This window comes from Acartia tonsa, chromosome 9 (genome assembly GCF_053477335.1).
Source record: "Acartia tonsa isolate MP-2025a chromosome 9, ASM5347733v1, whole genome shotgun sequence".
Classification (NCBI taxonomy): domain Eukaryota; kingdom Metazoa; phylum Arthropoda; class Copepoda; order Calanoida; family Acartiidae; genus Acartia; species Acartia tonsa.
In genome coordinates, this window is record NC_137268.1 from 24,603,011 (window position 1) to 24,747,189 (window position 144,179).

A 144,179-nucleotide genomic window follows, 5' to 3' on the forward strand; every position below is an offset into this window, starting at 1 on the left:
CACTTTCCCCTTTCAGTGGTTATTAGAACATCATCTCTGTAATTATATCTTAAAAATTAACGGAATTCTAATCTTAATAAACTTGATTGGAATGCATAAACACTTGAGACTAAAATATTTGTTTTATGTTTGTTTACCTATCTAGTATAGAGAAGCAGTAACCCTTTCTCTCTATTCAGACTTTATCATAACCAGGAGTATTAAGGGATGAGACAATGAATGATGAATTAGTCCACATCCTTATATTCGAAACTAAAAGCCTAAACTATCTAAAACCATCTGACCATATTTGATTATTTACTATTTAAAATTGAATATAACTATTATATAGCTACAAGTTAAATACATAGAGAAAGATTGTATATAGGATAGAAAGATAGATTTATATATTTATTATCTTATGTTGTGTTGATGTATTACTGTTGAATGAATAATTTCTCTACAACTCACTTAGATTACTCATATTAGATACACTATTTCATTAGGCATTATTCAAAATAAATCATCGAAATATTTTTAAAATTACCTTAAAATAAGGCCGGTTGTAACTATTGGTTGCAAAGCTACCCAACAAATAAAACAATTTTGTTTGTTTGTCTTTCAGTATACAAAGAAAGTGTTAATATGTTTGTTTTAATGCTTTTCAAGTCTTTTCTATTACAATATAATTTCTTCAATTTCTTTTAAATAACCTTTATTTTTAATTACGAAATGAGTGCTTATGACGAACCCATCCCAAGATTTACTAATTAAAAAGAGTTACTTGTAAAGTAGCGTTGTTTCTTAAATTTTTCTTATGCCTAATGAACTTGGTTGGTATGAAAAGCTAATTGCAAAACATGATAACTCAAGCCTCTATACTGACCAGTAACCAACATATAAACATTTTTTTGTCCTATTTGAAAAGCTAGCTTTTTTTCAAACTTTTGATTAAAAGTAAAATTCTATCATTCTTTCAACCATCAAATATATACATATTAATTGTGTATTTTTTATTTTAAAAAGCCACCCTTAAATGTGTAAAGTGAAAAAATTCCTGTTTAACTAATAAAGGTAAGTAATTAAGCTAAATATTTTAAAGTTTGCTTTCAGGCAAATATTTTTAACCTGTTTGCTTACATATAATACACACATGTAACATAGAACATTAAACATAGAATTACAAAGACAATTATTTCTGTCTTACCAATGCTGTACAGAAGTTATATGCTAATAATATTTATCCTCAAATATCCTTATATCATAAGTAAGGTTTTCATGTCTGTAGCTTAGGATCTTGCTAACCGCTGGACCTTTATGGTTCTAAGTTACAATGAAGCTTCTTATTCTCCAAGTAAGGTTTGGAACTATTTTGGGGGATGGAACCTTACCTTGACCTTCCCAAGAGGAATCCCCCTACCCCCCCCCCCCCACGCAAAAAAATATTTTATCATAACTAAAATTAAAAGTGGAGGTTCAAATTGGGTTTGCATACAATTAATATGAATATATACCTGCCTGTCTATAGTTACTATTCTATGTAGGACATATATCAAAATTGGGGTGTATAGGTATGAGTATTATACCTAAAGGCCCAGCCCATTAAAAGATGACAGAGAAAATTAGAGGAATACTTGTTTAAAAATCAAAAGTTTGTTTATTGAAAATTTCGGCAAAAAAAACTTAGTATTTATTATGTCTTTGAGTTTGTAAGTATGGTATTCATTTTATACAAGTTTCTTTCACTATTCTGCGTTATATTAATGAATTACTACGTCTATGTATCATGTGCATATTATTTAGTTACTATGTCTATTATGTATCATGTGTATATTATTTATGGGGCAACATTTGCCTCATTAAAAATGCCGCTACACAAGATGTAAAGTCAAAACTTACATATTTGCTTTAAAAAATTCAGACTCTACATTGAAACTCATTGCTTTATAGGCTTTATTCTGCCTTAGTTTATTGCATTTTTAGTAGCTTTGTAAAACAAGTAGTATTTTTTATTTTTTTATTTTGTTCTAAACCTTTAAAAATTACCATTACATTGGTTTATGTCGACATTATTGAGCTGGGTTGTAGAATATAACAGTGTCCAAACTTTTCTACCAGTAATTCTCATCTATATAGTTTTGCTTATCAATAATGGAGAATACATTAATCTATTGTTGGTGTACCATCCATCAGATTTCCTAAATAAACGTGATACAGAGATTTAGAAATTAAATATGAAATAAAATTAATTAAATCCCGTAATACTTAAAATGCAACAATTGAAAATTGAACGAATTTTGTTAAGCCATTTTAGACTAAAATAATACACTAATGCAAAGATGTAAATTGAAAAGAAAGGATCTTAAAAACTTTAATAAATACCACTGTTTTGAATTGAACATTCATTTCCATTTTTCCCTGGTTTAAATTTTATTCTTAGAGTATGTAACGCATGCAAATTTAAACTTGGGTTTTTAAAAAACTTTGAACAAATATCACATAAATCAATAAGATGTGAATACAAAAATTAAGAGATATATACTTAGTTAAAACTATTTGCCTATACTTTGTCACCAGTAAAACACAGATTTTTCTAATTATATTGACTAATATATTATTATTATTTTATTTATATTATTAACTAAATAAGGTGAAAACATATTTTAATATGTAAGAAAACAAGGATGACAACATCCATAAAAGCGAAGCTCTGAAACGGTAGGACAAACGGACATTAACACTTGTATAATGTCAGAACTGAATAATTAGAATGCGAATGTATAAGAGTCAAAGCAAAATTGTAAGTAAATTTGTTGAAAAACTGCTTGATACAGGATAATGTTTATGGACATACTTACATTTTTAGGACTTGATTATAGAGTTGCTTCGCTTATAATATTGTACTTTGTTGTCCCAGGAATCAGTATACCAAAAATCAGACAAATCGGATAATTAGGTTACATATAAATTTGTTGTTAAAAATGTAAAAAAAATCAACATGTTTAAAATGGACGTACGGACATTCTGGTAATGATTATAGAGTTGCTACGCTTTTTAACTCGTACCTAACTATTATAGGAATCACCATGCAAAATTTGAAATCGATAGGACAATTCTAACATGCCTAAATTAACGAAAAAAGCAATTTAAAAAAGTAAAAAAATCAACATGTTTAAAATGGACGTACGGACATTTTGGTAATGATTATAGAGTTGCTACGCTTTCTAAATCGTACCTAACTACTAAAGGAATCACCATGCAAAATTTGAAATCGATAGGACAATTCTAACATGTCTAAATTAACGAAAAAAGCTATCCGTTACGGACGGACGGACGGACGGACGGACGGACCGACCCTAATTATAGAAAAGCTTCGCTTTTAAAAAGTGTTAAAGAATTATCCTGATGTAAGACGAATTTAAACCCAAATACTTATTTTAGTTTGGGTCACTTTCCCATTTCAATTTAATTGTCCCTAAATACAACCCAATTTCATAAATAAATAAAAATATGTCAGAACATTTATAGATGAATGGTTAAGTAGTGCTTTAACTACAAGAGTGATAAAATTGATAACTAAGAATAATAATAATAATGTAACACCCATCATTCAACCAGCCATTTTAAAGGGCTGACTGACCCATATACAGTAATTAAAAGATTGGTAATCTTAATTGAAGTAATTAATACTCATTGATTATTGTAGTGTTATTATGTAATTTGATATTGATATAAAGTCTTTGAAGATATGTTATTGCTATTGGATGTATTACTTGCATCTAACGCCATAAGTTTATGTGACACACGCAGCGTCATATAATAACGATGCCTTCCATCCACCCCCTTTAATCCATCCCCTCACCTCCTACTGGATAAACGAACTGACCAATAAATGATTTTTATGTTAGTGAGCTAAATTGACGACAATTTTTCCCCTTTCATAAAATCCTAATATCCACGTATAATCTACATCCAATGTTATATTTTGCCCAGATGACACTTATTATCATTCCTCAAGAGTTTATGACCAGATAGTTTCTAACATGGTAAGGGGGACAACGTTTTAGTAGTTAATACAAATAATGAAAATGAAATAGAAAACAGGAAAACAGCGTAAAGTGTCCAATAACAAATGACGTCATACAATAAAAAATGACCATTGATGGGCCAGTATACATTGTGATTGACCAAATTGTATACTGGCCTATCATTGGTCATTTGTATTATGTTACGTCATTTTGTATTTGACACTATACCATAGACGTCCAAGGGGGGTGGCGGTAATTGGGTGATTACCCCCACCAAACGAATTTTGGGGTGCCGTAGGCACCCCCAAAATATTTTCTATTTTACCCCTCCCATTTAAAATTTACTCCTACCTTGGGGGTGCCGTAGGCACCCCCAACCATTTAGGAGGGGGTTTTTACCCCCCCACACAATTTTAGGGGGAAAAATACCCCCCCCCAAAAATAAAGATTCCCTAACAAAAAAATTTTGCGCGCTTCGCTCGCATTTTTACTACTAAATATCAAAATTACCCCCCCCAAAAAATTTTACCCCGGGGGTAAATTTTGGGGGGGTAAACAAAATTTACCCCTGCCAACAGATTTCACGGGGGGTAATTATCCCCCCCCCCAAGCAAATTTTACCCCCGTGTTAAAATTTTGGGGGGGGTAAAAAAATTTGCGGCGCGCTTCGCGCGCCATTTTACCCCCCCCAAAAGCAAATTACCCCCCCCTCAAAAAAATTTTATCCCCCCCCCCAAATAAAAAAGCTTGGACGCCCCTGCACTATACGATGTTTCGAAAACAGGAACAAAATGGAAACATGGAAAACATTCTAACACAGATGTTTAATGATGGCCATGAAAATGTTGAAAAAAATGGTTGACATAAAGATTTTTCAGCCATGACCACCTATACTAATTGACATACAGTCATCAATCAACAAAAACCAAAGTTCAAGTGAATGAATAAACATTTCATTTTTTATTTTAGTTTTATTATAGAAGCTGCTTTTATACTAAAATATAGAAATGTAAAACAATTGTTTTAAATGGACAATTTCTTAAATTTTCTTCAGCATTTTAGCAGTAACTTTATACTTAGGGTATATTTTCATACCTTAATCTCTTATATTAGAGTATAAGCGTCCAGAAAGTATAGCGTTATAAAATATACTTTACAATGAAAAAGTTAGATACTATAACAAAAGGAAAATAAGACAAATTAGTGTAAAAGAAGAGAAATAGAAGAATTACACAATGAGGTTAATTAGACCAAACTAAAAAAAAGGCTAACCTTTTTGCCTATGTAGAGTAGTTTCGCTCTTCAAACTTGCAGAACTAAGATATCATTTACTATGCTTTGGCATTAATAGGACCCACCCAAAATAACTTGTACAGTAATGCAGTTGTAGTTTTAGTAGCGAAGCTACTCAAAAAGTTATCGTGTGTGTTCGACCTTTTAAAATACCCGATTGAGTAACAATATCTATGGTCTTAGTTTGTTGTATTTCCCAGTGTAGAGTCCTTAAATATTGGGGCGCAGTCACTAGTATTTCATGTCGCATCACTTCATTTTTCAAGTTTGTTGCGAAATCACTCTTTAACTGATCGTTTGTCCCATTTCATTTTCTCTTTCTCCAAAAAAATTTTGTTGAACGTGATTGTACTTGTTTAAAAGACAAATTTACAATGGTTTGGATACAATGTTGCCTAATTATTTGTAGTTTGGAAGCATATTTTTTTCGATATTAAATTTATGAAAATGTCCGTAATAAAAATTATGGCTTTGATCATACGTTTTTGTTGACCATTCTAATTTTCGCACATTTCGAAACAAGAATTGTTGATGACTTGCTAAAAGAAAGTTTCTTTATTTGATGCTCTACTAACCAATATTTGGCTTGACACTTTGAAAATTCATTCACAATATCCGTCTTGATTCAGTTATACGTTTATTTTATTAAGTAACACTAGTGTTTATAGATTTGGTATAAGTACACAAAAGTTTAAACCAGCCAGCGAATGAGAGAGGGTGATTATAAAACTTTGGGTACTCTAATAATAAACAAATACAACTGTGCTTTCTTCAAATAAGATATTAAATTGTATTTAGAATACAATGCAATATTTAAAAAAAAAATGAATTTTCTGCTTATTTCATCTTTATTCTTCTCCCTTAATGTATCCCTTTTGATACAATGAACTTCTTTTTTAGCAGGAGGGCTTTTTGTGTCAAATAAATGTATATTTATAGGAAATTGTAATTTTATTTTGCATATTCGTGAAAGGGGACATCTAAGATTTTTGAATTGATAAATTTCAACAAATTTTATTCATATTGATTTATTGGATTTTTTATCTTGAAAATATTTAAGTTATGTATATATGTTTAGGTGATGGTCAGCCAGACTGACTGTATTACATAAGGAATCTAGAGGCGAAGTCAATAATAGTATTCAATATAGGCGATCTAGATATACTTAAGAAATTGGATATTTCTTGGTGATAAGGTTCAACATCAGCGACAGAGGAATAGATAACTGACAAATGAATTAGTTTCCAATAACTCCAGCAACATAGAGAGTAGGCACCTTTACAAAGAAGTGTAACAATCCCGAATGGATACACCCCTCATTATATTACCTATTCTATATAAATTAGTTAGGAAATGGTAGGTTAGACGACGTTCCACAGGGTTATTGTCTTAGAATTAAAGCTCCATCGGGTTGGGCATGAGGGCTAAGGGAGGTGTAGAACCAATTTTTACTATTATTATTTACAATTTTTACTTTATATAAATTAGTTAGGAAATGGTAGGTTAGACGATGTTCCACAGGGTTATTGTCTTAGAATTAAAGCTCCATTGGGTTGGGCATGAGGGCTAAGGGAGGTGTAAAACCAATTTTTACTATTGAATTATTTGATGTTCTATCTACCTATCCCTAAATCCCATAAAAATACACTGATTCAGTCACCTTCGCTTAAATATATAGGGAGAGGATTAGGGATCAAACTTTTTGTTAAATATTCTTCAGTTTTGTTTATCACATGTGGTTTTTAAAGCAGCTTTGTATTAGTCCTAAGAATGCATAATAAAAAATTTGTAGTTCAAAAGCCAGAGATTAATACCAAATCCAACATATTCAAAACCAAAGCCATAAATATTCTTTTAAATTATTATTTTAATTCTAGATTTAAATTTCATTCAAATAGTATTGTCTTAGTTAATAGGAGACTTAAAACACCACAAGAATCTTATCTAAAAAACCAAACCTAATCAAAACTCTATTAAACTAGCCAATTTCCAATGTTATTTGCTTTTATTTTTATTTTAAATAAAAAAATGTGGAATGTTTCTTGGTTTTAAGTTCATGTTAACCGCAGGACCGATTGGATTCTACTTTTCTGCAAGTCTTTCCATGGTTTAAACATTTTTTATGAGGGGAGTTGAAATGAAACTGGAACGGTAATAAGACTTTTTGAAAAATGTATTTAATATCGGAATATGTATTCGCTTTTGAAGCCTCTTGGTCTAAGAATTTTGTAAGAAATAAATGAAAAAGTTTTCACCCTGGTTAGCCATGGTTAGTATGGCCCCCCGTAGCGCAGTAACAATAGGCCCAAGTCACAACAATGCTATCTTATACCTAGTAATACTACACAATATTGGGCAGTAAGGGGGGGGGGGGTAAGATTCTTATATATAGGTTATTTCATAGACGAATATTTTATGTAAAGCTATATCATAGATAAATAACAGTAATACTATACACAGTATTTAATTGGTGGAAAGGAGGTTGTATATTTTTTTTTTTTTTGGGGGGGGGAGCTTCATTTAGAACCTGGGCAGTTTTTATAGGCAGAAAATAATAAGCCAATCATTTTTCTGCCTTTTTTAAAATTTAAATCAGCAACCCATTTCCTTCACAAAGAGGCTATTGACACAGCCGCAACAATATATTTTAGACTACAGATATATTTAGAGCAGCAATAACAAGCTAAAATATCGCTAAGGAACAAAATAAAATTCTAATTGGCAATCTTTTCAATATTTGGCAAGTTTTGTAAATAAATCACTGAACATGACATATTTATTGGAGTGTTCATTAAGTTACAAGCAATTTTAATCAAATTAGAGTTTTTCCTAGAATAATTTTTTTGAGATTTTTCTAAACTTTTTTCCGAGTATATTTTGTATCAGATTTCTAGCCACAGTCCTATATATGCATAGAGGTATAGAGGTGACAAAGCCTAAAGGGATAATTATTTTAAAAATCTTGTACATGAGGGGATAAAATTATGTACATCCCAAATTAAAAAAAAATGCTGGTTTCCCGCAAAGTGCTTAGCAGAACACAGAAGCCCCCCCCTTATCCAACTTATTTTAAAATAAGGGGAGTGGTAGTTTTTTTTTGTTTATTCTTACATCTTTTGGTCTGGTTAGGTTGGGCTAGGTAATGATGGGTACAGAGTAGCCAAACAGAAAAAGTGCCTCAACAGGGTGTAGCCATACCCCACCCCCTTTCAATTATTCTTGTTTTCAATGTTATATTGTTTTGTAAATTAGCTGTAACTCTTTATTTCTAAATGTTCGTTTGTCTGATATATTTAGCTTCGCTTTTATTGCCGTTGTCAATGTCATCCTTGTTTATTCTACAGATTGCTTTTCTTAACATATATCCTTATTTGTGTGAATATGCAACTCTAAAACCATCTTTTAGTCCTCTTATCTTAAACTTGGAAACTCGAGATGCAAATTTTGGCCACAAAAAAAGAAAACAGCTTTATTTTAATGTGACGAATTTTTTGGAGAAAAAGATATGAGTTAAAATGTTCCTTTGTCTCAATAAGGATTTCGTTACAATCATTAAATCATTAAAAGAACAACAAACTGTTTCAAAATATAAAAGCAGTGTGAGTTTGGACAAGTCTGTGCGTGAATATCTGCGGATCCGAGCGGTTATATAGGGCTTTAAAATATGGATGTACATGAAAGGTGTGATTACAAAGACAGACATATGAACCTATCCTATCTACAGAACAGATTTTCCTGTATTCAAAAAGAAATAATTGAAAACATTAAAAGTATTTATATTTGAAATGCCTAGTATTTATTTAACCTCGCTAGTTGGTCTAAATTTATTTATCTGCTCTATATATAAAAACAGGAAAAGGACAGATAATCTGAATATTGGAACCGACCAGACAAATAATCTTTGTGTAAAGTATTAAAGATGTGCTATAAGTTCTTATGTAACGTGGAAAGCCAAGATTGATTTATTATTACAACTACATTTAATTGTACAGGGGAATACTAACACTTTCTATGTCTGTAATGCTTCAAAAGACCATTTTAAATATTTAAAAGGTTTCGTGAATTATTTGATCACACTTCTTTAATTCATTATTAAGGAATTTGTTTGTAGTAGGAGGTTTATTTCTCTGTCCTTCTAATTTTTAAATCACATTTTTTAAAGAATTGGTAGTACGAACGAACCTTTTTCCTCTCAGACGACAAAAGATTTCATGAAAATTGAGCACTGTTAAATTGAGAATATCTGTCCCTTTCTATGTATATATGCACTCAACTTCATGTCAGGCGTATGAAATAAGGTGGTAAAATCACAATCAGAGCTTAGAATCATGATGCAATATAGTAAGAAAATGACAATACCATATCTAAGTTGTAAGTGATCTACAGATCTGCCAGTAATCAAAGTATTTGATTACCCAATATTAACTTTACTACGTGCATAAAAATCTTCAGTTTTACTATAATCAAACCTTTTCAGTGAAATAATTTGTTTTATTTATATTTTCTTTCTTTAATTCATCATACATCTAGGGTTCCAAACTAAAGTTGCAGCGCTACGTATAAACATATTTGTCTGCGTACTACTTGAGTACACAACCTTGATTTCTGTACTCCATCTTATTTTCATTTCTGACCAAAAGTTTTATTCTGCTCTAGAGACCAAAATAAATTCCACTAGAAACTTGAGAGACGCCACTTTTTCAAGTTGTTTTACTTTCCAGTACTTTCCAATATCGTGCACAAGGTGTCTTTTGGTTCATGAAAAGGATAGAAGTAGGTCTGTTTTGATACTTGTGAGGGGTATGACATAGATTTTTAATAATATTCTTTATGAAGGATTGTAAAATGCCAGTATTTTCTCCTCAAGAATGAAACTATTTTTTTCTTCACTTAATTGAATTTAATAGAAGCATAATTTTTTTCTTTCTTTCTGGTACAAAAAACTTTTATAGGCCCTTGGCTATCAAACCGTCCCTTTTAAAAGAAAGTATTTTTATCTTTAACAATAATAAAAATTCCTCTTTATCATCTGATATGACTAATTAGAATTGTTCCCGAATTTAGTACCAAAATCTTAGCCTTGTCATTAATGCAGCTACTTTTTTTCTGATAGTACTATTTATTGTAGTCGGTACACTTCTACTAGACTTGTTGTGCTAAATTATAATGCATAGTACTGAATTCTAAACCTAACTTAAAAGGTAGCTACCACTTTTAGTCATAAGTTGATCTAATTTGATAGACTTAATCTGGGTTTTTCAGCTAAATTTACTTGTTTAGAACCAAATTCTAGGAATGCTAGAAAATACGGCTTTATTTCAATTCTTTAAAATGACACACCTATCAAAATTGGGACTAAAGTCTAATCCTTGTTGAAATTGTTTTACCCAGATAATAAAAGATTAGTACTCAAATATTGGCCAATTTTTTTTATCCTCATCTGGTTTTTGCTTGAAAATAACAGGGAAAACTCGGAAAAGCAGCTTTTTTTCTGGTATCTAACAAGAAATTGTTAATCTATGTATATCTAGCTTATAAAACTTAGAATCTATCTGAGTTTAAGCGGATACTTATAAGTGTTTGTACCAAATTGTTAACCTCTTTAAAAAAGCGCCGACGTTACTATTCTCTAACACTAACAAAATGTGAAAATTTGCAAAGACTTTTTGGATGGTGGCAATTTCTTGATGCATTTATTTCATTTTTGCATTCAGTGTCCAATAAAAAGATGAATATCACAGCTAAATAACATTATGGAACAAATAAGCTACAAATAAACAAAAACTTTTATTTTGCGCCAAATATTTTTGGTTGATATTTTGAAGGGTTGGGGAGAAAGGGGAGGAATATTATGAAATCAAAGAAATAGAATATTTAGAATACATTTTATGAAGAAAAAACTTTACAAAGTAAATCATTTTTGTTTGCCATGTTTTTCTATTTGTTAATCAATATACTTTTTATATTAGAAAAAAAAAACTATTTATTAGCATAAAATGCGTCATAATTAGTTTACACTTTGAATTTTGCTTGAGTTTTACAATGAAATAAATACTATATTTAAATTATAAAAATGTTGGTTTGTGGACTTTAATTAATACTTAGCCAAGGTTAAATTAATTTTAAAAAACAAAAACATTACATTTGAGATATTTTTTTGTAAAAAGAGTTGGGTTAAAAGAAAGAAATTATACAGTTTTGTCATTTGTAACGAGGTAATTTGTTTGTTATTTTATTTACTTTATTAGGACTTTTTGTTTTGTTTTTATAACAATAATTAGGTCTAACAATATAAAGACTAGAACAAAACTACAAAGAACCAGAAATTTTGAAGAAAATATTTTATAACAAATATTTTTTTATGAAAAGCCAAATAGTTTTTTTTTAATTATAAAATATCTTTCACTGGACTTTGAAATATTAAGATTTAAGGATTCTTCAAAATTTGGTACCTTTTTAACATAAAATTACACATAAAAAACAATTTTTGAATACTAGCTATCTATCTATCTAAAAATTCACTATTTTTAAAATCATCACAATAAATTTTTTTTAACTTTAAAGATCACTTTACATTTTATTGGTAAAAATGTTTTTATATCATTTCCAATTCTCCCCATTTCCAAAAATATTAAAATAATTTTTGGAGGAAAAAGAGATAAAATGTTTGAAAATAAGTTTATAAATATTTTAAATTAAAGCTTTTATCCACTGAGCTGAATTTCAGTTTTTTAGTTTTTACAACACTTCTTGATAGAGAAATGGATTACCTAAAATATATTTTCTTTGGTTTTATAACTTTTTATATGAAGTTTATGAAAGGTGTACTTGTGCAACTTTCTTAAAAGTTAAAATTTCACTAATTTATTTTAGATTAGTTCCAAATCTAAACGCTGTCTTCTTTGTCGCTAGTGTTCCTTTTCTGTCAAACAAGATGGCCGTTAGGCTCCTCCCCTCTTAGGCGGGATAGATGAGCAGGCAGAAGACTGCTGCCGCCAGGACCACTCATCATAGGATGACCATGACCGCCGAAGGTTGAAAACTCGCCAATGTTACGGTTGGGCGAGGCAAGGCCGGTCAGTATGGGGAATTGGGCGGCCAGATTCTGTGGCGTTGAGCAGGCCGGAGGGTTCAGCTCCTGTCCGCTGGAGATGTAGGTGTTGGTATTGGACTGGTGAGGGTTGTTGTTCTGACCAGGGATCACAACCTAAAAAATAAAATAAAAAAAAGATTTTTAGAAGCACGGATAATTGTTCGTGTCTGATTGTCCTTCCTTCCTAGCTTCTATTTAGTTTTCCCTCCCATAATAGTAGAAAATACTCTCACATAATTATTTCCAATATTGTATCTTTCCTTCTTCATTTTTTTGTTAAGCTTGGCATAATTAACAAATTTTTAATTTAGTAAAGTTCTGTTTTGATTACTAACAAAATAGAAGTTAAATATAAAGATACAAACCTGGAATGGGCTTTTTCTGGAGCCAAATCTGGCCGACGGCATCCTGCCCAAAGTAGCCGAATTGCTTAAGAAATGGCCGGCAGGACAGGTATTGACCATATCTCCGCCCATGATGCTGGCCGGGGTCACGTGACCGCTGAGCTCGCCCTGGTCATGACCGTTGTGCAGGCCCGTCTCCAGGTACTCGTTTACGGGAGAGTTGGGGTAGCTGATGCTGCTTCCTATGGCAGAAATGTTATATTGATCACCTGAAATAAAAAAAAATATATTTTGACTTTGTATTTAAGATTAAAAACATACAGATACCTATATTTTTTCTTCTTTTTTATACTTTTTATAGGTCATAAAACTAAAAAATAAATTAACTAATGTAAATAAGGTAAAAACATTGCTAATAATTTAATCAAATTATGTAATTTACTAAATAAACTAATGTAATCAAATTTTTGCTCATATTAGATAATATTTTGTAGGAGTAGGTATGATTTTATCAAAATAAAAAAAATAATGTCGCTGTAAAGCCCAAGATTTAAGTTCTACAACCGTTAGTCACAGCCAAACGGCCAAAGTGAATAGAGAAACTACTCTTTTAAAAAGCATATATGTGTCTATGAGAGAGAAAGGGAAAAGTACCATTTATTATATACTTTGCCAGCCATTTTCACTTAGAGTGGATTTGTGTTCATACGAGTGCGCAAAAAATGACAATCAAAGCAAAAAATGTTATATTTCTAAATACAACCAAAATGCTTTATCTTTAATATATGTAATTCAATAAAAATGCCCAATAGTGAAATATTATATAAATGTTGTTATAATAGCTTATGATTGCGCCGACTATCCATTAATCTATTTTATGCTGGAATAAATTAAATTAATAACATCAAAAACATCTTGTACTGCTCCTCTAGTGTGAGCAAACTTTTTTTCTATATTTTATAGAAACACTTCTATCTCTATTTCTTTTCCTTTTATATTCTCTTTTCTGACTTTTGTAAAAAGTGATAATTATTATTGAAATACAAATAGTTGAAAACAATGTAAACCTTTAAATTCCGATGTACTTTTTAAAGTCAAGAAATGAAATAAATCTATATTTTTTAGATGCGAAAAATTAACCAAAAAATGTGAAAAATTATGGTGAACTTTTTTCTTGAGAAGACATGTCTGAAATTTTCTACTAGCTTTTCCAACTGCACAAACATTAATCTTCAAATTCTACCATTTACAACACGAGCAAAGCTTATAAATAAAAGTATTGCAGATGACACCTAGCGAATAAAAAAGGTACTAGATTTTTTTGGTGTAAATTTTAACCTTTAAGGCCAAGCTACTTTGTTTTTAAAATGCTTTTAAAAGGCATAGATAAAAGATAAAATTGTGCAATAATGTGATAATATGTACTTGTTTATTCTCTATATTTTTGTTTCTTAGCAAAGTAGAAGAGCAAACAAATGATCTGAGAACCTAAGAATATTTACCTTAGTGTAAATACAAATGCGCAAATCGGCACGCTTCGTATGTATATAAAATTAAAAATTGCTTTTTATAGCAAAATTGAGAATAAGAAATGTAATGGACATTTTTGATTATTGATTAATTTTAAAAAAGAAGAAGGCCTTGCCATAATTTATCAAGGCAACATTGGAAAAACATATAAAAATAAGAAATTGTAAAATTCTAAGCTGAAACAAAAGACCTAAAGTAACCTTTTTTTTGTATAAAAGAAACTAGAAAATAGATAGCAATTTTATCTAACTACACCCTGAGCCAAGTAAAATATATTTACTATTTGATATATCATGTGATATCAAGATTAAAATTTGAATTTAAATTAAAAATTGAAAACGCACGAAGATTTCTAATATACATGTTTGTATTTTAAAATAGTATCTTGGTTTCTAATATCAACTTCTCCTTCTTTTCTTACATACCCCCTTCCCTCCCTCCCCCCCCCCCCCGTTTATTTTTCAAAGTAAACAATTAAGGATGCCAAAAGCCCAGGTAAAAAAATTTAAGCAAGCAAATTTAAGTGATATAAGAGTATACATATTTTATTTATAACTAGAAATTATCAAAAAGATTATTAGTTTAAAGTAAAGTTGTGTTAATTTGCATATTATTTGATTGCTTGATAAGAATACAATTCTTTTTTTGACCACCCTAATAAATTTTCTTGCCCTCTCTATTACATACATATAATCAGAAAGGCATACATATTACTTTATAGTAAGAGTGTCTCAAGAAAAAGTAGTTACAACATTAATTTCTTTCTTCAAATTCATTTTATTTTATAAAACTTTAAATCAATTAAAACAATCAAAGATCAATATTCTTTTTTTTTACAACAATTTAAATTTAAAATCAAGAAAATGCTACGGGCTTTATTAAATTAGAACAGAGCCAGGGCTGTTTATTTTTATCAATTTTTGATGCTGTATTAAAAATTATGTTGAAATAAATATTTTAAAGGATTTTTTGGTTCAGCCAGTATCTATTACACTGTGTACATATTACTGCTTTGATCTTTCAAATTGCTCACTCATGGTTTAAAATTCTATATTCAATTTTCAACGGACGGACACCTAGGTGTACATGTGTAGATAGCAAGATAGATAGTTAGCTAGCTAGCTGTATATTAACAGGAAAGATAACAACAACAGCAAGAAACAAAAAATATTTAAAAACTAAAATCTGAAGAATTAAAGAACATAAAAAGGAATGAAAATATAAATTTGCCTTAACTACAAAAAAGTAATAAAAGCTAGTCTTTAATAGTTATTAGTAAGTTGATGTAAATTCTTAACATTTAAGAAATACAGAAAAAGAAACTTTCAGAGAAGCTTTGTAGTGAGAGATAGCATAGAATTATATTAACACTAAGACTCTACTTACAAAAAACAAGAAAGTCATTGCAGAGTCAATTTAAACCCTGGCCGTTTCAGACATTTACCCAGTTGAACTTGGGGTCTCATGTTGTAATTGGAATATATAAACGACAGGATTACATAAAAGAATAGGTTAGACAACATATAGTTACTTAAACAGAATATAAATAATATAGCAGCAGGGAACACTTATGTAAAATGACATAAAATTGAAATAATGAAGTCTTTCGAATTGTTTGTCAACAGTACCACCCATGCATAAGAAGAATAAATAAACTATATTAAAGGTTAAATCTTTAAATAAAAAGGTTTTAAAAAATTTCAATTAGCACCAACTTTCAAAAAATTCAAGACACCTTTAATTAATTTAATTTGACTTTGTCATTACGGGAAAGGTATTGTCCATGATTCGCGCAGCAATAACAAGCTGACAATATTACATACAATGATATAAAAAGACTCCAGTAATACTGTATAAAGTCTTGAGACAATTTCATTTTTGTATTGTAAATCGAAAAGCATAGAAAGACTAAGCCGTTGGTATACGTGAGTTTGGTCTCTATAATTTTGAATGTAAAGAGAAACTGTGTAGATACAGCATTCTGAACGGTCTTTGTCTGACAGTAGGGTACTACTGTAGGGTTGATGGACTTACTGGACATTATAACTATACTAATTAAAGAGTAGCTAAAATTCTAAAAAGAAATTGTCATTTGATTTTCATGGCAATTTTCAAAATAAATTTTAAGCAAAGAATTACATGCAAAAAAAAAAAGAAATTTTAAAAAACTTAAAAAACACATTAAAAATCAATATTTTATGATGATTACCTTTTATTTGAACTAAATCCGGTTTTGAAGCTTTAATAGAAAATATAAAATTTTATTAAGTCATGATTAAAATTAATGATTTAAAGTCTGTATATAATATATAAACTCTAGTTTATAAGTTTCATCATGTAATGGGAGAGAGAAAATGTTAAGCTCCTTCTAAATGAACCCAAAAAATGGACTTAAAAGTGTGGGATTTTGGTAGCTAAATTTTCATATAAATTTTTTTTATATGGTTAAAAGTAATCAATTCATTAATTTATTACTATAGTCCAAGTCCCTTTCCCTTTCCTCTAATGCATTCATTAATCAACCTCTAATTTACCTTTTTACTTCTGTTTTCTCTTTTTTATTTTCGCTATTTAAAACACACACCAACACATACATACATAATACCCATGATTTTCAAAATTTCAAGAAGTTTCATTTTTAGATGGTTGATTTATACCATTGTTACAACTTTTCAATAACATTCAAATTTTGAAGCAAATACATTTCAATACCAGTTGTAATTGTAAAGGTCCTTTTTTGAAAGGAAGTTTATATTTAAAAAGGTGTTTTCAGTTTTGAATAAGACAATTAGGACTAAAAATAAGTCAGGTTTTCATCAGTCTGAAAAAAATAATAAACAGCGGCTTACCTAATGTTTGAATGTAGGCCTGTCTCCGCAAACCATCCGCGTACTGGGACTCAGTATCTTCTGCCATATGGCTGCCCGCAGAACTTCCCGCCAGCGGCAGCTGAGCGCTAGTGAAGCCAATTTCGCGGCCCTGTTCCACGCTGTACACTCCGCCGATTTGTTGGTCGGTTAGGTAGGTGCTCGCCGCGCTAGGCCTGTAGGGCTCACCCTAGAATCAAAAGTGATTAAATTATCATAGATATATATAAAGTTAAAGAAACATATTGTATAGCAGCTGCGCTTTTTAAAACAATAAGAAAGACAAAGAGATATAGAAGGTAGATTATGAAAGAAAGAGAAAAAAAGATTTATTTTCATGATTTATAGGAAAAGAAGAGGACTTTACTTTAGGACAGCCAGAAAAAAAGATTCCCCAATTTTGACAATATTTTAGAAAATATATAGATAAAAACATAACTTATTCTTTATCATTTTATTTATGGAATACAATTGTTTCACTAATTTAATCGTTCATGAGTTCCAATTAAGATGTCAAAAAATAATAATTAAATTTTGAATCTCTTAAAAAGACAAATATGTCCACTAGTAGCGTGGCTTTTCTGCTTTAGTCTAAGCCAGCGATGCTTAGAGAGTCAGACAGACAAACATAAAAAGTTGTAGAATAGCTTCTCATCTGGAATGAAGTTGGTAGTGTAAAAAATCTGTATTTTGTCTGATCATTGTATAATAATGCTCAAATTCTAACTATTAGTCAGAGATCATCGCCCGCTTACCAACATAGACTTTTTGCTAAGCATTACTGGATATTTTTCTATCATTTACTTCACAAAAGTAAGAAAGATGTAAGTAAAGCGGCAGCTTTCGGCGTTTTAGTTGCGGCTGAAAAACCTTGTAAGCCAAATCGCACATCCATTTATCATAGAAGGGGAGTTTATCAAAAATGAGGTATAACAGAGTTTCAATCGATAGATATAGAAAAAAGATATATTAAGAAATATAATAAGAGAGAGAAAGAGAGAGAGAGAAAATTGTAGAGAGAGTCAATAATAACCAATGACTTGAACTAATTTAATTATCTTTTTCCTAGTTCTTATATTAACTTTATAATCTAATATCTTTAGAAATATCATTTAATTGATTTTTAAACTTAAGATTCGTTTAGGGAAAGGAGGATCGAGGGGGTATTAAAGCTCAAAGCTTTAAGAATACAGGGTGCAAACGTAGCCCTTCTCCTGCCTAACTTACAGTTTCCCAGGAGAAAAGGGTTATAACTTTATAGAAAATCATGTATTGTGAAAGAGTTATGAAAATGCAAGAGTAAATAAAGAGATAAACAAGGATAATTATATCCAAAAATAGCACAGCAAAGATAAGTTTAAATAAAAAGGTTAACATAATGTTTTCATAAAAAAATTTATATTTTTTTAGTTGCACAAAAGAAATTTCCATATGAATAGACGTACAGACAGATCCCAAATGTAGCATGTTATGCCAGTGTTTTGTTGACTTAATATGTTTACCAACAAATAATACACAATATAGAGAAAGAGATGTTTAGGAACATTTAGTTATTTACTTATACACTTCATAGGGTGTTCACAAAAAAAAACAACAGAATAGTAGCTGCGATACAAAAAAATCAAATATGACAAAACAGCAACACTGTTTTGGATAAAAAAAATGACTTTTTACACTGAGTAAATTGAATTACTCCTCTTTAATATTACTCTATGAAAAAAAAATGTACGTTGTTTAAAAATGCCTATAGAATCAACATTTTTATTTAAAAAAATATTTTTTAGCTTACAATAAAGAGAAATCGTTGTTTTTAAGAAAATAGTAAAATCGAATTTTTAATGAATTTTTTCAAAAAAGTACATTCTTAAAAACCGGTTTTCTAAGTAAACAAACAAGGGTATAAAAAGCCAGTATACAACAGAATCTTTAGTAGTAACTCATTATTTGTCTTTTAATTAAGTAGTAGTATTTTAATTGTCTTTGAATAAGTAGTAAAAAATTATTGTCTTTTAGAAACTAAGTACACACCAGAGATTTATTTGTGTCAGTTATCTCAAATTATATCTAAGTTTAGTTTAAAGTTTGTGTATTTTAGTTTAATTAAGTTGTATTATAAGGCAATTTTAATTTATAAATTAGGAGTGGAATATAGTATTGAATTGTAATTTGTTGATTATTACTACTCTCAACATATTATTATTTAAATGATAAATGGTTGTTGAACTGCCCCGTTTGACACTTTATTTTCAAATTATTCCACTACTAATTTTATTGTATTTATAACTTATATTTGTAAAGGTCTTTAAAGAATTTAGATTTGAGAAGTAAATTGCTTTAAGTGAACCCAGCTGACAAAAGTGCAACTGGTAACCAATTTTCTACAGAAAGCCCTATGCCTGCAGCTAATTGGTAAGTAAATTTGTAAGATTGTTCTAAATGATAAAATTAAGTAGATATTTAACTAATTTAAAGCATATCTTAAAATAATTCATTTTTTAAAGCAAAATCTTGAGCCTGAAATCTAAAGAATCAGCCATTATTTTAAGTAAAATCATTTAAAAATTTTTTGAAGCAACTATATTTTGTCTTTGTTTTGAGATTTCTTGATAAATACTAGCTTACTGCCTCGTTTGTTATATTTATTATGAAATTGTAAGGTTTTAGTCAAAATATTAGTAAAAATGCTGAAGAAAGTATTATTTCTTACAAGAATGTGTTAATTTTAAGTTGTTTAATATATTATTTTTCATAGTTCAACAATGGTTAGAACTACTGCAGTTGGAAGATTTTCATCAAACCTACCTATTTTGTTGTTACTAATAATTGTTATTTGATCAATTTAATGTAAATACACAAAATGTAAAGACAAACGTTTTATTTATTTAAAATCTGGTATTCAAAATTAAAGGTGTTCTATAAAGCTTAAAAGGGGCTTAAAATTTCCCAAAACAAACACTTACCATGAGATGTGGCATGCCAGCCGCTAGTCTGCCGTCGTGCGGGTTTATAAAACTGTTCCCGGATTTTTCAGAAATACTGCTCATTGTTTCTTCGGATAGGGTGTCGTTGTAACAGGACGTGCCTTGGCTTCCATTGAATAGTCCATCCTAAAAATTAATTCATTTGGTTAAAAAAACCTTTATCATAAAGTCATGATTATTCCCTTTGTTTAATTTCTTTTGTTCTTTAAAAGAATTAAAATTACTAGAAATTAAATATTAATTCTAAAGGCTAATATTTAGGTATTTGCGCTGATATTATTTTTATGTAAAATAACGTGTTTTTTTTTTAAACAAAAGCATACTCTTTAAAATAGATTTTTTTCCTATAATAATTAGTTTAGATATTCTTGGTTTGAATGAAAAACTCTACATATTATAAACTTTTGTTTTTATACATATTATTACATAAAAAAATAAAGCTCTATTCATATTAGAACAAGTTTGTTTAGAGAAAAACTTTATAATGTTATAAAGAAAGAAAGGAAGAAAGAGTTATTTATTACGGAGCATTCTTCATCCTATATCTTATTTCCTAGCCATGGTAAAGTATTTTCAAAAACAGAAAAAAAAAGAAAATTAGTAGATAAAAGAAGCTATGTAATATTTTATGGTTTAATTCCTTGTGTAAAATCTTCAATGAATTTTCTAGATCAAGGCTGTTTTAGTGAAACGAATAGACATAACTTGAATAAAATTTAATGCATTTCTTATAGATGTATCCAAAATTGCCATGACAGTTAAATGAAATCAAAAGGTGTTTTTATAGGTTAATTACAGCTTGAAAAAAAGCTAAAACTTTTTGGCCTTGACAAAAAAAAAAGTTTTCTAGGGCTAGCATCAATTATTTCACCCGGACAAATAGTTAATAAACCTTTGGTGTGTTGCTGCATAATAACAGTATGATTCAGACTGGAATGTGCTCTAATATCTCTGTAACTTCGTTTCTTACAACCCTGCCTAGTTGCACTCAATAATTACATTTAAATAACTTTTTAAATACTTTTTTTGTTTTGTTTCATTAAGATGCAGAATTTATTAGCATTGTATTTTTAACCCCAAAAAATTTATTTATGACGTTTTGACTTTAAAATAACAGTTAACTGAACCTTTAAATATAAATCTATTAAGGAAAAAAATAACATGTTATGGCTTTTAGTAAATTTGAATTACCTGATTTGCGGATTTTGTGCTATCTGAGCTACAGGATCTTGAGGCCGTAGCATGCTTCTCCATCCGGCGCTTGTGAACCATACAGAAACCGAAAGTGACGGCAAACATGACCAGCAACGTACCACACACGCCAATGCTAACGGAAATGATAATTGGGAAACCACCCGTTGAGGAACCACCGTCCGTTAGACCATCAACTAGCGGCTGGTTGGATGTTAGACCACCGGGACCAGACAGAGTGTTGATTTGAAGGTCAGAAGTGTATTGTGATTCGCCAATGTTATTCAGGGCTTGGATACTGAACATATAACTACTAGCGGGTGTTAGTCCGGTAATTAAGACCTTTGTAGAATTCATCGGATAAACATCATAATATTTGGGCTGTTTGTACAGACTTCCCGGCGTTTTGCGATGATACTTCACGCGATACAACTGTTCTTTGCCGCCGTCAAAACCTGGAGTCCAAGCCAACTCAACCGCGTCCCCAGTTACGTTAATCATCCGCAGGTCAGACGGCATCTCTGGCTTCGACAAGGCCTGGAAGATGATTTTTGTTTTGGCCAGGCCGATGTCATTCCTTGCAGTACATTGATAGGTTCCATAATCTATGGATGGATCCACGCCTTTGATCAAAAATTCCGATTGCCATGTAAGCGGGTTAATTTGAGTTGTGATAAACTCGTATTTTGGTCCACTTGGATTGTCGGCACCAATTCGCTTCCAGGAGAAGGTTATGTTAGCTTGTCCTTGGGCCAGACAGACAAGTCGACCTGTTTCCGACGGGCCGGCGGCTGAACGATGTCCAGTGGTGATCAATTTCGGTGAACCTAAAATAAAATTGAAAATATTAGTAATATAAATAGATAGATAGACATAGTTGGATTGATTGACAAAAAGGAAAACATGGTTGAAATTATTTGAAGTGCCAATAAATGTAAACTTATGAAAACTGTCAAAACATATTTCTCTTCATTTTCACAATTTTTTAGCGTGCAATCACTTCCGCACATGTGTCAAAATAATAAAATATAATGATATAAAGATAAATTACCCAATAGCTTCTCTCTTATTTGTTTGCTAATTTGTAAATAATGAAGCACAATTTGCATTTTAAAATATTTGGGAGTGACTTCACACCCAATTTTACAACCAATGAGATAATTAGGTTTCGCAGATTTTTTGCCAACAAATATAACAGTAAAACATAAGTGAAAATAGAATTGTCTTTGTACTGTAATGGATGAACAGATGGATAATAGCTGTCAAAACGTATTTCAGTTATATGTTCACAATTTTACAGCTTTTATGGGGACAATATTTTTCAATTTTTTTCATTTTATTAAATATGTTTCACAGTACATTTGTAGAATAAATATGAATATTCATAAATGTGTTTTTGCTGTTCTAAGTTTTAAATGATAGATAAAAACAAATTAACAGTGTTCCTTTTATATATTACTGTAATACTTTTTAAGTTAGATGAACATTTATTATGAAAAATGAGTAAAACAGAAGTACGTAAGGACATTTCCTAGCTAAAGAACAGATTCAATCATGAAGGTAATGATTGACATATTTTTGTGATTACGTTACTTTTACTTTTTATTATTACTATAGACCTTGTTATGATGTTGAAGAATAATATAAATAACTAGACCAAACAAATAAACAACAAGGACAATTATGTTCATAAGTAACACAGCAAAAAGTTAACTGCCATCGAAGATTTCTTGTGGGCAATTAATGTTTCAAAATTATCTTTAAAAATTTTTTTTTAATGAAATGTTAATAAATCACACAACTATACGCTGTCCTGGTTTTATAGAAGTATAACCGACAAACATACAAACAGTTAGCACATAAAAGAGTAGATTTCCTACTAAAAAATAACTAAAGAAACATGTTTATATAAATAGAAGTGGGGAAAGTTTTGGTTTAGCTAATCAGACTTCTTTTATTATACAGTCTATCATGTAAATATTATCTTTATTTATTTCTATAGCAGCGAAGCTACTCTATAACAATATTTTGTCCGTCAATCTGTCATTAGCAGTTAATTTATTTTGGAGGAGGAGAAACTACTCCATAAAACTTATTTTTTTTTGTTTTTTTTTGTGGTGTAATTATCATCATTATTAGAATAATGTTAAATGTTTAATATAAAGTATTAATAGTTATAGAAATAATACATGAAATAAAAGTATTTACTTTTATTTGTAATGTAAAAAGGTTATAAGATCAATCTTATAAGTGTAACTTTTCATAATTCATCAACCTACCTACCTACATAAAACTTTCTTAAGGCAAGGCTTTTTCATCGAAAAAAGTTTTGTCTGTCCGTTCGTAATATATATTTAGAATAAGACACATGCTAGGAGGTAACTATATTATAAATAATGGTTTAATCTGCTTTTAAAAATTTTTGCTTTGCTACTTTTTGCTATTTAAAATTGATATTAAACCTTAATTTTGATAGCCTAAAAAGTATTAAAAGCAACAGATTGCCACCAACCACTTTTGTGTTAAAATAAGAGAATTAATGTAATATTAAAGGTAAATAAGAAGTGGAATAAAAAGAGTATATTACAGCTCTCCAATATTTTACAGAAAAAAGCATTATTTCTTCTGTAGGCGATGTTTCTTCGAAATTGTAAATAAACAAGGATGATAACATGATAATTAGATTAGTTGGCTCAAAAACTCTGGGTGCTTTGTTGTTTTTTGATTGGTTTGATCAAACTATCAGTGATTAAACTTTTCAACCAATAATTTACTACCTTAGGGAAGTTTTGATTACGTCGGCTGTGTTGATAAATTAATTACACGAAATTATTCAGGCAATTGAAAGCTTAACCTATTTGGATGTTGGGTTTCTTGCTGTTTCAAATGGGAACTTTGGCCTTCCTTGAACCCGTTGGGAGTATATGTACTGATACTATTAATGTGTTTTTCCCTTTAAGTTTATACCTTTTTCTGCAAGCTATATATTTTTTAGTTAATACCAAACTCTTTTAGTAGCAAAACAACACTATACTATCCACTTTGGTCTGTCTGTCTGTTTCAAGAGAAAAATTTGATTTACTTAGCCGCTATTCGAGATAGAAAAGGCTTATTGTTTGAGAAGATTATGTTTAATTCTTTCTATTATTTTTATAGATGTTACAATCCTTATTTGTCTTTAACTTCCTAAAAATACACATAAAAAAAGACCAAACAAGTTTCCCCTGATACTAACTATTTGATAATGTTATTATAATCTAATATAAATAAGGTAACTGCCTCATTAAGCATAATTTGCATTTATGAATATATCCTCAGTTATCCAGTTAAACCTGGGAGTATTAAATTTACATACAATTTCAATTGCATTTGTTAAAAATGTTAATAGATGACCAGAATGTTTACATCTATATTGACATAGCTCTAGTATTATGTTAATACAATGACAGCACTGAAAAGAATAGGGAAGAACCACCTACCCCCTACCCCTCAACATTAAAACAATTAATAACCTCCCTGCTACTTATGTCCAACCGCCCCCTCCACCACCCGCCCTACTAATTTATTCTGTATCTCTACTGGTCCACATCAGGAATAAAGGGAGGGACCGCAAAATCTCTTCCCCTGCCCTAGGTGTCATTGACATTTGGTAATTTGAAAGAGTATTACATTATGGTAATGGGAAAAAGGATAAAGATTGGTTTAACTTTCATAGTCCTATCCCTTTCTTCTTGGGTCCTAATATAAACAAATGGTTTCGGACACATCATTATCAAGACAAACATAGATATAACAAAATGACGTGGCCTAAAAATAGCAAGAAAATTTCAAAAACATATGACCCGTTAGATAGGTTTTAAACTACAAAATCATAAACTTATTAACATTATATAGATTTTTTATGGGTTTCTAGTAACAGTGCTTTTTGTTAAACAGAAAAATTAGCCCTCATATTTGCAAATTATAAACAAAAAATCCTTTAAATTGTTATGGCTGTTTTTGAGCCCCATATATTAAAGATATTTTAGCTCTATGATATCATTTGTCTTTGTGTGTCGTCGAAAGGATAAAGACAATAATACACAATGGATTAAAATTGAAACAATATTGTAGATAAGGTTTACTATCAAACCTAGACGCACTTGATTGACATATAATTTTAATATTTGACTGCATAAAAACTTATTATATCAATACCTAATATATTATACAGATGCTTAAAAAAAGCTTTTAAATGTTTTCACTTTTCATAATATATTCAAATTTTAGTCAACCCTTTTGGTTTGTCCCATTTTAATCCAGTGTTAATTTATATTAATTTGCGAATATCGAATCGCAAATAAGATAATAAGAAATTCATATCATGTATCTTTCCCTATTCAGTATATAACTAATGATCAACAAATTATTTATAATATAAATTATTGTACATTATTAGAAGTGCTGCTATTTTACAAGTGTAGCATGTTATGTGCGTTTGTAGTTGTATGCCACATTACTTGAAGATAAGGCATACAATATTTTTCTTACTGTTCTTAATGATATTGTTCCCCGTACAAATCTTTAAAGATTACCATTGACCACCTCCCTCACCCTTATCCTGTTTGATATGATTAAAAGAAAATATCAAATTGTGTAACATAGACTCTAATTAAATAATTGTTTCCATTTAGAAAAGGATTATATTACATTTGTGAGGATAATTTTACACAAATATGTCTCTTTGTCTAAAATTAGATCATATCAATGTTAATTTTAACTTTTCAGTGAAGATTTTCTATAATTTTGATACGGCTTAAAAACCTTTTTTTAAACTAAATAAGAAGGACTAAGAAGTCCAAAAGTAGCACTGCAATGAAAAGATTAAACTATAATATAACTTACTTTTAACAATTAGATATGTTTCTTTTCTCACTTCCTCACTGATACCATTGCTCAACGCACACACATAAACCCCCATATCTGCTTCTGTGATATTTCTAATCACCAGACGAGCGTTGACAGTATTTGCGCCCGCTTCGCGCCAATCCATGGATAAACGTACACTTTCTTCCAGCTCCTAGATAAACAAGATAGATAGCTAGATAGATAATTAGACTGATAGCTAAACTGATAGTTAGATAGACTGAAGAAAAGCAACAAATCAAATAAAAAAATATAATTAATAAGATAGACAAACAATCAGTCCATAAAAATAGATCTGAAAACAAAACTTTTAAAATACTAAATCCATACCTGCAGTCCGTTTTCTGTCTGCTTAAGCCATCTAATACCATCGTACTTGATAGGATTTGCTTTGAAGACACATTGGAAGCTTCCAGAATCACCCGGGGATGTTTCTAGTTTCTCGGTTAGGCCGCTTATCCTAAAGAAAAACATTTAAATGGAATTTTTCAAGATCTTTGCCAGTTAAATTAACCTATAACCCATACCTATGGCATAATTTGAGAAATACCATTTGATCACGTATTCCCTGATTTAAGGATTAATAATGAAAAACAGAACAACACAAATAGGAATAACATTGAGATGTTAATCATAATCTAAGATCAATTATTTTCTTAGGTGGTATGTTACCCCCCCCCCCCCTTCTTAATATTTAACGTGTGTTAATGACATTATAAGGAAGCGTACTCTTATTCTTATCTGTTTACATATATCTTCTGTAAATAAAAAAGACATGTTTTCTACAGATTAATTCAATTCTTAAGAATTTAAGTTTTTTGCTGCACCTAAAACTGTGCTGTTATCAAATATGAATTGATAACCCTTGCGAAGGATTATCATTTATTTTCCATAAAACATTTCCTATGTCTGAAAACAAATACCACTATTCGATAATAAGATCCGCACCTCTGATTACTCCATAGGAATGTTTAACGGTCGGTTAATAGACTAAGCCCTCCCCCCAAGTCCCTAGAAAATCCGCCAAAATTATTAAGTATGTTACCCCCTTATGGTAGATTTAGGTTAATATGTGTTCCAAACATACAATACTATGTTCATATAAAACTAATGATTTTTACATACATGCATAGCTACTTCTCGGAAAAAACATAAAACCATTCAATGACTTATATCAACAAAAAATAAGAAAAAAGTAATTTTAATTAAGATTTTATTTAGCTGTTTCTCAGAAAATTAGTTGTTTCAAACGGACTTTTATCTGTTGTTCTTATGTCTAAATATCTAAACAGCTCAATTAACATACGGAATTTCAAAGGGCTAATCCATACCTCCCACAGTTTTAAGAAAATCATAATCCAAAAAACGGTCGTTACAATTTTCTATTTGGTTGTTGACAGTTTTTTTAATATTTATTTTCCTATTTTAATAATATCTACTAGATTTGTGATTTCTGATGTATTTCTTATGCCGCAAATCTTGTCATCCTTGTTATTTTTATCCCTTTGGTGATTATTCATTTAAGCATCTTAACATACAATAATACAACTTGGAACGCCCAAAGAATAATATAACCACTACTATATACTTGTATATTCTATCCCTGTGCAAATGCCACTACAGAATTGATTGTAAAATTACAGTATAATATTTTTTCAAACCTCAGTATTTGTCAAAGGTCATAGGCGAATGTTTAACGTAATTAAAAAAAAAAATATTTTACAAAGTACTTGCTTGTTTTCGCATATAGGGGATTAATTTTTTCAATGAATTCTTAATACTATCTACCGGCTAATATTAGGAGAAAAAAATGGTTGCAGGGATGAAAATAAACTTATATAATTTCCCCTTTTATATTATTCTGTCCTAGTAGCCATACATACACAATACACATTCACACAGCTTTGAAGGGCTAATCCCAAGAAGAAAATTACCATAATGGTCATTTTCTTTTTACTCTACCATAACATATACATTTACTTTTTATTGTCAGCTTCAATTCTTACATAAATTTCATTCTTAATGGCTTATTATTACCGTTTTTATGCCAACAAGGAGATTTAAAATTTAAATTTAGTTTTATTTAACAGAGAGACAAAGATTTTTGCACTATATAAAAACCAGTGTTCTGGAGCCGGAGCCGGGAGCAGCAACATTTTTGGTGGAGCCGGAGCCGGATCCGGAGCCGTATTTTTCGTTAAAAACGTCTCCGGCTCCGGACTAGCTAAAAATGATTTTTTAAAGTAATATTATAATTCGGCAACGGTCTATTTCCATATAATAAACTGAAAAACTATTGTTACTTAACAAATAGACACACATCCTTCTACTTTTATATAGCTTTAATCAAATAAAAGCAAAATATTTTATATTATTTATTTAATTTTATCAAATTCAATAATGAAAAAAAATTGATATATTAATTTTAAGGTAGGAGCCGGAGCTGGAGCCGGAGCCGTATTTCCAAATACGGCTCCGCGGAGCCGGAGCCGGAGCCGCATCAAAATTATACGGCTCCGACACCCTGATAAAAACATTAATTTAAATAATAAAAGTAAACAAATAAAATAAGAGTGTTCTTCCTTATAATATTATCAACACGCATATATAACTGTGAAAGGGGGGGGGGAGGATAACCACCCATCTAAGACAATAATTGATCTAAATATATGATTACCATCTATATGTTATTCCTATTTGCGTGTTCTCTTAAGCAAGATTAACAAATTGAGTAAATACTTTTATAATCTTATTTTTCTTATTTTTCAGGGAAAAAAAACATTTTTAGTATAATAGATTTTTCAAAAATAGAATCTTTCAAAATTTTCCCGAGAAAAGGAAGGTGGCAAAAATACTTTACCTTGGGGCATACAGAACATCTAGATGGAAGTTAGTTTGGTCGGCTCCTTCAGAATTGTTTACATGAACTCGGTAGGTTCCAGCCATCTCAACAGAAGCCTGAAAAAAAAGATTAATTAATATAGATTACAGAAAACCAACTTATTTAGGTGGCTGAAATTTACACCCGTTTTGAAGCTATGGATTCGCAATTTTCTTTCTATTAAAGTCAGGCGCCTGACCAGGGGCGTCCAAGCTTTTTTTTTGGGGGGGGGTAAAAAATTTTAGGGGAGGGGTAATTCGTGTTTGGGGGGGGGTAAAATGGCGCGCGAAGCGCGCCGAAATTTCTTTTTACCCCCCCCAAAATTTTTACCCCGGGGGTAAAATTTGATTGGGGGGGGTAATTACCCCCCCTAAAGTCTGTTGGGGGGGGGGGGTAAATACTCCCCCCAAATCTGTTGGGGGGGGGGGGGGGTAATTACCCCCCCCAAACTAATTTACCCCGGGGGTAAAATTTTTGGGGGGGGTAATTTAATTATGTAAAAAAAGCACCTACCTAATCTATTAAGTTAATAAGTACTATCCTATAACATAAAGTAGTAAGTAAGGTTTATTTGACTATAGCTTCAGATTTCATTACTTTTAATACTGAGTTCTCCTTTTTAGGAAAGCTTCACATAGATCCCATGATGGTTCCACACTATTATAGGTCAATCCTTTGAGTGGTTTTAGGCTATTTTTCTCCTCTTTTTTTACCCTTTAGAAAACACGAGTTCTTAGATGCTAAGGGCGCCACCACTATTTAAATATATAGTAGTATCTCATTCTTTAGAACATAAAAATACAATAATTAACTCACTAACCAATGAACCAATATGATTATACTTTAAAGTGAAGCGTCTTATAGGTCCTGGTAAGTTTTATAACTAGTTTTGAGACACCCTGACATCCTCCCAAAAGAAATCGCCTATAGAAATTCTTTTTCATTTTTTAATGAAATATTTAATTTAGTTAGGTATCTATTTTATGGAATCTCAGTGCTTTACAATTACATCATAGATCCCCGGGATGGTATTTACTCCCCCCCCCCAAAAAAAAATTTTCAGTAAACTTTTTTTTTTAAGAACATTCAATTTGGGGGGGGGGTAAATACCCCCCCCCAAAAAATTTTTTTAAAGAACATTTATTTTGGGGGGGGGGTAATTACCCCCCCCCAAAATGGTTTGGGTGGGGTAAATACCCCCCCCAAAATCGTTAGGGTTGCCTACGGCACCCCCAAGGTAGGGGTAATTTTTTTTTGGGGGGGGTATTGTTCACAAAATTTTGGGGGTGCCAAATGGCCCATTACCCCCCCCCCCTTGGACGCCTATGCGCCTGACAAAGCAGAGGTATGTCTGAAAATTTTGAAAAATTTTTTTTCCGAATTAATTTGAAGATAGACATATAAATAAACAGCTATCAAATTAGCACTAATTAATTTTTTTAAAAGTTTTTTTAAAACTAATTAATTTAGATTTATTACAATTATCTTTAAACATTAAAAATGTAGTCTACAAAAAAGGACAATGATTTTGAAAATATTTATAATATTAGAAATATTTTGGTTTTTGTATTTTTTTGCCATTTTTATTGAATAACATTTTGTTTCAATTAAATGAAGGGAAAACAGAGTTTCTGCAGGTTCCCTATCCCCTATATCCTGTTTTCTAATTGAAAGTTGTGCATATTAATTCTTGAAATCTTGGGGTAAAGTTATTTATAAATGGTCTGCGCTAAAAAAAGGGTCTTTAAAATACAAAAAAAGTATAAAAGTTTCTAATAAAAACCGTAAATGTTTTCAAGAAAAATTAAAAAGATAGAAATTAAGCAGATCATAAAACAAAACACAAATTTTGGGACTTAAAAGGTCTATTTTTTATTATAAAGCTTTGGTTTTAATATTTTTAAGAAGGCAGCTACGTTAACTACCAAATGAATATTTTGTAAATTTTGAAGCACCTCCTAATATTACTGTAGGAGTCTTGTGAAACTTTCCATCAAACATCAATTATTTATTAACATTAAATTAACTTCAGATTACATTAGAGACTACTCTGGGAGGGAGAGATAAAGGTCAGAAAAGTAGAACTTACACCCAATTCTTACTTGGTTTTTTTTTTCTTGATTAATGGGCATTTTTGATAAAAAATAGTTTTTCTTCTGATAAAAAACTCTTCCGGTACATGATTGGCGTTTTATCTTATTATTCAAGAAATTAAAATCAAGAAAATCACTTGTTTTTTGAAGCGCAGCTGCTCTATAACTAGGATCTGTCTATTCGTCACTATGTAAATACACTCATTCGAACTCATACATAAATAAATAAAATATAACAATAGCTGTCTTTCTATGTATTAAAGATTATTGTTCTTTTCAAACTGAAGTTATTGAAGCTACACCACTTATGGACATAATTGTCCTGGTTATATATTTTCAAGAATGCAAAAAGTCAGAATTTTGACAAGTTCATATGTGAAATGTCATTTAAAAACTTTTGCAAAAGTTTCCTTAAAGTGTAACTTTTCTTTTATCCAAATCATTTTTGTTTTTGTTTTAAGTGTTATTTGTATAAAAATTTCTTTACCTCGTTTGAAAAATAAACATAAAAAGAAAAGAAATTTTTTTTTTCTAACAGACAGATAAATAAAATGACATAAGGTGAGATCTCAATTTACAAAGGTGAAACTCTTTAACCCCCCTACTAAGTAATCTTTGTACTTATGGGGGGGGGGGGATATAACACCCCCTCACCCCCAGAGAGCAATGAAACAATGCCGACAATTTTAGTTTTGGTGCACAACAAATTGAGATCTAATCTCTTTTATGACTGCAATACCAGGGCGAGAGAGAGGATAAGGTTATGCTGTAAAGTCAGGCCAATCAAAAACTGTTATTTGCTTAAAAATGCAAGATTTAACTTAATTTAATTACTTAAATTTGTATACATTTTTGCTTATTTGATAATCATAATTTTCCATGTGTATTTAAGTATCCAGGATATTAAACTACATGCATTTAAGCCACCTTTTTTGATAAAGAAAATTAATCATCCACCAAACTGCAATAAACTCATGCTAGTATCTTATAGGCATATATGTTTCTTTGTGTGTGTGTCCATGTTAAACCTCTGTGTTGCAAGTGTATCAACATAGTAAATTAGTCTTAATGTCTCTTAATGTCTATCTATACAAGTATAACATTAGATAGTTGATTCCTATTCCTATACTATTATCATAAATAACTGCAAAAGTGTGTCAACAAAATGCGTCCATATTTAACAGGGGTGCATATCCGTTTTTCCTTATTGAGTATACATATTAAAACTTAGTAAAATAGAGCTATGTCTGTCTGTCCGAATGAAGCTTAAAATCTCGCTAACCGCTGAACTTTTTAGACATAGACTATTCCCCCCAAGCAAATCCACAAGTGGTATATATGTACAGAGCATATCTTACATTGCATTTTTTAAAACAAGAAATCGCTTTTTTATTGCGGAAAATTGAAAAAAAAAACATATACCTAAGTAAATTTACTACACGGAAAATGCATATTTTTAGTTACACATACAATTTAAAATAACCATTTCCTGATACATTACTTGTGCTAACCCTAACAGTAAGATTTAAAAGAAAAATATAAGTGCTTTCATATATTTGTTACAATTATCTACAAGTATAGATTATCCCTGTCAAAATTGATAAATTTTGTTTACATTTAATTTTAAGTCGTCGATGTGTCAATAGATGAGAAAATTGGTCAAAACTGACATATTAAAGAATAGAGTTATTCGAATGATATAACTTCAGTATGATATCAATAAATTAACTGCAAAGAAAGTTTAACGTCAGGATTAAGAGGGGGGATATGAGATAAAATAAGTAATAAAAACAATAAGAAAATCTTATTTGTTTCATTTATTTCTTTACAACAAAAAAGTTTCATTCTTAATATATACCAAGTAGTGTTTTTTGGCTTTTTGTTGTATGAAGCATTTAGTTTAAAATCTTTTAAAATTTAAATGCCAAAAATCTATTTAAAGCAATCTCTAAATCTACATATATTTATGTTGAAAAAAAGGCATAAAGACCCAGTTGGATTCCAGACGCTTGAAAAAGTAGAGGCTATTATTAACAAATGTCTTTATTCAAAATTTTACAAGTTTAAAGGAGCAAGCTACCTTATAGAGAAAATTTAGTTAAAGTGATAAAAGTAAAAAAATTAAAATCCCTTTTTTAAAACAAAACGTCCTTTTGATTATCCTATTAATTTCTTTATAGATAACCATTACAGCATGATAATGTTTAAAAATCCCAAAGATACTTTCTTTTGGATAGCGGAAAGATGAAGGCAAAAAAAGTAAGGAATATATATTTTTCATGATAAAAATAAAACAGAATTTTAGATCTTGGCTTAAAAGAGAGAGAGAGAGAGAGGGGGGGGGGGGATAGGGTAATATCGCATGAAATATCTGTTTCTATTGTGGAAAGTATCAGAATATGCCATCCTATCTTATAGACCCCATTTACCATCCTGATACCATCGCATACGTTACAGGATGGAACACAAGAAAATTGGATTTTAAAAGTACACTCCGATTTTTTAAATAGTTTTACTTTAAATTTGTGTGAAAACAAAAGTCAAAATTTTAAGAAACGCAAAAAATATTTTTTTTGTTAATTTTTTTCTTGGACACCCAGCATATAATATTTATTCTTAAGATACAATAGCTCTCCTGTTCTATTGTTCAACATATGTACACTTATCTTAAGATAGAAAGATACAAATCTGCAGGTTATTATCTATCTATCTAGACATCTACATATAAAATTTACTTAAAATTTAAGAAAAATAAACTGTTAAAAGTTTCCTAGGAAGAAAGTGAAGGAAAGAAAATTTAATAAAGCTCAATTACACCGAGGCAAAAGTTTCCAAAATGATTCATAAAAATAAACTTGAAAGAAAGGGAAGGAATAAAGAATGGAAGATTTTTTTTGCATTTTTGCACTTTATAACATCCACCATATACAGGATGTTATAGATAGATACATAATAAAGGATAAAATAGAATAAAAACTTCGCAATAACACAACAACCAATTAAAATATTATTAAAATTTTCCCTATCAATTAATTTTATTTTTTAAAACTATAATGAGAAAAAAAGGATCAATTAAATATTCTTTTTAAAGGGGACAATTTTAGCCATGGTTGGCTCAGCAACAAAGAGCTAACAATATATCAATAAGACTGCTTTTAAACTGTAAAGTACAGAATCTCGGAAGTATCTCGCTACTAAAAAGAAATGAATAAAGAAATGATTATTTACGTAGAACAATAAAAGTGTTAACACTATATTTGCTCTCAATAACTGCCTATTAGAAAGGGTTAAGTGTTTTCCTAATGTCAAAATGATGACACACAAGTAGTTTCTTATCAGCAGTACTTCACGTGTATTGTTTAGTTGCGCTGCTACTTTACAATTTGCTATTATTTGACTGTGCCTCTATTTATAAATGCTCAATTGCAAATGGCTTTGTGCGCTAGCTCCCAGATTAAGAAAATGGGGTTAAAACTAGGAAAGAGTTTAGCTTAATCTTTTGATTTCCTTAAGAAGCCATTCAGGAGAGGCCGGACAAGGGCAGGAATAGGGCTGCTGTGCCCCGCAGACACATATTATACCTTTTTTAAAACAGATTTGTCACATTGTCATTTGGAGAGGTCCAATTAAAGACAAAAATGGTTGCTAATAGCGCAGCTACTTTGTAAATATGATCTGTCAGTACGTAATAACGTCCGATCAAGTTAATGAAATTATTGATATGTTGTATTTATTGAAAGTAAACACCATGTTGAGAATTCCTTCGTCAAACATATTATGAGCTTTTCTTAAAACTGCGCTGCTTATGAACCAAACTGTTCTGTTATAAGTAATCCCATCCCTGTTTAATAGAAATAGAAATATATCTTTCTTCCTTAGGATTAAATGTAAGAATTTGTTTGTATTTATCTGTTATCAGTGTTCTAAAGGCATCTTTTTAACCCATATAAACTTTTAACTTGGGAAACAATTGTGCACACAAATACACAAAATACAAACGGTGGACTTTCACTTCCTCATAAGTTTTGAATAGTGAAATTATCAGAACAGCATAAACTAACCTTTCCTCTTTGTTTTATTCAAATAAAACATCTTATCCATTATTTGCTATTGTGTTTTACAGTGAATATAAACACCTATGCGTCGATGAACGTACAACAAAACAAATTAATGCAAATTAACAAGGGTAATAATGTCCAATTTCGGATTGAAAAGTGCATTTTCAATAAAAGTGCGCATCCTATTCATTCTCAAATCGTGTGTTCACTTTCTTGTATATAAGTAATTATACTCTAACTTGTTGTTAAAATACCTATAGCGATCAATTTAGTAGAAACACATATGTACAAATAAGTCTACTATCAAACTGATAATAAGTATACCTTTGTGATGTTTAATATTCCATGTTCAACACTCAACAATTCAGAGTTAGGTCCCAGTAGAACCCCGGAGGGGCTGGTCCACATATACTCCATGACACTGGGGTTCCCACGGGCAGTCAAGTTGATGGTCAGGGCGCTATTCTCTACCACTTCAATAGGGGACTCCAAATCGGGAAACTGAGGCGGATCTGAAAAAAAATGGTTGTTAAAAATGAGCATAACTGATACACAGTCTTTAAAGTTCTAAAATAATTCAACAATTATATATTTCTTTGTGATGCCAAACAAAGTTTTGAAAGAATAAAAATATTTTTGGTGTGAAGAATAATATATCTTTTTAGCAAAAACTTTTTACATCTATTTTGCTTTATGAATTCAATTTTAAGAAGACTCTCACTTTTTATATTACGCTTATATTATTGTCTTCTTTAAGTAAGTTCTGTTCATAAGTAGCGTATTGTACCAGTATAGTCTCTATTAATATATGTACATGATATCGTAACTGTATAACGAACATACGTACAGAAATTCATAATAATATAGTAGCTGCGCTACTAATAGGATGTATATCTTAATACATTATATCCTTATTTACATCTAAATTTGTCAATTTAGAAGTGTTAGTGTTTTATCAGTTAGGGAAGATTATATTAATTTTGTTAGTTAACAGACCCCTAGGAAATAGAAATTTTTTACTCAACATTTTTAATTTAAATTTGATTTTATGTAAAGATTCCGTTAAAATTTTATAAGCACCTTAGATGTATTTTGATAAGATATGAAAAGTGGCGGGCGGCAGCAATCTGTAAATCAGCGACTAAAGGCGAATTGATTTATCAAATTTTCTTAACGTCTTAATGATTCTTTTAAATGAAATGTCCCATTTAACTTCCTACATTATTTTTCTCCTTTTTTTAGAATCAAAAAGGTTGTATGATAGGGCCCCCATAATTGGGTGTTATAGAATGATAAGTACTAAGTAGTTAGAGATGGTAATGATAGCTCTACCAACCATTGAGGAGGAGGGTGTGAATTAAGATGGAACTTGAGATAGCACCCTATACTCCCACTCCCCCCTTCTTTATTACCTAATCTGAAGGTTGACATCGCTATGGTGACAAATAATTTTCATTCAAATCAAATCTCAATACAAATTTCGGTTGGCAGTTTTTAATAAAACAAGTAAAGTACTATTTGAAGTTGCACAACACGAAAATTATTACAAATGTAAGGTTTAAGATACAATGATATAAAATGGATTAAATATTTATTACTGCATACAATAGCAATATGCATTACAAACAAGTTATAGTAATTAGAGGGTTAAATAATTTTAGCAAAGCTTCTTTTTTTTCCATTTATGTTGGTTAATATGTCTTTTGTAGGCAATAAGTATTAGTTTTTCTCTCAATATTCTGTAGTACACTTTATATTTAAAATTTGTTGTTACTGCGCTACTTACGGTCATAACAATGCTTGTTAAGTTGTAAGTTGTAGTATATGCATGAAATTATAAATAATTAAATGCATTACGGATACTAATAGTAATACAGACACACCCACTATAAAACATTGTCATAAGAAAATGGTTATTTTTTGGGTACAGTACAAGAAAAATATGAGCACATCAATAAGCTCACAATATTTTAGATGTATAGACTACATTTTCAACAAAAACATTATTCATAAAATATTTAGAAGAAAAAGTGCGTAGTTACTGTGTCTTGCTAAAAGAGTTATTAGATCTTTAAATTTAAAGTCATTGAGTACAATCTTAATATGAGACCAATTTCATATAACCAAAAATAGGGTTTAAAAACTACATTTTAAAAATTTTACATGGTGTACCTATGTATGCATATCTATACAAAATTGCCTTTAAATGCTAATAATTGCTAGATTATGTTGAATTATTTTATAGTATCCTAACTTATGGTAAAATGCCTTTTTATCATTATTTTTAGAAAGTAACAATTTTCTTATTATTTAGAAATATAAATGGCTTAAGTACAGGAAGTGAGATTTTTAAAATAAGCGTTTAATTTCAGAATTATATATATAACATATATATTACATTAAAAAGAAAAGTATTGCATTTTATTTCAATTGATGTTTCTTTAATGCTGTTCAAGCTTAAAAACAGCGAAAATTGTAGTTTTAAATGATTTAGGTAAGGTTACAAATTAAGTAAGGATTCTTTGTAGGAAGACAAATATGGGGTCTATTATGACCACCTGGCAATTCATGTAAATAAGCACAACTGACATATCACTTAATTAAAAACAAAAAAATCTTTTTTATTGTGGAATTGCAAAAACAACCAAACGTTGCATTTCTGTTTAAAAGACAAAGGACACTCCAAGGGGGGGATGGGAGCAGTGCCATTTTAAAATCAAAATTGAAACACAGTTGACTTACTACGTTTTTATTAAAATGAAAGGTTTAAAAAATGTTTTACAGAGGAAGGGGTGTAAATTTGATGAAACTCAAGTGGTAGGAGGCGCTAACACCCACACGTACTTGATTGGTTGATAGTTCTCTGAGAGTTTTTTAGCTCCCCGATATAGAATGAAGGAATATTATCTTATAACAAAAAAGACCAAAATGAAGCTGTCATTGAAAAGTTACATGTTGTGTAAAAGGTTCTAATTTACATGGTCAAGTACATAGAAGAGGAAAGGGAAACGTGCATACAAAATAGGAAGGATAAAAATTTTGAGAATTGTCAATTTAATTCCAGTAGTAGTAAGGATAATACGTGTTTTTTTTAGGGGGGGGGGGGGTGATTTTAATAATGTCAAATATTTACCAATAAAAGTAAGATAGTTATGACCTAAAGACAGAAACTGCCATAAAATAGATCTAAATTGTAATATTTTTTATGCTAATATGACAGGACACTTTAGCAGGTATTGTATGCATCTTCCCTGTGAACTTCAAAAAGGTTTTACATTTTCAAACAGAATATTTACAAGGCAACCTTCACAGAAAAACTATAGACGGGAAATCATGTAGCTATTTTCATTGAGTAACGTTTGAATTTTCTGCCAGTGAAAAAGACAATACCTTGGAGCATCTATCTTTATAAATTTAAACTAAGATATTGCATTTTTCGCATCAATGCTTATTTTTGATTGGCAAAAAAGTTAAAAGCAAAATATTTTTTAATAATTAATTTTGAATGTTTTAAGCCTATTTTTCAATGTTAGATTTTATTGCAAATTGTTCTATCTATTTTTCTATGGTTTATATGATGTACATAGATAAAATTTGTAGATGCCATCCTACCAAAAGTAAAGTTAGTATCATTAACCAAGGACATCAGTTAATGTTACCATGTGAGATAGATAGATAAATACTGGGGTTTTAGATAGATAATTAAAATGAGATATTTATAAACAGATATTAAACAACATGTTAGATTACTAGACAGGTACGTAACCAAACAAGAATTGTAGAGTAACTTGGCTAATAAAAAAATATGAAAAATACTTACATGCAACTGACAAAGTGACCGCGTCTAAAGCCTCTCCCATTTCATTTGTAGATTTACAGGTAAAAACTTGTCCATCATCCTGCTGGGCAACCTTGAACCTGTACGTGGCCAGAGTCACCTTGCCACCATAACTACCAGGTCGTGTCGTCAGCTGACTGTTCAGAGGAATGCCGTTATGCAGCCAGACAACTGTCGCGGCAGGATTAGCTTCACTGCTTTCACATTCTAGTTGAGCTTCACTTCCCTCGGTTAGATATTCTGGCGTGACTTTGATGCCAACTTTTGTTGGGGCATAATTGACAGACAGGCGGACGCTAGCTTCTTTTGGCTCGCTAGCACGGCTTGTGGCAACGCAACGGTAAACGGCGGCATTATCAGTCATATTAGGAGTAATAATAAGGGTAGCACTGGCATGGTTATCCCCCATAACATACTCGCTGTACACCTCCTTGTTGCGGTGGAACCATTTCAGCGTGGCCAACGGAAACCCACCTTTAGCGGTACATTTGATTTTTGCCACCTGACCTCCAACCAGCACAGTTGTATCCTCATAGCCTACTATTTGAGGATGCTCAAAGGGATATAAAACTCCGACTTTATGAGTGCTAACTTTCGTCGCCTTAACAGCTTGATTTATTGAGTGACATTGGATGCTCTTTACTTTGTCTCTAGATCCCACGGCAACAGTTGTATTTGTACTGGTGATCCATCCGCCACTGTGCGAGGGAGTTGATCTTGTGTGGTTGCCCTTGATTGGGTGACCGTCAACCACCCACCAAATGTCGACAGGGGGATTGGATTCTGAGGTGATGCATTCGAAGGATAGAATATCACCGGTTTCGGCTTCGGTAGGACCAATAATGTCAACTTTTTCAGGGGCATCTAAAACAAACAAATATTATGCTATTTATATAATAATTAATTGAATTTTAAAATTAAACCTACTAGGTTTTTAAACTTTTAGTTATACTTATACAATGTACATAGATTTACTTTACTTCTAGTTAGAAAGTTTATCTTTTTCTTTGCAATTTTAATTAAACTTTAAACATAACCGAAACTTAAATATTCATCACCATTGCTACTTTATACTTCAACTCTTATGTGGTGGTCCGTTGGTAGGTAATGCACATATATATTTTATTTTGATTTATTATTCTTTTGTACTACTGCTTTGCTCAAGGGTATAATTATTTGTAAAACAGTTATACAAAAAGACACTTACATTGAACAGACAGCTTAATATCAGCGGTTAGCGGTTCTGGTAGCAGCTCGTTCTTAGCATGACAGCTGTACACAGCGTTGTTGTCTGAAGCCTACAATAAATATGATTACAATACAATGATAAACTTGAAATATAAACTAGGATTTAATTTCATTGGGAAATTATTTTATTATGAAAAATAAGTAATAATACCTGAGCGACGAACTCATAATCGTTGCTTGAACCGCCTTTGATATTTGTGTAAGAGCTATCAATCCTCTCGCCGTTTTTGTACCAGGTCAAAGTGGCTGGGGGGTTACCGCCACGGGACCTACAGTTTAACGGGACCCGATCGCCTTTCTTGAGTGCAACGCCGGGCGTGTAGCCGCTGATTTCAGGGGAACCAGGAGGATCTAAAAAAAATAGCAATAAAAAAACCTTCTAATAAATGCGCGTAAAAGTCGGCATTTATTTTGAGGTGAAAATTGGTAAGATTTACGACACATATCTTTTTGTATATACACGATTTAAACCCTTTCCCATTTAAGAATAATTGGTAATAGACTAATTAAGGGAGAAGCAACTCTATAGCATGAATAAGTCCGTATGTTTTTTGGTACCTTTAAAATGTTAAGGAAAATGTTTTAAACACTGTGAAAATTGAATATTTCTACCCTACAAAAAAAACCTGTACCATCTTTGATTTATGGTAAATAATAAAATGAATATTAGGCCCATGGCTCTTAGTAAAGTTAATTGTCCAGCTTATTACACACATGATGGCCAAAACAGAGAATTAAGATATGTGCACAACAAAATAACAAAATGCCTAAGCTCCCCTTTTTTATGGATGTTTCTTTAAGACAGCAAGAATAAAAGCTTATAATAACAGCAAAAGTTTAAGAAAAAGTAACGATATTATTGATGTATTGTATCAATATAAAACAAAGTAATTATTAAGTTAGCTCTTTATTGTAGATTTCTAGAAGAATTGGGCATAATGTTGATGTATATTTCAGACAAATCAAATCGTGTAATAGCACCTGCACATCGATAATATGTCAGTCATAGCCGTTTTAAAGAAATGTTTAAGGTTGATTAAACCCATTACAATTGCTAGTATATACTCAAGCTTAAGGAAAATTTTTTGCTGTTTTTATGATAAACTTTTTGGACCTCAGCCCATCTAAAATCTAGTGTATAGTTCCTATCAAATCTTTTTATGGATATATAAAAATATACAACTATGTATGTATGTGTATGTAACTTTTGCAAAATTTATATACATTATATTAAAGATATATGAATTTTTCATAAAAAAGGAACCTAAATTGTTTATAAAATGTGTACTCTTTATTTTTCTAGATGAAGAAAAGGAAAATTGAAAGAAATCTATTTGTCCAAAATAAATAAATCCCTAAGATTTTCTATATCTGTATAGACAATTGCTCTAATAATTATGGAAAATTCTCAATTTTGCTTGTACTTTACTTTTCTTTTTTTGCAATGGTCTTATGGACATAGATATTATTTTGAAATTAGTTTTACAAAATAATGTAAATTCTTAATGATTGAAAAATATCCTTTTTAATACTGTATCCAATAAGAATTAAACCATGTACAATGATATAAGCGCAATGCATTTTTACAACTTCTTTTTTTCTAGATGCAATATTTCTTAATTCCAAAGGGAAATACAAGGAATATAGCTTCCATAGATGGGGTTAGGGGTAAATGGTGCCTATTTTTATACTGTATGTATATATTTTAGAAGACCAGCTTCATGACAACTGAGAAATGTCCGTCAGTCTGATCGAAACACTAAAGTAAATTGAATGTATCTTAAACGGCCTTGAAGGAACATAAACAAAAATGCTATATTCGGTTATTTAGAAACATTATCTGCATAAGTTTACTTTTGAAAAAAAAGTATACTTATTATCGCTGCATCACTCAGGACATACTTGTCCTTTTTATATTTCAAAGCCGACACTGTGAATTTTTAACTGTACAAAATGAACCCTTTTAACCAAAACCGAAAAGAAGAAGATATGCTACAATAGCAAATATATATACAGCCAAAGATTTACCTACCTTTTTAGATGGTAAAAATACAAGCCAAAAATATTATTGTATGTGCTTTTATTGCATAGCTATATTTTTATTGGATTATATTTTTTTATCAATCAATCAATCAAGATTAGATTTATTTCTATCAAACAAAAATTAACTGTCTATTTATCTCTCGACTTACATTGAACAGATATCTGTAGTTCCGTGGCTAGGCTGGCATCTGGTAGTGCTGGATGTCCTGCCTCGCACCTCACCGTCCGCAGGTTGTCTGCAATGCCAGGTCGGAACTTGAGAGTGGAGGTCAGGGTTGTCCGCTTGTCACTGGACCCTTCGGTTTCCTTGTCTTCCAAACGACCTGAAATTAATAAACATTATTAAAAATCAAAACAATCAGATGGATTTTTTTTAACCATCTTTCTATTCTTGATTAATTCACTAGCAGTAATTTGAAACATTATAATAACTACTTTCTCCCTCCTTATTAAATGGTCAAACATTAAGAATGTATCAAAGAGGGAAGGAGCGGGGAGAAGGGGTTACAGAGAAACAAATAAATAACAACCAAAAAACTACCTAAGAAATTGCCCTCCCCTTTTTATATAAATTTTTAGCACATGTAATATTCTCCCAAATATTTTTGGGTTTCCATAGCATAAAACTAATTTTTTGATTTAGTCAAGAAATAATTTATTGGGATGATTTCATGAAGTACAAGGTCTCATCAATTAGTTAGGCATAGCTTTTTGTGTTTCTTGTTAATAAACATGCTTTTTAATGGTTCTCTTTTTCTTTACTTATTCTGTAAAAACTTTACGGATTTTTTACTTTTTTTTGGTGGATTTTTTTAGCAGTTTTAAAGGGCCCATGTAGTTTTTATTTAAAGGCCCGGGCAGGCACACCAGATAATTAAGCATCGCAATCACTTGCCATTAAAATAATGTTCGGATGTAAGTATAGATTTATACAAGTATTATCTCGCACACCAGGCTACGAAATTAAATACCAAAGTCAATTATTGAATTCTTGTCTAACAGGGGGGTTTCATTGATTGAAGTGCGGCTACTTTATCCTTGATGTTGTCTGTTTGTTTTCAGTTAAGACAATTAGAAATAAGGATTAACAATTTCAAAAGAGAGACAAATAAGGAAGGTCAATTTTCGTTAGATATAAAGCAATTAGTACCATACTTAAAGATGTTAACAGCCTTGTTTTTCAAAATACTGGAATATTTTTTATCGATTTAAGAAGAGATGATATTAATAAGCAAATCTTGTTAAAAAATAAACAGAAATAAGTATGATTTAATTATATTATTATTTCTTAGGAAAAATTTTATTTACCAATAACAAAACTAGTTGTTTTTATTAAGAAAATAATAATAATCTGGTTATAAAACTTATTTACTTTCATGTAGTAATCAACTTTATAAAATATTCCTTTAAAAACGTTAGAAAACAAGGATGACATCATCCATAAAGCAAAATTCAGTATAGAGACATACGGAATATGTCATTAATCTGCAATATGCTTAAAATGGACGTAAATCAAACCATTTATTGAGATGCTACGGTTATTACATTTCAAAAATCAAGTCAAATGTAAATTTGGTTTCGAAATGGCTAAATAAAAATTCAGCGTTTAGGAGGTATGGTCATGATTGTAGAGCTGCTTTATTACTTGTTGTTATAGGAATCTTCCAAAAAAATGAAGAAAAATTAATTAAAAACTGATGTTAACTATTCTATTATCTAAGCGCATATAATGGCGAGCATAGTTTAAGTTAATTATCTTTCAGGAGAAAAAGATCTAATAAATAGTTTTATTTAATGACTTAAGGTTAACATATACGTATACACATACATTTAATATTCAATTTTTTAAAAATTATCATTCATTTTTGTAAAAATAATTATCTACACCAAAATCCAAAAAGTAAATCTAAAACATTTTGATTCACGTACTCTGAAGTTTGTAAAAATATATAGATTGTTACATGACTAATAAGGATCTCCCTTATGACTCTTTTTATCCGTCCATCCTGTTATTTTACTTTCTCTGTAAATATTGGCTAAAAAGGGCGTGTGTTGTATTAATAAAACACTGGTAATGAAGAATTTTGACCCCTGAATCACTACCCCTGCATAATTTTCAGGTCTTTGTTCAAATAATTTTAAAGGCTTTATGTTTAAATTTTTCTTTAAATTTTACTGTGTTTAAAGGTACTGGACAGTTGTAAGATGATTTCTCAAATAGGAATATCTATCTACTAAATCTTCAAAGATAGATATGCCAAAATTTTGATAACATAAGTTTAGATTTTTCTGTTTTATTTATTTTGGTGTAGTATATTTATATATTCTGGTAGAAGTAGATAAAATTATGATTTATAAGACAAACTGGACATGTTTATTCTATATTTAATATATATATATTATTCTATATATATATAGACATATTTATTCCTACATTTACTATACCAACAAATATTTAGATCGATGGTGTCAAAAAAGTATCACAGCAAAAAAAGCAGGCAAAATTTTGGGCAAAACAATGCTAGTTAAATGATGAATACGGAAAAAAACCTTTTGATCTTAACACACATTAGTTATAGAGTAGCTGCTAAAATAAAAAAAAAATATTTTTGAGACATACGGTAACAATACAGACAGTTTTCTTATTATTTGTTATTAGTTTGATGTAATTCAATTTATTGGCGGTAAAAAAACATATTTATTTGACATGCTATTCGAAAATGGGTATTTCATAAACATTTGTTTTTAGATAAGGAGAATTCATTTTAGAAGCGCAGCTACTCCATAGCTTCTAATGCTGCGCTACTTATAGCAATAATTGTCTTTGTTGAACCTTTAATTCTAATTCAAAGTGAAGCTATCTTGAAAAAAAATCCAGACAAATTAGCATAAAACTAACACCTATTTTCTTTTTTTAACCATGGCAAGGCATATACTATACATATGATTAAATCTTTTTATAAAACTGAGTATAAATAAACTCGATGGTCTGTAAAGATCTCCCCCTCCCCACCCTTCTAACCTAATTTACCGGATGTGGGAGGGTTATGGTATGAGGGAGGTTATGGTGGGGAAGGTTGTTATTATTAACCCCAGCAAGTCCTAATTAAATCCTTGAAGTCGACCCAGAGAAACATTTTGGTTGCAAATGTGTCCCACGAAGTTTATAACGCCTGGTTCCGATCCCTAGATTTTATTAGTTAAAAAATTAATATTTTTTTCTTGAAAACGAATTTTTTTTTCAATCGCCTTTTAAAAAAGTTTGAAATTATAAATTCATATTACGCCTTATTCAGTAGCTATATAACACAACACAGTGTTTTGAATACGCAATTCAAACTTTTTAATCCTCTCTATTCATTAGGTTTCAAAAGAACTTTGTAAAGGGGATTACTTATTAAAAATGTTTCAGGCTTCGAAATTTTATCAACTTTTTTAAGCTCAAGATATTTTCCAGGGAAAGAGGGTATCTAATATGAAAGCTGCCTTTTGTCGTAAAAGTTGTAATGAGACTGCTGTCATTTTCAAAGAATATTTTTACATTCTTGATTTTAAGCTCTCCTCCCTTGTCCCTGATTTCTCTGAGCAAATTGTTGCAAAGAAAATTTCAAAGATTATTTTTTTTAAATTTCATAAATCTTTTGCATTTAACAAAATTTTATTAAAACTGTAAGAAAATGTCAAATGTCAAATTTCAATTTATTTAATTTTTTAAATAAAATACAAAATAACGTTGTATTCGCAAATACTTTGATATTATGACATGTCGTTACAAATGTTACAATTTGCAGACCTCTCTGTTGTAACAACCAACTCCCAAAATTCCCCTTCCCCCAGTTTCATCTTAATACACCTTACTGCCTATGCTGGCCTAGACATGACAACGGCTATGTCTTGGAGTTTTTGTTAAGCAGAAAAATATCAGTGCATAATTTTTTTTGAAGAAAATAGGACAGAATAAAATTAACTTTTTACCAACTCACTAGGGGCTCTAAGATTATATTTGATTAAAAAACAACAATATTTTCTAGTTTGCTGTATTTTATTTACTTTAATTTCATTAAAAAAATTAACAGTTTTGTAGAAACAATTCTTACATCTAGTTTCCTTTTTTGGTATATTTAAGCACTTGAATATGATTGACTAGGGGGGGAGTCGTTCTGTGGGGCGCAAGGGGTGGTGACAGGATATAATACTTCCTGATAACTTTATTATTAGGTAATGATTCAACTATATATTGGTATTATAAAGAAGAACTGTCATTTTTAAACAAAAAGATGTATTACTTGTTAAAATTTAAAACAGAGGGACTGATTAAAAAGCAATTAGGACCTTTGAAAATGTTATATTTAATATAATAACTATTGTTATAACATCCTTTTTTATAAGATTATTTTATGATATTTTTTTCTTTTGTTGAAAATCTAATAAAAATACTGAAACTAATACCATACAAAGTAAATTTTCAATGAATTTTTTTTTTTTTACGCAATGGCAAAAAAGTTATATCATAACATTGTTACAAAATAGGATTTATAATTTTAATTTTTTTTAAAGCAGGAACAATTACATACAATTTTAGCGAATCTTTTATGTATTTTTATTGCTAAATAAAAAACTATTTCCATACTAAGGAATAATACGTCAAAAAGGGCTCACAGACATGTCAACAGGCAGACAAACCGACGCAAAAGACTAATATAGTAGTTTCATTACCAAAGAATAAGTAAAAATAATTGAGTACACGTTTATGTTATTAAATTGAGGAAACTACAGAAACTCTCACTTTGTTATACCCAAGGGCTAAGGCGAGACAGTGCAGAGATATCTATTCACAAAAAAAAACATGATATAGTGAATTAAATTACTTTCTTTCCAATGCCTAAACGAGAAGTTCTGCATTTGTTACCATTTTAGAGAGGAAAAAAGATAAAATTGAATAAAGGCACCATCCTTTTACAAAAAATATTGTAAAATAGCTTCGCTCTATCCTTATGGCCATCCATCAAAAACCCACTTTTTTACTCACTCATACTTAATGTGTCGACATTTAAAATGACGAAGGTTATTTTTTTTAATAGCGCAGCTGCTCTATAAGTCATTAACATTGGTGGGTGTGGCAGTCAGTCGGACGATTAGCAAAGAACATTTGTACGTTGTTAACAAAATAGAAAAAGTTAATTTGAATTATGTTTTTTTTTATTTACCAAAATATTGTCAAGCTTTGCCCTTTTCGAACTTTCTTATCCTTGTTTTTCCTTAATTCTTTGTTTCACAGGCTGTCTGTCTGTCTGTCGACTATCATTTACCCTTTAATGTGCTAAAAAGGTCTAGAATTAACTTTAATGTCCCACCACACTGCTATATCCTGTTAACCCTGGATATATTTTATTGACTTATGTCTTGTCATTGTTTTAAGTCGACTATGGGTATAGTAAAATTTTTGATGGTGACACTAAAAAGGATTTTTTTCTTCATAATGTTTACTTCGTTATTAAGACCTGTATCTAAAATGACATAAAATAATTTTTTTGTTTGTTGCTATAATGACAACAACAAATATTAACAGGGATATAAACCTAATTTAACATTGGATGTCATTTTTTACTCCCAACGCTTTTTTCAAGGATAACTCTAAGAGCATCAAAATAAAAGGTTAAGTACCTTTTTTTCAATAATGTACAATACAATTACAGCATCAACTAAGGTTAGTCCTAATTATAACAATCATAATAGTCAATACTATGTCAATTTTAATCACTTTTATTTAATCTTACATAGTCGATATATAACATTGAAATACAAAGGACAAAAAAAAGCTTTTAATTAAAAGTTTAACACTTAAAGTACAGAAAAAGTAAATGTTTCTTTTTTTATTCTTTTATGCTCTGTGATAACTTAAACAAATACAAAATCTTTGTAGACTTAATAGTTTTCAAGAACATGGGTGTGGGGGAGGGCAGGAGTAAGGGGGGTGGCCAGGGCGAAAACTTTGATTAGTATGATTTGAAAAGTTACTCAATTTCTGAAGATAAAAAAATCAGACCCACACCACAAAATTTATAATTTTATATTTCAATTCACAAAAGCAGAGAATAAGTTTTTTTTTATTTCTGCGTAGGCTCGTCAGTGAAAAATTGGCAAATAGCAAAAGTGGTTTATTTTCGGGGGCCAATGTATTAAATTGTAGAAAATTTGTGTAAAAGTTTTTCAATGATAAGTTGACAGTTATGAGACAGAAAAGTTTGAGAGAGTCCTACACAAATATTTCCATGATTCTCTTACTACTTACTATCACAATAGAATACACACTTATTCTGTACTGTTATATAGTTTTTATAATGTTCTTTTAAGAGGTTTTAGAACCAACCGAGAGTCTACAACACTACAACATTATAAATAAAACAGAAACAACAACAAAATCATAGCACTAATTAGTATCCCACCTTTTTACATTCACAAATACATACATCTAGGTATATTTATCTCTACTTAGGTAGCTTACATATAAGTATGTCTATCTGTCATAGTTGTTGGAAAAATGTTTACCTTTCTTAGCTAATAGTTTTAACTATCTATTTTTAATAGAAAACAACAATCTCTTTTTTTACCTATCCCTGTTACAATTTGTTATTGTATTGACCCCAAAAAATGATATTTTGACAGTAAGAAATACCAAGCACCCCTAAAGAATGAATTCTAATATTACACTTGGCCCAAATACCATAGCATCTAGATATAGGATAACCACCAAAAAAAGAAACCATTTTTAGGTCATATTAAAGGGCTCGGCAACCGCAGACACATAAAGCTAAATTTGTAGCAAGCTAAAGCTACGACGTAGCCGCCCAAATTGCGATTAAGGAGCAGAAATTTTGTCTATTACTAAAGAATGCACAACCGCCCAAAAGTGAACTTTAAGTTGCAATAAAAGAACGGCTGCCTAGACCTGTCAAAACCTTCAACATTTAGGGAGTTTTTTAAAAACATTTTCAGGACCAAAAAAATGTTCTATTGTTGTTTAGCCTTTCAATTGATATTTGAGACTTATAAAAAGATTGATACATTTATCATAAAAAGAATTGAAACTGTAGCTAGAAGGATGTAAAAAAGATATGCTCCAAAAAAGGGTTGTCATTAATTATTTTGTATATCTCGTTTTTTATTATTATTTATGTCAAAAAAAAGAGAAGCATAGATAGATAATTAGATGTATATATAGGTAGTCAAGGCATTATTGAGAAATAGCAAAATATATCTCAAGAAATATTTGTTTCTTAAATGCAGCGAATTTAAAAAGAGAAATAGCTGTTTTTCAGAATAATTACTTAAAAAATTTTTATTATGAAATGCCTAAATCTGAAAAAAAAACTATTTTTATGTTTTTTAAATACTAGATTTAGCTAATAAAAAAATCACAGTTTGAAATATTATAGAAACATAACTCTAGAACGGAAGTCTCCTCCCTCCTTCAATGGAAGGGGATTGGGGCAATTTGGTATTTCACGAATTTTACTCAAAAGGAGAAATGCCTACAAGTAGTTTTTGAGCAATATTTTGTTGATTTTTAAGTATAAACAAGAAAACTGTAAATAAACAAATTGTAACAACTGTAAAATTAGTTATCAGTTAAAAATATCATTTAAGCGTGTAGATACAAATACATACAAATATTACAAATATATATACAGAGTTCACCTAAAGATCGACCTTTCAGGTGTGTTTTTAATTCAAATAAAATATTTAAAGTAGCAGATAAGGGATAGGAACAAAATTTTGTATTAATATGCTGAAATTTGAATAGGTTTTCTTTTTAAAGCATTTTCTATTCTAACTTTTGATAGATTTGTTATTTTTTAATTTTTTAAAGTGATATTTCAATATAACTCCCGGTAGATTTTAAAATTATTTTGAAAGAACACTTTTGAAGGGCGGGCTCTTTAGCATGTCAAAGCAGAAGGGAAAGGTAGGTAAAAAGAGGGAATGTCAGAGAGAGAGAGAGAGAGAAAGGTTAGGATAGGGGTCGAACCTTTAATTCCTAGTTTCTTTTTTCTCAAGCCTGTAACCATGGTTTTTGTAACATTCTATGACATTAGTCAAATTTTTGCAAGGTTTTTTGCCTTAGTCAGCTACTGTTTAACCCACTTGTTCCGTAAACAATGCAAAATGTAAAATAAATTGTGTAAAATATTAAAAATCAAAAAAAATAATCCTCTAAAATAGTTTTAGAAAATCTATCAACAAAAACAATAGCAATCTAAAATAGCAGCCCAGAAAGTAGAGAAGATAGATGGACAATAATAATAATAAAATATCTGAGCTACAAAAGAATGCTTTCTCCTATAAACTCCTATGTAAAAACACCCAACAGTTACAATTTTAAAACCATTCTGCGCTGAACAAGATTGCATTTCACATGAGATTCAAATTGTTTTTAGAATTATATTTCTTTGATACTTAAGATCTCACAAAGAGCTACAGTAATTAAACCCTGCTGAATTTTTAAAGAAAGCTTCGTTTGGATTTTAAAGATAAATTAGTAATATATTGTAGATTAAATAACATTAATCTATTGACAAAGCCTTTAAAATGATGCCAAAAATCTTTTTTTTGCAAATTGATAAATAGACTTTTTAACACTTTCTTTTGTTATATCAATTTTGATTTTCACCTTTTATCTTTTATCTCAGAGTGAATATTATTAAAAATGCACTTGCCAGGTGCTTGTCAGTTTTACAACTGAAAACAGTTGAAAGTTGCAATTTTGTCAGTAAAATTTCATTCTTAAATAGATTTATGTTTTTTTTTAAATGAAACTTGAACTTGAATAGTATTCAATAGTGTTTTAAAATTTTCAATGCAATTTATGTGTGTTAAGTAATATAAATAAATAAAACTTTTATGACAAAACTACAATATTATGCCTATAACTTGCGGCAAAATTTGCAGGAACTTACCTTGCATTTCAATCTCCTTTGGTTCAAGTTTAAAATGAATGATCCTACGTGTTTACAACTTTACAACATTAATCCCAACTTCACTTGAAAAATTATAGAACAAAAATCTTATAAAAAAGATTTATTTAGGTTACCAATGCATTTTCTTAATTTATAGAAAAAGTTCTTGAAATTTGTTTGTTCATATGTAGCTATAGTTGTAAAATCGTCAGTTATATTACTCTAAAGATTTGTAGGTAATAAAATTTACATGTTTCTTTCCTTACTATATTTAGTATGTAAAATTACATTTATTTTCATACTTCCAAATAATATTTATCTATAAAATAGGAATGAATGAATATTATTATGAACTAGTAATTCAATTTTTGTCTGTCTTAATCTACAGTTTTTTTAAAAAGTTCTTATCCTTTTGTACCAAACGTTAATGACAAAAAATTCCTTCAAGTACCCAAGACCCGCCTTCTTTGGGACCAAGAAATGTATTCTGAAACACTAGAATCTCTAGTAAATCTGCTAAAATTTTAATCATTTTTAATTAGTTTGGCATTATTGTTTTGGGAAAAGTAGATCTTTTTAAAGATAGGTGCACTGCACATACATATCTTTTTTAGTGGCTTTTTATCCATTAATGTTTTTTAGAACACTTTTACCAAGCAGCGTCAATGTTTAGTTTTTAATACTTCATTTGTATTCTGGAGGTGAATTTAAATGCTAGAGACATCAAGAATTAAAATGGACATATTTTTAAAAACTTACTAAATACTCGTAAAATATATACGTATACATTACATACACACACAAACACACACACATGCATCATAAAGTCATTTTCTAAAGCTATCGAAACAATTGTATTTTGTAAGAGCAGAAAAAAATCAAGTCTAAAATGTTTCATACCCCAATTTAGCCTTTTGAAAATATATAGCCCCCCATAAAATAATAATTTAGCAAAAAAGTTTAAGCGTTTTCTCAACCCCCCTTCCCTTCCTTAAAATGTGTCTATTGTATATTAACATGAATGAAAATGGGGAGGGCTTGTAGATATAAAAGGGTAGGTTATTCTCGCTCCTTTTATGCCCATGTTATATGTAGATTACTTAAGATGTTTCAAGTAATAAACCCTTAAGAGACATACCTAAAAAGAAGAAATAATGTATTACCAAAATAGCGAAACATAAAAAAATTCACAAATATTAAAAACTGTAGAAACTTTAAATTAGAGCATCTTCACAATTTTTTTAAAATTGGCTATTAATTATCTTTATCAATTTGCTACATTAAATGTACACAGGGATATGAGTAAGGTAGGGTAATTTTCTCTCTCGCAAAGCATTAGCGAGCAATAATGGGAAATGGTTCCTTTTTTATAAATCCTTTTCTAAAAATTATTTTTTGAGAGTGCAACTTTAAGCTGCACATAACAAATCCTATTGTTGATTTGCATTTTAGCAATTATTCTTATAGCAGCGTAGCTTTTTTATAAAATGAACTGTTTGCCTTCCAACGTTAGGAAATTATACAATTAAATAACAATTGCGCTGCATTACCTATGAATATAATTGTCTATGATTAAAGGAAGAACTTGAAATCTATTTCCAAATGGCACACAATATTTTCTATTAATTGCCCAAAAATTCAAATTTGATTATCTGCGCTACAAAACATAAAGAAATGTACGTACAAACATAGAAAGATAAATATATACAAAAACAGAAAAGAAGTTTTCTTTTGTTTTTCTGCTCATTTCTCAAATTGAGAATCATTGTTATTTTTCATTGCTTTTAGAAAAATAGAAATTTTTCTTGCAAATTTCCTTTTTAAACCACTAAAAATCTTCAGCATTCTTAAAACCATAGAAAATTTCTGTCGATTTAAAAATTCAATGGTGTTTTTCAACAAAATGATGACTTATTTTTCAAACATTCAGAGCTAACTTGAATTAATAAATTATTGAAAATAAAGCCATTAAATCAATTTTACCTATACAAAAAGTGCTCTAAAAATATGAGCAAAAACAAAAGCATGTTAAAGCCGGCGGCTAGCCCGAACAAAAAAGACGTTTCTCGCTTCATTAAGCTAAAACTAAGAGATAAGTTTAAAATAAATTACATGTCATAAAGTCTTGTTCTAAGACAATTATAAATTACCAAAAAATGTTTTGTCATAAGAAGAAGAAAAAACAGGATTTCCATCCCTTTTTTCTGCCCTCTCATTAGACGTTCATTTCTCCTTTTTTTTCTTTAGCTAAGCCACTCTTCAACTCAAAAGTATAACACAAGATTTATGTGAAATAACTAAAGAAAATCAGTCAAATCAAATTTTTATAGCAAAAAAGATATAATTTCGGGAATAATTTATGTTTTTCAGATGTTGTCATCAGGGAGTAAGGGAGGGGACAATGGGCAATTAATTCAATTTAAGAGGGTTTGCTGAAAAGCAATGAAAACCAGATTTATCAAGAAAATTTTACCAAAATTGTAAAGGGATCATGATAACCTAATTTAGAACAAAATTAGTTCTAAGAAAAAAATCATTTACTTAAAAATTAAATTATCAACACATCACAATGTAGTAAACATTCTGTAATTAATCACTAGAAAAATCTTGCTTAGAACTACCTCAACCCTTCTGATAAATTTATAAATGACCTTTAATTCAAGCGGTTCTTAGATTATTTAATACATAAATATCACAGTAGAGTTTCTATACATGAAAAGACATTTTCTTGGGAAAAAATATTTGTTAAAACCAGCGATAAATAACAAACTTTTCTGTCTGCATATTCAAAACTAGCTCAGCTAGTTAGCGGGGCATTTATGCGCAAGTCCCCAAAATCAGTAAGAATCTGCTGTATTCGTGCACATTCCCTTTAAGCCAGTCCCCAAAGTCTGAGACTCCTTAAATATTGAATATTCGATCCATTGTCCCCTCCCTTACTCCCTGTGTTGTCATCCTTGTTAAAAAATATAGTGTGAATAAAAAAAGAACGTTAAATCTGAAATAATTATAATATTATAGCAGGGATTAAGGGATAATGCATTTCAATGGAATTTAATCAACATGCGTTTCAATAAATTTTTTAGTAGGCTTTAAGAGAAATATTAGGTAGGAGATTAATTTAACCACTATTGTCATCTCCATCCCTGAAATTAAATCCATCTCATCCTCACCGTGCTATAAAAATCATTATCATTTTTTACAACTCATCTTAACACCGTGGCGTGGAGAAAAAAAGACAATTGATGCGTTTTTAAGCCATAAAGTAACAAGAAAAAAGGTAAAAAAGCGTAGGAATATAAAACATTCAAAATATTATTCAGAAGAATTATTTTATTAAGATAGTATCTTCAGTTTCGCCATTGCAAAATTAGCCACCCAATCATTTATCTATAGCTATTCTAGTGAAAGACTTTTAAAAAGTATCTTCTCGCCTTTTTTTTCTCTCATTTTAGCTGACGGAAGTGAGAATAAAAAGACTCATCTCGGATATTAGTGAAAAAGACAATAAAGAACCTTTGATTAATTATAATATATATTGAATTAGAAGTTTTTTTTTCGTTTTTATAAAAATCAAATGACAGCAGAAGACTTTATTTCGGCCTAACTCGACCTCATCCTAATTACTATTTCACGAGAATATAAACAGTTATATTATGTTATGCCTCATGTCCGATCTAAAGTTATAATTACTAATTAGTAAAAGAAAAAGGTTCTTTACTTTACTTTTTGGAAACTTTAACGCTTCTTTTCATTTCCTTAAACCTTCTCTTTTAATAACAGCCCCCTTAATGGTCCATACTCCCCATCCCCTTAATTTTTAGGCTACCTACTATCCCCCTTTTTACTTAACTTTTATAGGAGCTGCACCTTTATGACCCCACCTAGGTACTTCCCTTGAGGTGTTCAAAAAATACGCCAAAAAATCTGTGAAAAATCAAGTAGAATTCAGCCAAAATATTTGATAAAAAATCTTCTAACTTTCAACGAAAGTCCTGTACTAAAGTACATCATGCATCAAATTTCCATTATGCCAATTGTCTAACTTATTCTCTAGAATGAACGCACTCCATTGCTGTAATATCTTTTGTAATCGAATGGAGCCTTCCATGTCAATGGTTTTGGGAAAAAGATTAATGAGTCGAAACTTTCTGCAGGGGCAGTCATAATTATTATGACAAAAAGGCAATTTTTGATTTATAAACCCCTTTTTTCCATTGACTATCCTTATTACAACATTTTTGCTAATTTTTCCTACATTAATTTTTACTATTTGCAGTTTTACACTACTTTTTGGGTTTATTATTTAAAAAAATAAGTCACTTAATTTTGTAATTTTTGTCTTTAGTTTATCTATATGTGTGTGTGTGTGTTGTATAATAATGTCCCCAAAATATGACCTAAAATTATACTCTTACTAACCAAATTTCCCAAAATATAATGGAAAACCAAATATTTCAAATATATTACATTAACCATCTATAATTTAATTCTGGTTTCTTCTAGCAGGGCTCGGCAGCTGAGATAGCATTCTCAAATGATTTAAATAATTTCAACTGCAACAATGAGGCTGATTTTTAAATCCTTTCGTAGCTGCGCGACTGCCGAGCCCTGTTTTGGAACCACATTTTAAAGATACCAAAGCGACAGTAAGTTTTCCAAAAAAGGAATGGCTCGCAGGGATAATATGAAATAAAACCCCAAACGAGGCATGGTAATTATTTCCCCCAGTTTTTGTGAGTACCCTTTCCTGGTTAAAGTAGGCTTATAATTGGTCTTTGTGTTTCCAGACTTGGCTTCTCATTAACTTAGGTTATCTGATCATTCTAGAAAGAGCGAAGCTGCTCTTTTTCCCCCTAAACTCTAAAATTCTAGAAAATTTATCCATTGACTTATTTAAATTTGTGTTTAACCCATGCGGAAATCTTTTTGATCCAAATTAAACAAAAATTGCAATGAACAAAAGTAGCCAGTGCATTTTGGTAATAGGTAATTTAACAATTTTTTTTTTAGAATTATGCCATCCTTGTTTTTGTAAGCAATGAAAGGTTGAATTAAGACAATATATCAAAATTATCTTTTTATCAAATTACTTCCCCTTTCCTCTTCTAACTTTATGCTTTAAAACTCTTGTTAGCTTATTATATAATAGCAATTATTATACATTGAAACAAATATCAAAATGTCATCTACAGACCAAAAATGCCTGAAAAGTTTGTAATGTGAGGCAAATATTTTTGAGTAAATCTTTTCTTACTGTTTTTGTCTTTTTTAACACTTATATTTAGTTATCTATTTCCTTCATTTTTTTTGGTTAAAATAATAGAATAAATATTACTTTTTCTTTGACTTTTTTTTAACAATAAATATGGCAATTAGATACTGTTCTTTAAAAAATAAAACAAACCAAGGGGGGGGGGGGGGTAGGGGTGGTTCTGTGGTCCACTCGTCGCTTTAAAATTTTTTTAAATGTCTAAATTATGAAATAAAACGCAGACAAAAACTGTTGAACAGACCAACTGTCCATGTTTTTGGATTTTTACCAAAGCCTTGCGTTTTCATTTTTTCATACAGTGAAACAATAGTGGAGTTTTTTTGTTAATTATTTTTTAGTTTAAGGTTAAAAATGAGTTACAGTTGAAAGTAAAATCATTTCCTTCTATTAAATGTAATTTTCAAAGATCCAGTTTTAATGAGTTTTGATTACTGTGATTTTGCCTTCCCCAACAGTTTTGAACAATATTGCTAAAAGTCTCCTCCTTGTTCATTGAACACATGTCTTATGGCTGGTTCTAGTTCCTTTTTAAACTGTATAATCACAAAATGAAATGAGCCAAAGATAGATTGTACTTAAAGTGAAAAACTATGAAAAAACGACTCTAGAATTCAGAAGGTGGGAGACAAAAACTCAATTTAACCGAGAAAAGGGGTCGGGTTCATTAGATTGGTTCAGGTAAAAAATATTTTGTATTTTTGAAAAAAAATGAAGATGCATTATGTGTTAACCAAGAATGTCTCTTTTAGATTTTTTAATTGCTGTAATTTTAAAGCTAGAGTTTCTTCAAAATATCATAAAGAACTTTTTGCCTAACAAACTAGCATAAGGTTTCTTTTTCTAAATAGAAAATGTTCTAAAAGTTCTCCTATAATGCAGCTATTACTGATTATTAGCCATATTTTTTAATATTATTTCTAAATAAAGACTTTGTAACAAAAAAATATTAACCCTTAAATGATTTCTTGAAATCTATTATTATTTTAAAATCATATATGGAAAAAATCCTGTTTAAAAGAAAAGTTTTTTTGTGCAGTTTTACAAGGAATCCATGTTCATTGGTTGAGTAGCTTGACAATGAATTGTTCGCTCCCCAGAAAAGAAGAGTTAATTGAGAATCACATTCTTTTACTTTTTTACATTTCTGTCAGAAAAAAAGCTTCTCTATAATTTTCTTTGTCTGTTAATATAAATTTATTATCAGTAACTATGTTTATTCTGTTTTTATACCCTTACAAAATTATATACCCTAAAAACTAGTTTATTCATTATAAACCATTGAAAAAATTATATAAATAAGTTTTTATTTATTCTGTACCCTTATGCAACCTTTTAAAAACAACTTTATCAAAGCTCACAAACTTTTTAAAAAGTCAAGGCTTGACAAGAACAATTATGTACAAAGTACTGTAGCGCAGTGCATGCATACTAAATCAAACCATCGCGGGTTTTTAGGTTTTGGAGACGTAATTTCAAAACTTACCTAAAAAAGAATAATTATTAAGCATATGTTCTAAAAAGGCATTTATATCATACTAGTATGCAAAAATACAACTTTGTTTCTGGTTTATTTGAGTGTATATAGAAGTTAGTTAGTTTCTAAAACTTTTTATTGGACAACAACGATACTTATGCCCATTAATAGCGTTGCAAATTATTATGACGAAAAAGACCAGTATATAAAATAACTGAAATAGACAGATCGGTATATTTAAATCAAAGTGAGCCAGTCATAATTCTTTAATCAAATAAAAGCCTGTAGTTCTGAAATCCTGACGGACGGACAACAACTGTCAAGTATCTATGCTAATAAAAACTTTTTCAAGGCGTTACTACAGAAATTCTATACTTTTTTCAATCTTATAACCATATATGAATAGGGATAGACATTAAGCTATTTTAAACATATATGTATTTCTTGTATGTACTTTTCTACCTAGGTTCTTATATTCTATTGCAATATAAAATGTTCAGAACCAGAAATGAATAAAAGTTATATGATTAAATCGAGTAAAAGTTCTCAATATCTTTCCCCACTTCTGGTTTAATCACTTTTTGGGTGGCACGAAAAAAGTTGAGGGGTAGTTTTACCCTTTTGAAAGAGTAAAATATACTTTTTTACATTTACATTAATTTAGAGAAAAGATTCAAGTAGTTCCATCCCTTTAACAAGGATGCCAACATCCTAAGGAACAAAGGCTTTAATTAAAACAAAAAAATTAAAAAGAGTATTGACAATTTGAAATCAAATCTTCTCCATAACGCTTTAGACAGAAAGAACACAGACGTACATTGATATAAATGTAAAGACGTAAGGACACGAGTTTTTAAGAATACCTGCGATACTTACAAATACTTTAGGTTTAAGTGGCAAGTTTATCTGTTTAAGAATTTACTTTTTACCATTACACAAAAACATTTCAAATGTGGATTTTCAAAATTTCTAAGTTATATATAAAGGGAGATTTTATTTGCCTCAAAATTTTCAACCAGTCAAAATGATTATTATTGAAACACTATCAACTGTATATTCTCATTATATTGAACAAACAGTTTTAGATTATAAAATAATAAACAAAATTTATTAATATTTTAGCTTTGGTAAACTATGCCTACTTTATTTTACAACCTTGAATATATGTATATGCAAGTCCCTTTTCTCTGAATTTCTTCAATATCCAAATTAGTTTCACTACTTTTGCTTTGCATGTGCTTAACAGTAGCGAAGCTAATCACTCCGTGTGTAATTTTGCAAGTCTGTACGTCAATATTGCTGCAGATATAAGTTTCAATCAAATGAATATTATTAACGGTCTATTATTTTATGATTAAGTTTACGTCGACATTACGTCAAGGATAAACACCGCTTTTCTTAAAATAAACTGAACAGGATAAGTCAAAATGAACAGACAAATTCTAGTGTTTTTTTATTATTTAGAAAAGAAAACCGATTTTTCTTCTACGAAGTATTAACTCTCTCTAACAAATTAAGTGTTTTTCTCCAATTCTACAACAATTCTAGAAAAGAAAATTAATGTTTTCTTTTAATTCTTCCTAGCAACACAGAAAGGACGATCAGTTCCATATTTTGCACAGCATTGAGAATCAGGAATATTGATGAAAAAATACGAAAAACTTCTTTGTCGGACAGACAGATTGAAAAATAAAAAAGGTAGTTGTGCTTCTCTAAAAACTAAGAAAAACATCAAAACTTGTTAATTATTCCATCAAAAACACATAAATATTACAAATTGATTGTTTAGTTCCGGGCATGTCAAAACCAACTTTTCATAGATGGGGTTAGATTTGGTTGGTCGCAGGCAGAGTGGTCTCTTTTTTTGTAGAGACAGTTTAAAAAAAGCTTAAATTACACTCTTCAAAACCTAAGAGGTTTTTTTTGACTATATAGCATTTAATAAAAGTGGTAATGATTGACAAATTATCAACATATACCTATATTGATAAATTAACAGCAAAAAATCTAATGCTTTATAGCTATATTTTTGAATGTATAAAACAACCTGGTTTGTTACTAATATTTATCCTTAAGCAATTAACGCTATTTTGATAGTGATATTTACCGATGTAATGAAAGTAAATAAGTTTAACTTGGACAGTACTAAAATTATAACCATTTCCACAACACGTTTCTATTTGATGATATTAATTGTATCTATGTGTATATGTAGAACAATTCTAACTCCAGAATGATATAAGTTAGTTGTTCTATAGTGAGCGTGTTATAATTTCCACACATTTGTGTCACATTAGCAAATTATTACTACAGCACAAAGTCAAATTGCTTTGCTCTTTTTAAGAAACAGTCCCTCCAATTTGTTAGATAATGAGTCTTTTGTTTGGATTATGCATCACTATGCTGAAGTGATTGCACAACATTCTGTTGGGCTGGCAAACTTATATTCCAAAGCAGCAACCATACACTCTACCCTTAATTTCAGGAGGGTCATTCTAGAAATTATTTCTTAATCAAATAAAATTATATCATAAGGTCAAATTGTCTAAAATTAGCATGTCAATAATATGTCAGTTATGATTACTTGCAATGAACGTCAATTACACGTCTTTCCGATTTATGTCAACATTGTAACGAAAAGGTTGAAAATTATTTTAGAATCCACCTCCAATGCTATTCCACATTATTCATTTCAGTTTAAAACTTTGAAATCCCTAGGGTCTGCTGGCCGCCTTATGCTACCAAATCGCAAAAAAATATCAGCAAGATTTCTACATTTTTGAGTTTCTTAATGGAATTCAATAAGCAGCTGGTTGTCGGCTAATTAAGCGGACGCCGAACCCTTTAATTCTCCCTTCAAATCTAAACTATTCCCCTTTCTTTAATTGTAATGATGTATTATTCATAATTTGTTGTATTTATGTTTAAGTAGATTCATTAAATAACACAAATTTGAGTTGAAACTGAATTTTTCTCCTCCCATAACCAACACTACATTAAATAAAGACAAACATGTCTGCTATGAAAAATTATAAGAAGGAAAATTGGGCAATTTACACCCTCTAAACACACTACAAACCTTTGATTTAGTACCCCAAAATTTCATATAACTAATGTTTGGAAATAAATCTTAAAATTTTGACTTGAAGATAGCTTGAAATAAGCCTAACCCATTCTTTTTATTTTTAATATTAAACCAATGAGCTGGAAATAACTTCGTCTTAATACAAAATTTTGCAACAAAAAAAAAATACAATAACTTCGACACATCATCGACATTCTGTTTTATGAGCTAATTTTTAAGTGGATATCCTAAATAAATCATTACTACATGAAACATATATCAACCACACATTAGATAAAGATTGATATAAAAAAATAACTCTAATACTTTAAGCCTAAGTTAACCTAACCGAATGTCTTACGTTGAATTATGGTTTTAATGATTTATTTAAGTCTTTTGTATGAAAAAGCCCCTTCTGGTTTACGGAACAGGCGTAACCCATTAGGCCAAGACCAAATAAGTTTTAAATTAAGGTTTACTAATTAAATAAAACTTAATATCAAAATGATTTATAAAAAAAATAACAATAAAAGTAAAAATATTATTATTATAATGCCGTTACATAGTAAAAGATAGTTAGTTTTTCTATTATTAGTTCAAATGTTTTTTATATTATTCAATTTTTCATAGTCAACTTGATTGTAGGTAAATAAAAAACTTACAATCGCGCAATCATTAATTGCCTAACCATATATAAAACCTTGATCAATAGCCAACCTTTATATTGGTCAGGGAGGGAGAGGTCAATGGTCTATATAAAAAATTACTTAATTCTTTTGCTAATTATCAGCTATGAAAGGCAGATTTGAACACAAACAAATTTGGGGAAGATATATATCCTTTTATAGCCCTATCCCTTTTCTCTGTGTAAAGCTTTATAATAGTCCTTGGGATAATTTATATTTTCTGGTATATTAGTGCTAATGGTTTATTTCTTTATCATACAATTTTAATCAATTTAAACCATTCAACTAAATTATAAAGATTTTTAGATTTCAATTTATAGTTGTGAAGCTTTTATACATTTTTTTCGTTTTCTTTTATTTTTTATTATCGTACGCAGTCGTTCCTGATTTACACTTCTATAACAAACCATTTTTAACTTCTTAAAAAGATAAAAGAAAAATATCTTCACTTTTTTCATATAAAATGCACTCTTTGTGATATAATATAAATCCTAATGTATCAAAAATGCATCAAAGATGAAAAAAACTAAAGTACCAATAATGCTTAATAAAAAGCATCAAAGTCTTATAGATTATTGGTAATTAAACCAGTACAATTATGTCCAATGCAGAAAACCATATTAATAGTACTTAAAAATTTTATGCCTACTATTTAGAAAAATATCGACTTAAAGATGACATACTAGCTCAAATAATAGAATGTCGAATATTCCATAGCAAATATTGAAACCAATATTAAACAATAGTATGTCAACACAAAGCTATTTTTCTAACAGTGCATATGATGAAAGGTTTCTTTAAGTTAATCTAGGGTGTGTCATTTCTGTTGATATAATAATGGATAAATATCATCGTATAATAGATCAACAGAGGGTTTACTTTACAGATAACTATCAGTACCAACTAAAAGTCTACATAAAAACCAGCAAAATTTAGATAATTATTAAGTTTAAAATTTCAAAACGCAGAAAAAATACATTTTTCTCAATTATTTTTTGAAAGCTAAGCCAAAATATAATACTTTCTAAGATAAATATTTATTTTTCTCGCTGTTTGCTACTAAAATCTAAAGTTTTACTGTAGGAACATATATTGAAAGAGGAACCATATACCATAAAAGAAATTTAATGATAAAAATTTAATTAAGCAAAGTATTTTGAAATTGAAAGTTTTTAAAAATAATTTAGAAAAAAATGTGAAATTTTAAGAAAGTGAGGTATAACTATCTACAAGACAAAAACTTAACCCATTTGACAAATAGCCACCTACACTACATCTAGGAGATAAATGCATCTATCATTGGAAAGAGCGCGTTGTACCCAAATTTGTTAAATAAACATTATCTTAAAATTGGTACCAGAATCTTAATTTTAAATTGTCACAAAATGACGGTACATTATTATGAGAAAGTTGTCCTAATGGTTTATAATGTATAATGAAATGAAAACGGTGTGAATTCATTTCCACACATGGAACACATTATAAAATTTTCAATACCCTATATTTTATTACATTGGCACAAACTGTAATTTTCCTTTTGTTTTGCTCCAATTAATAAAACACCCATCTTATTCATTTGACTTGCTATTTTGCAAATATAAGACAATTTGCGTATGTGATGATATGCAGAAATGATTGTACACTACTGCTAGAAGGATGCAGGAAGTACACCCCAAATTTATTAATGTGTCACAATAGTAATAATAACCAAGAATACAGGGATAAGACAACAGTACATTATTAATCTTTCCCCAAAATCAATAATGTAAAATGGTTTTGGAAAGATTTGTATATGAGTTCAATTGTCATTCCCCTCCTTAAAGAGAAGTCCCAAACTAAAAGTAATTCAGCATTTCAATATGTTGACTTAACATTTCAAGGGTTTAAGTCGCCAAAATATTCTTAGTAATTGTGTCGATTTGAGACCAATATTAAGCTTACTACTTTCAATTAAAATCGGTCATATCATATTTTGTTGATATAATTTTAGCGCTTAAGTTTTACAGGGATGAAATATGAAGTTAAACTTAATTAAAACAGTAAAATGTCGATAAGAATTATAATTTAATCTTATTGATTTATACATTGATATTAAAAGGAAACAAATTAATAAATAATCCGAATTTCAAAGGAAATATAAAGTCACCTAGGACCTTGTACTACGAAACATAATAACTTTTGACACATAATAACATTAAGTAATCTCAAATGAAAAGGAATAAACCAATTTTTATATCATTCAAATATTAGGATAGCAAGACAGGATAGATAGATAGCTAGAGGGGATAGATAGGGATAGCAAATAAAAGGGGACAAAGGGACATAAAATAAAATTGACAAAATAAAGACTCCATCCCAAGTTTATTCTGTCTATCCCATATCCTTTCTTCAAGCTAACTTCTTAAGATAAGTTAATGGCATATACCAAAATCCTCTTCCGTTCAAATTTTAATAACATAGCTACTCTATAACTTGGATATGTCAAATATAGTTTGTAAACTTTTTTTTGTAAATAATTTAAAACATTAATTTGGCAAAACTAATGTCTTCTTGATTATTGTTTTTATCAACAAATACATACACAAGTTTGCAAAATTATCATTGCAACGGAACTAATGAACATTATTGTACTTGTGATACAACAATTCTTAAAAATGATAAGAACCCTAACCCCTCATCTTCATTTTTTGGCAATTTTTAAAAAGTTTGCATGACATAACGGGCCAACATCCACCAAATGTCTTTGAAAATTGAACATAGGTCACATTCTAGGATAATATATTACTGTTTATTATTGCAATTTTGCATGTATTAAATACAGGGATGTAGAAATGGACTAGGAAATTTTCCTCCTTATTCTTAGATGTGCTGTATTGGTATCAACATCGACAACAATATTAAATGTGAAAATGATGTTTGCCTGCCCTAATCGACATTTTTTTTTCTCCACAACCTTATTCCAAACCATGTTTACAATATATCTTTCTTTGTAAACTATCTTCATTAGAATATCATTTTTTATTTTTATGGCTATCTTAATGTCAAACATAAATGGTAAATATTCAAAAAAGATAAAAACATACTTAGTAGAAAAGGGCAGATAAGTATTTAAGAAGAGAATAATAAGATGGATAAACAAATTTTGTTGCGTTTTTTTTTGCTTCATCCCACCCATAGTATTAGTAAGAAACCGCTAGTTTATCAAAAAAGAGCAAAGTAATGATATAACTCACCTTTTGTAACTTCAATACCCGAAATGAACCAAACAATATCAGGTTTGGGCTTAGCGTCAGCCACTCGGCAACTCAATTCAACCTCCTTCCCATCCTAAAATAATTTACAAAATTAAGAAAAGAACGCCTTAATTTTAAGCAATTAAATATCAAATATCTCAATTTTAGCAAAAAAGATGTAAGACTTCCTTTAAGCCTAAATGTTATGAAATTCAATACTAATCTAATAATTTTAAAATTTATCATTTTATATATAAAAATGCATATGTTCTTATAAAACAAGGACAAAACCACCAGTTATAGTGCAGCTAAAACATTTTAGTAAATTGTATTATAACAATGATCTAGAAATCTAGTAAAATAAACAGTAAATGTGATGTTAAAAATACAAGTCTAGAATATATTGGTAACATAACGTAGAATGAACAGGCATACCATAGTTATATCGTATCTTCGCTATTAATAAAAATATAATATAAATGTTAAAAAATGTTTAATCTTCCACTAATTATGCACCTTAATTCTCAATAACATGATAATCGAAGCCTTAAAAGTTATACACATAACACTTAAATGTTCATTTAAACATGTTTTTTTTCGTGAAAGAATTCTTTTGACTATAAAGGTTTTCATTGATGAAATCGACCCGTATGTTTTGTAGATAATTTTACAATTTTTAGATATTGAATACGAAATAAAAATCAGCTGATTACAATTTTCGAGGATCTTTTGTTGAAATGCAGCCACACTATGTATATGTCCTTCCCAGGCCACTAGTTAAACCATAATACAAATTACTAATCCCCCACAGAACGTCAAACCACAATATAAAGTTAGGATTAAAATCAAACTAAATTATTCTTAAATCCTTCATTACATAAATAGGTTGGGGTGAATTTAAACACAAAAATGTCCCTAATTGAGACAGGAAAATAAAACAAAATAATTTTAGCCTTTAATTAACAAAACTACCCTAAAACCAAAAGGTTATGTAGAAAATAGGTACACAAGTAAAAGAAGGCTAAATAAGCTGTAAATTATTTCTATTTTTTGTTTTTACGGGAAGCATTTTTTTCTTGTTTTATGAATCAACTTTTTAATGTTCTAATATTTATATGGACTGTCGGACCGACAGACCAAATTAAGGGGGGGGGGGGGTAATGCAACCATCTCGTAATCAATGTATAAATGGCACTTAGAATTCGAATTTCAATCTAAAAGAATATTTTCAATTATCCAAAACATAAAAAGATAGAAAAAAAAATAAATATGTTGAGACAAATATATCGGATTGAAAATGAACCCAAGAAAAGCAAAGCAGGGCAATTAGATTGAGTATTTTGTGTGTGGGGATGGTTAGAGGGGGGTGGGTGCAAAATTAGGTTTGTCAGAAATAGAGAAATGGAAAGAAAAAGAGAGAGCATAGATGAGAAAGACAGGGGGAGAAAAAAATTCGAGCGGACACGAACAAAATGGAAAATGGCAATTTCTATTTTGTGCCAATTTTGGTTGAGAAAACCATTTCCCTCTAAAATTAGGCTTTATATAAGGCCTTAATATGTTTGTGTGTGCTTGAATGTGTAAAAGTGTGTGTATGTGTGAGTGTGTGTGTGTGAGTGAGTGTGCAATTGAGAAGATTCTCTTTGCTTCTTAACAACAAACAAAAATGCAGGCTTTTAATTGTTTTTGCAGTAGAGCATCTACAAGTTATTTTTCCTAAACAAATTTTTTACTTTATTTTAAAAATAAAAAATTCTAAGCTTTATCTAACAGAAAATGCGTTATAGCTTTGATATTAAAAATTGCAAAATCCTAATTTTCAGTATTAGTTGAGTAGTGTACGAAATTGAAGATAATTATGGTAATATATTAGACGCTACCAGTAGCCCTCTTCAACTTTTAGTCATTCTGTTATGTCGACAAACAATTGCAGTAGTAATGTCATCGTAAATATATATTGTAACATGGAAGTCTTAGGTTTCTAGTAGTAAAATTCAATGTCGATGTATGTCGACGTTGATATCATGCAAATTAGATCTTTTTACGTCATTTCAATTAAAATGAAAACAGTGAAAATATAAGTCAATACAATGCCTTCAATTTTAACAGGGCAAAGTCGTAGTAGGCAATCAAATTGGTATTTTATTATCTAATTTACTACCAGTAGTAGGCTAGTAGCCGCCACTTTTTCTTCCTCCCTATTAGTACGCTATTTTCATATGAGGCGCCTATCCTGTGGTTTCTTAGGAAATCGTGTAATATCCTTTTTAAGGCCTTAAAAAGAAGAATTGAATTGTGTATAAAAGCACAAATAATAAATGGGAAAATGCATTCTAAAAACTAAATAGTTGTGTGTGTGTATGTGTATGTACACTTAAAATTTCAAAAACGGCTGCACTGAGAAAGGGCTTCGAGCTTGGTACTTCTTTAATCTTTGACATAATGTCGACGAAAAAAGAGGCATTTACTATTTACAATACCATGTCGATAATATAGAATTTATGATTATAGTCTAAGTTAATACAATGTTGTCGATATAAATATTTCAATTAAGTTCTGTTATATTATTGATTTTAATGTTGAAGAAACCTATCCCTGTATTTTGCCAGGGTTATAATGTCAATGGATGAAGGGAGGGGGGTATTTACTGGCGAAATTTTCTCTGTCATTTCTTAATTTCCGGAGTTAGAGGTGTATAGGGTGTGTGTGTGTGTGTGTGTGTGTGTGACGTATTTGTATGTAATGATAAAGAGAGAGAGAAAGATGTAATTGTCAACATTTTCCCTTCATTTTTTCTCTTAACATATATTATAAGAAAACATTTGAAAATATTATTACCATAGCACTCTGTTGAACTAGGAATCATTATATTGACTACAAATTTATTTTTCATGACAATTAATGAAGTGTAAATGACTGGCCTCCCATCGACATGATGCTATAAAGGTCAAGTTGCCTGTTATTTGAAAAGACATAATGCCCAACAAAATGAATTTTGATAATATAGATATTATTGGACAAACAAAATCAAAAACAGACTAGCTGCGCTACTAAAAAATATTCTAAAACGTACAGAAAAGGATTGTGCAATCAAAAAGTATTTGAATATAATTCAGTATATCCTACTCTTACATAATGTGTAATCAATGTTAAGAATTCAATATAATAGGAAAGACCTATCAATTTCTTTTCTTAATATGGATTTAGGAACACACACAGACACACACACACACCCATACCCTTAAATAATAGGTCCTCATTTGTGCCTGTATATTTCGAAATAAACATGTAATTCAAACATTGGGGTTCTCCAAACAAAATCATTTATTAAAAATTTTAGTTATTTTAAAATAATGTTTTATACATCTACTGAAAGTCATTAAGAATATAAACATTTTTATTAACGGTTTTTGTTTGTTTACTTGCTGCAATGTTCCCAACCCTTCTTGTATGAAGATCTTCGTTGAAGAAAAGGATGTGTACATAAAAATTGACTTTGAAATTATTTGAAGGTGGGTGTATGTTTTTTATATGCATATTTATTGAACATTTATATATAGAATAAATCTCAATGCATAGCTATTCTTTGAGTTAGTTTATCTTTACGAAATATGTTTACCTGGACAACTAGTTGAGATCCCTCGCGGTAACCAAGAAATTCAATCTTCTTAGGCGGCACTAAAAATAAAATAAGATGTTAAATTCAGATAATTTCATTCGCAAAACCTATAAAATAAATTGTCCTTGTTTAAAATCCAAATATGTAATAAGGATGAAACTTGAAGTTTATGATTTAAAATTCTTATCTTGTGTCTAACTAAAGGTTGAATTCAAATAGAATACAAATACCGGGTGTGTCACAAAAAATGTCCTGTTTTAAAACTTTAGTGAAGATAATATTGATGGAACGATTAAAATTTTAGAATTCAAGAATCACTAATAAGTAGCAAATTAGTTAGATTTTTGAAAAATATCATTAGGGTATAGTTTGTTTATGAATCTTTGAGAACCAAAAATAAGGTTTCTCTGAATTTCATGAATTTATTTTAAAGTTCCAAAAAGATGAGACAATTAATGTGACGCACCCTGTATATCAAACTATCACAAAGATAGACATATAATAAAGAGGACACGAGGTTTATTGATAGAAATGTCAAACTCTTCATTTTCTATCCATTTTCTATCTATATAAACCCTTTCCCCCATTCCCCCTTCTTGCTATCTATCTATTTTTCAATTCCTCTTTCTGTTAAATTTGATGCATAGGAAAATTGAGTTATTTTAAAATTAGATGCGCAGCACCTTACAAATGGAATTTTAAATCATTTTTCAGAAAAAAGAAATAACCCAAAACACTCAATTCATATACTTTATCATGCATATTATTCAAAGCCTTTTCATACATTTTCATAACTAATTAAACGTTTTAATTAGGTCAAAATGCTATTAATTTACTGACCCAAAAATCATTTACAAAATAAACTGTTTTTGATAAAAGTGCATAACTAAATAAAATATTAAACCTTCGTCAAAAAGCTTTTAAGGGAAATTTAGAAAATTCATAGTTTTGAGAAATATAGATAGATAGATATAGAAAGATTGAATTCACAGTTTTGAGAAATATGCCAAATTTTGTCTGAAAATTAGGTTTTCAGTTCAAGAGTTTTCCCTCCGTTTTCCCCCCATTTCAAATTTTAATGCTGAAATAATGCTACAAAGTGACCAAGAAAAGCTGTGATAAAACTAGTTTAAGGGATAAAGTTAATATTTTCACATGTATTGTAAATAGATCATAGAAGTATGTATATATATATTTATATTCGATTAGTACATTTTTAATGTTATTTTTTTTACTGTTTTATAAAACAATTTAATGTAACCTACAAAACTAAGAATTGACTCTCTTTTGTTTCCTTGAATAGTCCTTTTTCTTAAATTAAAATCTTTATTGATATTTCTTGATTGTATGTTTAAATCCTTAAAAAAAATACTTACATAAAACATGAAGTCTTGCAGTTTCTCTGATGGCTTTGTTGGTTCCATTTGGTCCAACCTAAACAAAAAAAGTTATTAAAAATTACATAAAATAACATTTTAGAGTCATTTTAATCTTGTATCGTACGCCTGACCGGATTTCTGAATGACTGACAGACCGACTAACACAAAGACTTAAATAGTTGCTGCGCTACAAAAATGATTAAAATAAACAAATGGTTTGTTGTTTACCATTGAAATTCTCATTTTACCAGAATGCAAATTTGTTGGGTTAATTTTTCTGCACTCTTGCCTTTGCTCACTTTGGACTAAATGACAATAGAAGTTGGAGGTAAGATTATCCCAATTGAGGCATTTTAAGACCAATCTTTGATTGTAAATTAATAGCCTGCTTTCAATAAAATCCAAACTGTCCCTTCTTGAGAGAAATTGCACAATAATGATTTAAAACCTTTTTGGCTATTTAGTTTCTAACATTTTAACAAAAATATTGATCTACATTCATAAAATGGGTTAATCATATTTTAAACTTATTTTTGCTTTATAGCACAAAGTGGCTATGCAAAATTCAAAATTCGTACTTTTCAACTATTTGTCATTAATTGGAAAATTATTTTCAACACTTGACTGTATGCACTTTAGCTCTTAGCGGCGTAGATGCTCTATAATAATCCATGCAAGTCAATTCCGTATGTCCGTCATAGAAAGAAGCAAAACCATTTATACCCTTTTTAATTACTAATTTTCAAAATATACCCAAAGATTTTCTTTGTCATTACTATTTACAACTCGCTGTTCTTTTCTTATTCTCAGTTTGTGTAAGTCTTTAATTGCTGCGCTACTTATAAGCAACGTGTCCTAGTGCGTACAACTCAAGACAATCATTTATGTTTTGGCATAATATCTGTAGCTGAATGATGTATTGCATAAAATGAATGGCAGCAAAGAAATGATTATTGTAATTCAATAAGATGCTCACACTGCTCTAGGCTCAAACCCTTTAATGCAAATAAGATTAGAAGTCAATAAATATATTAATTATAGAGGTTGAAATCAACCAATAACATGCTCATGATTATATTGAATAATGCAGCTACTCTATAGAAGATTATTATTCCAATTTTACGTGTAATTTAGAACAGGACCTTGACATAACTGTTACTATCTATTCCAAATAATAGGTATCCAATGATGTCATTGTTGCGCTAAATTATGTTTGTCCATAATTGCCCAAATCCCTCCATTTCTAATAGTTTTATTGAGCATGATATGTGTTGTTTTTTCTTGTATTGAAATTGTGCAAAATTTTTTGCAAAAAAACTTATGGATTGTCTGAGCGCGAAAATGTTTCATTGCAAAAAAGATTAAATCGTTCCGAAGTAATACAAAACTGCTAACAAAAACAAGAATGTAGGAAAAAAAACTAGCGAAGCAATGAGAGATTCTTATATATCAATAATTTATGATAATGCAATAATGTACAATATTTTAAAACTTAAAAGGCTTTTCAACAAGTAACATAAAGTAGCTTCGCTCCTGAAATAGGGGTTTTGGGGTACGTGTTTGTCGGTGTTTCTGTATAACATACATTTTTGCATATTTAAGCCAACAATTTAGCCCAAAGTTTTACCAAATCATAATTTTTCTTACATCTACACTATGTAGCTAGCTACGTCTGTACTGGGTGTCTTAAAATTATTTAGAAACTAATATTTTGTTCATAAAACAATGTATGCATAGTAATTTTATCAAAAAGGCATTTTTATTGCATTGATTTATCAACTAATTTTAAAAACATAGGTTGAACTTTTAATCCACCCTGTAAATATATTTTGCCCGAGTACCCAGCTAAACGGCCGCTGCGCTCAAATTCCTGGAACCAAGGGCCCATAAATATCAATTTTCATGCGAAATATCCTTCCAGATATATGAATATACATTCATAATATATTTGCCAGTTTCTTCCTAGAAGGCAGGGAAATATTCGCAAAAGGGTAAAGAAAAGACGGAAAGACATAATATTTTGCACCATGAAATTTGTATGGTTTTAGGGCCTTTATACGCTGTATACCAACAAACAAAAACAAATAAAATTACAAGGATTCCTCGACCCCATGTCTAATATCTAATTGACATCAAGGGCATAGCATGATATTTAATAAAAGTTCTAAAACTTGTCGCAAATTTGCTTTGCTTATTATGACTACGCAACAAACAAAAACATTTCTTTTAAAATATGCACAAATTAAGTCAAAAGCTGATTGGTAAAAAAGTATTTTAAATAGTATTTGCTCTGCTAAAAAAACTAATCTTTTAAGTTCATGTATGCCAATAGTAATATAGGGATTAGCATTAACCTTATACAGAATTTTAAAGCGCTCTAATAAAACTAGCAAAACATTTGGGGGGACGAATTCTAAAAATAGACATTTGAATGAATTATTGTTAAGGATTTGCAACGTTTTAGAATTAAGACCCAAAAAATCTGCCATCTTTCTATCTCTTTTGCCACCCATCTCCATAGAGATTGCATGATAAGATAATCTGAATCATAATAAAACAAAAAGGTAAATACTAATGATCTTTAAGCTTTGTGTGCACAATACCGCAGTAATTTTTTTTTTACAAATCCTTCTGCGAGCAAATGTCACGCATCGTTTTTTATTTTTGTCTCTGCATTTTTATTAGTGTTCGCTCTTTTGATTATATCAGAGATATAAAGCTAAGGTTAATTTTAAGATATCTTAAAGTCATGTTTTAAAATTAATTTAACTTTTAAAAAACAATTCGGTTATGATTTATTTCTGTTACTATGACATTTGTTACTTCTTAGATCATCTATTTATTATATCAAGGCTTTAAAAGCAGCAAAATTTAGGAAAAGGTAAAAACTTTTGTGACACCCTGTACATAAAACTGTATTGTTCCTGCGATTTGTAATGACGGTAATATCAACATTATGATCCCTCTCTGCACTGAACATACATCAAATTACTATTCAAATATCAACACCAAGCTTTATCCATCTACCTCTTTGTATTAAAAGTATTGCTAGTTTTGAAAATAAAGCTGAAAAAATTATCATAAAAAATCATGCAAAAATTAAACAAAATTGGTCCATCTTGATTACCTCTGTTATATGAATATCTGACAAATATTTTATGACCTTTCCAATTAACATATTTGTGTTATAGAGAAGCTTAGCTCTTATAAAACAATAAAAATTCAGAATATATATTGATTATTACAAATGATTTAGACTAAAAGGTTTTAAGGTCTCAAAATAAAAAAGGATACTACATAGATCCAAAATGGCGTTAGCTATCTGGAATTAAATGGATAGATGATCAGAAATTTGAATAAAGCTAATTTGTTAGCTGTAATATGTAAGCATACATATTAATTTATAAACATGTATGCCGATCTAGAACATCTAACATTTTGAATATTGATTTTTTAAAGTTTGTCTATATCTCTATATTTCTTGCTAGCTAGGTATCTATCTATCCAATTGTAGATATCACATCCTGGCGCTAGAGTTCAAAAGGTGTTACATCCACGCACGATTTCAGACACAGAAGAGTTATATGTTCTCTCCTTGAATATCAATCCTAATCTTTACACTTCCCATTATATCGACAACATTTTATAGTATAGACGTACATACAGATAACTACCCCCCCCCCTTTTCCATGGACCTTTTTCGTCTGCTACCAAACTGTTTTCTGCTAATTGGCTGTCTTAATATTCTCGATACTATTGGTTGATTTTGAAAGACCCAATTGAGAGTCGGCAAATATTTCATCTCTTCCCCCTCTAGTTTTTTACTCTAAAATATCGACATTGGTTACTTTGCAATTGTTGGCATATCTCCAACAATGGTCTTATTTTTTATATAATGCAAAAATGACGACCAAAAGAATGCATGTTAACAGTAGCTTTTAGGTTCAACACGGGTGCAACGCGCCGATAGGATAAAAATAAAATCTTATATCGATTTAAAGCTAAATATAAAATACGCATATATAAACCCTTTACAAGTTTAATCTAATATTGAGTAAATAAAAATTTTAAGAACATAAAATGAAATTCATGTTAACAATTTAAGGTGGATGGAATTCATATGAAAATAGAAATATTTATCATGAATTTGGCGTACCAAGAAATAGTTTAAGAATATAGATATAGGGAGGACAGCATTCATAAAAGTGAAGCTCAACAAATATAACAGTCAGACAAACGAACATTTTGTATTATTTTACTATTTCATTATACAGAAATCTATGTAAATCTGATGTGAAAATTAAATTCTACTCAAAATGTATAAAATCTTGGATAAAAATTCTAGCCATCAAGAACCCTAAAAATAAAAATCTTGATTACATTGATTTTAAATTTTGTAAAGAGCTTAGAAATTAAGGCCTTCACGGTTGGGGGACAAGGAAAACTAAGCAAAAGATCTCACTAACCACTTGGCTGATATCAAGATATCAAATTTCATTTACTATTTTTTTTTGGTACCTCATTTTATAAACTTACATAGAGTTTATATAAAAATATCTAAAATATATTTATATAGATAGATATATATAATGTAAATACTTTGTGTTGACTTTGGGCAGGCTTTAGCTCAGTATTGGTTTCATAAAGCAAATTTTAAACTTTTAAAACCAACAAATGGATAGAAAGATACTTTGATCAACAATCTAGATTTATATTGAATTTTAAAGTTCATTTTCTATAAGAAAAGAGATGACGATATCCAATAAAGCAAAGCTTAAAAATCAGTCAATAGGACGAACAAACATAAGTTGCAGAGTTGTTACGAGTATAAAACAAACAAACAAGTACTAGTATTACTCCCAAATGTTATAGAAATCCTCATGCAAGGTTTGAAATTGATAAGATCATTCTAACATGTCTTTTTCTTACAAAATGACACAATATACATATTAAAAGGCCTACCTTCAATAATGTTCTCTACATATATGTATATTTTCTTATTTTAAAGTTAATTTAAAGTTTTCTCTATTCAAATTTATGTTGTATAAAAATTTGAAAATCAATTAGACAAAAGTTTAAAGTTTTTCTTTCCCCGAGAATCTAGAATTTAATTTCACGCCTATTGATAAAAATTGTTCAGCAGTTGATAAATTATTCTACTCTTCATAGTAGAGATACCATAGACATAGCTGAATTATTGATACCGATAAAAATATTAAAAAAATATACCTAGTTAAACTTGAAAATATTGTGTTAACATAATACAATTTTAATGTATTGTGTATAATGCATAACATGTAATAAAAGTTGTCTTTGCTGACATATTATCGATGTGTCGTTATTCTAATTACTATCATTATTAAAACTACTATAACACTATATGTATTTCTTCTATTCTAATAATGAAAATATATAAAAAGAAGTTTAAGTTCACTCTTTAGTCCAAAGCAGATATGTGAGGGAAAAAATATAGTTTAGGACAACAACAAAAATTCTTTAAGTCCATACTAATTAAGAAATGTTTTGAAAAGAATTGAAAATAAAGATCAAGTCTATATGTGAAAGTGAATATAGTTAGCCAAACGGTCGGTTAAATAAAATTAGAACCGACAAAACGAGGGAAATAGATAATCTATTTAATAGCACTTTATGCGCAGCTATTGAAACCCCGCGTAAAACCGTTTTTGAGGAAATAATTGTATTTGGCTTTTTCAGATTTTTATAAGTTAAATTTTTACGATTTTAAAAATAAATATTGCGGCCAACCATTTGGCCCCATCAGCCTTAAATACTAACTAATAGACCTTTCTTTGCATTGCCGACCTGATTCAAGAATATTTAAAATTTTGAGGACAATATTTTGTAAAATAATACATTCCTATTCCGTTGTAAGAACTCTTATTACATAAAATACAAATAAAATTGTCTTAAATTATACCAACTACACGAATCTTGGGGTTTCAGTTTCAAATATTCAAGAGATATCCTAGTAAATTAATTTAAACCTATTTCTTGTTCAACCCCTTTTAGTTTTGAAATGGGAAAATAATATGAATTAGAATATCATGTTTAAAAAGTAAACAAAAATATTTTTAAAGTATTGTTTTTAGTGTTTTAGGGGTCTAATTAATGGACAGATGAAGAAAAGTAGGACAATTCTATCTATTGTATTATTCTGTATGAACAATAAAACCGCTAGAAAAGGACGGGATATAAACCATAAAAATGTGAAATATACTTTGTCCAGTATGATTACAACAATACTACATATGCAATTTTTAAACATCTTTCTTCAAAAAAGTTTTGTTTATATCTAAATTAGCAGAGAATTAGATCTAAATAAGCAGGGAAGTACGAAATTTTAAAAAAGTTTGTGTTAAACTTAGAGTGGTTAAATTGACATTCATACATTTCAATATGTGTCGAATTCGATCCAAGTATTACAAACTGAAATGCTAGCAATTCATTATCAACCAAGAAGGGAGAAGACTGGCAGATTAATTATTGTTCTTCATCTGATATTTGCAAGCTTTTTACCCATGATTCGGGAGAAGATGTGTTTAATATTTATCATCATGCTTTTATAATATGCGTATGTGGGGTTTATTCATTTCCGTATATTATTACGCCAACAAAGTATTATAATAGAAATTACATAAGACGGGTTGTTGGATTATGGAAAAAAAACAAATAAGCGGATTTCGCCGTGTTTTCACAGTAGCTTTTTATTAGTTATGTTATATTAGGTAAATGTTAATGATTGCCCTGCAGGGCTAGAAATAAAAGAAAAGCTACCGTGAAAATACGACGAACCCGCAACTTCATTTTCTTTCCATGATCCGGGTTGTAAAATATCAAGAATTTTGCTAAAGGGAAAAGGTCAAATTTGTTGTTGTAACAATACGAGGTTGTGAATGTGATGCATATGCGGAAATGAATGCACAGCTGTGTCTGCATAGAATATGAAAGGAAAAATATTGCTTATCAATCTGGTAATATTGTTTTCTTATACTTTTATCCATACAAAAATACAAGTTTTTTGTAATAGGTTTTAGCACAAGATTATTTTTTCTTTAATTTTGGTTGAATAAAAAGTGTTTTTTCCTTCAATGCATTTAAAGTAGTAAAACTGTACATTTACACACTAATAATATTTCATTAAGTTAAGAAGAAAATCAAAGGCATAATAGATTTTCTCCAATTCAAAATCCCTGCAATTTTTTTTCGTATTGAAAATTTAGTTAGAATGTGAGGCCACCATAATTATTTTTGGTGTTGGCATTGAGACTATGCAAGTTTGGTATATGTCGATGATTTTTATAAGGTTATAATGGTACGCTTTTTCAGTTGCATTGTCCCTGTTAACAAAGGAGGAATAAAGTTGACATACATTACGAGAGCTTTTGCCGACTATTTGGAATTTGATAATAGTTTTCATAGCTGGTATATACCTGACATTCTAAGCAATTATAATGATGACATATGAAAAAAAATTATGGTTTTATATCATGTTAATAGCCATCCTTGTTAATAAATACTTTTAAATATTACGTAAAAAATAATAAAAAGGAAGGGAGGGGAAGTATTTGTTATATGGAAGATTAATATATTAATCCAATTACTATTAATGTATATACGCACATTTATTGAGTAACATTAATGATTAGAAAAAGTTCAGCTATTTCCATAAGCATCGAAGCTATGAAGTAAAATTTTCTAAAATTAAAATGTGTGAAATCCATAATTATTATTAAAATATCAACAGTAAAGCACATGTTGATGTTATGTACTAACAGCCTAAATATAGAGTAGCTGTACTACCAATAATTATAATAGACTGCAAATGTACCCTTGGCTACTTTCCATAAAAAAAAACAGGATTTAACAATGGAGAATAATATCTTCCTGGCATTATTCTTTTTGTGTGTATTATCCCTTTTATTTTAATGTAAAAATTAATTAATCCACTATTGTTCCCTCGCTGTCCAATAATAAACACGTCTAGATGGACTATAGAATAATAAAAAAGCATTAGATATTCTACCTATAATTCCCTTTTATTGAGGTGTTATATTCTGAGGAATGAATTCTAAAAACCACCCACTCTCCTTTTCAGCAAGTGGCTTATCAGCTTTATATCATATTCTTCAAAGTAAAAGAATCGAAGAGTTTTTAAACAAATATTTTATTCCATCCACAAAATATAGTAAAGAGTGATTTCATAACTTGGGAGAATGCCTAAATGCAGAGATTTTATGTTAAGAACTCTTTTTTTCTCAAGAAAAAAAAAGATAAAAATGTTTAAAACCTGGGAATCTTAGTAAAAAATCTAAATATGAAAGCAATGGACATGATTTATATTCAGCGTGTCCCTGTTTTACAGATAGTTGGTAATATGGATCCATTTTTGTACAGTCTAAAGTACAAAATTATGCTTAGAGATACACAATATTACAAATTAAGATAAAACAAAGTATTAGAAATCTCAATTAATTACCAAATTTTGGTTTAAGAGTCTGCTTTAAATACCAATAATATTTAGATAAAAACTTTGTAAAGTATAAATAATGTGACCATCTACCTCTAACCTTTCTTGCCCTTCATATTGTACCCTCCAAAGCTGTTAAGGAATATCCTTGCTATATATCTATAAACGTCCAAATAAAACTGTGAAAAATCTAACTATCGGATAATTTGATAGCCAAAAATATACAATTGTCTTTTACTTTTTTCTTTACTTTGTTTTAAATTTGACAAAATTAGAATTGAGCTAAATAATAACTTTAGAGACAACATGTAAACTCCATATCTAATCTATAGAGTGGATTTACATTTTTAGTATAGAATATATGTCTAGAATAATTATGTCAATATAGCAAGCAGAGGCGAGGCAGCTTCAAGATGTATTAGTTTTATGTTTTTAGGATATTTTTTTACTAAATATATTGGAGGATTTTTTTATTATTGATTTTATTCTTACCTGGCATTCATATTCAGCTTCATCACTGAGGGTAGCATTCAAAATTTGTAGATTAAAAACTCCACTTTCATCAGTGCCTAAAAAAGTAAAACACAAATTATAAAAAGAAATAGCCATGTTGCTAAAATTGATTTAAAATGAAGGTATGACGCCGTGAAGAAGGTGTAAAGAGAGGCAGTCACACAGTCTCAAGTCAGTCAGGCAGTTTAATGCTTCTCAATTCAGACAAAAAGGGTCTGCAAGTCATGGAATCTTTGCAGGAAACAACTAAAGGTTTTCATGTGCAAAAATCAGCAAAAAATATTTATTATAATGTATGCAAAAATTGTCTTTTAAAAAAACACAAAATGATATAGTTTGAGCTCAAAGAATAAAAAATGTTTGATAAAATCAGAAACATCTAAAGTCAATTTTATTTTTTTACACCTTTGGCCAATGGTAGAGTTGTGAAGAAAGACTTATTTGTTTATAAAGCTTTGCAATGGTCATATTCGCATCTCATCCCTTGTAATTAATATCAAAACACGGATTATTTGTCTCATCATTATGGTTATAGTTAAAGTGGTTACGATTATTGTACATTATTAGAATCAAAATTACTCTATAAATTAGATCGTTAGTTCGGATATATCTATATAGTGTATTGGTGAATTTCACTTATTGAAAAGTAAATCAGCAATCCTACAAAAATATAATACTTTGTAATTTAGTGTCAATACTTTTGTTCCTATTTCTATTGAATTCCGCTTGCTTAACATTGTACAAAAATCTCAGCCATTTATCCATTATCATGAATTAGAAAATAGTTTAGACTATTTTCTTAGGAAAGTATGGTGTTTATGTATTGAAAATATTGCAAAATGGAAAATACAAATTTTAAATTTTCTCTATGGGGAGTCTAGTTTACAAATAGTTTTACAAATAATTTCAAACTTGAAGAAATTTCGTAAGTAATATGGCACCTGAAAAATATTTTTGCACCCATCATTTGTGCAAGTCAAAAATTAACTCCATGGATTTCAATTGAAGTGATTATCTTCCAATAGTATGATTTGACTGTTACAAATTTTGAAATTTAGTCTTTCTTTAAGTGCATTATATAGTTTTATAGTTTAAAAATCTCACCTACAACTGAATATCTCTTAAAACCAGGAAGATCTCGGTTATAACCTAAAATATATAGATAGATAAATGAAGATAGCTAGACAGACATTTAGAAAAATAAAAAGCCGGTAGGTCTTATTTGTAAACTGAAAATAAATACAATAATGATACCTTTCAAATTTACCAAATTATTCTTTCAAACTACCGACTTTACTTTTTGTTAAATATAAAGAACAATTTCTTACATAAAAATATGTACTTGATAAAAAAAATATTTAAAAAAAAAATAAAGTTAATGCCAATTCAAAAATCAAGTTTACCCAAAAATGCCACCCAAAAAGTATACAAAAGAAATAAAAAAGGCAAACAACCTCCCATTGAAAGTGCCTAAAAATCCGCCCTGATTTCAGATTTCATCCCAAGATAATTGTATATTTTTTACCATTACTCCTGACACATTTTTCCGGCCAAAATTTATTTGAATTGTGTTCTCCCCCCCCCCCCTCCCCCCAAACTTTAAGTCTGACTTTTTGTGCAAGATAAAATCTTTATTTTGCAAAGTAAACAGCTTAAATCTGGGCCTAGGGTTTCCAACATAAGGAAAATAATATTTTTTAACTTTTTTTGCGTAAAAGTTTAGTACTGTTCATATTTGTTATTTTTACTATTTTTGCGAAGTAAATTTTTTTGCTTTCTATTATTGAAGGAAATAGAGTAAAATAAGTAATAAATTATTGAAATAAAAAAAATGCGGCCACCCTAAACGTCTGTGGAAGGTTGATTTATATTTATAGAATCAAATTTTTAGAGAAAACAGGTTGGCCTGTGCGTAAAAGTTTAGAACTGTTCATATTTGTTATTTTTACTATTTTTGCGAAGTAAATTTTTTTGCTTTCTATTATTGAAGGAAATAGAGTAAAATAAGTAATAAATTATTGAAATAAAAAAATGCGGCCACCCTAAACGTCTGTGGAAGGTTGATTTATATTTATAGAATCAAATTTTTAGAGAAAACAGGTTGGCCTGTGCGGTTAGTATTAAAAACAGTAGAATTCCATAAAACAAATATTTTTCAGATGTTAATATTTCCTTGGTCTTTAGGAGTTAACCAACCACCTCTTCAAATAGTCTAAAACCTGTTTAGAATTTTTTTTCAAAATTTATTAACAATTATAAATTTTGGCTTTATTGTCATATAGATTCTAAGGTACAAAAGGACGCAAGAAACACAATTTTTATATTAAAAGTATTTTTAAAAAGCAAGAATGATAAAGATTCTTTTAGTATTTTTGTGAGAAATTTCTACTGCACTGACTTATATTTAAACATATATAAACATATACAGCATCGTAAAAGTGGAATGTAAAATCAAAATTTAAATATATAATAATAAAACAGCTTAAATAATACTTTTTATCACTTTTAAAGATTTTAATGAATAATTCTAACAGGCCCCTATAAAATTCTGCAGGTTTTTTTTATTAATTTATATCTTTTAAGAAGAAAAAGAAACACATTCATAAAATAAGAAAATAGAACTTTATCAAACTTTCTTTTCGGGACTAAACCTTAAAAATCTTGTTTAATGCTTAATTTTTATTCATTTTATAGATGAAAATATATTGGTAAGTGACTTTTTTACTGCCTAGTTTGAAACATCTCTTTTGATGTTTAAAAAATTATACCTAAAGAATTTTTAAGTAACGAACTGTTAGCTTATAAAGTATAAATATTTGATTTGTCACACTTTTTTTGAATAAAACTTTTTATGGAAATTTCAAATTTGTTTTCTATAAACTCTTTTTCAAGTTTTTCAATAGGTATAGAAAATATTAAGAATAGGCGTTAACAATCAAATAAGTTTATAAAACAGCTTATAAAACTTGTAACACTTATCAAGTATAACAATTTATAGTGAAATAATAAAACGTAGCAACGCTGCTATATAATTACATACCTAATGTAAGTCCGTCCTTAGTCCACTGAACTCTGCCGCCGAGATTTCCGATGACACAGCTGATTATCGCCCGCCCGCCTTCCGACACAAATTTGTCCTGCGGCCGGGTGCGGAAAAACTGTTGCCGCGTTCTTTCCCCACTGCTCAATTCAACTAAAAAAAATTTATAATAAATATTTGTTTGCTTTTTTAAATCTTTATATCTATTATAAATACATTATACATATTAAATTACATCTCCCCTTCCCATATTTAATCAATGTATGTCATATATATCTGACATGTCCCAATACGTCTCTGATGATAGGTTTTTGTGCCTCGCTTAACCTCCCTCATTTCTCTATGAATATAGGATCAAATGGTTCGCATACAAAGTTACCAAATTTTCAGGAAGAAAATCATCATAAAAATAAGTCTATTAGCAAGAGTTTTTTTAGATTACAAAAGAACAAATTCTGTTGCTGTAATGAAAAAACATAAATCGAATTCCCTTAGCCCCTCAAAAATGACATTTTCCCAAAAAATATATTTTCCTTTTGATCATTTTGATATTACATATATTAACATATAAAGTATGTTTTTTAAGGTTATGAAAAAAACAAGGGGACTTTTATTTAACATTACAAAACATTATTTATCAGGTCTAAACATATGTCATTTGTATTTGTGTTTAACAGGTTTATTTTAATGATTGTCATAATAGGTTAATGTAGCTTAGTTAAGGCATGTGGAAAAATATGGGGGTGGGTTGGGGGGTAAACAAGGACATTGAATATCCAAAGATTCATAAAAAATGTGGCTAGCGATTATTTTATAATGAAATCAAGATAATGAACCAAAAAAAAAAAAAGATGAATGGTAGGAATAAGTAGGAGAGTGCTAAGGTCAATTGTAGAAAAGATACGCATCCAAAATCTAAGATAGCAACCTAATATACAAAGGGAATAAATATCTATTTACATATACATAATAATACTTGTTTTTAATACTTAATATATTATTTTCCAATATAAAGGCCTAAATACATGTTTAGGGGGAATAAAACTACATACAAATCTGCCTGAGAAAAACATAAATATGTGATGCCCATTATTCAAGCCTAGTTGACTTCAAATACACACTAAATCTTACTTTAAATCAAGGGGGGAAGGGGGGATATACGTTAATTTTTTCATTGGTCTTTTCAAATGAATTAAATTGCTCTTATTCATTTGATTCAAATTAGCGAAGCTATTTTAAAGATGTCGATATGTTTGTCCGTCAGTCCATTTTTTGACAACATTACCGCAAAAAAAGGTGAATTAACTAAATTACATAATTAGATAAAAAGGCTACCATTGGGCATAATTGTATTTGTTTAAAAGATAAAGCTGGTTGTACCTATAAAACTGAAACTAGGTCATAATACAATGATATTCTAGTCTGTTGTATGCAAAATAATATTTATTACTTTTGTGTATTGAAAAGCCTACTTTTCTAACAATCAATCTATTTTTTGGTGCAATATATGTTTGGAAAATATGTATGCTTCATTTATTCTATTCTTTTTCTATCCTATGCCTTGTAAAAGCATTAGAACTATTAGTCATAGAGTTTTAATGCAATTGGTGTCAGATTATTTGTAAAAAGAATTGAATGACATAAGATTTAAACAGATTTAGTTTAATTTTAACAATTGAATTATTAACATAGCGAATATGGAAATCAAAGAAGATCAGTCTATTTTTAAAGTCTAATTTAGAGCCCTCTATCTATCTTCATGCCTAGTTTCAGTTTTCCCCTTTTCTGCCTAAATAAACAATCAGGATAAAAAGGAGCAGTTTTAAGACATAATGATCAATACTAGAGGAGAAAAATTATTCTCAAAAAGTTCAAGAAAAAGCATATCTTGAAAAAAGCTGAAAAACAGTTTGAAGCCGGAAAATGTCTGTAATCAAGAGTGGATTTAAGGCTCCTGAATAATCTAACCTTAGGGCCTCCCGTTTACGCAAACTTTTTTCTATTTATCTTTCTTTGTAAAGAAAATCAACGGAAAATGTCATCTAAAAAAATCTTGCTTTAAGAATGTCAAAAAGCAAATAAACTACTTCCTCTAGCATGGACTTTTGTGTTTGTATTTGTCTGTGTGTATACTGTATATTTAACTGATTTTACGCTTCAAGAAAATTTGTAACAGACGATTAACGTATTATTTAACTTTAAACTGTTAACATTTTTCGGAAAAGTCTTTAATTTAAGTAATAATATGAATGTCATTTCTAAAGTTCAGAATTGTTTGTTTTAAGAGTCTGAATCAAATTGGACTGTCCTAAGGTTTATTTGAATTTATATGAAGCAGAATAAGGATATTTAGACAATGTAACCATTATTCTGTATAATTTGCAAATTCTTATGAAATGTAATATTTTGCTTTATTAAAAAATAAAATCTATGACTGTATTTATTATCGATAATAAGCAATATTTAGCAATAGGTTAAAGTTCAAAGTTTCATTTCATAATTTTTTTTGTAACTATTTGCACATTTTCGCGGAATTTCCAATATTCTTTTTGCAGATTTTATAAAACACCTTTTGTAGAACTACTGGTCCTCTCTCTCTAGACATTGGTAACAAATTGTCATATTTCCTTCCTAATATTTCACATTTTATTTACCCAGTTTTTAAAATATAACCTTTTTTATTCATTTAAACCTTTGATTTTTTTATACTGAAGAAGTATTAGTAAGGTTTTTTGTCTGAACTGATTGAGCTTTATTTTAGGGAAGACTCGGGATATAAGCTTTCTTATCCTTGGATTTAAGAATTGCCAGGGCTTTAGGCTTATTTCTTCCTTTTCCCAAATAAATATTTTCAAGGGGCACAGGCCCAAGTAATTTTTTTATAGTTCCTGAAATTAAAATCTAACGCTTTGGGGCAGAGACCTTAAAGGTAGTGGCGCAGCAGTTGGTATAAATCTAAATAATCAGGGTCAAAGTTGTTTACAAAATAAATGTTAATATTAACATAACATACACACTCATACACACACATGGTAATAATGAGAACCATAAAAAAAAAGAAAATTAGTGCTAGAGAAAAAAAAAATGAGAAAAAAAGGGGAAAAACTTGTTATAAAGAAATAAAGTTGGCAGTAGTACCCTTCTTCTACTTCTACTATTCTTAATATTTCTTCACAACAATTTCTACTTTTTATTCTTTTTACAATTCTTTAATACGTTCTTGACCCCTTTTAGTTTAATGTTTGTCATAATGATAGATAAACTAGAACAATTGTGTCCATTGATAGCGCAGATATAACAAACTTGGAAAAATATAAGCAAGAGCCCCTTAAAGCCTTGGGATTTATCTTTGTTGCAGTTATTATATCAACATAATGTTATTAGAAAATTGTTAAATAGCCGATTAGGTATAAAGTAGTAATGATGGACAAAATGTCAACGTAAAGAATCGTTATAACATGTCAGTCCTATGCTTTCATATTTCAGAGGGACGAATAGAAGAAGTTGTATAAAAATATTCGTTATGACATGAGAAATTACCTTGGCACACTAGAGAGAGATATTTGCTCTTCCAGTGTCCATGCATTCAAATAAATATCTCAAAGATTGGACGAAAACTTGTACGTTTAATATGGTATAGCGGGTTTATGACAATTATGTTTATAAAGAGCAAATCAATTAAATAAAAAGAACATTAACAAATTGTTTGAAAGGTAACATTTCATAACATTTTACCTAGTTGTAAAGTAGTAATGGTAATACATATGCCCTTTTCAAATATTTTTTGTCACACTGCATGAAAACCTATATTTGGTTACAATTTTCTCCATTTACAATGATTTTTTACGTGTATAGGAGGGAAGCCAAAATTCTTTATGATACATGGAACACCCACCCACAACTCTTTCCCCCATATTTTTTAGCAGCGAAGCTACTATATAATTAGGTTCTTTATGTAAGTAATACTTGCATATAAGTATATTTCTGCTTAACAATATTCATTCAGCTGTTTTTTTATATAACACGGCATTTACTTTTTTTGTCGCTACTTACGGACATATTTATCCTTGCTCTTTTGTGGGTTACAATGTAGTTCTTTCCTAATATTTTCTTTCATATTTTAAGGACATATATAATAGTATGGAGTAGAAGTCAAATTTTACCCCCAAATATGTCTTTTTTCATGTCATTCTATACTTTTTCTAGATATTTAGAAGCTAACATGGACAAATATGTATAGCGCAGTAATAAAATGGGAATACAATTTTTTTTAAAACAATAAGACTGTTCAGCAAAAAATGTTCGTAGCCTTTATCAACAAAAATAACTCAATATTGAGAAATTAATGATTAAAAGAAAAGAGTATATCCGAATCTAGTTTTATGTAAGTAAGTGACTCTAGTCAGACAGATGACAGATGGACAGATCCTAGCATAAAGTAGCTGCGCTGCTAACAAGTGGCTTATAGGGGGACAGACAGATAGATAGATACTAATAGATTTGGAGGAAGTCATTGTGAGGGGGAAATAGGGGAATTGAAAGTGAAGGGGTTAAGAAAGGTCCTAGCTTAATGACTCCATTAGACTACCTGATATATACAACTTAAGGTGGGCAGTCACTTCTGCACATGTACCACATCAACAGTACCGCAGAAATCTCATATATTGCTAATTGACATGCAAATCACTCTCATCAATAAATACGACATCTTTTTTATTTGTAATTGTACCTTTATAAAAATATGCAACACTAGGCGTATATGATATTATGTGGAAGTGAATAAACACCTCAACTTATACGCTAGGGTCACATAACAAAACACTTAATGAATTTTTTAAAGAATAAATTAAAAAATAAGCTGACTTTCAAATTGTGTATTTTATACTACTAAAATTAGGAAACTCCTGAATTCCAAAGAATTTAACATTTTTAGACAATAAGCATTAATGTATTAAGCCCATAGGACTGAAAAGCGGGAAGGCAAAAAGGGTTAAAATACAAAAAGGTAGTAAAGGGTTCATTAAACCCAAAGGTCAGGAGATAGGTCACTGATAATTAATACAATATGCTGAAGCAAAAACTTCGAACCAAATAACTTCACCCTTTGTCTTAATACATTAAATATTTAGTTGATATCTCTATCTTTTTCTTTACATTTTTTTCTACACTTTTTGGGGGCAAAGTATGAAGTAAAATAATATGACATTTTTTACATTAAAAATAAGACATTATCGCTTCGCTATGAGGGGGATATTTTTAGATTAGGATAAAAAATTGTGGGTTAGGGTTTATTAAAACAGCTACTCTATAGCTTTCTGTCCATTTGTATGTACGAATAATAACATTTCGATATTTAAGATAGAGTTCTGAATTATTTGTGTAGATTCATTATGGCGTAGTTTTAACAAATTTATAACTATAGCAGTTTTGTTTCCCATTGACTGCTTTTTCAGCTTCTTTCATTTATGTTGCTGTAAGCTTCGTTACTAATGGACATTATTGTCTTTGTTATTAAGATATAATCAACCAAAAAAGCTTTTTAGATAAAGAAATGTTTGTCTTATGTATTATACAATATGTGACAGATATATCTATCTGTCTATCTGTGTATCTATCTATCTATCTATGTGACATATAACATTTGTTGACAGCAAACAATTCTAGAGCTTGATATTTGATATGGAGAAGACAAAATACGTCCAAGAAAATCAGCAAAAGTTTCAAAATCCACAAATAAACTCACCTGAAAAAAAAATCACCAATTTTAAAACTTTAGCAAGCCTAAAAAATAAAACATTAACTTTCATTTTTTTAAATGGTAAATTTGACCGTATGGCAAAAACACGTTTACCATGTTTTCTATTTCAGGGGGTGGGTCTAGGGAAATTTAGGAGTGGTCCTTTTCCTATGGGGGGGGGGGGGAAGGGAGAGGTATCTGCAAATTTACCTTTTTGTTTATCTAATATTTTCTTCTTATGTTTATTATCAGATTTTGTTTCTTTAATCATTTTAATCAAAAAAAAAAGAATAAATTAAACCCTTTTTTACTGAAATATTTTTAATACAAAACCTTTTTTAACATCCATGAATAAAATAAAAACATCATATTTGTTATTTAAAGAAAAAGAAAACGTAAATAATTGAGAATTTAACCTTGGAGTTTTAAATAAAATATAATTTTGTAAGAATAGAGGTATTTTAAAATATTTCATAATTATACATAATGATTTTTGTAACAAAATAAAATTAAATTTGAGTAAGAACTTGCATTTTAATTAAGTATAAAGTTTCTATAGTGTTAATTAAATTGGTTCTTCCAAGTTTTAAAACTTTTTTGTTTGTTGTCAAAGATTACTGTAGAAGAAGAAACATGAAATCAAAGCAATGTTTCTCATAAAATAATTTACCTATTTATTTAAATGTAGATGATTTCTTAAGTCAGTTAGTCGATATAACGCTATAAAATGCTAGTAGTAAGTAAACTTTTTTTCTGTAAGTGTTTTGTCTGTATGTTTGTAAGTCTATGTGTGGGTCTCAAATTTTTCTCTCAATCATCGCCACACAACAAATTCTTCAAAAAAATCTCCACAAATTTTTTGACAGCCACTGTCAAGCTTTAAAGAAATATCTCAAAAACATTTTTTGCATCAAGCCACCAAAAAGCGATGAGAGATTAATTGAAATTTTAGACAAAAAGGGAAGAAAAATATATTTACTTTTTTATAATATTATTTATGCAAAAAAGTGCGAAAATATAATGTTTACTATTAATATAAATATTTAGATTTTCTTGCTTAAATATAATCTTTAAATTAGAACAATTTTGCAAAAAGTAATAAACATTTTTATTAGCGGAGCTTTTGTACAAATAGAACTTGTTGGAGCGTTCGACATTCACAAAAGAAAATTAACAAATTTAAACTTTTTTATGGACCGATTTAAACCATCCAACAAAATAAACTTTAAATTGAATAACAATTCCAACGAAAATATGTTGAAAGTCTCTTCCTATGGAAACAATTTTCATTGTTAAACAATTAATAGGAAAGTACACAAAAAAGAAAAAATCTAGTTAATATTTTTATTATTATTATCCAATCTAGGTCATATAATGTAGAATAATTATTGGATTTTTTATGTGTTTTTCCATTCATAAGCATAAAAAAATATTTTCATATAGGAATATAATTGTCCATAAGGTTTATAGAAAATCTTTAATGTATATTATTAGTATTCAGAAAAAGGATTTTATAAAAGTATTAAGTTTACTAGAAGCTAAGCTCCTTATGACAACATTTCAAAATAATGCTGGTAGAACTATCGGGGATACGACACCCCGATAAAAATCACTATTTCTCCAATTTTTCTGCATCTTATTGAATCAATTAAGAGAGTAATGTAATACTATTATTTCTGATTGAATAAGTCTAGTAGAAATATAGTTTTTTAATGAGATGACCTTTCCCTGGCTGGAAATATAGAAAGAATGGTGGATAAATGGATAGCTAGAACACACCTGCCTAAACAACCAACTCACGCCAGAAACACTTTTAGTTGCAAAATCCCAGATTAAAAACAATTGAATCAGATATTTATTTTCATAAGCGTAACTACTATATAACTAGGGTGGGCATGAACATTTGTAAGTGCCTCATATTAATTTTAAGTCATCTAGGCTATACAATTTTTCTTTGCAGTTGCTGCGCTACTTATGGACAGAATTGTCCTGGTTTCAAATTTCATTTAGGAGATCTAATCTGTTATTTTCAAATACAAAATATCTTCTCTATTTGAATTTTTGCTCCATGACTAGGAAAGCTATATCTAGAAACCTAGATAATAATCATACGGGCCCTACAAATTGGATATTACAAAAATAATCTACTACCATCCCTGTTAAAACTGATGGCTATGAATGTTATGCCATTTCAATGATTACCTCAAAGAGGCGTTTGATAAAATTAACCATGGCTGACACAATAAAACCATGCCAATTCAAAAGCTATAGACGAATTTTTACGTCGACAACATAAAAACAATAAGAAGGATGTATAAAAGGAACCTTCCTATGTGTAGTTACAACATGACAATAACTTTTTGTCGAAATAATAAGAGCAACGAAGTCCAACAGGGCTAGTACCATGAAACACCATGATGAAAACTTAGTTTCTTATTTTTTTGCAAACTTAATCTTTTCCTCTTTTCTAGTAGCGTAACTACTCTACAATTTGTCTAAAACGAATCCTTGATTAATGATTTGTGATATTTCAAATGGGTTTGTTGACAGAATCATAAAGCATGGGAAAATTTAAATATAAATTTTACTAATGTGCTTCAGCTCAATTATTACGCCACGTCCTCTAAAGTTTCCTTTGATTAATCACTTCTTTTGAAGCCTAAATCACTTTTTTTACAATATGTAAGTTGAATAATTTCTTTACTTGCTGTGTGTGTGTGTGTGTGTGTGTGTGTGTGTGTGTGTGTGTGTGTGTGTGTGTGTGTGTGTGTGTGTGTGTGTGTGTGTGTGTGTGTGAGTGTGTGTGTAATGCCCCCTGATGCGCTAGTACAATGGGTAAAGTCACAACAAAGCAAAGAATATCTCTTACACAGTTTCTTATAACATAACACATATATCTTTTGCTAACATTTATTTAAAGATACAATTAAATATTTTAATGTAATGTAAGTACTATTAAATCCATAGCACAGCTAAACCAAAAAAAGAACTGTAAAACATTATGTAGTTATAATAGAAAAATCTTATTAGTGTTCTTTGATTATGGAAAAACTGTAAGTAGACACTGTCGGACAGATGGACGGACAACAATTGAGTTGCAGCGGATAATAACTTTACAAAATGAAGTATTATAAAATATCGCGTATTAGACAAAATATCTTCCATCTAGTGGCATAGAACTGTATCTTTAGATTGTATATTATGAATAATTAGACTTGTTTTTTTAATCTCATACATAAAACAGATTATCAAATACATCATCTCTTCTTAATTTGCTATTGTGACTTCGTGCGAATATTGTGATTGTGAAACTATGCGGAGGTAAAGGGACATCAAATAAATGTTGCCAATGTTTGCCAACTTTTAAAGTGACTGAAAACAACAATTAACAAAAAAAATATTTAAAGTGTCTGTGAACAAAAAAATTTATAAAAATTTACATTTTTTTTATAAAAAGTACTATATGTGTAAAAAAATGTAGATAAAAAAATATCTGTTAAAAATATCCCTTTAAGATGATCCAATGGGTAAAAAGCCATGGTTTTTGCACTGCGAAGCTAAGTGATTTCATTTTGAATTTGATTAAGGTTTGTGGTTACCTATAATACAATGCTAAAGCTACGTGCTTTTTATGAGAGCAAAGCTTCTATATGACTCATTTTGTTTGTCGTCATTTATTGGATGAACAAACACGATCATATCAAAATACATTTATAACATAAATTATTTGTGAGATTTAAATATAACAAAAAGTTAGCCAAAACAAAAATATCTTTAAAAATTTTGACAACAACTTTTACTGTAACTAGTTAAAATATTTTGTAACAAAGTTTACATATTTTAAAATCCCCATTGAATTACTTGCGAATGTCATCATCCTTGTTAATCTATAAACTCAGATTTAGAACGATCAAAAAAGCATTAGCAATTTAAATTAAGGAGAACAGGCTACAAAACAAGTTGAGAGGCAGAAAAAAAGGGGGTGGCAATTAAAATGAGAAAGGGGGAATATTTGATTTTAATGAAGCCAATTAAAATCATGATTTTGTAAGCTTAATAAATTATTACAAGATTTGATATATAAGTTTTTAATTGAAATCTTAATAGATTAGCGATACTTTTCTTATACAATTTTTATATGGTTTCATTCTTATCATTGGATTAACTTATTTTTCATATCATTTTTAACATTTATTAAAATAATTTACAATTCTTAATAGCGCAACTACTCTGTATATGGGTATTGTCATTATCACCTACTGTTCGTCTATTAAATGTTTTTTTTACGGCTTTGATATTTGGAATATTCAATTGTTCGAAATAGTGATTTTAGTACATTAACTGCAAAAACTTGCTATTTTACCAAAAAGTGTTACAAGCCTGTTATTGCTGCGCAACTAATAAACATAATTGTTCATGTAAGTTTCTTTTCCAGGAATTAAAATATGAAAATATTAGAAAGAAGGGGGAAGAATTAATTGGACCCAAAAATTTTTGATGATGTATAATTAGTGGGGAAAAAACGAAGCCTGATACCTGTCATAACTTTTTAAGCTTAGCAACTCTACAATTAACTTTAAACTGTAACCTGTAGCTTGATCTGTTCTGTTTAGAAGCTACTTTTTAACTGACGTACATAATTTACATTTGATAAGTATGCCTAAATCTAATTTTAGAACATTTTACGGGTTATTTTTCTTAAATGTAAGTATCTATTGTTGCTGGGCTACTTTGGATTAAAATTGTTATTAACATAATTTGAGGTGTGTTCAACAGGAGAGGGAAAGAAAATTTTCATAAAATGTGTCAAAAAATACTAAAAATATTTGGGTATAAAAATATAATATTTTTTTCAGCTGTCACAAATTATATCTTTAATTTTGATTAAAATAACAGACTATTTTAAAAATTTCCCTTTTATTAAAAAAAACCCTAAGAATTGCTAAAATTATATATTAAATATCAATTTTGAAAAAATGAATTAAATTGAAGATAGATTTTTCTATTAAAAGATAGTATATCGGCATAAATTTGTTGGGTTATCCTGCTAAGCCTAAAGCATGGCGTTGACATAAAAAAATAATGATTTATGTCGTCTATTAGCCATAAATATGAGTGGTCATTGCTTAAATATTTTTAAAATAAAAAAAAGAAACGATATTTAGCCAAAATAATGTCGACATTACGTCCAACACTCACAATTATTGTTAGGAACCAATAATCTACTAACTAACGATATTTTTATAATGATTGTGTGTTAATTTAATAACAACGCTAAAGATTAACTGGGTAGTATCTAATCCATATATCATTTTTCAATTTATATGCCTACATTAAATATTTAGGACAGGGACTTTTATTCTTTCAAAAAAAAATTAAAAATACATAAAACCCCTATTAAATTTTGTATATCAACCATAAAAATACAACATTTCCATCTTTAATTTAAATTTATAGTCTATATTTTGTAATAAATCTCCCTGTTCTAAAGCCACCACCATAATTTCTATTTTTACTATTTATGTTGCAGCTTTATATGGGTTTGGTTGGAAAAACATTAAAAACTGCAGGTCAAAGGTGATGGCTTTTAAATTTTCATCTGTTTTATTTATAGAATTATAAAAAAGCTAATATCAAAGGATGACTACATCCAATGAAGCGAAACAAAACTATCAGCTGTAAAATTGATTTATATAGGGCAAATCTATTACATCATAATTTCAGATCGAAGCTATCCTTTACAAAATGATAAACTCTTATTTAAGAAAAGCAATGCTTTCAAAAATCATGAAAATGAGCTTCTAAATTTTTAATTAGGCCTAAACCTAATACACATCTGATTTATGTTAATTATATTTATCTTAGATTAGAAAGCAGTAAATTTATATCATTAAGTTCGTACAAAACAACACAAAATATAAAATAAAAGCTGTATCTTTTAAGTAAAAATAATATAGTAGCTGTTTTTATACATAAATAAAAAAATAAACTGTGAAGTAGCAAGCTCTAAATAAGAATCAAACAAAATCAGACTTTTTATTGCAATAACTTTTGGTTTGATTTTAAGAACACGAGAAAATAGACCTAAGTATACGCCCTAGAAGTAGCTTTAAGCATGCTAATAATTAAAATTCATCTATTAAATGGATAGATAGTCCATATTAATAGATAGATAGTGTGTATAATTAGATGTAAGATAATATTTTGCTAATCAACGGCCAAATGCCTGTAAATTATAGAACTGGATAAATGTTTACATAGAAAAATCCTCTAGAATAATTTCATCATTTTTAATATTAAATCCTATTTACTAAAGCAGCTGGAATTGTGCAGATTAAGAATTCGTATCACATAATTACATGCAGATTCTATGCTGTTTTTAAAACCATATAAAAAATCATATATATTTTACCAATATTGGTTAATAATATATCTATTGGGTTTATTGTCCTCTAAATTGAAATCTAAGACCTAATGTAAAACAAGCAATTATCTCTTTCTTTCTCACTGTCTATCTTTCTCTGTTTCTCTCCCATTTTTCTCTTTCTCTCTGTCTCCATTTCTCTCGTTTAACTTGTTGTTAATTAATTGTCTACCGGCAACGAATAAGTCCTCGACATAATGTTTTTCCTAAATTAATACTGAAAATTGACAGTACCTATGAAATTAAATAAAATGATCATGGCGAACATTTTTTACTACAAAGAAAAAAATAAAAAAGCCGATCTTATCATGATATCAAACCTATAATGGTCATTTTTGGCACAATAACAGCTACTTTGTTTAACAGGAAAGTGATCATAAAACACAGTTTCAAATTGAACTGATGTCGTTTATTAGAACCAATAGGTTTTGCACAAAGCTTTTCAATTGAAAACTAGCAAAATCATAAATTAGCAAAAAGTTTTCGCAGATTTTTATTTTAAAAAAGAAAATTTTCAGTATCTTCATAAAGCATAGCTTTCCAATAATTTTTTGTGTCCATCTATATCAGTTAGGTCTATCAGTTAATTCAAGCAAGTTAGAGTCGTCCTATTTTTTTTAAACATCCCTTAAAAATTCAAATACCTTTATGATATAAAAAAAAATTTAAGAAAAATTAGTTGCATTGCTGGAATATTATTGTTATATTGTGTAGTACTAGCGGCTTCGCCCCTAGCCTCTAGGGGCTTTGCCCCAAGAGGTGATAAAAAAAAATTATGGCGAAAATCGTAAAGGACCATGGAAATCTTCTTCAAAAAAAAAAAAAAAAAAAAAATGGGGGGGGGGATTTTTTGGTTTTTGGGGGGGTTGGGGGTGTCCCACCCCCCAAGAAAATAGCTTAAAACCACCACAGGACCAATAGGTAGATACCCTGAAGAGTAGAATCCGATCGGTTCAGTGGTTACCGAGATCTTAAGGGACAGACAGACAGACGGACAGACAGACATCGTTCTACTTTGTATTATAGATATTAATAGAGACCATTCACCCAAATTTTGGAAATTTCAGATTTAGAATATTGAAATTTAAACATTTTAACTATAGAAAGATAGGAAGATATACATTTTAAATCTTTCTATTTATTGAACAAAGATATATAAAAGGTATACACACTTTAAATCCTTAATCAAACAAAATTTAATCTTGTCTCGCTCAATTTTGTCCCACAACTTAAACATTTCCCCCCGCAAATGTTTTGATTTCAAACCAAGTTAAAAAGATCAACCATTTTATTTTCATATCTTATTTAAAAACTAATTTCTGTTTGAATTACCCAATTAAGTTTAATATAAAGAACGTGCAATCAAAGTGTTGATTGGTTGCTATAGTTGAGCTGTTTGCTCCTTTGTACATATACTAGCAGCTTCGCCCCTAGCCTCTAGGGGCTTTGCCCCAAGAGGTGATAAAAAAATTATTGCGAAAATCGTAAAGGACCATGGAAATCTCCTTCAAAAAAAAAAAAAAAAAAAAAAAAAAAATGGGGGGGGGATTTTTTGGTTTTTGGGGGGGTTGGGGGTGTCCCACCCCCCGAGAAAATAGCTTAAAACCACCACAGGACCAATAGGTAGATACTCTGAAGAGTAGAATCCGATCGGTTCAGTGGTTACCGAGATCTTAAGGGACAGACATACAGACGGACAGACGGTCAGACGGACAGACGGACAGACGGACAGACAGACATCGTTCTACTTTGTATTATAGATTACAAAGTTCTGACTGATGCTGTGAGTATTGGTGCAAAAAAAATTAGCCAATGAGAGGCCGTTATTGACCAATGGTAAAATTTATGGTGGCCTCTCAATGGCTAATTTTTTTTTGTTACGTCATATTCTTTGCACCAATACTCACAACATCGTTCTGACTACAAGTTGATATAAAGCTTCTTTTTAAGCATTAATCATATATATGATAAAAAATTTTACCTAAATGCGGACGAATTACTAGGTAAAGTCTATGGTTTGATTTCTTGATTTAAATAGCGACGTCTTATTTCTCGCACTTATGTGTATGTGTGTGTGTGTCTTTGAAGATTTAGACACTAGAATTCAAAGTTCATGGTTTATCAATCAAAAACAATTTTTTCTTTCAGTAAATTACAGATACCAAAGCAAAAAAATTTCATTTTCACCATTGGGATCATTGCTTTTAATATTGCAATAAAGTGTATAAACTACTACAAAAAAATGTATGTATAGAATTAAGTTGGAAACACAATCTATCAAACTTTGCGAATCTTTTGCAAAAAAAGTTGAAATTAAAAAGTAGTAATCCAATTCCTGTATTTTCAACACTTTAAATTAAACTTTTCAAGAATATCTAATTTCTTAGGAAAATGTCTCTATGTATTTTATTCTAAAGTTAATGACAAATTTTTCTTTTTTTTCTGAGCAAAATTAAATTTTGCTTTTGTCTGATTTTGTTAATTAAAAAAGATCTCATTCACACGGACTCTTAAACCTATTATTGAAGGGCCAGATAATTTTTTTGCGCAGAATTGCTTGAGCAAAATAAAAAAAAAGTGGAATAACTTAGTTGATATTTTCAACTGGCTGAAAGGTTTCTCCAGATAGTGTACCCCACCCTGAGTAATCTATGGCTAGGACATTATAAAAATAAAATACAAAATGTGGGTTGTGTTATGTTAACATGTCACCAACTAATGTGATAAAGTCAAGAGGTAAGGTCAAGTAAATAAATCTTAATGTTAAACTGTTGAACTCTTATTATATCAACAAAAGACCATGGTCACAATATTACTTTAAGAAATCTGGTTTCTATTGTCACCAATGTTTTATAGTCAACATATGCCATAGCAACTTAATGCAAACGAGATGGTTCCAAGTTCAACTGGGATAATTCTTTCAAAATAACAAACAGAAAATAAAATAAACTCAATTTTCCTTCAGTTTTCAAATCCATTAAAAAATTATAAAACTTATTATTTGATATTTTTATATAATTTTAAAATGTTCTAAAATTTTGTCATAGAAATTATTTTGCTAAAAGCTTTATAAAGAAATATTTCTCTAAAATTTGTTGGATGAATAGGATTTTTGCAGCCCTCAAATTTTAGAGATTGAATAAATTTGTTTAGTGGGGCTACAACTTAATTTAATCAAAACAAAATTTAACAATCTGAAATTTTTATTATCAAAACTTTTAATGTTATCATACTAGGTAATAATAAATATAGGGAAAAAAATAAGGTTTTATGAAAACATAACAAAAAATATTACAAAATATTTAGCTTTTTTGAAGCAACAGATTTTAAAATACTAACAGTTTAGTGGGACTGGGAAAGATCGGGGTTGGGTGTTTTCCCCTCCCTACTATGGTCGGGTGTACACAGTACACCCCTTCCTACCGGGGTTGGGAGTAATCTTTTCTATCAACTTTTATTTGTTTAGGATAGAAATGCTCAACAAATTTGGCAGAGAGAATACAAAAATAGATTGGATAATAGAGTATCGGAGCTAATATACATGATGCATGTATTAATCATATTTTTAGTTCATTAGTTTTTTTATTGACTTGATTGTCATTGTATTTATAATAAAAAAAAACATTGATGTACATTCTCCCATTCCCAGTTAGTATGCCCATAAAAAACGTAGAAAAACTAATATTAATAAGTATATAAAAAAATATGGCTTAAATTCTAAGTTTGTTGACTTAAAGAAAAAAATTGCCTGATAACTACGTGGCATTAAGCTTTACTACTACATAGAAACCTAAAAGAAAGCTAAGCAATTTTATTCTATAATAACAATATGTTTCTATGGTAGCACTTTTATTGTTATTTAACTATAATATATCAAAATAAATCGAAAATGTTCCTCAAAATTTTGGAATAATGTATGAAGCCTAAGCAAAGTTGTCTCATATTAGACTATTCTCTTTTTAACACAGTCTACCAAAACTTTTTCCTGCCTTTATAAAAAAACTTCATAAAAAGTAACTTTAAAATCGCTGAAACTTTGGAAAATAAAGTCATGATAACTTTATATTTGTTGTCAAAAAATGCATAATTTGACATGATTTATTAATATTTCAGAGCATCAATTTGTCAATCTATAAATCTTAAAGCATATGTTGATAAATTAAATCAAACAATTAGTTTAAAAAACATAAAAATTAGAGCTATAATATAAATGAAACCCTCACGAAGTTCTAAATATTTATTTAGGTAATAAAAATGTTCTTCAATACAACATACCTACATTAGATCATTGGGGATGTGGCGAAAATTTTAGCAATACCTACTTAACTTTAACGCTATCATTTTATCAACACAGGACCATTTTCAGAATATTATTCAATGGTCATAACGTCTATGAAAGTTGCTATTATAATGGCAACATGGTAAAAATATTTCAGTTGTTGTCACTTATGCTAAATTGTTATTTAATTAACAAAAACTATTTAAATTATTTGTCAAGCTATATTTAGGGTTTATTGAACCAAAAGGAATATTAATAACAAAAATTTTACAACATTTCGCTTGAAGCCTAGTTCTAATTCTATAATTTATATTTCATACCTCCCTAAAACTTTAATGGTATAATGAGAGTAATAAAAATGAAATACTTTACTCAAGTTAGCAAGGAAAGAAAGAAAAAAATCGTTTAAACATAATTTTCTTCTAAGAAGACGTTGGCTACAAAATTGAGAATTTTATGAATAAATTAAGTTAAGTGAAACCCATTTTGATAAAATTGAAATTTTTCTCAAATCCTACGCAACTCATTTCACATGTTTTAGCCTTAATTTCATTTGTAGCGCAGATACTATATAACAAAGTTTTGCCCGAATGACAGACCAGTCACCAATCATAATTAAGTAATTTGGTTTAGTACTAAATTGTAGTTTAAGCAATATAAAATTGTTATTCCATTGCGAGACGCTTAATGACATTTAATGTTGTATTAAGAATCAATTAAATGATTTATTTTTGTGAGAAAATGTGGAGTAACTACATCATATTTATACGCTACACTGACTTTCAATGAAAACCTTTTTATTCTGTAAACATTTTTAAGGCGTTATAACACATTCATACACACCCATTTCATACGGATACAAATACCCCTAAGAAAAAAAGTACTTTCCAAAAGTATCTTATTCATAAAAAGAACAATTTAAAATTTTGGGTGACTTTGAGGATATTTTTCTAGTTTTGATGTCAAAATTAAATGCTTTTCGTTAAGAAACAATTAGATGGTTTAAAAGTGATCATGGCTGACATGTTCTTTACACACAATTAAAAAAAATGTTCATTGCTAATATATATTCGCTGAGACGTTATCATATGTCATTTTGACAACAATTTTATGTTGTTATTTATTACCATCACACAAAATTGATGGAATTTAGTTTTTAAGGTTAATGTTTACAAAAAAAATCCAGATTTGTGAATTTTATCTTTTTAAAATCATGGAAGTTTCAACCTTTATCTGTATAGATACTTAAGGCAGTATAATAACTTGTCTAACGAGGTGAATTAAAATTGTATATGGAAACAATAACCATCTAATTGGACTATACAAAAAATAATAGAATAAAATGGTCTTAAAATAATAGTTGCTGTAAAAAGGATGCCTATTGATCATAGTTCAATGCAAATGAAAACAAAATTATCATTCATAGCAACGTGAAAAACTAACTTTTTCTTGTAATTTTCTTGTAACTTATGTGAATAGCTCAGTTATAAAATGACAATTTTACCAGTCGCAAATTAGGAAGTTTTACTTTACTCAAAAAAGCCAAAACATTTAAATTATTTAGAATACTTCATAGAATTATTACTTTGGAGTTGATCTTTTTAAAAGGCTTATAGAGCTTAAACAAATGATAAAAATCAATAATATTTTAATATCCACATTTTCATTTGAATGAAAGAATTTTGAAAACAATTTATTTCCTTTTGTTAATCCGCAAAAAGATTTGAAATATTCCCAAATGTAGATGTCACTTGGAAATAATACAGATATAATAGGATATGAAGGGGGGACAAATGACATATCCAAGTGCCATTTAATCCCCTTATGGAGAGTTCAAAATCTCTAAACGGATTATCTTTCTATTTTTGTTCAAATTTTGAATTTGGTAATTGATGGAAATTTAGTGTTGAATAAATATAATTTTATGTTATGTATGCTTCCTATATTTATTTTTAACAAAATTCTTGTTATCAAACTAACAAAATTCTTATTATTAAACTCTTTAGGTAATTCATATTATTTGATATTTAGAAATTTTACATAAATATTTCTAAAATTTAGAGCAAATTGAGTTAATTCATTTTTGATAAATTTTCTTTTTCACTTTTAAGTTATGAAACCATTCTTTATAAAGTCTCTCTCTTGAATCAAAAAAAGTTTTAAATAATTCTTTTCTTTTATTATGAAATGTTTAACAAAACTATTGGGTCTTTTGACGAATTCCAATTATTAGAAAAATAATTAAAATTATAAGGCACATTGTTGCAATGAAGGTGCTTTTAATTTTAATATGTACGATTATCTTTAGAAGTCTTTTAAAGGCTTCTTATCAAGAAATAATCTTTTTAAAGCAAGTTTGATATTTAGTTTAATATCCTTTTAGGTTATATTATAACATTAATTTTGTAATACATTTTTCATAAAAAAAAAAATGCTAAATCTTACCTATAGCCAGCAGACAAACAGCAGTTGTCACCCACGAAGTCACAAAATAACTTTTATCCCTCATTTTAAATCACCAATCTGCTTTTTATGCAAATTCAACTTTTTTCCAATGTTTCACTGTTTTTTATTCAAGTTAACTTTATACTATATCCGTCTCCCTTTTCATGATGGGAGGTTTATAAAAAGGCTTGTTTTCATATATCTCTATGTGTATGTTATATTATGAAATGGCTCAATTTAAGATTTGTATTATATTATTGGGCCACCAATTATTATCACGAAACGCACGAAATCTGTTGGTTAATAATTTTGTATGGTTGTGAGTCTAGGCAAAAATAACGCACAGTATTCTTTCCCTCTCAGATATTGAACCAAAACTATTAAAGAATAAGAGAATTTTCCCTTCCCTCTCTTCTTTTTCACCCCCTCTTTCTCTCCTTTAGTCATCTTTACATCTTTGCTCTCTCTCTCTCTCTCTGTCTCTCACACCGCGAGAAAGAGGAAGTTGAGATGAGAGATTGGGGTAGAGAGAGAAATTTCGCCCGCATTTCGCCGGTAAGAAGATCAAGTACACTACAAAAAGGGGGAGGAAAGAGGAAGTATAAAGGGTAATTTAAAATAAAATGGCGTATATCGAGAAGTTGGTGGGGAGATGAAAGGGAAGTGGGGACCCAAAAACTAGAGTACCACATACAGGTGAGATATCATATATACCCTGTAGCATAGTTTCATAGTAACCTAATGGTACGGGACGGACATAGGGTAAGGAAGGGGTGGGGGAAAACCCAAAAATATCGTACCGGCGCGTAGAGCCGAACATTTGTAACGCTGCTGGTGCGCTTGAACGCACGTTATTATCTGTTCTGTGCGTGCTTGTCTATCCCCTATGCCAAAAGGGCCACCCATGGTTTTTAGACACACACGCACAAACACAATTTTTGTGTAAAATCAAAACCAACAACTTTTGGGTTAATTTTAAAATTAAATTTATCACAAACCCTCTAAAAACAACAGACATTATTTTATTCTTTGGTAATTAAACTTTTGAAGATCTTTTTTCGGTAAAAATTTTCTTTTAAAAAAACTAAACACAGCACCCCTGTATGAAAAACCATTTCTCTACATGGTTGAAGTACATTATTAAAACTTGCCTTCAGGCTACACCATACACACATTCACACACCACCTATATAGGAAGCACACGGCGAATTTCGTGGAGTTTCTCCTAAAATTTAGAGCATTTTTTCGTGTTTAGCGGCGGATTTTTTCTGCGGTACACCCTGTAACTAGAGCATCATAGCAATGGCTAAGTAATATATGTATATAGACTATATAGGCCGGCGTTTAATATGACATTTTCTCTTTGGAAAAGTAAACAAAATCTGCTCTTTTCAGATATAGGAATAGTTAAAAATAAAATTTATAAAAAAAAATTTGGGTTTACTTGTGAGAAATTGGCAAAATATGATGAGGTTAAAAATATAATTCATAACTTTGAAAGACAAACACGATGAGTTTTATAATTGATGGCAAAAAATAAACAAAGCTTGGACGTCGTTACCTTTATGATATAAAGATTACCCCTCCCAAATGCCATAGGCACCCACAAAATTTTTAATCTTGATTTTGATCCCCCCCCCCAAAAAAAAAAATGAAAAAAGCTTTGATGATCTTTGGTTTATTGTTAGACTAAACGAGTTACAGACAAAAGACAAGTTTCTCATGTGTCAGGAGAATCTCCACAAAAAAAAACAACATAAATTTGGAAAGACTGATTATCTGTAATTCAAACGACGATATACTTAAAAACCCAGAGTTTTGTTTGCTTATCCCTGAATTCCTGACTCTCGTTCCTCTCTCCGTGGGTGGGTGAGATAAATCAACTTACATAGGATCTTAATCTTAAACTTTACCATTCTAAATTGAGCAACAAAAGTAGATCTTCACATTTGTGATAGTTATGTACATTTTATTTATTTGTTTTTGATTAGACAAGACCAATATGGTCTATAAGTAGCGCGGTAATGACAAGAAAACACAACATTTTGATAAAAAAAAACAGTGTTATTAATAATAGCTCATGTTTGTCAGCAAATCATGGAAGGACGTACGTAATACACAAATCATATTGTAGATGTGCTATTAAAAATATAATTCAGAAAGGTATTTGGTTATCCTATAATAAAAGGTAGTTTTTTTTGTCTGAAGCTAAAGATCTCGGAAACTGCTTGTCCGAATTAGTTGTACTTTTCAGGAAAGATTTTTTTTAATGTCTATGGAAGGTTTTAGGCTATTTTCCAGGCCTCCTTGGCCCCTCCCTATTGGAGTGGGCAAAGAAACTAGTATTTGATATTTGGATACAATTAAGAAAATAAATCCATAAAAATACAAAAAAAAGTAGGTATTTTCATTTTTACTTCCATTTCAATCATTTTTGATAATGGACATGGTCAACGAACGTACAGACATACCCTAGATAATGAATGGCTACTCTAATAAGAAAATTCCTTAACCCCTATAGCCGCTAGCTGAAACCATAGAACTATGTAGCCGCGGATTTCGGCTGTATAGTTGGTCAGCCGCTAGCTCCGACTACAAACTATAGGCAGCTCTATCTAAACTGTAAGCAGATTTACAAGAGTTAGCTGTAGTTAGTTGTAGTTTAATTCTTATCTAGCTGTCCTTCTTTTAATTTGTTTGTCCTTGTTAAAAAATTAGGAGTTCTTTATAACAATAGAGTACACCAAAAATCTATTTTTAAAAACAAGATCTTAGCGGTCATAGATTCGTAGATTTATATAAACATTATATGATTTAGCAAAGAATAAATAACATTTGAGAATATTAAAAATTGAACAACTTAAAAAAATGGCTGTTATCTATAATACATTTCAGTTGAAGTTTGTGACTTAGTGAGTCATTCAATGACGGAAGCAGATATTTATAGAGACATCTAAAAAAAAGGTTAATATCTTTTTTATTTACGATGTGTCTGTTTGTTCGTCATTTGTGTATCAATTAGGTAAAATCTAGAAAGCATGGCAACTCTATATAATTATTTCACAAATATTGTAAGTCCAATAAAAACATTTAGTAATTAATCTATTTCGGCTTAAATGGATTTTGTGTTCAAGTAATTTTGACATTTTTGTTTAGAACTCTAAATAATACTCTGTTTAAGTAATAAGTGCATTTACCATCTAAATTTGTGATTAAAATGCTTTTTGAATTACCACCCTAAGATGTGAAGCCTTCAACATAATGATTGCTTTTTGTCTGTAAGAAAAGTCGTAACAGGCATATAAGTGGACACTTTATGGACAACATCTCTAATGAAGATGAACAAAATTACCCCTTCTGTAGATTAAATTTATTTGTTAAAAAGCAAGACACAGCTTCTTTGAACCAACCAATCAAGATTTAACGAAAAGTACCGTATTTAAGCCCACAAACGATATCACGTAAACTTTGGGTACCGGATTCTAGTTTACAGTCTAAAGTTCACGCCCTCCCAGAATAGCAAAGCAATAACAAGCTCATATACTATGTAAAAAAAAGAGTGCAATAAAGTAAGATACAGTCTGCATTTGAGACTAAATGTAAGTTCTTGACAGTTATTGTGAATAAATCATTTAATATGACATACTGTAAACATAGAGGAATATCTTAAGGCTTTACTGAATTAAATAGATCTTTTTCCTTGCAAAACTTTTGGCAGTTATTGCTATTAAATAATTTAATCTATAATACAAAGTAGAACGATGTCTGTCCGTCTGTCTGTCCGTCCGTCCCTTAAGATCTCGGTAACCACTGAACCGATCGGATTCTACTCTTCAGGGTATCTACCTATTGGTCCTGTGGTGGTTTTAAGCTATTTTCTTGTGGGGTGGGACACCCCCAACCCCCCAAAAAACAAAAAAAAAACCCTCCATTTTTTTTTTTTTTTTTTTGTAAGAAATATCCTTGGTCCTTTGTAGAAGATTCCTTTGTGGAAGATTTCCTTGGTCCTTCTTATTATTTTTTTTTTTACAAATTTCACCTTACACTTTTTTTACCATCTCTTGGGGCAAAGCCCCTAGAGGCTAGGGGCGAAGCCGTTAGTATAACATATAGAGAGATTAATTATTTTAAGGCAAATAGATGTAAAACGAAAACTTGAAAAAAATAGAGGCAATTTTATCACTTATTTCATATGACATTTTTGTAACATGGCCATTTCATTTTAAGCATTAAATTTTTAAATATTCATCATCGAATAATAAACATAAAATTTAGAGGCATTCTATAATAGTGATTCGGTCAGACGGACGGACAGACGGACGAATACTAGTATGATTGAAAGGGGCAATAACCTTTTACGCACAGATTGCGTCAAATGCTTTGCGTAAGTCAAATAATCATAAAATAAGGATCAATTAAATATGCGAATTTTGCGCATTTCTGGTGTACTCTAATAATTTAATAGAGAAGGACAGCTTTAAGAACTTTGAAGCCTGTATACAGTTATTGGCATGATGGCTAATAGCTTACAGCTGTAACTGTATGGCGGCTGTAAGACTTCGCGGCTGCAACCCTAGCCTAACGTTGACATCAAGTCATGGTCCAATCAGCTAGGACTATACTTTCTAATCCCCTTACCATACAAATAAATGTAAATAAAAAACAAAAGTCCTTTATATCATTTAGTTAGATGCATAAGACAACTTAAATATAAGAAGGCCTTTAATTAAATTTGCTGTTAGACTATTTTAAAAGCAAATTTAAATAAATATTAGTCTTATAGAATAAAAGGAATACTTTTATATAAATATATCCTTTTGTAAAAGCAACATGATGTCTAGAGTTAGTCTGTATGTACCAAAAGATCTCGCTAACAGCTGAACCGATATGGTTCATAACTTCCTTTACAATATAGTCTTTAATTTGTTCTGACGGAGGGTTTGTAATTATTTATAAGGAATGTGGTCCTCTACTCCTACCAAGAGAAATCGTCCTTAGAAAAAATGACCCCACCGGAAAATAAGTAAATTTCTTTTAAAACTAAAATTTAAAAAGAGGATATGTCGACTTCTCCACATCCCATCCCCCGCCCCACCTCAAATGTCCCCAGAGGCCTTAGGGGCGTAGCAGCAAGTATTTGTTAAAGAAGACAAATTAATTTAAAGTGGCTTAAGAAAATATAGAATATGTCAGTGCATTGTTATAACTATTAGATTTAATTGAAGGCCTTTTTTGTTCTTTAGAAAGTTTAGTTTTATTTAAACCTGATAATATGGTTTTAAGCATTCAGGGTTTCATCAGGGTATATGAGAAAATATGACAACTTAATTAATTGATTATAACATCTTAATGATTTGAGATTTTTTCTAATGATTAATGAATTAAAATAAGTAATAAAATGATAAAATTGTTGTATGTTAATGTTGAACTAAATGTCTATCTATTTCAATTAAGTAATTATGAAAGAAAAATAAATGAATGAAGTAATTATCAGCCCAAAATATGAATCAGCTTTAAAAAAGCATACCATCAACCAATAGAGAAAACAAGGGTGAAAACATCTATTAGTAGCAAAGCACAAACAATCTTGGATTGACAAAGAGACAAAATATATTATCAATCTATTGTTCAGCAGCTGAGTAAATCTTATTTTTCCAGAGCGTTATGGACTGTCGGACGAACAGACAGAGATAAAGTAATTTCGCAGTCAAATAAAAGAGAAAAGCGTAAGAATTTTATGAGAGCGGAACTAGACACTTATTGAGCTGCTATGCAAATAAGAATATTTTGCAAGAATTAATATATATTAGATTTTAATTCATATTTAGAATAACTAAACCGACAGGTTTGATATTTACATGTGCATAAGTTTTAAATTACATCTTAAAAATATCTTAACCCATATAAAATATTAAATATTTAAGGACATTGTTGTACTTGGTGGTTAGAACTAGGATAAAATTATTAGAAAAGACGGATCAGGTGCAGTTCACGGTAAAATATTTATAGGATTGACTACCTCTAAAAATCTATGAACTTTAAAGCTACTAGCGGAAATACGTAGGAATATTAAGTTCGCACATAATTGTAACCGACAAAAGAAGGCCTAGAACAAATCTGGAATAGCCATTCCCATATAAACAACCCCTTAAATAGTGGATGTAAATATTTATTTATTTCCCGGAGGTAACCATTTATTTCCCCGAGGTAGTCATTTTTAGAAGATTTTCAAATTTTTTTTGGTAGATTTTTGAATTTTTATTAATTATTTAAAGAAACTTGATATCAGGGATAAAAATGATCATAGCCGGGAAATAAATACATTTTAGCATAAAAAAATGAGTTTTTTGTTTAAATGAGAATGATATTCCTGTCCAGTTTTTTGTTTAGGAATACCCCATTACTCAATGACGCACAATTATCTCGCAGCGCACATAAATTCGCTAAAAGGACATAGTTTATAATATTTTCAATCAAGCTTTCTTTGTGCATTGGATCTTAATATTTCAGATTTTTTAAGCCCTCTGACGCCGCTTAACACGTACATTCAGCCATTTGACAGCTAGCAGCATTTAAAATTCAATATTTTTGGAGTTAATAAATCCTAGGACCATTTTACCGTGAACTGAACCAGATCCGAAAAGACAAAATTTCTAAATATTGACAAGGATGACAACTATCATAAAAGCTAACCCCACAATCAATAAAGAGTGTACTAGCCAGAGTTATAGAATCGCTTCAAGCCTTTACAAACTCATTATCATACCATTATCTATCTATCTAATGGAAAAATTGCAAGATTTAAAGAGGAAATACTTTGTGTTACGGGCAACGTGGTAGTGACACACAGACAGCCCCTTATTATAGAAAATGCCGTTAGTTTATATTATAGGCACTTATTAAATTTTTTACATAAAGAATTTAAATATGAATATTACTATTATAAAACGAAAATGTAATAACTAAAATAACTAATTTTTTAGATATTCTCTCTTTTAATTAAGTTACCATGAGAAATTTTATGATATAAATAAAAGGACAATTAAAAGCTAAAATGACTTTAGAGTGTTTTAAAAGTATTTTTATCTAAAATGATACAATGTTACATGCAACGCCCTAATAAATAGACTCTTATATTTCTTGAAAATATTTCCCGGACCAATTAGCAAACTATTTTTCAGCGGGAAGTAGTAGGTTAACACCAAACCCCCCTCCCCCACCCCAAAAGGAAATGATCTTTGAAGAAGATAAATATCCCTTTTGATCTGACCTGTATGTAGAACCTAGAGGCAAGTAGCGTAGCTATAATTTATTAAACCATTTCACATTAAACACTTTCTTTGGATATATGATATTAAAACAAATCTCGTTAGAATTAATTATCTTAAATATTTCTTCTTATAATTTGACTTGTCACTTTAAGGAATACTGATCAATAATCAGCAATTTTAATCAATTTGAATAGATAATTTTAAACGTTACTTGCTTGTAAGTTAATTTTCTTGATTTGTTATCATGCATATGCATGAAAATAGTAAGCAAAATAATCGAAATAGACAACAGGGGAAGTTTGCATAAAAAAAAATACGTTAATAACTCTAATCGATTAAAATCGCTGAATATTTGTATCAATTTTCCTAATCACAAATAACTTTAGATCACATTTATGGACAGGAACACGGGTATTCAAGAAAAACCATTTCCCCCTCATCTTGCCTGCCAGTCAAAAATTATGATTGTTGAAATAATAACAAATCTTGTGTTTGCATCTTATCATTAAATAACGTTATTTACTGGTGAAAAACTTGAAGGTAAATATTTTTTCTTGAAGTACTATATCCCTGTTTCCATCACAATTTCAACTTTAAATGTTAACAGGTTTCCTGCAGAAATCAAACTAAAGCAGGGATTTTTTAAAAATTGACCAACCTGTGACAGGGAAATGTCACCAATGAAATCAAAATAGGGAGAATCCCCCATCCCCACCCTTATTCAGTAATTGTTATTGGTGACGAAAATAAGCTTTAAATAATAATTTAACCACTTGCTCGGTGTTCTTATATAGCAGCAAATTTGACATAAAAGGTATAAGGGGTTGCTAATTTATATGTAAAAAAAAACTTCAACAGATATCTAAGGCGAAATGGGTGAAACTGGAAACCATAACCTTCAATGAGATAGCAGTAAGGACTAAGGGCGCAGCAATTGATGCATTAACCGTAATTTAAAAATGGGTTTTATATTCTTTTTGAAAATATAAGATTGGAGAACTAAAATTTGCTATAGTGAAATTATTTGCTTACATGTATAACAATCTAAACAAAATGAAAGGATGTCGGAAGTTGAGTTTTGATCAGAAGTTTATATGTTTTTACTCTACCTGGAGTTTTTAAAGACAGCTATTTATTAGTTAGGGCATGTCTGTACGTCCATGGGTATCTCCATACATCAAAGTATTTGAGATGCACACTGCACAGCCTCATGTCTCTATACGCTCTGAACTTTTTACTTATTCACAACAACAAACTGTCCCTTGAGATTGCACATACACACTCACACAACTTTTAGAATGTGCTTTGCTTAAAGCTGTGCTGCTTCAGCAACAATTGTCCTTGTTGTAAGTTTTCTTTCCTAATTTAGTTTTGTGTCGTTTTTAACCAATGAAATAAAGGCATGGTTAACCCACCCCCACCAAACGATCGCTTCTTTAAAAAATCTGAAAATATAATTGACGCGAATGTACAAAAATGTCGCAAATTTTAGATCTCAATTTTTGTGTTTTTTAAAATGTGATAATAGCTATTAAAACAATTTTCAAGCATAACTTTTATCTGGAACCAGTTCTGTAAGGTTTTTTTTGTCTGAAGATTGAGATTTGAAAAACTTATTATATATAATAAAAAATTGAACGATGACTGTCCGTCCGTCCGTCTGTCCCTTAAGATCTCGGTAACAACTGAACCCATCGAATTCTACTCTTAAGGGTATATACCTATTGGTCCGGTGGTGGTTTTATGCTTTTCTGTTGTGGGTGGGACAACCAAACCCCCCCCCCCCCCCAAAAAAAAAAAAATGAAAATTCCCCCCTCTCAAAAAAAATTACTTCACAATTAATGGCAGCACCAGAAATACTTAATTTTTTAAAAATCACCTTTTGGGGCAAAGCCCCTAGAGGCTAGGGGTGAAGTTGCTAGTCAATATATAAATAGTCAATTATTTTTATTCCTTATAATAAGAGAACCAAATCGGTTCAGTCGTTGAAAAGGATGCCCGTCCATCACTAAGTCATTTTAAGTTACATAAAAGTATATAATATAACTTCCTATCAACTAAATAGATTTAAATTTATACACAAGCTTACTATTTTAAATGTTTTATTGATAATAACTTCCAATAATAAAACTTCATCATAATTTAATTTATACTTATATTGTTATTGCTGCACTGTTTGTGAATATAATCTTTATTATATTTTTACCAATTAGAATATGCAAAATTTTACCCATATCATGATAGAAAACTATTTAAAATTGATATCAAATTTATAAAAACAAGGAATACAACATCCATTTAAAGTAAAAACAATAAAATTGAACAGATATCAAAACCTACGGAAAAAAACGTTTAACATACTTTGAGTAACTTAATTAAAATTGTTAGACAGACATTTTTTCTACTTATAACCAAAAAGCCATGTGTCCAATACAAGAATAAAAAGATATTCTACTAGAAATCATAATTAATGAAAAGCTTCGCTTTTTACAAATCGTATAGTCATGGTCTAACTGAAGGGCGTTAACAATTTTAGTTTTGCATGGTTTAGTTTAGTTTAAATATTGCCCATATTTGTAGGTTATTAGTAGCGCAGTTACCATATAACTATGCTCTCTAAGTCTGTTCATCTGGGTTTCTAAATTATGACGAGATTTCAAAAAGCTTGAAATGGTAGACTTCAGATTTTTGTGTACATTTCTCTAACTAAATACTGCTTTTGGTTTCTTTTATATTTGTTGCATGTGGTTTTTTTTAAAATTTCATGAGTTCGATGCGATACTTATTCACATATTTGTCCTAGTTTGTATGCCATTTAATTCTGTATATGTGTTTTTGAAGCCTAATTTTTATTTGTTTTTTTTCTTGAATTTGTTTAAGTATATCCATTTAAAATCTTATGTTGTATTTTATTTCAATACTTTTCATTTTTGTATTGAAGTTAGTTTTTAGTCCATTTATTTTTAAACGTCTTTTGAAAAGCCCCCTAAAGTCAAGCAATTTTAAAAAGGACAACCAATATATGTAATTTTAATTAAACTATCCGTCCATTTTCTCATTTTATTTATTTTTCTCTTTTTTCCACAATATTTTTCCTCTTTACCTAAAAGGCTATTTGGTGGGGTTAACTACACTCGCTCTCTCCTTGATTACTTATGGACTTGGGGCCCAGGAATACAGGCATAGGGAAATAGAAAATAAATCGTTCTACGTTTTGTTAGGAGCGCTAAAAAAGTTGGAGACAGTTACGTATTATGCTTTTGTTCCGAAATTTATGTTACTTAGGCGTCATTATGACAAGAATAAAAATATTATTTTTATATAAATAGTTTCAAGTTTATGTGATAAAAGCTTGCATGCAAGTTTTTGCGATAAACAAATCTAAGTTAACAAATCTAAGTTCTTAAAAAAAACACAGCCTTATTTTTAGCATAGTTACTCTTTTATTAAGGGAATATTAATTTTTCTTCCTTTGTCCACCCCTGTATCCCTGACTGAAGGGCCACACAAAACATAAACTTTTATTTTATATCTTCTCATATGCGCAAAAGTTATGACACAAACTTACAAAATTAAAGGGTTTTATCTTTTTTTCTATTTACGAAGAATAGAAATTTTCACATAAATTGTACTTTTACCCAAAGGTTTACATATAAACACTTTGTTTTATTCGTTCAAATAAAGATTGGCTGGTAAAAGGCAGTAGTACCTAATCTTCTCCACCAATATTTTTTTTTAATTTGCAAGATGAGTTATTTTGTTAATCATCATTTGGAGTGTGTGTACTTCAATTTATCGTCTATTGTTTTGTACCTATAGATTTCTGGATTTTGATAGTTAAAGGGAGTGTGAACGTAAATATTTCTCATCTGATTATCAAATCTTAACATTTTCTAATCACATTTCACTACACTGATCAACCAAAAACGTCCTATTAACAAAAATATCCAGGAATAATGCCTTGATTTTATGGTATTTTGGGAGGGAAAAGGGAAAAAACAGGGAAAATCTGAATGTTTTTGTTTCTTATAATGTTTGTAGGGATATTTAACTTGTCATATATAGTTGAAACAATTTACTTACTGTTAAAGATTTATTTTATGATATAAAATTGCCAATTAGATCTTTTATAACGTAGTAATTAGGTAATAAAGACCTATTTTAAATTCGTATTATTGACAAAAAAATACCTCACTGTCTACAAAGGGTTGAATCTCATAGGTTATTTAAAATAATAATATCTGTGTCGGTATGTATTTCTTGTATTCCCCGGCAAGTTCGAACCCATTAATCCCTTTTTCCTTACACCAGAATTCCCCAGAGAATGAGTGTGTTACGCGGCATTCCTAACTATCTCCGCGCGTGGCTTGTAAACGAACAAAAGAGACGCGCACTTTTCCTTTGATAAGTCCCACGTGAGGAGCTACGTGAATGAAAATAATGTATTGCTTGAATATACATGCGCTCTGATGTGTGGAAGATCTCAAATAAGCCTTCCTGCTTAGTTTGACATCATATGTGGTAAGAATTTATCTTTTAATTCTTGAAAATAAGCGTAGAATGGTACAATTTTATGAAGAAATTTAAATCATTAATTTTTCAGCAAATAGACCATTTAACTGCTAAGTTTTGATATACGAATATTTACTTTTATATTATTGATTATTTTATTCTAAAATTATCAATTTCTGATGCGATTTAATATGATTCGTACCAATTTTAAGTTTTTTAGAAAATTCATATTTTTTATTAAATTAAAATCACGCAACCTCGATGTTACAAAATAATAACAATTAATTTTATGTAATTAATTCTTATATTTTTGTTTTAGACTTACTGTTTTCATGGTAATAAATACACATTCGTAAACTTCACTATGTTGGTCATTCGGAGGGCTTCGAGATAAGATTTCGAGAACGGCTAGGCATTGCGTTCCGAAACAATGAAAACAAGACAGAACAGATGCAGCTAAGAAGAATCTGTGAAGTTTTGTGAATGTGTTGGTTGATACCTTACCACACATTATTATAGTCATAATCAGTACAGTTAACTTTAGTGACAATCATGGGTCCTAAAAAGAATAAAGGTGATCAATTGAGTAAGCGGCTGCGTCCAGCCGTTGATGCCCTAACCAGTGAGCTAAGTAGAGTGATGAAGTTGGTCAGTGATACTTCAGAACTTGATGTTAGACATCTCACTAAGGAATCAATCCTTGTCCACGACAAGTTCGAAACGTTCGACAGCATCATGGGCGGTTTTAGCAAGCTTGGTTTGAGAATCCAAGAGCTTGATGAGTTTAGTGACATTTATTCTGATATAGTTACTGTGCAAAAAGACTATAGTGCCTTGAAGGATGCTCTTGATGCTATAGAAGAGCTTAGTGACATTCAAAGTGTTGTTGATTTAGTTGGTGATAATTTGCCTAACCATCAGGCTGAACTTTATGATCGATGTTTGAAGATTGTGAAAGTTATTAAAGGGCCATATTTTCCCTTGCCTGATCCAATTATAAACACTTTGTCTGCTTTGATGAAACAATTGGCTGAGGTTAAGCTTGAACCTATGAAGCCACCCATGACGACGGCGGGTGCCTCGACAGCATCGCCATTTGTGTCACCGTTTGGCACACCACAGTTCGCCACCGGTTCTATGTTCACGCCAGGATATATGAATCGTGTCGACGAACGTCTTCTCCCCTCTTTCGACGGCCAGGAAGCATCCTACGTAAGTTTTAAAGACAATTTTAAAAAGCTTACTGTAGGACAGCACCCGTCGTATTTGCAGTTATTGTTGAGCAGTGAGAAGGTCTGTAAAAATAAAGAGCTGAGACTCCAATTAACTCAGATTCAATCGCATGAATCTCAGTGGGCTTACCTTGACTCGTGTTTCAAGTCTAAGACACGTCAAATGCTCTGCCTTTTCAACCAATGGGAGAAAAAGTCTAAACCGTCGGACTCCAACCAGATTGTGACTGTGTTAGCAGAGTTCGGTGGTGCAGTTAGCCAGCTGGAGCAGCTGACTAAAGATGATGAAGATGATGAGGTTACCACCAGCCAGTGGTTGACCATGATACTTCTGGAGATGTTATCCAAGAAGTTACCTCGAGACTTTCAAGACAAGCTTAATTTGGCATTGGGCTCAATGGACGTCCCAAATGTGCCAAAGTTGATGCAGATTATCGAGGAACAGAGGGGCGCTATTTTAATGCGGTGCTCAACTGATATGGACACCCCCTCTAAGAAGAAGGGTAATCCTGCGGCAGCAGCTACCGCCGTAGGTAAACCTGGTAAATCTAAGATGAAGCAGTCATGTTTTGTTAATGGCTGTAATGATATGCACTTACTTTACAAGTGCCCAAAATTTCATGACCTGTCAGTGCCAGACAGGAAGAGTTTTGTGGAGAGTGCTGGATGCTGTTGGCTTTGTTTGCAGAAAGGGCATAAATCTGTGGATTGCCCGAAGGCAGATGTAATAGGCGGATGCAAAGTGAACAATTGTGGTCAGACCCATAACAACCTTCTCCATGAGAGTGTTGATATGGCTGCCGCCGTCTATGAAGCACATACTTCCCCTGAGGCGAACCTAATGTTAATGTTACAACAATTAGACGTCGTTGATATTAATCGCCAGAAGGTCCCAGTGTCCGCCATGTGGGACACTGGTTCAACTATCCCAATGGTAACCCAGTCACTTGTTAATAAACTTCAGTTACCTTTTACTGGACGTTCAGCAAGAATTTCTCTAGCTGATGGTGAAGTTAAATGTCTCCCGACAATCAAGCTATGTTTAGTTGATCGACACAAGAATTATCACATGTTAGAACCTGTGGTAGTGCCTCTCATTGGTCCTAAAGAGGCGATCTGCTCCATGAATCCTGTGGAGGCAGCTGTTTTGTTTGATATGAAACCTGAAGATTTTACTTTGGTTAATGGGCAGGTGGATTTGCTCATTGGGCACCTGCGCCCGTCGATGTTTCCCTACTCTGAACGCTCTGAGAAACCATGCTTTACTCCAGCCTGTTTGGATCTGGATATTTTGCTGTTAGTGCTAATGGATTAGCAAAGAGTAGGTATGTTGTCTGCTCAGATTTCGAGTTGGAAAGTGAAGCTATAGGGTTTTTAAAACCAGAAAGCTCAGATGTTCAGCCGCAGCCGACTGTTTGTGCTGCTTGTGATGCTATTGATGAACCTGTTGGTTCTGCTTGTAACGCTGCTGATGAACCTTTTGGTTCTGCTAGTGCTGCAGCCGTTGACAACATGGCTACGGCGGGTGTTGCCGTGGCTATTACTGATAATGATGTTAGTTGTGCTGCAGTTAATCCTGATGATATTGGTGACGATACTGTAGCCGTTGATAACATTGTTACGGCGGGTGTTGAGCCGATGAATGATTCGGTTCCAGCCGGACAAGAGCCGACGGGAGTTTCGGTTCCGGCCGGACAAAAGCCGGTAGATGATTCTAAGTTTTATGACAGCCACACTTTTTCAATTACATACCTAGGTGCTGTTGTGAATCAAGAATCGACTTGGTTGCTGCCAAGCTTGCCGCCCGACACAGGGTAAGAGGCCTGCAATATGGCGGGTGGAAATATCGCGGGTGTTGCCGCCAGAAAGTCATTGAAAATTTTCAAACCACACATATCTAATCTACAACATAAACTATTTATGTGTGAAAATGATCTTTAAAGAAAAAATATTACAAGTTATATGTTGAGCTTGTGAAAGGAACCTAAATCGGTTCTGTAAAGAATAAGTATTCATTATTCAACTAATTTTATTGTTCATACCTAAGCACAAAAATTCTACAAAACTGTTTAGACTTTTAAAGCAGATTTTAAAAGATTTTGTTTCTTTAAGTATGATTTTGAAAAGCAAAAGTTCGTGTGTATTAAATACCAAATGATTTTGCAGATTTTAAATTGAGAAAAATAGATTTTTTTTACAAATTATTTTTCGAGGTATTTCTTTTATGGTTCACGTTTACTTAAAAAATGTTATTTCTCAGATTCTCATATGAAATAATGCATTAAAGTAAAGAACACAACATGTAATATTATTATGATAATGTTTAAAATATTCCTCGTTATTATTTTAAAAGATTATCGCAAAAAATCAAGATATTTGTTTAAATTTGTAAGCAAATCAAAGATTTTCTTTCATTCCGGAGGCAGAGATTTTTAACTATTCATGTACAAAAGTTTTTCTTTCACTCCGGGAGCTGGGATTCCTATTAATCCACGCGTAAAGATTTTTTCATTCCGAGAGCAGAGATTCGTAGTAATATACGTACCTAGCGATTTCGGACAATTTTAAACCTTGAGAAAATACTTTTAGCAATTATTTTCCTAGGTACATATATTTTTCGTTCATGTTTAAGCATTTATAATAATGAACACGATGTATGGTATTATTAAAATATTGATTATTATTTTATGTGAATGTCACAGAATTAATTTAAGATAAACTATGCATATTTAAAATTAACTCTACCTTCATTTTTATTGCATATATTAAAATTGAAGCAGTATTTTTTTAAAAAAGAAATTACCCATTTCTTAAGATTTATAAGTAACGCAAATTTTCATACAATTTCGTTTAAACTTTCAAATCGATGCAAGATTTTTTTCATTTGAAATGCAAACTTAAGTTTTTATACGTTTTCGCAAGTTCTTTCAATGATTTAAGTCTTTCCGAGACCTGGGATTTTTTTCGAGGAAAATTTCCTAGGTACCTATGCAGATATAAACATTTTTATCCTTGTTGGATTGAAATTTGATATGATAAGAAATTAACAAAATGAGATTTTTACATCATTTAAATATTTCTTTATGATTTATTACAATCACATAAATAATTTAATATTACATGCATATTAAAATTATTACTATTTACCTTTGAACTGATGTATCTAAAGAAAAAATGCAGATTTTTTTCACGATGAATTAAGTAGATTCTTTGATTTTCGTAGAATTTAGCTTAATAAGACCGCTTTACGACGTACCTAAGCTCTGTTTCCTCGGCCAGGCCCGACGCAAAACGGCAAAACTAAAGCATAAAATATTTTATCTTTGATTGATTTGCTTTGATTGATGAATTTAAAAGTTTCTTTGAATTATTTCATGATTCTTTTTATTTTGTTTTGAATTAAACATCACTAATTATGTTTGTTTCAGTTGATGCAGCCCTGCGCCAGAAATCCTGTTGGAAATTATGCAGTATCAAAAGATGTGATGGAAAGTCATAACGTCCGACAGGATAGCTGGAACAAGGCATTTATTATTATTTGATGGATATTGTTAGTTTGTATCTTGAGGGATTCATTCTAACTGAGGCCCAAATTGCCTTTAATTATGACTGTATGAATATGTATATGTTGCTTTCTTCTTAAAACAGAGAGAAATTGAAGATTCAGCATTTTAGAAAAGCTCTTTTCTTACATTGAGCTTTTGTTCTATTTTAGTAAATTTAATTTGCATATTTCAATTGCAATTTTAATTTTACACAATTTTGATTCACGAAGATTTAAAATTATGAAATTTTAATTTTCCAAAGTTTGATGATTTTTTTACAGTCATATTTTATTTAGATTTAAGTATCTATTTTATTAAAACATGTTTAGATTTAAGGATCTTACTTATCTTATCTGAAAAATGTTTAGATGTAAGCACAATTATTTTTCTGTCGGAGAAAAATTCTAATTATTGAGAAGTTTTATGCAATTTTACTTTTCTTTTCTAGCAAAAAGATTTAGTAGAAGAAATGTTATTATTTAATCTTTCTTTCTTTTGATGAAAAAAGTTTGAGTTGATTATTTAATTATCGATGCGATTTTTAGTATAAAAATCATTTACCTATTTTATTATGTAGGTACCTAATTGAAATTTAGGTACTAATGATTATTAATTCATGTATTCGCAATTACATGGTCTGTAATTCTAATTTTATTTGAGATTATGAGGCCATGATATAATGAGATGTGTGAGTGGTAAATGTGCAATTCATGAATGTTGAATGCTTTTCCCATTCCTTATTCCTGTCCTTATGTGGTAGCTGAGGCGGTTTGAGTTGTTGTGGTATTCGTAAGTTTCCATAACCAATTTTAGGCCTTATGGCCATGACATTTTAAACTCTTGTAATTTATGCGTTATGAGATTGTGATTTCGTGGACACTGTCTGCACGCATATTGCAAAGATGAGGTATTGTGTTCGATTCCCAGTGAATAGACGGGTGTGTGTCGGTATGTATTTCTTGTATTCCCCGGCAAGTTCGAACCCATTAATCCCTTTTTCCTTACACCAGAATTCCCCAGAGAATGAGTGTGTTACGCGGCATTCCTAACTATCTCCGCGCGTGGCTTGTAAACGAACAAAAGAGACGCGCACTTTTCCTTTGATAAGTCCCACGTGAGGAGCTACGTGAATGAAAATAATGTATTGCTTGAATATACATGCGCTCTGATGTGTGGAAGATCTCAAATAAGCCTTCCTGCTTAGTTTGACATCATATGTGGTAAGAATTTATCTTTTAATTCTTGAAAATAAGCGTAGAATGGTACAATTTTATGAAGAAATTTAAATCATTAATTTTTCAGCAAATAGACCATTTAACTGCTAAGTTTTGATATACGAATATTTACTTTTATATTATTGATTATTTTATTCTAAAATTATCAATTTCTGATGCGATTTAATATGATTCGTACCAATTTTAAGTTTTTTAGAAAATTCATATTTTTTATTAAATTAAAATCACGCAACCTCGATGTTACAAAATAATAACAATTAATTTTATGTAATTAATTCTTATATTTTTGTTTTAGACTTACTGTTTTCATGGTAATAAATACACATTCGTAAACTTCACTATGTTGGTCATTCGGAGGGCTTCGAGATAAGATTTCGAGAACGGCTAGGCATTGCGTTCCGAAACAATATCCTTTTTTATTGTGTTGGACAATAAATAACCCACTTTCAATAATTAATTTACACTTTTATCAGACTGTTTATAAAGAAATATTGCGTCTTTATTATTTACAAATTTGTAATTAAAGGTGGGCGAGAGATGGGCCATCTAAAGTTAATTGGATGCTAATAAAATATCCTGTTCTAGCTTTGTTATTGTATTTTGTTTTCAATAAAAAATATTGCTTATTTTATCAATTTCTAAGTAACTATACATTGGTTTAAAGCAAGGATTATGTTAAAAGCCAGCTTAACCGTTAGGAAAAGTCAAGAACTATGTGAAAAAGTTTAATTTTAGCTATAATGGGAGAAAAAAGCAATTTAATGCACATTTTATATAATACGGAAAATTTCTTCCTTTCCCTTTACCTTATAAAAATCGTCGGAAAAAGCCGTTTTTTAGGCAAACAAAAGCGCGTTTTGCTCTATCTGTGAGATATTATGAATGAGATAATGTTAAGATTTGATATTAAGATGAGAAAAATTTACGTTCACAGTCCCTTTAAATTTAATTTGCTAGCAATTTATTGATTATTTTAGGTTTTGAAGGAACACATTCGCAGACACACACACGCAAACATCTTAAACACACACACACACACACACACACACACACACACACACACACAAGCAAACAAATATAATTCTTAATAGCCAAATAAAAGCAAACTTAAGACAGCAAGATTAACAAATTCCAAAAAAAACTCATAGAATTTATAATTTGTAACTGTTAGCTCTCATAGCCACTTTAGGCATGTTCAAATTTATACAAAAGGTTTTAAACTTAGCATGATGATTCACATAACAATTAGGTATAATTATGAATGTGTAGCAACTCTATAATCAATACCAGAAAGGGCGTATGCGATGACAATTTCATAGGATATAATCATTCTATTCACTTAATCTTAAGCGAAGCATCTTTAGAATTAGGTCATAAAAAGTAAGTGTGTCCATGTTAAGCATCATGTACCTTTTTAGGTAATTTTGGCAAAGATTAATAAAGAAATTTAGTTTATAAGGGTATTATCATCTTTGTTTTTATCTGTATTGTATTGTGGTCATTATTAAGGGGGACAAGCTAAGATATTTGTCAGAAACCTTTCAAATAAATAAAAACTTCTCAATCACCTAAAATTTAACTTTTATTTTTTGAATGAATTTTAGGGATAATGGTCAAGTTTCATTAAAATTAAATTTTCTTTTTACCTGAGCATTTAAAAATCCTATAGCAGCAAAGGAATATAAATGAAATTAGTCAATTAGAAAAAGTTAAAAGCTAATTCTATTCTTTTGAGTATTCTTTTTGCAGAGAATCTTCGCTTACCTGTTCCCCCCAAAAAATCCACAAACATTTACCGTATCTTATACTTTAAAAAAAGTCAGACACATTAAATGAGTAAAGAATTGTAGAAAGAAAAGAATGAAATAGAGAGAGATAGATAGATAGAAATAGATAGATAGATAGAGATAAATATATATATATATATATATATAGAGAGAGAGAGAGAGAGAAAGAGAAAGAGAGGAGATAATTAGAATTGAAGTCCATTAGCCTCAAAATTGTATTTGGTTTATTTGTATTTATATTGAACAGGAGTAGGGGGGTTGGTTTGGGGGAGAAAAATGCTACAATATCCCTTCAATATTGATAGAGTTTAACTTAAAGTCAAGAAAATAAAACATTATGATAACCCGTTTTACCCCATCCCTTATCCTCTACCCCACTTTTGCTTTCATTACAAAATTCTTCCATCCTAACTTAACAACGCTACTCAATAATTATAGCTCACCAAATTTACACATAAGGTGACGTTAACATGGGAAATACATATAATTAATTATGAAAATAATATATCCAAGTGCGTCTGTCGATAAAAAGAGAAAGACGCAATAAATCATTTAGCTCTTTATTTTTAATTTTTTAAGTTTAAAAATATTGTACTCGGCTATTCCTTGGCCGATTTAGGCTTTTAATCATATCCTGGCCGAGACAAATTTAGACCGTTGACTAATCAAAAATCGGTTCAGTTAGAGGGATACCCAACGTCTCAATTTATTGCTACCAAAAGTCTTATAACTACGTTGCAATTATATAAAAACCCGTAAATTGAGTTTAATCAAAGGAGTATACTACACATTTCAATCACGCCCCCATCCCGTGATACAGCGTGGCATTAATTTGTCATCGACCTCAATATTACGCACAACCAAATCCACCCACCTCCCTCCAATTATTCTCGCTAATTTATAACAGGTTCTAACGTTAATTAACCATATGTATTTAAGATTACTCCTTGCTTTCTTGATTTAAGAAATTACAACTTGATAAATTCTAATCTATTAATGGAACAGATAGAACAGTCATTCTATTGAACTTATTAGTTGTATAGGGTGGTTAGAACAATCTTTGTTTTCTAGTATTCTTATACATGTCTTAAGTTGCGGCATTAGTGATAGTTATGAACTATTTACAAAAACACTTTTTTGATGAGTGGGGATGATAATAAAATATGCATTTTCTGGGAAATTTCCAAAAGGTCTAAACTCACGATTCCCCATTTGAAAACAATGAAAAGATTGAAAGTTTGATGATAGCTTTAAACTGCTCTGATAACAGAGCTACCTAGATTGTGGAATAATTTAATCTTTTATTACTACCCTATCCTATTTATAATTTAGTAAGCATTTTTGTTTGTCCGTTAAGATCATGCCTACCACTAAACCTAAGAGTTTTTCATGAATTTTATATAGGCCTTTTAATAGTTTGGTATGAATATTTGGTTTTTAATATTTAAAAAACCAGAATTGTAAAAGCAGCAGACAATTTTTCTTTGGTTAACTGGTTCAGAATTAGTTACCATAGTTTTTAATATTGTGCAGATTTAATCAAAATTTTAAATACATGAATGTTCTATACTTTCAGTTGTTTTCCATCATTCTAACATAGTTAGATTTATGTTAAAAAAGCGCTCTCCTTTTCAGCCAAAATTTGGATCAATTGTGGGTGGTTTAGGTGTAATAACGTCCAAACAAAACAGCATGGAAAGCTTTTTATTAATTAGCAGAAATCTAAACCCAAAATATTTTACGTAAAAATTAGTTGATACAACAAGCGCAGCAAGAACAGTATCGTAAATTTTAGAGGAAAAAAATGTAAGGTTTAAATATGTCTATATTAATTTGGTCATAAGGTTTTTAAAGTTTTTAATTATCTGCTATTTAAGTCGACTTCTCGTAACCCAAGTCTACAATGTAGCATTATTAATGGTATGTTTCATAATGTAAATTTCATGTTCTATAGCCACTGTGGAATGATTTTAAAATCATGTTGATTTTATAACAGCACCAATTTTAACATTGACATGTAAACGTCAATACCTAAACTGGGGGAAGTGTAGGTCAAAAAGGGGAGCATATTGCTATAGGACCTAAGCTGCAATTACACTAATTCACTTTTTAAGAGCAAAGTCAGTTTTTAACTTACATTGCCCGTTTGTCCTTCAATATCGATATATACAGAGAATTGATTTCTGTGGGGGAATTGTAGTTACTACTTAAGATTTGTTTAAGGACTTCAATTGGGAAAATTATACTTTTTGTTCTTCAATGATGTTCTTCTGCAGTTTGCTGTGAAGATTTATTTTAACCGTAAGATTACTTATTTTCTAAATGACTTTTATTTTTTACTAAATATAATTATTTTTTTCTATGCTTCGCCACATATTGATGCTCCCGTCCTTGTCTATTACCTAGCTCAAACTCTTAATTGCTTTTTAATTTATTGTACATGACTTAAAATAACTGTTAAAAGGCGTTTAATGTCTTCTTATTTTACTTTGTTTGGTTAACTTTTGGGTTTAGAAAAAAGACCTAATATCTTAAATTTGGTCCTTTTGTTTGACTTTCGTTTTTGTTATAAAAAGGATGTATATTTTTGATTGTCTATTTTTAATATGTTTAAAAGTTAAGGTTTGAAAAAAAATTCTTTTGTTTAAAAATAACTGTATATATGTATCTATATAATAATCAATAAATGATATAGATAGATCAACTAATGTGTGAAATAGTCATACCTATTTGAGAGATAACTATTCAATACGCATAAAAGGAGTTTACAGTTTACCTGTAGATTTTAATTAGAATATAATGTAGTGATTAGTTTCCACAGCTTTCATAGACATACACTTTTTTTTTGGGGGGGGGGGGGAGGAGACTATTTTACTGTTTATTGTCCAATCTTTTAAATTTAAGTTTGAAACATAACTATGACATGAACGTAGCGCATCCGCTCGTTGTCGGTTCGAATCTCAACCCGCATCATAACCAAAAATGTTAAAAATAGTTATTACTTCTGTTATGTCAGGTTTGGGATATCATTGGTTAGAGCAGGGGGAATGCCTATAAATAGGCCCAACTCACTACCATCCACAGTTAGGACTTCTAGACAAAGTTTGTGTAATCAAAGAACATAAAAACAAACTGCCATACATACGGACAAACATGGTATATAAAAGCTACCTTTTTAGACACGAGAACAAACATGTTTGTATAACTAAATTGTTTCACATATAAAGATCACAACCTACGGTTGTTTAACAAGGATGATTCTATAATAAAGAGTGGCGTGCACAGCGATTCACCAGAGGATTTAAAATCATTAGGGGGCGAATAAGGGGAAGGCGGGTCTTCCCAATTTCATTCATAGAATAGCTTAACATACGGTAGATAAATATTTCTAGTAGAACTGCTAAGTATTGATATAAATAAAATATTTCTAGTAGTAATGCTAAGTTTTGATATGAATATGACCTAGTAGCTTTTATACTTTAATACCTAATTATCGCGACATCATTAAATAATAAGAGTTGGAATAGAAAAAATGGAGATTTTGTAGCTTTCCACAATTTGAAATGACGTTCAAAGTGAATGATAGAGTAGCACAAAAGTATAGGGTTATAAAAGTCTTGATTAAATTATACATTTTCACATGTTCTAAAAAGTAGAATTATATTTTTCCGTTGGAATTCCTATGGTATACCACTATAGTAGAGTTAATCAAAGGTAATCTTACGCATTATTTGTATTTGAATTGAAAAATTATATTATAAAACAAGGACGATTGCATATACATAGTAACATAGAAAGAATATTTAGAAAGAAGCAGAGAGGCAAAAATTGATTGAGAAAAGTTAACACAATTCCCCAAAAATTATTCTATATCATCGAAATAAAATATTGGTATCATAAGGATTTAAAGATAAGTTTCAAATTAAAAGAGCGATTCCATAAGTAGTATCTTTCTTAAACTAATTTGTCTGTTTATTTTTGTACAGCCTATATAAATATTTTTGCCTCATAAACCATAATAATTGTCGCTTCTTTTCTTGGAACATATGGTGCAGTGGTGGTTGTGAGAGAGGGGTTATGAACTATTTATTACAATAGTCCCCAAAGTTTTATGATACTGTTTTTGTATTAGTTGGCTTAACACTACACTACCACTAATTTTAATCTACAGAAGTGTTAATTGTGTGTATCATCATGAATAATGTATACCATTTTATCGGCCATTGTCTTATCCCTTTAGATCCCTGAGTGGTAGCACTTGTTTGTGTATTTAGTAAAGTGTGCTTTCATTTCCGCTAAAGTATAAAAACCTGCAATAGCCAACAATAAGCGCAACACACTAACACAGCACTGTTTGGACTTCCAGAAAAAGGTCGTGCAATCAAGAGGTATGTTGTCTTCTCATTAATGTAAAAAAACCCTGATATTGTATCTTGTTGCGAATATGAAGCACTGTGCGGAAATGATGTCACAAATTAAGGACTAAAGCAGTTTTAAAACTTTTTGGTCCTGTCATATGAACTCCTTTTTCGTCCCTAGCTTATAGGGCCGTTATCGCAAGAGGAGCTAGAGGGGGGGAAGGTCCCCTGCCTTTATTTAAAGTTTTAAAAGTCATTTAAGGAGTAAAAAATTTGTACTGGTGCTATTTTTCAAATAGCCTAAAACCTGCCAGGACTAAAGTTAATATTTAAAAATAAGTGAGTGGTTTTAGCAATATGTTTTTCCATTATCAAATCCACCAAAAGATGGATGATATATTCATTATTAAGTAAATTACTCTAAAGAAGTGAATTTATGAAAATTGAATAGTAGCCGCTTATAAAATTCGAAATAAATAATATAAATAGATTTTAAAAAGGAAATGCAAACGAATTATAAAATTATTTCATTTGTTTAAAATTTTAGAAATTTGAGACTGAAAGTTTTTGTAAATTAATTGATATTTGACATCACATTGGGTGGGATAAGAAACTCTAATTTAGGACAGTTAGAAAGAAACTCTTTATTTTGCTTTTGTGTAATTAAAAAAAGGAAGATATAAAGAACCCATCATTTTTTTTGTTTAGACTGAAAATAAACTTGAAATTGATGAGGAATCAGCCAAGCCGATAAAGAGATCTTAATAAACATTTACATTTACTCAACTTACTACTTTGTAAATATACTAGTGGCTTAGGACTCTAAAGCATTTGATGTGAGGGGGTGGGGGGATTCGACCCTCCTCTTTTAATTTAATTTTATGGAGGACGTATTTTTTTCCATGTGCGATTTCATCTGGTAAGATTGTGTTACCATCTCCCATAATGGAGGAAGCTAATAAAAAGCTTCACTCTAAAGAAGAACCATATCATTCTAGCGGTTAGCTAGATCTTCAGCTACAGACAGACATCTTGTTACTTTTATACAATCATAGGTTAGTTTAGATATGCATTAAATACAAAATAATATACCAACTAAAAAAATTAACTCTGATTGAATATTTAAATTCTACCCAAGGAAGTTCCTTTGACAAATCTTAATGTCAAATTTGTCTTTTATTTTAGTATTTTCTTCCCTAGATTTTCTAAGTGTTAAAGTTACTCTATGATTGAAAATAAGTGTTTGTCATCATGACTAAAATTTCTACTAGAAACCAAGATCTGCCATGATCATATTAATTATGACATTTTGACAAACATATTATATTTAGATGAAAACAGTCCTTCTGGGTTGGAAAGGTCAACATAAAGATTAACTTGAAATATCAAACAAATCAACAATTTGAATTTTCGTTTACCAATTTTTAATTTATTAGTTCTAAAAGCTTTGTTGCAAATAAAGATAACAGCCCTTGTTTGAATTGAAATATAAAACCATAATCTCTTTAGTTAATCTCTCTTATATTTTCTCTTTTACATCTAATTTTATTGGAACCTTCCCACAATATTACATTATAGTGGCGCATCTACAATAAAAATAGGGTACTCCGTGAAAGAGAATTACACAAGATTTAAGAAATACCTACACAATCAACTGTTCTTTTTTGTTTCTAAAATAATTTTACTCGTAAATTATCCCGTAAAATAATCATATTATTTTGTCTTTTTGAATCTATTTTTCTCTCTCTCACACTCTCTTTCTCTCCCTCTCCATTTTAAAGCTCTGTATGGCTTTTCTATGCCTAACCTAACCAAATATTAAACTTTGGCTATAATCTACCATTTTTAATTTCTCCCCAAATAAAAAATTAATCTAATTTAGAATGAAAAGTTTTGGTCCTGGGTTGAAAAAAGAGAAATTTGTGCTAAATAAATTGTTTAATTGTAGTTTAGTGAGCTTTCAAATAGTTTAACATCAGGTGAAAAAACGAGGGATTCAGTGAAAAGTAACATGCAGCAAAAATTTATTAAAGCTCGGTTGAAATGTTCTAAATGTTTTTGATGATTTTGATTCATAATAAAAAGACTGATCTAAAACAGCTTCACGATTTCAACTAAGAAAATTTATATGTGTGTTGTGTGTTTAAATGATTTATTCATCTTTTGGAATAAAACATACATGATAAAAATACAAACAAAAAAGAAAAGTTTCCTAATAAACATTTACAAACATAATTAATAGTATCCTTCGACCTTGTACGCTTTTCAAACTCAGAAAGTAATATAAAATTTCTTAGTCAGTTTGATACTTCCTATATTTCTAACGTTAAAAATCACAAATCTCTAAAACCAATGAAATAGATATAAAATCACGGTAAAAAAAATACATTGAAAATTTTAAATCATTTAAAAGTCGCTTATCTAAACTTGGGACTGTCCGTCTTTATGCAAGTGTAAGATAGGCAAAATGACTACATATATTTTCCTTGTTTACAAAGTACTTTGCTCCTTACCTTTTTTTTCACATTCCCTATTTGTTCTGAACTAAATCAAACACATGTATAGCTTATAATAACTTTAATCTTAAAATCATAATTATTGAAAATGTCATGACAAAAAAAAATTTTAAACATTTTTTCAGTGTATAACATAGATGACTATTTGATTTATATGGTTTAAAACGCTCTCTTTCTCAAAATTTATCAAATGACTGCTAAATTCTATATCAATTGAAGAAATATTTGATTTTAAAATTTTATATCAATTAAACCCAATAAAAAATACAAATATTTGGTATAATTTAGATTTTAAAGATTTTTGGTTGAGAAAGGTTAAACCATTATTGTTAATGTTTATTTGGGTAAAAATTTTAAAATCATATAATATTTTAGTATTTTTAGAACCACGAGTTGATAGAGAAATACCCTAAAAATAGCTCTGCACATTATTACTGAAATCAAAGCATAGACAGAAAAAATGGACACATCTTAATCCTATTATATAAAGTAGTAAGCTTTTTTTGTCTGTCCCGAAGGATCTCGCTAACCCCTGAACCGATATTGTTCTCCTTTACAGTGAAGCTTCCTATAGGTCCTGGGATGGTTTTAAACTATTCTATGGGAATATGTTTTCACCCCCTCCCCCCAAAATTTTTTTTATTCTCCTGAAACTCAAATTTAAATGGGATGATATCCCCTAGAGGCCTCTAGGGGCGTAGCCACTAGTATAAATATAAGATATGTTTGAACCAAAATGTAGCGCTAACCGCTGACCCTATTCAATTATTTTTTTTAGAAAGCTTAAAATATGTTTAGGGTAGAATTGGTTCTGTTCTTAATTATTTTAAAAATGTTTACTCAAAAAATGTTTGGTAGGTGGTTAACTTACCATCCATTTCTGAATGCATTCAGAGGCTAAGATGGATGTTTTTATAAGGACATATCTTTATAATAGATAGATAGACTATTGGATAGACCAATACAAAAATAAATAGGTAGATATACAAATAAAACATAGATAGATAGATATTTTTGACTGAAGGTGGTTGAAACAATGGGCAAATGTGATCATACAATTTCTTTTAGTCCAGTTTTTAAACTAGTTTTTTTCTTCATTTTTTTACTTTTGTAGCTGAATGTATGTGTATAAATTATGTACCACTCTGATCCGATTGGCTACAATTTTCAAGTAACTTATTCCTTTGTAAGGTTTAAGGCTATTTTTTTCAAAATAATTCCTTAGAAAAAATGGTAGTCAATAGAGAAAATGGTAGTCAATAGAGAAAAGTATGTCGAATGTCAATAACTTGCTTTTAAAATTAACTTTCATGAAGCTATTTAGTCAACGAAGTCCATTGAAATGCATATATATCGGCAGAATTATAAACTTTTTATGAAGAATGTATTTTTGAATTCATTTTTTGTTTAAAAACTGAAGAAATTACCTTTTGCTAGCTTTGTATGGAATTTAAGGGATAAGTCTTTATATACCATTAAATGATCAGGGTGTTTTAAAAACAAGAATGAAAACGAACATAACACGTAACAAGTAAATGAAAAATATTTACACTATATTAAAATGTCATTAAAGATTAATCATAGATTCCAAAAAATGGCTTAATTAAAGATTGACTGTACATAGATGTCTTGATCTAGTATTTATGTATGCCTTAATTTACAATGAAATATATCTAAGTTTTAAATTCTCCCTAAGTCTGTGTCTAAGTCCGAACAATGCCCTATAAATCTTAAGAATCGTGAAAATTCTAAGCTATCATTCGGGGGCCATTTTTACATATTTACTATTCAAATACTTTATGGTTTGATATCTAACTATCTTTTAATTCTTTTCTATCCATTGTTACAATATGGCATACTTTTATAAAAAAATATTATATATATATTGAGAGTTTCTATTATTATTCTTCTAGCTTTATAATAAGAAAATAACAGTCGTGTAAAAATTTTTTTGTAAAAAAGGACTTAAAAACAATGGTTGTTAAATAAAAGGGCGAAGTGTAATTTAGAAAAATATGAGGCGTATAAATAGGTAGTGTGTGAGAAAGAGCACATATCAATGTACTAGAAAGCAGTAAAATTGAAGATTAAAATTTAGCAATTTAAATTTTAACACTTTACTAATACAAAAAGAAAGGATATTTTGAAGTTAATTAAAATCCCTCCGTACTAAAACCTAGTAATTTCTCCTAATTTAAGCAAGATAACACGTTCAAAATTCTTTCATGCTTAATTTTCCTAATGAATAGAAGGAAAAAAGGAAAAACCAAAAGACTTTAGACACGTTAGCAACACAGACTTTTCTCCTAGGAAATCAAACAGAACATAAAAGATTTAATTCAACCAGAAAATGTTCAAACAAAAGCAATTACAAATGTACAACTCTTCTATACAAAGTTGGTTGCGAATACGTAAATAAATGTGAAATGTTGAATCTTTTTTTCTCAATTGTTTGTTTTTCTAAATACGTATCTTCAATCAAGTCAGAAATGGATTTTTAACAGTTTTTGGTTTTCTACTTTTTTCATTATTTATAATAGCACAGCTACTCTATCATTATATCTGGGTATGTACGTCTGTATATGTGATTTTGTTACAAATGAACAACATGCAAAGAATCTTAAGTATTTTACTATTGATAATACAATAAAGTATAAAAATAAAGGGGGCAGAAGCTGTTTGTAACTCTCCCCTTAGGACAGGGACCCTGTACCGATTTTGTATTGGATCTTTGAAATTATCTAATAGCTTTGTCGGAAATATATACTCAGCCGAGTCAAAACAAATAAACAAGCAGACAAAAAAGGCCTCTGCCACTATGTAGTTTTCTGGATAATGCATCTTTACTTACATTTATTGAAAGTGTATTGATCTATTTCTATTCTAAACTCTTCATGGTGCGTTCCTTATTGACACAATTGTCCCTGTTAGCTTGTAAACGGAAGATATGAGTTAGCGAGGTAGTGCTGCAAGTATTTAGCATTGTTCTTCTCTTAAAACAATTTCAAGGCAGCGACTTCTCTTTCACATTCGGGAGAAAAAGGAAAAATAGGACAATGTTCCACTCAGATATTTACTTCGAAAGTTTTTTTTTTGTTAATTGAAGCTAGAGATAAGAGTAAGAATATGCAGGAGGTGGATGTCGTGTGTGTCAAACCCCCCCATTTGGCAATATATTGAGGAGGCCTGTATCCCATGTTTTGCATTCCCTGAAGGATCTCAGTCCTCTGTCAAATTTATGTACAAGCGACTGAAATAGAAATAAAGACAAATGAAAAAAAAATAATCTTCAAACATATACCTATGTTTGAAAGTTTCAACAAATATACATTATTTAGGGCTTTAACTAGAACCTATTTCTGACCAACGACATTTTGAATTTAAAAAAAGGTTATCTTGACTCTGCGGAGGCTCAAACCATTCATGGTCTTATTTTTTATAATCTTTTCTTAACCTAACCTTAACTAAATTAATCATCAAAAATATACTTTTTTTCAAAATTTATTTGTAGAAAATATGCGATTTAAAGGAAGCCACCTTTCCACCTTTTTTCTAACCTTAACCCCCCCCCCAAAAAAAAATAGAAGCAAACAAATCGCATTTACTTTAAATACGATGAGATTATTTCTTTGCGGGCAAATCATCCCTGAATTAAAAAAGAATGATTTTGCCAAATTCCGGCAGTGTCAGGATTAACTGAATTAAAAAGGCGGTTACATTAGAATTGTTTTTATTTCTTGTTTCCATAAATTTGGGTATACCTGACTTATCATAGGTAAGCCTAATTATGAATGCAAGCTTCCACTAAACTGATAATCATAAAGATGCCAACATTCATAAGTAGCAAACTACAGATTTACTGAAAAGTTAAAGATGTCAAGAAAACTCGAAGAAACGGCCATACATAGGACTTTAAATTACTCGGTACCCAAAGCTATAATTAGCACAATTGATATAACGTAATAGTTAACCTTTGAATTTTAAAATCTACACAAAACTTCCAAGTCTGTTTACTTTTCTACTAAGATTCTTGTCTAATGAACTAGTTTAATGTATCCCCTGAATTAAAATTGTAATGCCAGGAGGAAGCTAACAATAAAACTTTAAGCTTTTTTCTCTTAAAGCTTCCCCCGGTCCTTTCCTTACTTTTGACTTTTTAAAAGCAAGGCTTTTATAGTATTATAGAAAGTAGGTTTGTCTTAAAAGGGTGGTTATATGAATAATGGTGATAAATAATTTTAAATTTCTAAAGGAATCTTTTTAAATCTTTAGGCGTATCACCTTTACATCGAAAGCCTACATTTTATTTATTTTTTTTTTGGGGGGGGGGGGTGGAGGGCTAAGTGTGTTGTTTTTAAATTATTATTTTTAGTAGTTTATAAAGAAACAAAACTATTTAAATTGCAGGAAAACTTTATTATAACAATTATACAAAAAAAATTGTGATTTTTAGTTTCGCTTTTACTGAATTTATTATTCTTGTTATTGTTGTTACCTTTCATAACATAGTTAGCTTAATGTTAAGGGAAGAAAAAGGGATTTTAAATTTAAATCTTTTTAACTGTTTTTCTTAGAACTATTAAGATTAGTAGATTTGACGTGTAATAAAGTCAATATTTGATTCTATACATAATGAAGTAGTTGGATGTATACCTTGCTAATGATCTTTAAAAAATAGCTCGACCAACCTCTTCAGTCTACCTGGCCTTTGACTAGTTAAGTCGGATCAAGTCAAGCTGAGTATGCCAATAGCCTGTTTTGGCACACGCTGCTTGACTTGGGGGAATATTGGCATACTCTACTTGACTAGGGGGAATATTGGCACACTCTGCTTTACTTGTCAGGATATGCTTTATTAAAAATTTTGAAATAATTTATGTATATATACGAGCAGCTCCAACCCCGCCCCCCCCCCCCCCCAATCTCGATGTCTCTAGAGGCATTTGAGGGAAGGAGAGAGCTGAAAATCTCCTTTTAAAAAGAAAAACTATTGTAACAAAATGATGGTATTTTAAAGGACCAATAAGAAGCTTCATTGAAAGAAGAACCATAATAGTCCATCGATTATTGAGATCTTTTATTTTGAAATTTAAATGGTTTTAGGCTAATTTTCGTAACTTTTCTACTACTTGAAATAGAGAGCTGGGGACGCAACTGCTAGTTTATATATTTTAGGAACATAAAGTAGTAACTTTGTAGGTTGCATTATTTTAATATAAATCGGAAAATATGTTAAATTTCATTGTCATGCTGCTTTGTTTGATAAACTATTGGCATACCATATTTTACTTGATGAAATATTGGCATACTATGTTTTACTTGGGGGAATATTGGCATACTCTACTTGACTAGGGGGAATATTGGCACGCTCTGTTTTACTTGTTGCCATTGGCACACTCAGCTTGACTTGATCCGTTAAGTCAATAGGATCTTCATAAAAAAGCAAACATCTATCTTTAATAAGAGCTGAGAAGAAAAATAGTTTTCTTCTATTAAAATGATGTTCACTAGATTATTACAGACTGACTGACTGCGAAAAACCAAGTAGTTATTGTAGAGTAGATGCCAATTAGTCAGATAATTATTTTTTCTCTACATAAATATAATCTCCCTATAATCTACATACCGACAAACTTACGAATTATAGACTAGATGGTTAAGTTATTGGTATTAGGAATCGTCACAAAAAAAATTTCATTTGAAAGTGGTCTATAGGAGTAAAAAGCCGAGGAGTGGGGTCTGATTAAACCAAAATATGCCCAATGCTTATTTTGTTTCGCCAGAAATTTATAGGTGTTATAAAAATCATTGAATTTTTATTTTCTAAAAGTCATGGGGTGGGTTTTCACTTTACAATGTCATTATACAAAACATATATGGTAGTAAACGGTGGGGTTTTCACTTTAACACCAAAACAAAAGACATAGAAATAAAAATGCTACACCTGTTCGGATCTGTAAAAACCCTTTAATAAAAGTATTAATTATTGTTGAATTAACTGTAAATAATAACTGCAGCAAAGAAACTAAGGAAGTTACAACCATTTTTTAATAAAATCGATATAGGTCAGAAAATGCGTCCAGGTTTTACAGGTTTTATAAGCTTAAAGCAACTTGAAAGCAACATTGATTTTTAAGAAAAATCAACATTTTAACAACTCAAACATATGCTATACTTATTTTGTCTTTTATATTAATTTTCGCTGTTAATATTGCGTAAATGATGGTAAACCTTTTATATCAAGGATATGGGTTGGATTAGTTAGGATTAACCTTTTTGTTCTTGAAAAATCAGATTGTAATGATAAAGATTACATACTTAGGTATGGTGTTATTTCACTTTAGCAAAAATTGCAATAGCAAATTATACAGGGAATTTTTAAATGGTGATTGTAATAGTAAAGAATATGAGATTTTATTCGCCTTTTAGATTACTGTAAAAGCATTACTACTTAAGATATACAATTTCCATGCAACGTGGGAATGACAATTATATTAATACTAATACTAATATTAATATTAATAAGTTTAATCGTCAAATGCCATTTGAAGGCCGATAAACAAAAATGATAATATTGAATTCGATGCAGGTATAAAATTAATGTTTTCAAATGAGAAATTTTCTATGTTTAAAGGAACACTTTTCAATTTTAAGCACACATTGAATCGAAACCAAAATCAAGTTTTTTTGTTGGCCCCTTTTGTATTAATTTTAGCAAAAAGTTAGAGACGGGAAAGTGAGTTTCATTTTAGCCAAATGACTAAACTGTTATTAGAAACCTATTTGATTTAATACTATGTAAAGCTGAAATATTATTTTATAATGTTGATATATCAAATGAAACAAGGTTTGCTGTAAATACAAGGAAAATTATTACCATATTGTTATTATTAATCATACTCATACTACATGATTTAAAACTTTGAATAAATAATAATTTGTCCAAGAAGTCTTAAATAAGACATTAAGGCCGAATATTTAGTTTATAATATATGTAATTTAAATGGGATTTTTTTTACAAAACTGAAGAAATTTTTATTTGTTAAATTTTAGAAATTTTTTGTTATTTCAAAATTAAATTTAAAAAATAAATAAATGGATGAAATCTTCATATCAATTCAGCACATTTCATACAAAAAATATTGTTTGTAATTTTCTTTAGATGTTTTTTTTTATATTTGGAATAACTTGCATCCGATGAACTTAAAAATAGAGTAGTTACTAAACTTTGAATTTTACATAAAAAGTAGCTAACCTTGAATTTAATTATGTTACTTTGTAGAAACAACTTTAGTTGTATAATAATATTTATCTCTAATCCGAACACCCAAAATCAATGGGTTTTAAGACATTGTTCAAGAATTAATCGATGTTCGCATAAAACAGCTCAACCATAGTTTTTTTATAACACGTACTTAGCAAAGTTACATTGCAATGCCTACAATTTAATTTGTCCTACTGTTTGCAAGATCTTAAGAAAAGCATATATACACAGTGAGGTAATATATCCGATCTTTTAAGATCTGTGAGAAAAAAAACACATTCCTTTCAATCAAAGAATATTTTGGAGAGAAAAAAACTTAATCTTCGATTTTAAATATGTTAGATAGCTTTAATGTATAAACAAATGTAATTGAAAGGGTTTAATCATGCATTCCTATAGCCTAGAGGCTACACTAGTACATACAGGGACATCACAGCATGTATTTAGTATACAAATATTTACAGGGTGTCCCATCATATAGTATTAACTTTACAGAGAGGCTACACTAGTACATACAGCATGTATTTAGTATACAAATATTTACAGGGTGTCCCATCATATAGTATTAACTCTACAGAGAGGCTACACTAGTACATACAGCATGTATTTAGTATACAAATATTTACAGGGTGTCCCATCATATAGTATTAACTCTACAGAGAGGCTACACTAGTACATACAGCATGTATTTAGTATACAAATATTTACAGGGTGTCCCATCATATAGTATTAACTCTACAGAGAGGCTACACTAGTACATACAGCATGTATTTAGTATACAAATATTTACAGGGTGTCCCATCATATAGTATTAATTCTACAGAGAGGCTACACTAGTACATACATCATGTATTTAGTATACAAATATTTACAGGGTGTTCCATCATATAGTATTAACTCTACAGAGAGGATAAAATTTATATTTTGGAGACAAAGTAGTAGAAATAAAAAAGTAGTTACCTTTTTTTTAAATTGCTTCAAATAGATAGTATATTAGAGTGTCAAAATGCATCAAACTTTAGAACAAAACTTTTAAAAACAACCACCCTGTTTAAATTTGACTTTGATACGTCCATAGATAAATTTAAATTGTTTATGTATGTAAATATTTCTATCAAATAGAAGAGAAATAAGAATTCCGAGAGAAAAAGAAATATTGTTTGTCATTCTATAGCACCTTAAAGCTGTTTGTAAGCTATGCTATGCTGTAGTTAATCAAAAGAAACTGAATTTTATAGGTGGCAAAATGGCAAAAGAATGAATGTGTTGTATTTGTACATATGTGTGATGTTTGTTTTTGTAATTGTTATCAAACAAGGATGACAACATCCATAAAAGCGAAGCTCTGAAACGGTACGACAAACGGATATTAACATTTGTATAATGTCAGAACTGAATAATCAGAATGCGAATGTATAAGAGTCAAAGCAAAATTGTAAGTAAATTTGTTAAAAAACTGCTTGATACAGGATAATGATTATGGACATACTTACATTTTTAAAACTTGATTATAGAGTTGCTTCGCTTATGATATTGTACTTTGTTGTCCCAGGAATCAGTATACCAAAAATCAGACCAATCGGATAATTAGGGCAAATACAAATTTGTTGTTAAAAATGTAAAAAAATTAACATGTTTAAAATGGACGTACAGACATTCTGGTAATGATTATAGAGTTGCTACGCTTTCTAACTTGTACCTAACTATTACAGGAATCACCATGCAAAATTTGAAATCGATAGGACAATTATAACATGCCTAAATTAACGAAAAAAGCTATTTTAAAAAGTAAAAAAATCAAATGTTTAAAATGGACTGGACGTACGGACATTTTGGTAATGATTATAGAGTTGCTACGCTTTCTAAATCGTACCTAACTACTAAATGAATCACCATGCATTTGAAATCGATAGGACAATTCTAACATGTCTAAATTAACAAAAAAAGCTATCCGTGACGGACGTACGGACGGACGGACGGACCGACCCTAATTATAGAAAAGCTTCGCTTTTAAAAAGAAAATAATTTACTTAATATCTGACTAGGATTTTTTTAGAATTGCGGTTAATTTGGAGTTTTTCTTAAAAGTCATGAAGTTAAATTTTTAAAAATTTTCATTTTCATTATCATCTCAGTCCGTGTGCGTTCGTGTGTGTGTTTGTTTGTTTATGTACTTCTAAAGCCAACGTCTCTATCTGTATGAAGATGTTACTTAGTGTCATTCAATGATTGATGGAATCGCCTGAAACCAAAAATCAGGCAACTTACTCCACCAACCCATACACAGGGACTGGAATAAGCATTACAAAAAGAAAAACATTTTCTTAAGAGTTTCTTTAAGAGTTTTGAACATCAATTATTTCTTAATCAAAGGGTGGGTTGTCTGTCGGGATAAATAGCGACATTTTAATTAATTAACATTGTAATGAGTATGACTAAATTCGTCTTAAAAAAAACAATTATCTATACTGATTTTTTTTTTATAAGAATTGTTATGTCTGTCTTTGAACCCAACTTAAAACCAACGCTTGCGACCCACACCATTGAAACTTTAAGGTGTTTCTGCATTCCACCTACAATTTCAACTTCGATTGTTTAGCTATAGGATAAAAAATCAGCTATGAACTCGTTTCACAGATATTTATCTCTCATATAGGTATACATTTCTAACCTAATAGGTATGTATACATAACTTTAAGGTAACTAATACATTACCAATTAATTTAAAACCGCAATCTAGTAAAATATAATTGGTATTCATAACATTTTATTTTTTAAAAATCTTTTGAAATGTTATTTGTATATTTTTAGATTTATTAATGAATTAAGATATCATGAAAGATGAAAACAATATTGTTTTGAAGAAAATACCAATTGTACATTTAAACCTTTCTTTGAAGTAAAATGAATGGAAAGACAAAATAAACTACCATTGAGAAAGAAAGAATAAGATCCTTTTTATTCATTTACAAAATTTTGTCTCTCCTTACTTATCCATAGCTGTACAGTACAAATCAAATATGTTGTTATTGCTTGCTATTGATGTGCTTAAAATGGACATTATTGTCCTTGCTTGAATATATCTTATAATAAAGTAAAAGAATGTCTGTATGTTTATTTGTTTGTCTGTACCGAAGGATCTCACTAACCGCTGAACCGATGTGGTTCTCCTTTACAACGAGGCTTCTGGTCCTGGGAAGGTTTAACACTTTTTCAAGGGAGGGTACCAGCACCTTCTCAAAAGAAATCGCTCCTAGAAAAAAATTATCCCCCAACCCCAAAAATTAAAAATGGGTGAAGATTGGTCGACACTCCTACCCCCCTACCAACCCCCCCCCCCCCCAAAAAAAAAAAAAAATTGTTTTATCGAATTTAACTCCCCTCTCCTCCCTAAGGGGCGTAGCCGCTATTAATATGTATTTTGTCAAACCTTAATTGTTTATAATATGACCATTAAGAATATATAACTGTATGATTTATTAACCTAAAACCATAATAGTAAATGTTTTATTTGCATAAAAAACTAAAGTCAGATGCCCATGGGCCAATAATCAACATTTTTTGAATAAATCAGAAATCATTTAGAGTATAGTAATGATATAAATCAAAATTCTTTATTTTTCTCAAAATATTATAAATTATATCACTAAGAATACAAGTTGGATGTTGGTTTGCTTATGATTTATAAATTAGCTTTTCAAGGATGCTCCGAATTGATTATTATTGATATAAAATAAATATCAAATTAAGATCTTTAAATATAGCTATGTATTAAAAAAGCAAAGTTCAACAAATCAGACAACAGAATAAAAAACATTAACAAATATAAAGAAAAAAATCTTTTAATATTAAAGTAAGAGATTATCATATGTATAGAGAGAGATTGAGAAAACAGACAAATTTACTTACAGAGTAGCTTTTAATAGTGGGCAAAACTATACTGGTGTATTATTTTAAAGTACATCAGGTACTAAGCAGTAGCCTGGTGTATTATTTTAAAGTACATCAGGTACTAAGCAGTAGCCTGGTGTATTATTTTAAAGTACACCAGGTACTAAGCAGTAGCCTGGTGTATTATTTTAAAGTACACCAGGTACTAAGCAGTAGCCTGGTGTATTATTGTATGTACTGTTTGGGGAGGCAGGGCAAAATCTTTCATTAAATAAATATTTTTTATGTTCATGTTTAGATATAATGACTAATCTTTTTCCCTCTGATCTAAGCCTCACAAGTAAATATTGGTTTTCAACTGAGCTTTCAAATACCAAAGATTCCAACTTAAGTAGAATCACTTTTTTCACCATAGGATAATTCATGTTCGCCCTCATACACACTCATTTTTATTTAAACAAGTATTACTCGTGCATGAAAAAGTCATTATGCTATGGAAAGTACAAAAATACATGTATACTCAATGTCTAAAACTCAATGAGTTTTCTCTAAATATTTCTTCTAAAAAAGTTGTATATATGAATTTTATATTTCTTTTATGTTTCTAGGTGTGTAAGTGTGGAGAATGGGGTGTTCTAGAAGAGAAATAACTGATTATGCTCCATTTTATTCTAAAACTCACCGCCAAAATAAAATTTCAATATGAATTCCTTACTTTCATTCATACAGAAAATTCAAAACAAGTACAATTATGTCCTTTGAAAAATATAGTTAATAAACAACAACATCAATATGTACCGAAGTTCATAAATGTTTAAGTATATGAACAGACATGCAGATGGAAGAAAAAGTTTATTAACGATTATGTTTTTATTCATAATGAAATTCTTAGCAGGAAATTAGAAACAGCTATTTTCATTTGCAACTACGTAAGTTAACATTTCCTAGCAGAATTTTCTTCTCAATTACAGAATAAAGCATTGTGAGCCAAATAAACATCTTCACCTTTTTTTCAATTAAATGCTTTGTTAAGTAAAAATATTGACAATGATAAATTCTTAGCCTGACTGTCAATTTAACATTCAAAGCTCGCAAACTTCAAAGAAACCTGTATTAAAGCTTGTTTTCGGCCTTTAAGGTTTTCTATATTGTTTAAGAGGATAGGTTAGACTTTTTATGAGAAAAAGAACTAAGAAAGGTTTTGGATATTTTTTAAATAACCTCTTTTACAGACATAAGACTTACATTACACGTTTTTGAGATCTTAAAGTGCATTAAAACAGAAAAACATCTATAGTAAGACAGACACAAATATATAATTTTCCATATTTGTCAAGAATGCTATTGTACCAAATTTTAGCATGGTGACCAAAAAAACCTTTATTGTTATTTAAATCTATTGAAAGTCTGGTAAGCCGAGCGTTCTCGGCCCACGGGGTAACGAGTTCGGATTCAACGAGCCCTAGCCTTTAAGTATTCTACCAAACAAACAAGCAGGATTCAATCATACAGAAATTATATATTTAAACTGAATAATATTTACAAGTTATGTTTACTATATATATACAACAAAATATAACAATGGTTAGGTTTGAAGGGGGTGTGGGGCGCTAGGGCTTAGCGCCCGACGGTAGACAGGCTGTGGGGGCAGCGGTGGTAAAAGGGGAGGCAACGCCTCCCGATTATATAAGCGCGTGAGGGACTCGTGATAGTTGCATGTTTGAGTCCCCTCCCCACATTTAGGCAGGCTAGTTTGACCGCTGGGTGCGGGGTCAACAGCGGTCATGAGATGGATGGTGATATAATAGGATTAGTGCAGGGGGTTTGTTATCATAAGTCACAGCGAAGCAACTCTGTAAACGGCCTGTCCGTCTGGGTGTCGTATTACCACAACCTCCCCTTCAAGGGTTGCGTGGCTCCTGAGCCACCAGGCCTTGAACCTGGGGATACGACAGCCTATGCCTGCGCCGGACAGGCAGTTCTTGGGGCACAGCTCGATGGAGGACAGCTCGGGCTACACAGGCTCCCTGGGACACTCGTTGCTCGGTCTGACTGTGGTTGGTGATCAGCATTGTCAGCTCCTGGTTGGCTTCTAGGCGTGGGTTGGCGACGGCCAAGCCTCGCCGCTGGAAATTTTGCCTCGTCTGCAGGATCAGTTCTGTCGCGGCTGGTAGCTGGACACGGAGGCCTAGGCAGACTCTGGTGGTTCCTAAGGGTGGAATGGTGATGGCAAAGGGTGCATAGAACTCCATGGGGGCGCCTGCTTCATTCAGGTTGCTTGGTCTCCTAGCTCCTACCCGGATGGGGATGGCTGTCATCAGCAGGGGGCACATGGCTTCTTCTTCTTCTTCTGGGGCGGCCTCTTCCATCGCAGTGGCTGGCTCTTCTCCTACAGGCTCGCTGCTGGCTGGCAGGTTCTCCATGTCCGCGTCAGGGTTCCAGATGGCATCTCTGAGTGGCTCTGGAGCGGGCGGCGGCGGCGGTGGTTCGTTGGGCTGCTCCTGCAGGTTCTCCTCCACTGGGTCACGATCTTGGCCGCTAGGCTGTGGGGCGGCTGCGGCTGGCTGGTGCACTGGGAGCTCTCCTGGGTTGCTAGCTGCGGGCGCCGCCGCTCCAACTGGCAGCTCGGTGGCATCCTCGTCGCCGTCCATGTCAACTTGGATGTCTTCTGGGATCTGGTGGGCGGTCACATCTCCAGTGTATTTGCGCAGTCGGCCTACATGCGCGGTAACTTCTGAGATCCTGGCTACTGGAGAGGCAGGTTTAATGACATAATGGACTTCTGTAGCTTTCCTCACTACTTTCCAGGGGCCAGTCCATCTCTTGGTAATCTTGGCTGCCTTCCCTGGCACCAGGCGGGGGGCCAGGTACCAGACCAAGTCTCCAACCTCATACTTGGCCGTGCCTTCGTAAGCTGCCGCGCTCCTCCTGATGGCTCCCTCCTCCTTCTGCTGGATGGCATCATACACTGCATAGTAGCGCTGCAAGAGAGCTTGGACGTTGGCTGGAACTGAAGCATATTCGGTCTCTGGCAGCCGTAGCACCATGTCCACCGGAAGTTTGGCCTCTCTCCCAAAGAAGGCCAGGAACGGGGTCACGCCAGTGGATCTGCAGGCCTTGGTGTTGTAGGCAAAGGCGATGGCAGGCAGGTGTGGCTCCCAGTTGTTATCGTCTCTGTCTAGGAACAGGCGCATGCCTGTGTTGAGCGTCCTATGAAACCTCTCCACTCGGTTGGACTGCGGGTTGTAGGGTGGTGGATGTGTCAGGCCAATCTCAAGCTTGGAAGCCAGTTCCTGGAATACCTGGCCGGTAAATTCCATTCCATTGTCGGAATGGATCTTCAGGGGGCATCCGAACGTGGCCAGGTGGTGGTGCAACAGGGCTTCAGCCACCGTGAGGGTGCGCTTGTTGGGGATGGCGTAGAGGCTGACAAACCGGCTGAATCCATCTTGGCAGGTGAGGATGTAGCGGTTCCCAGCTGGGGTCTCTGGCAGTGGCCCCACCAGGTCGATGAATAGGACTTGCTGTGGATACCCCTGGCGGGAGGGCACGTGGATCCCCTGCTTCAGCCTCTCCTTGGTAACTTTCTGGACACACTCAGGGCAGGTTTGTACCATCAGGCGGACGTCACGGGCCAGGTTGGGCCACCAGAAGTGCATGGCAACGCGGGCGATAGTTGCGTCCATCCCAAAGTGCCCAGCCATGGGGGTCCCATGGGCTAGAAAGAACGCGTCCTGCTGGAGGGCCGAAGGCAGCAGGTATCTTGTCCTCTCTCCTGTCAGAGTCTGGTCAGTGGTGGTGAGGCAGCCGTGCTCGTCAAGCCCCAGGGCTGGGAAGCGGCTGGCGTACTGCTGCTCGTCTCGTTCCTTGCCACGCAGCTCAGCCTTGGTTGGGGCTTTGCCATCAGCCACCCATTGGCGGACACGGAGCAGGAGGGGGTCCTGTGTCTGGGCCTCCAATACTCTAGCTGAATCCAGTCGGGCGGCAGGAGGCCGGCTAGCTGCGGCCTCCCCTAGCTGGCAAAGGTTGTGGATATACTCAGCCTGCTCTGCTAATTCTTCGGCGCTAGCCGTTGGCATGTTGGCATCTTCCCGGCGGCTGAGGGCGTCGGCGTTGGTATTCTGGGTGCCAGGCCTGTGGCAGACGGTAAAGTCTAAGGCCGCTAGCTCCTCCTGCCAGCGGGCCACCATCCCTGTGGATGTGTTCAGCGATTTCATCTGTAGCAAGGCAGAGGAGTCAGTGTTGATCTGGAAGCTGCGGTAGGACAAGATGCCGTGGAATTTTCGGATCCCATATATAATGGCGGCCATCTCTCCCTTCCAGGACGGGTAGCGCGTCTCAGGGTCGGTTGTCTTGCGCCCCACGGCGGCAATCAGCCTCTCCTTGCCCTCCTGGCATTGACTCAGTATGGCAGAGATGGCGCGGCTGCTGAAATCTGTGGTGAGCTGGAACACCGCTGGCAAATCAAACCTGGGCGGCGCTCGGATGGGGGCCTTGCGGAACTTGTCCTTGAGTTGCAGCAGCTTGGAGATGCGATCCTCAATTTTCAAATTCTTTGAACGTACATATGAGACTTTTACAGAAATGCTTCGCATCCACAACTATCTATCTATGCTTGATATAAAGTCAACACTTTATAGATCATATTATGAACCTTTGATTGACACGTGCCCTGCAATTAACTAGTAGCACTCAGGGGCAAGACACAATTACTTTAGCTAGGCCCAAGGCATTATTTGTATCAATTTATGCATTCATAGGCCTATCCTTACCTATATGACACCATATATGGGTAACGCTAGCCTATTCATGGTAATCTGTATGTGATTTGCTAATAGTATATGTTTATTAAAGATATTATGTTTATAGTTAATGTAATCATATAAACAACCAGTTCAAATATGTATGCCTACAACCATGCCTGATTTACGTCACATATTAACACACAGATATTTAATTGCACAGACAAACACTAAAATCCTGGTCCAGAGCTAATGTTATAGCATGTACCTCTTGAATTTATTCAGTTATTTACTAACTCTCCTACCATCAACTTCTCTTTCTGGCTTTAAAAGGTAATGACTTAGTTGTTTGGCATGCATTGTAGTTTAAATTTAGGCCCCTTAGTACTTAGCATGAATTGAGCTCAGGCCTTATGTTAGAACTCTAACACTTAGCACAATTCACTGCTTGGGACTTAGGGCACATTTCTGTCCTACTCTACTTATAATTTTAACACTTATCCTGTAAATATTTTCATACTTAACTTATGCACTTGTGATATAAATACACTTTATAAAAACATTTTCCTTCCTTAATACTTAATATACTTATATAATTCTGATCGAATATCAAAACCAACCATTTATTCTTAGGTTAAAGCAACATAATACTTCGCGTGGGTCTTTTGTTGAGCTTCCACCAGCTTAACCAAATTCGTATTATACTTGTGGGAATAGAGGGTTAAGCATTCTAAACAAACGAACCGACGATGAGAATGTCTATGTGTATTGCATTAAAATTAGGTTTTAGTAGTACTCATAGAAGAGCGGTCTCCATACCTAACTATGGACAAACGCCCC

General features: G+C 30.5%; 1 protein-coding gene across 2 annotated transcripts; it reads right to left on the reverse strand.

Moving 5' to 3' along the window:
- Positions 1-10,977: 10,977 nt before the first annotated feature.
- LOC145328606 (nephrin-like) lies at positions 10,978-101,367 on the reverse strand. Of its 2 annotated transcripts, XM_080172350.1 has the most exons (21): positions 100,986-101,367; positions 82,101-82,253; positions 80,165-80,209; positions 79,040-79,116; positions 70,057-70,114; positions 68,681-68,739; positions 65,062-65,155; positions 42,522-42,695; positions 40,481-40,680; positions 40,289-40,379; positions 39,064-39,945; positions 35,568-35,755; positions 29,072-29,169; positions 26,542-26,671; positions 26,191-26,365; positions 21,307-22,133; positions 20,095-20,241; positions 17,117-17,324; positions 16,477-16,506; positions 12,759-13,006; positions 10,978-12,507 (listed from the first exon to the last, which is right to left on the reverse strand). In XM_080172350.1, exons 1-21 carry the CDS (start codon positions 101,047-101,049, stop codon positions 12,226-12,228), a joined length of 4,230 nt encoding a protein of 1,409 aa, XP_080028476.1. In that variant the 5' UTR covers positions 101,050-101,367; the 3' UTR covers positions 10,978-12,225. The 2 variants fall into 2 exon arrangements, with proteins under 2 accessions (XP_080028476.1, XP_080028477.1); XM_080172351.1 differs by lacking the exon at positions 16,477-16,506.
- Between the last annotated feature and the right edge of the window lie 42,812 nt (positions 101,368-144,179).

Coding starts and splice junctions, on each gene's coding strand:
- LOC145328606 (XM_080172350.1), bottom strand. CDS start 101,049: ATGAGGGATAAAAGTTATTTTGTGACTTCGTGGGTGACAACTGCTGTT. Junction 42,696..65,061: donor GGGTATTGAAGTTACAAAAG/GTGAGTTATATC, acceptor TATTAATTTCAG/GTCGTTTGGAAGACAAGGAA. Junction 13,007..16,476: donor GGATTTAGTTCAAATAAAAG/GTAATCATCATA, acceptor TTTTTATTTCAG/GTGATCAATATAACATTTCT.